The 129,066-nt window shown below is 40.6% G+C and overlaps 14 protein-coding genes and 2 pseudogenes across 23 annotated transcripts; 2 read left to right on the top strand and 14 right to left on the bottom strand.

The window, feature by feature from the left end:
* Positions 1-6,281: 6,281 nt before the first annotated feature.
* LOC307201547 (olfactory receptor 14I1-like) lies at positions 6,282-7,271 on the top strand (the record flags this gene model as incomplete). The annotated part of the gene is made up of 1 exon (XM_079950820.1): positions 6,282-7,271. One exon carries the CDS (start codon positions 6,282-6,284, stop codon positions 7,269-7,271), a length of 990 nt encoding a protein of 329 aa, XP_079806946.1.
* A 15,934-nt stretch (positions 7,272-23,205) lies between these two features.
* On the bottom strand, positions 23,206-24,138 carry LOC307200197 (olfactory receptor 14A16-like; the record flags this gene model as incomplete). Its single annotated transcript, XM_079948613.1, has 1 exon — positions 23,206-24,138. One exon carries the CDS (start codon positions 24,136-24,138, stop codon positions 23,206-23,208), a length of 933 nt encoding a protein of 310 aa, XP_079804739.1.
* A 9,996-nt stretch (positions 24,139-34,134) lies between these two features.
* Positions 34,135-35,070, bottom strand: LOC307200188 (olfactory receptor 14A16-like; the record flags this gene model as incomplete). The annotated part of the gene is made up of 1 exon (XM_079948606.1): positions 34,135-35,070. One exon carries the CDS (start codon positions 35,068-35,070, stop codon positions 34,135-34,137), a length of 936 nt encoding a protein of 311 aa, XP_079804732.1.
* Positions 35,071-37,878: 2,808 nt separating this feature from the next.
* On the bottom strand, positions 37,879-40,366 carry LOC307200158 (olfactory receptor 14A16-like). The gene is made up of 2 exons (XM_079948572.1): positions 40,274-40,366; positions 37,879-39,783 (listed from the first exon to the last, which is right to left on the bottom strand). The coding sequence occupies exon 2, from the start codon at positions 39,780-39,782 to the stop codon at positions 38,829-38,831; it is 954 nt and encodes a 317-aa protein (XP_079804698.1). The 5' UTR covers position 39,783; positions 40,274-40,366; the 3' UTR covers positions 37,879-38,828.
* Positions 40,367-40,787: 421 nt separating this feature from the next.
* Positions 40,788-59,582, bottom strand: LOC307200156 (olfactory receptor 14A16-like). Of its 8 annotated transcripts, none has more exons than XR_013832338.1 (4): positions 59,359-59,507; positions 57,013-57,113; positions 56,473-56,563; positions 40,788-40,878 (listed from the first exon to the last, which is right to left on the bottom strand). XR_013832338.1 is itself a non-coding variant. In XM_079948566.1 (4 exons), the coding sequence occupies exon 4, from the start codon at positions 55,716-55,718 to the stop codon at positions 54,765-54,767; it is 954 nt and encodes a 317-aa protein (XP_079804692.1). In that variant the 5' UTR covers position 55,719; positions 56,473-56,563; positions 56,963-57,113; positions 59,430-59,582; the 3' UTR covers positions 54,650-54,764. The 8 variants fall into 8 exon arrangements, 5 of the variants coding, with proteins under 5 accessions (XP_079804692.1, XP_079804688.1, XP_079804689.1 ...); XM_079948566.1 differs by lacking the exon at positions 40,788-40,878 and adding an exon at positions 54,650-55,719 and having other exon boundaries at positions 56,963-57,113; positions 59,430-59,582; XM_079948562.1 differs by lacking the exon at positions 40,788-40,878 and adding an exon at positions 54,715-55,719 and having other exon boundaries at positions 56,963-57,113.
* LOC307200193 (olfactory receptor 14A16-like) lies at positions 48,426-49,962 on the bottom strand (annotated as a pseudogene). The gene has a single exon. The product of its transcript is annotated as an olfactory receptor 14A16-like (transcript).
* A 3,674-nt stretch (positions 59,583-63,256) lies between the features above and the next one.
* LOC307200194 (olfactory receptor 14A16-like) lies at positions 63,257-64,562 on the bottom strand (annotated as a pseudogene). Its single transcript has one exon. The product of its transcript is annotated as an olfactory receptor 14A16-like (transcript).
* A 3,557-nt stretch (positions 64,563-68,119) lies between these two features.
* Positions 68,120-69,112, bottom strand: LOC307201546 (olfactory receptor 14I1-like; the record flags this gene model as incomplete). The annotated part of the gene is made up of 1 exon (XM_079950819.1): positions 68,120-69,112. One exon carries the CDS (start codon positions 69,110-69,112, stop codon positions 68,120-68,122), a length of 993 nt encoding a protein of 330 aa, XP_079806945.1.
* A 3,955-nt stretch (positions 69,113-73,067) lies between these two features.
* LOC307201545 (olfactory receptor 14I1-like) lies at positions 73,068-74,060 on the bottom strand (the record flags this gene model as incomplete). Its single annotated transcript, XM_079950818.1, has 1 exon — positions 73,068-74,060. One exon carries the CDS (start codon positions 74,058-74,060, stop codon positions 73,068-73,070), a length of 993 nt encoding a protein of 330 aa, XP_079806944.1.
* A 2,260-nt stretch (positions 74,061-76,320) lies between these two features.
* Positions 76,321-77,322, bottom strand: LOC307201544 (olfactory receptor 6E1-like; the record flags this gene model as incomplete). Its single annotated transcript, XM_079950817.1, has 1 exon — positions 76,321-77,322. One exon carries the CDS (start codon positions 77,320-77,322, stop codon positions 76,321-76,323), a length of 1,002 nt encoding a protein of 333 aa, XP_079806943.1.
* Positions 77,323-90,046: 12,724 nt separating this feature from the next.
* Positions 90,047-90,997, top strand: LOC307201543 (olfactory receptor 4D9-like; the record flags this gene model as incomplete). The annotated part of the gene is made up of 1 exon (XM_079950816.1): positions 90,047-90,997. One exon carries the CDS (start codon positions 90,047-90,049, stop codon positions 90,995-90,997), a length of 951 nt encoding a protein of 316 aa, XP_079806942.1.
* Positions 90,998-99,008: 8,011 nt separating this feature from the next.
* Positions 99,009-100,013, bottom strand: LOC307201542 (olfactory receptor 6M1-like; the record flags this gene model as incomplete). Its single annotated transcript, XM_079950815.1, has 1 exon — positions 99,009-100,013. The coding sequence occupies one exon, from the start codon at positions 100,011-100,013 to the stop codon at positions 99,009-99,011; it is 1,005 nt and encodes a 334-aa protein (XP_079806941.1).
* A 5,060-nt stretch (positions 100,014-105,073) lies between these two features.
* Positions 105,074-106,006, bottom strand: LOC307201541 (olfactory receptor 4D1-like; the record flags this gene model as incomplete). Its single annotated transcript, XM_079950814.1, has 1 exon — positions 105,074-106,006. The coding sequence occupies one exon, from the start codon at positions 106,004-106,006 to the stop codon at positions 105,074-105,076; it is 933 nt and encodes a 310-aa protein (XP_079806940.1).
* Positions 106,007-109,640: 3,634 nt separating this feature from the next.
* LOC307201540 (olfactory receptor 4D1-like) lies at positions 109,641-110,606 on the bottom strand (the record flags this gene model as incomplete). The annotated part of the gene is made up of 1 exon (XM_079950813.1): positions 109,641-110,606. The coding sequence occupies one exon, from the start codon at positions 110,604-110,606 to the stop codon at positions 109,641-109,643; it is 966 nt and encodes a 321-aa protein (XP_079806939.1).
* A 5,435-nt stretch (positions 110,607-116,041) lies between these two features.
* On the bottom strand, positions 116,042-116,989 carry LOC307201539 (olfactory receptor 4D9-like; the record flags this gene model as incomplete). Its single annotated transcript, XM_079950812.1, has 1 exon — positions 116,042-116,989. One exon carries the CDS (start codon positions 116,987-116,989, stop codon positions 116,042-116,044), a length of 948 nt encoding a protein of 315 aa, XP_079806938.1.
* A 4,245-nt stretch (positions 116,990-121,234) lies between these two features.
* On the bottom strand, positions 121,235-122,191 carry LOC307200153 (olfactory receptor 6M1-like; the record flags this gene model as incomplete). The annotated part of the gene is made up of 1 exon (XM_079948559.1): positions 121,235-122,191. The coding sequence occupies one exon, from the start codon at positions 122,189-122,191 to the stop codon at positions 121,235-121,237; it is 957 nt and encodes a 318-aa protein (XP_079804685.1).
* Between the last annotated feature and the right edge of the window lie 6,875 nt (positions 122,192-129,066).

The following is a 129,066-nucleotide window of genomic DNA, read 5'->3' as shown; positions in this document are numbered from 1 at the left end:
GGTGCTGTGGAGAGGGCTAATATATTTTGACAGTTCCTGCCACAACCTGCACTGTGGTGGGTCACCTCTTTACAAAAATATGCTGCTGGGACTGGGTGAGTGGCCATTTCTGATTCCACCCATTGCTGAAAGATTGCTCAGCAGCAGTCAATGGGGCAGGATGGTAGGATGGGGAAATTAGAGGTCTGCTGAGGAATGCCTGCAAATGCATACAAACACAGGCAGAAATATTAGCAAACTGAAATTAGCTAATAGGCATATATCTTCTTGTTCGCCAGAAGCGGCTTAGTCATGCTGGCCACATGACCTGGAAGCTGTACGCCGGCTCCCTTGGCCAATAAAGCGAGATGAGCGCCACAACCCCAGAGTTGGTCACGACTGGACCTAATGGTCAGGGGTCCCTTTACCTTTACCTTTATGTACCTTCTGTCCTCCATTTTTTCAAAAAAATGTTGAATCAAATAATAAGTTGAATACATTTCCTGAATGTCTCTATTGCTAGTCTCTGGTGAACTCCAGGGAGCAAATCTCTAGGAACACAAAACAGATATTAGTACAATCTCCTCCCCATGTTGAAGAGGTGATTACTGGCATCAAAGCCTGATTGATTTTCATATATTTTCATGAATGACTATCCAAATACAGTTAGCTGAAGTCAATAGAAGAGAAAGTGCTTTTGAAGGTAAGAGAAAAAAAATTAATTTATATAGTTAAAATATTACTTAACACCATAGGAGTTACTTAATTGATCTCACATATATATTCTCTAAAGTTTCTATTTAGGAAAATACTGCATTGAATCTGTCCACACACACCCTTCTTTCTGGACACTGGAATATTTTTGGTATTTTATTCTTCACGAAAAATGTGAAATCTTTTACTGAAAAAAACAATGTATTATACAATGTAGGACCACAAGGAACAAAACAAAAGCTGCCTTCAAAATTCCAAACTAGATTTATGTTCTCAGTGAATCTGGGGATTCCTCTAGATAATTATTTTTTTAAAAAAAAAAACTTAGTGGGGAACAGTGGGGAAGATTAAATTGGTTTCCTTAAGATTTCCAACATGTCTTAGTAGAATTCCATAGACAAATTGCTTGTTTGTGCATTTTGCAAGCATAGCATTCAAAATAAATTCAAGGATTCTCCTCAGGCAAAATTTATAAGGAATGTAATGGGAAATCAAAATGTTTTTTACACGGCTAGTGAAATTTCTGAGTATTAATTAGAGTTTATGCAACTTTTGTAAATACAATATGACTGTGTACATTAATTGCTTTTCTAGTGCTTTGATGCTAGGATGCTTATCATATGTAAAGCCTGAAAAATCATTAATTTTCAACGTATCTGGTTTCCATGGAACAGACCTTTCCCATTTTGGTTCTGTTGTAGTCTCATGCACAATTAGCTGGAACTTAGAACTTATCCACACTTACATTTTGCCCTACTCTTTTCAGGAACAAGCCAACACTTTAAAGCTCCATGTCCAAGCACTCTCTCTTTCGCCCCTGAGCTTTGCCCATGAAAATCTACTCTTTAAAGCTGAAGTGCAACAAATGGCAATTTGGCTTTTCCATGGATTGCTGTTTGCTGCTACTTAGCTTTACAGAACAAGTTTACATGGGGAATACTCCTGAGGGGAAAAAAAAAAGAATGCTCAGAGCTTTAAAGTGCAGATTGTGCCTGGAAAGACTGGAGGAAAGTTAAAGGTAAAGGTAAAGGTACCCCTGCCCGTACGGGCCAGTCTTGACAGACTCTGGGGTTGTGCGCCCATCTCACTTAAGAGGCCAGGGGCCAGCGCTGTCCGGAGACACTTCCGGGTCACGTGGCCAGCGTGACATCGCTGCTCTGGCGAGCCAGAGCCGCACACGGAAACGCCGTTTACCTTCCCGCTGGTAAGCGGTCCCTATTTATCTACTTGCACCCGGAGGTGCTTTCGAACTGCTAGGTTGGCAGGCGCTGGGACTGAGCAGCGGGAGCGCACCCCGCCGCAGGGATTCGAACCGCCGACCTTTCGATCGGCAAGTCCTAGGCGCTGAGGCTTTAACCCACAGCGCCACCTGCGTCCCGCGCAGGAAAGTTAAGTGTGGATAAATCCTTACCTACAAAGTAAGCATACATAGCTAACCATTGTATGCCATTCAGCTGCAAGAAACAGTTTCATCATGTCCAGAACTTTTATGCCTTATTTCCTCACTTTTCTTTAACTGTTTAACTATCTCCTTTCTTTGACCACAAATATAAAGTATTTTTTGCCAATGTAGTTTTCCTCAGATATTTCCCCCCTCAGAAATGACTTGCTGTGGAGGATGGGAAGTGCTGATTTTCAACTGGGGGGAGATACAAATAATCATTTGGCGTGCAAATAGAGGCTGTGTGGGGTTAACAGCATAAATCTAAGGGGTCTTAGAGGTTTCACCGTTTTGGGGGAGACAAATTGACTTTGACTGTGTTCAGCTCTTGTTTTAGGCATGTTATGAAGATGATGATGATGATGATGTTGTTGGCGATGATAATTATACCCTGCCCACCTGGGTGGAAAGAACCAGTGGCAGTCAACCAGCAATTTGTCTACTTGAGTTAATGGAAGTGGTCTCGGAGTTGGAGTTGGAGACCTCCAGGATGATTGTGCTGGGGGAATTCAATGCCCATCAAAAGACTAGCTTGTTTGTGCTGGTTCAGGGCTTCATGGCCACTATGGCAGCTATGGGGCTGTTCCAATATGTCATTACTATATCACATGCATCAGGACATATTCTGCATTTGGTCCTGACAGCCATGCGGGAGGGCAATGATCTGAAACATCTTAACCCTTATCATGGTCATAGAATCATAGAATCATAGAGTTGGAAGAGACCACAAGGGCCATCGAGTCCAACCCCCTGCCAAGCAGGAAACACCATCAGAGCACTCCTGACATATGGTTGTCAAGCCTCTGCTTAAAGACCTCCAAAGAAGGAGACTCCACCACACTCCTTGGCAGCAAATTCCACTGTCGAACAGCTCTTACTGTCAGGAAGTTCTTCCTAATGTTTAGGTGGAATCTTCTTTCTTGTAGTTTGGAACCATTGCTCCGTGTCCGCTTCTCTGGAGCAGCAGAAAACAACCTTTCTCCCTCCTCTAAGTGACATCCTTTTATATATTTGAACATGGCTATCATATCACCCCTTAACCTCCTCTTCTATAGGCTAAACATGCCCAGCTCCCTTAGCCGTTCCTCATAAGGCATCGTTTCCAGGCCTTTGACCATTTTGGTTGCCCTCCTCTGGACACGTTCCAGTTTGTCAGTGTCCTTCTTGAACTGTGGTGCCCAGAACTGGACACAGTACTCCAGGTGAGGTCTGACCAGAGCAGAATACAGTGGCACTATTACTTCCCTTGATCTAGATGCTATACTCCTATTGATGCAGCCCAGAATTGCATTGGCTTTTTTAGCTGCTGCATCACACTGTTGGCTCATGTCAAGTTTGTGGTCAACCAAGACTCCTAGATCCTTTTCACATGTACTGCTCTCAAGCCAGGTGTCACCCATCTTGTATTTGTGCCTCTCATTTTTTTTTTGCCCAAGTGCAATACTTTACATTTCTCCCTGTTAAAGTTCATCTTGTTCATTTTGGCCCAGTTCTCTAATCTGTCAAGGTCGTTTTGAAGTGTGATCCTGTCCTCTGGGGTGTTAGCCACCCCTCCCAGTTTGGTGTCATCTGCAAATTTGATCAGGATGCCCTTGAGTCCATCATCCAAGTCGTTGATAAAGATGTTGAATAAGACCGGGCCCAAGACAGAACCCTGTGGCACCCCACTAGTCACTCTTCTCCAGGATGAAGAGGAACCATTGATGAGCACCCTTTGGGTTCGGTCAGTCAGCCAGTTACAAATCCACTGAGTAGTAGCATAGTCAAGACCACATTTTACCAGCTTCTTTACAAGAATATCATGGGGCACCTTGTCAATGCCTTGCTGAAATCAAGGTAGGCTACATCCACTGCGTTCCCTTCATCTACCAGGCTTGTAATTCTGTCAAAAAACGAGATCAGGTTAGTCTGACGTGACTTATTTTTCAGAAATCCATGCTGACTATTGGTGATCACAGCATTCCTTTCTAGGTGCTCACAGACTATTTGCTTAATGATCTGCTCCAGAATCTTCCCTGGCATTGATGTCAGACTGACTGGGCGGTAATTATTTGGGTCCTCTCTTTTCCCCTTTTTGAAAATAGGGACAACATTTGCCCTCCTCCAGTCTGCCGGGACTTCGCCTGTTCTCCAGGAATTCTCAAAGATGACTGCCAGTGGTTCTGAGATCACATCTGCCAGTTCTTTTAATACTCTTGGATGCAGTTCATCTGGCCCTGGAGACTTGAATACATCTAAACTAGCCAAGTATTCTTGTACTATCTCCTTAGTTATTCTGGGCTGTGTTTCCTCTGCTGAATCATTTGCTCCAAATTCTTCAGGTCGGGCATTGTTTTCTTTATCAGAGAAGACTGAGGCAAAGAAGGCATTGAGGAGTTCAGCCCTTTCTGTGTCCCCTGTTTGCATTTCACCATCTTCTCCTCTGAGTGACCCCACTGTTTCTTTGTTCTTCCTTTTGCTACAAACATATCCATAAAAGCCTTTTTTGTTGCTTTTAACCTCTCTAGCAAGCCTGAGTTCATTCTGTGCTTTAGCTTTTCTGACTTTGTGTCTACATGTGCTGGCTATTTGTTTGAATTCCTCTTTGGTGGTTTCCCCCCTTTTCCATTTTTTGTACACATCCTTTTTTAATCTTAACTCAGTTAAAAGTTCTTTAGATAGCCACCCTGGCTTCTTTAGGCACCTTCCATGTTTCCGTCTCATTGGTATTGCCTGAAGTTGTGCTTTTACTATCTCCCTCTTAACAAACTCCCAGCCATCATGAACTCCCTTTCCTTTTAGTATTACTGTCCATGGGATCTCACCCAGCACTTCCCTAAGTTTTATGAAGACGGCTTTCTTAAAGTCAAGAAATTGAGTCCTAGTATGCTTGGCTGCTCCTTTCCGCTATATAGTAAACTTCAGAAGAACATGATCACTCGCGCCTAATGATCCTTCCACTTCTACCCCACTAACCAGGTCATCAGCATTGGTTAGGACCAGATCTAAAATGGCTGTTCCTCTTGTTGCTTCTCCCACTTTCTGGACAATGAAGTTGTCTGCAAGGCCAGTGAGGAATCTGTTTGACCTTATGCTCTTGGCTGAGTTTGACATCCAACAAATATCCGGGTAATTGAAGTCCCCCAATACTACTATCTCCCTTCCTTTTGCATGCTTGGCCATCTGTTTCAGGAAGGCATCATCTATGTCCTCCGTTTGGCTTGGGGATCTATAGTAAACTCCCACAATGAGGTCACTGTTATTCTTCTCTCCCTTAATTTTGACCCAAATGCTCTCACTTTGGCTTTGAGGTTCTAAATCTTGGATCTCTTCACAGGTATACACATCCCTGACATATAACGCCACTCCTCCTCCTTTCTTGTCTGGTCTGTTTCTCTGAAATAGATTGTATCCCTCCATTAATAGATTGTATCCCTCCATCATGTCTTTTCCTGTTGAGATTAAACAATTTAGTAGCTCTTTCCCTTGGAAAGGGGGGGCTATTAAAATGTGCACCCCCATTTGTAGTGGTTTCTGGTGAATTTCTGAAGGTTTATGGGAACGATAGCTGCTCCTTCCAAAGCCATAGTTGATCTATGGAACCGAGAAATAACAAAAGCCTTTTCCAATGGGCAGAATTCTTGTAGCTCCTTGGTTTACATTTGAGCAGAGGTATAGGTAGGTAGTTGCAAGGTAGATCAAATGTAAGTGAAGAAAATCTCATTATGACCTTATTGGACACAAATGACACTGCTGGGAGCCATAATTAGGAAATTTTGTGCCATTAGTATGTGGATGACACTTGGGTTTATCACTTTGTTCCATCTAAAACAGGAGATGTGGTTCAGGCGCTATACTGGTGCTTGGAGACAGTGATGGGCTGGATGTGGGCCAATAAATTGAAGCTGAATCTTGAAAAGACAGAGGTGATATGTGCTCTGAGTTCTCAAGTCTAGGAGATTGGGGAATTGCCTGTTCTGGAAGGGGGAGGTCTATAGTTTGGACGTGCTTCATTGTCACTGGAGGTTCAGTTAGCCTCAATGATTAGCCACAACTATTTTTAGTTCTGTTTTATTTGTCTCTAATAGCACTTCTTAGACAGCATTATATTATTACAATATTCTGTTGAAATTAAGAGATACCACTTGTGATTCTTTTTACAGATAGCATGGATGTTAGCAAGGATCAAGACATAGCTAACCAAACTACTGTTTCAGAGTTTCTGCTTCTGGAATTCTCAAAAGTTCAGAAATTACAAAGTCTACACAGCATCCTGTTCCTGGTATTGTATTTGGCAACTGTAACAGGGAATCTTTTAATAATCTCTGCAGTAGCCTTTGACCACCACCTGCACACCCCAATGTATATCTTCCTGTTGAACTTGGCCATGCAGGACCTGGGCCAGGTTTCAGTCATCATCCCTCAATCCATGGCCAATTCCCTCATGAATACTAGACACATTTCTTATTCCGGATGTGTTGGTCAAGCCCTATTTTTCACCTTCTTCTTATCTACTGATTTTTTCCTCCTCATAGTCATGGCCTATGATCGGTATGTTGCTATCTGTAATCCACTGCAATACCAGGTGGTGATGAACAGGAGAGCCTGCACTGAAATGATCCTTACTGTATGGATCACTGGGTTTCTTTATGCAGGTTTGCACACTGTCAGCACTTTTGCAACTCCTTTCTGCTCCAATGTTGTCAATCAGTTTTTCTGTGAAATCCCACAGTTAGTAAAGCTTTCCTGTTCTAAGAAAAATCAGATTGAAACTGGAGTTCTCCTCTTGTTTTCTCTCATTGGGTTAGGCTGTTTTATATTTGTTCTTGTGACATATGTACAGATTTTTAGTGCGGTGTTAAGGATGACATCTACACAGGGAAGACAAAAGGCCTTCTCTACCTGCCTTCCACATCTCATGGTATTCTCCACATTTATGGTCACAGGCTTGTTTTCCTATTTGAGTCCCATGACTAATACAGCAACACATTTAGATTTAATTTTTACAGTGATATATTCCATGGTCCCACCTTTGCTGAACCCACTGATTTACAGCATGAGAAATAAAGAGATCAAGGCTGCTTTGTCTAATTTGTTAAGACTAAGGACCACTTCCAATAATATATTATTTAGTTTTCTTCTCTGTGTGCGGATTTAAGTGGCACCCTGATTTTTCACATTGGTATCAATGGGACCAAAGTGAAACTAACATAATTTATCCAATCAAATTTCTAATAATAATAATAATAATAATAATAATAATAATAATAATAATGCATGTCAACACTCTTCACTTCATCACAATTAGAGATGGAGATTAAAATATTTTTTTTTACTGAGAAACTACCCAGGTCACACTTTTCAAACCAAAGTCTGGAATTAAAGAAAGCCGTCATTCAAAATGTGCAGTTATTTGATTTTTTTTACATGCAGTTCTCAAACTTCATTTCTCCCACTAAAAAAAGTAGTCATGGGGCAAAAGTTGGAGCATCACCACTGACACTTATTTTGAAGAACAGAACATGACTCTTAGGGCCAAACTAGTTGTGATGTGTGTATGTATTAGGAATCATTAGTAGCATGGCAGATGTGAGGTCTGCTACATTTGGGGAGGGGAGTTTTAACTCCTTTCCCACCCACACATTCCTACCAAAAAGTGTTTCCCTTCCCCAAGTTGCTTTTGGCTTATAAAGGAACATTCTCATTGATGCCAATGGAAACATTCCTTCCAGGTCCAATGGCAAATTGAAGGGAGTGATTTTTATCAGGACCTTGACATTTGATGAAAGACGTTAACCCTCTCTTCCCTGTGTGTTGCAGTCCTAATGAAAATCATTCCCTTCCACACCTGCAATTAACAGCTGCTTGGTTCAGTGCTTAGATAGAAATTTGAAATCATTAACTCTATTCAGTCATGTGTTAATATGATTATCTTAGTATTATGCTGCCTGTTATTATGCTTTTTAAAAAGGTAAAGGTAAAGGACCCCTGACAGTTAAGTCCAGTTGTGAACGACTCTGGGGTTGCAGCGCTCATCTTGCTTTACTCGCCGAGGGAGCCAACGTTTGTGTGTAGACAGTTTTTCTGGGTCATGTGGCCAGCATGACTAAGCTGCTTCTGGAAAAACCAGAGCAATGCATGGAAACACCATTTACCTTTCTGCCAGAGCAGTACCTATTTATCTACTTGCACTTTGGCGTGCATTCAAACTGCTAGGTTGGCAGGAGCTGGGACCGAACAAAGAGAGAACACACTGTCGCGGGGATTCGAACCGCCAACCTTCGGTTTGGCAAGCCCTAGGCTCAGTGGTTTATACCACAGCGCCACCCGCATGCCTTCATTATGCTTTTTATTATGTTTTTATTATTGATGCTCCATAAAATGTGTTCTTAGTGCAATCCCTGGTCCTGAGATCTTTTGATAAAGTAATATAATAATAATGTGTTCAATTCACCAGCTAGAGTGCACACATTATCTCTGTAGAGACATTAGAGCATATCTGTAGAAAAATTCTATGACCAACCACTTCCATTCAGTTTATGGGGAAAGCTTTGCTGTTGGTGAAATGTGTTGACAAATGCAATGGTGTGATGGACATCTGCAATTTGGTGAATATTAACCTTCATTGACAATTCCAGCCATTTTAGGGGACAACATAAAATTTCAGAAATTTCTGCAACCTTGTAGGAAGTCACACTTCAACTAATTAAATAATTTTATAATATTTTGCTGATTTGTTTCTGGAAAAGGTAATGCACCTTTATAACATCTTGGTAAACAATGTAAACACACTTTGTGACATGCTCTTTTCTTACATTAAGACTGCACTCTTATGGACAGTTACCTGGGACTATTAACCATTGAACTGAATGGAACTGACTTCAGAGTAGATGCATATTGGATTGTGACATAATGCATTCCAAGAAGCACCACTCCAGGAAAACAACAAAATACATCCTCACTGCAATCATTTATGAGTCAGTGTCAATACATATCATACAAAAAGCAAGATTCAATGAAAATTTTCACTATATAAACAGCTGATTGAGAAACAATAGGACTACAGAGCTGGATGGTTGCCTATGTTACAAATAAAACAGGAACCAAGAATATATATTAATTAAGAACAGTTACTGATAAAATAATGACTTGTTTTATCATGTATTATTTGTGTTAGCTGTGTGGAACACATTCATAAAAATAAAATGGACTGGGTTGAACTATATGGTAGCACTGCAGTAAAACCACTGCCCCCATTTTAAATCCTAGTGTAGGACCACTGTCCCAACTCAATACTCATAGTAGATACATTTTTTTTCTAAGGTTCTTGGTTGCTTCCATTATTTCGCTTTCTTAGCTGCTCCCTGTGATTCAGCTCAGGCTTCAGCAAAATAATATAGCATTTGGGAGAGAAGATACAGCCTAGTAACCCAGCGCTGGAAGCTAAAATAGAGAAGATCTCCACAGCCACCATGTATTTGCCTTTGGTGCTCAGGTACGTTGGTACAAATGACACCCAAACACTGCAGAACACTAGCATACTAAAAGTGATGAACTTGGCTTCATTAAAACTATCTGGCAACTTCCTGGCTAGGAAAGCCACAGTGAAGCTTATAACAGACAGAAGTCCCATATAGCCCATGACAATGTAAAACATGTTGACATATCCTTCATTACATTTTATGATGATCTTTCCTGCTAGTGACTGCATGTCAACATCTGGAAAGGGGGGAGAGATTCCTAGCCACACTACACAAATGACTCCTTGAACAAGGGAGCAGGAAAGAACAATTGAACCTGTCATTGTTTTCCCCACCCATTTCCTCATGCTGGATCCTGGCTTGGTGGCCTTGAAAGCCAAAACCACAATGATGGTTTTGGCCAACACAGAAGAAACAGCCACTGTGAAGATGATGCCAAAAGCTGATTGTTGTAGAAGACAGGTCACCTTCTTTGGTTTTCCGAGAAATAAGAAAGAACAGAGAAAGCAAAGCAGGAGAGAGATCAGAAGAGTATAGGTGACATCCCGGTTGTTGGCTTTGACTATGGGGGTCTCTTTGTGCTTAATAAAAGTTCCTAGCACCAAAACTGTGATCAGGGAAAGCATAGCTGAGAGTGAAGCTAAACTAATCCCTAATGGTTCTTCATATGACAGAAAGCTCACAGCTCTGGGAATGCATCGATCTTGGCCTTTGCTTGGGTACTGATTTTCTGGGCATCTGAAACAATTGTCCATGTCTGGGGGGTAGAAAAATATTTTAGTGCCAACTTATGTAAGTCCTTTGGGGAAAATATCACAATTACTTCTGAGGTGGATTTGCTGCTCGCAGAGTTCTAGCTTTTCATTCCATGTACAGAATTGGTTATGTGAGAAGACATTTTTATATTAAACATAGAATCATAGAATTTTAAAGTTGAAATGGACCCAAGGGTCATCTAGTCCAACCCCCTGTAATACAAAAATATTTTGCCCAATGTGGGGCTCAAACCCACAATTTGAAGATTGGGGACTCATCTATACAGTTGCAGATAAAATGTTTTAAATGTGTTGTAAAGTGCAATATACAATTAGGCCACTAAATGGCGACAGTGAGCTATGCTAAATTTAATTTATTTTTCAAAACATTTTTTTTAAAAAAATATTTTCACAACATTTTTATATGTGTATATATTCTACCTAAGAGTCTTATGCTCTACCAACCTATAGTCCAGAAAGCTTATGAATAACAGTATGTAGTGATTATTATTATCATTCTTAGAAGTGATTGAATAATATTATTTTTATGCTAGTTCTTTATACTGATTAATGCACATTTAACGCTTTACTTTGTGTTTTAGCAAATCCTCAAGTGCATTTTTGTCTTTCATGTATTGAATGCTGCCTTGAGCAAGAACAGCAACTCTAAAATAAATAAATAAATTAGTCTGCTGCTAGGTTTTTTGCTATAGTTTTTAATTTTCTTTACACACTCTTATTTAATTAATTTGAGTTATTACTGTTATTTTAATTGCTGCAATTCATTCTGAGATGGATTTAGGGCAGGCTAAAAATATTATGCAATAAATAAAAAAATAAATGCATAGGGTGACAACACACACATAATTCTGCATGTATTCATTGTTGCAGGACATTCTAAGCAGGGTTTCTAAGGTATTTGTAGAATGCAGATAGAAGCAGTTGTATTTGTAGAATGCAGATAGAAGCAGTTGGATTCTAAGCTGGAGACACTCATGACAATTTGCCTTGTTTCCATTATGTTGGAGTAATTTCTCTTTCTACACACATTGACAATATACCGTATTTTTCTCTCTATAAGACGCATCAGACCACAAGATGCACCTAGTTTTTGGAGGAGGAAAACAAGAAAAAAAAAAATATTCTGAATCTCAGAAGCCAGAACAGCAAGAGGGATTGCTGCGCAGTGAAAGCAGCAATCTCTCTTGCTGTTCTGGCCTCTGGGATAGCTGTGCAGCCTGCATTCACTCTATAAGAGGCACACACATTTCCCCTTACTTTTTAGGAAGGAAAAAAGTGAGTCTTATAGAGCAAAAAATATGGTAGTCTGTGACGGCAATACATGATTCTTGACTAATTGTCTGGGTTGATCATGATTAACAGTTAATCATGGAATTCTAGATTTCCCAATAATATTGTCAGATAAAGTCTGATTCACACATCAATGTACACATGAATTCTCTTATCATTTGATGACCTACAGATAAATGTGTAAAATGCTTTCATTGACAAAGACTGCATTTGAAGCAAGTACTCAGATTGATGAACCAGTTTCGAGGTGGAGTAAACTTGTTGTAACACCTTGGAAAGATGGCACAAACTTAACACCCTCACCAAGTACTTACAACCATTCAATGGTCTGTTAGATAAATTGGTGGTATGTGCAGTAAATGTTGGTACCACTAACCCTTTTGGTTTGAAATCTCTCCATCTGGGCATGGAACACAATCATAGCAACAAAACTTCACCCCTTCTCTTTTCTTCTTCTGATAACCAGGGTGGCAGGAGTCACAACACAAAGAAATAGGCAGCACCTATTAGCAAAGCAAGGAATATGATGGAATCAATGAGAGGAAAATAATCACCTTTTTAAAAAAAAACACACAAAATGAGTAAGCTGTTGACTCAGAAAAATCAAATTATATTGAACATTATTACATAGTACACTACTGAGCCCAATAGTTATGTTTCCAGAGAAGATAAATTACTTGTTTTAGTGCATTATTGTATAGAAACAGGCATGACTATAGATGCTAGAAAGACAAGATTTGGCCCTTAAATATGTTTTATTATACGTATCCACAGTCTTGCCAAATACAAGGCAATTATTGTGACTAGACTCAGGGATAAAGAGTTGAGACAAATGAAATGGATTAAAACGGGGCTACATTTTATTACTAATATGAGAAGTGCATAACCTAAAACCTCAGCCTTTGGTCAAATATCTTGACAATGGCAAAGGGTATAGTATAGAACTGGAGTCTTGTTACTCCCTTCTGGTGAGTAGAGAGGCCTTCTTGTTCCTGGTGCCCCATGACTCTGGGCACCTGCATCTTAAGAATGTTACATATCCAGCATATGGGCCCATAACCTAGAGTAGCTGTCTTCTGGAAACATTCTTCACCTTCAAAGGTGCCAAATGGTGTTCATCTATTCCCTTTTCTCTCATTAACTTCTCCAGCACCTTCCAAACACATCAACACATTTCTCTGCATCTACCGCTAAACCCCTATCCTAGCATCCAGTATATTGGGGGGGGGGAATGCACAACTTAGCCAACTTGTGGTCCTAAAGTAACTGGAAATCCTGCACTGGATAAAGGGGTAGACTGGGCAGGTGTAGGAAATGGCAATTGAGGCCTACAGAGATGTGGTATATGTTGGGATTTGTGTGCTCACCAGCTGCGTGATAGCAGCACATTGTTTACATCATGTGATACTTCTGATGTTACTGAGCGTGAGACAGGATGTCCTACACTGTTCTCAGGGTTGTGTTCTCAGTGTAACTTGAGACCTTCCTGTGGTTGCTGCAAAGGAGGAAGGAGTGAGTTGTACGGAGGCTGCTGAGAGAGCAGACATGATTTGTACTGGCTCCATGTACAGTGTACAGTCTGTGAATAAAGTAGGATGTTAGACTACTTTCAGACTGTTTCTTTCTTCTGCTGAGATGCAAGGGGAAAGTGAGTGTGCATCTCTCAAAAGGGAGGTGTCGCTTATCACCGGTCTCCGTGGACTGACCGAAGACCAGCAAGGGGCAGACCACCAGAGAGAGGCCTCAGAGCCTGGGAAGAGGAGTCAGCCTTTCCCAAGGGGGCCTCTCGCCAACAGTATAGACCTATAGACCCATGACCATGCTCCCAGATGCCAGTGTGTGTGCATTTCCCTCATCTCCCTCATCTCTGTATTTGGCTTGCCACAGCAGAACTTCCAGATGCCCCATTTTCTGACTGGAGGAAACAACTGTTTCCATGCAGAGATTTATATATTCAGCTTTCTTCTTTTTTACAGCTCTCCTTAGTTTCTAAGAAGGGATGTGATTGGCACTGTTGTCTAAACCACTGAGCCTCTTGGGCTTGCTGATCAAAAGGTCAGCGTTTCGAATCTTCGTAATGGGGTGAGCTCCTGTTGCTCAGTCCCAGCTCCTGCCAACCTAGGAGCTCAAAATATGCCCCAAAGTGCAATTAGATAAATAGGTATGGCTCCTGCGGAAAGGTAAACAGCATTTCCCTGCACTGCTCTGGTTTCGGTGTTCCACTGCACCAGAAGCAGCTTAGTCATGCTGGCCACATGACCTGGAAAAAACTGTCTGCGGAGTGGACAAACGCCAGCTCCCTTGGCCTGTAAAGCGAGATGAGCGCTACAACCTCAGAGTTGTTTGTGACTGGACTTAACTGTCAGAGGCCCTTTACCTTTACCTTTTTTTGTTTCTGGATGCAGTACAAGGCACTGGATTTATCAAGACAAATTATCATCCATTACATGGATCTTGTTATTCAACAAAGGATAGTCTCAAACATTGGCACACCCATATGGAGAATGGAAAGTAGCTCCCCAAAGCACCTCAAAACTCATACCTGGTTAAAGCTTCCATGCCACACAATTATATCTTCATTGATGACAAATTTATCTTCCATTGGAGCTTTGTGTTCAAACTTTCCAATTTTCACTCTAAGGAATGAGATTTGGGGAAATCACTAGGTTCACTATGTCAAGGTCAGCTTCCATTTCCTTTTTATCATTAAAGGACACAATTTCTTCTGCAGAATTATTAAACACAACGCCTTGAAGAAATGGGTGGAGCTAGTTGAAATTGGTAAAAATGAAACAAAGGGGTAATAACCTATATGTTTGGTGTCTTTGCATTAAAGAAACTTTATACAGAGCCTCTAAGAGGATGAAAGCAAGAATATTCCAAACAACAAAAAACTTGAATCCTATTACCCTAAACCTTAGTAAGAGCAGCAGCAACACAAGATCAAAATAAAAAGACACATATTATCTCAACTAGTCTAAAACAGTGGTGGACAACATTCAACTTTGACTGCAATGACTCTAAGTTGGGTGTTAGAGTCCAACAGCACTCAGAGGGGCACAGGTTTCCCATCCTTGTTCTATAAGGTGACTCTAAAATATATGAGCAAATTAAAATGTATTTTAGTACAAGAAGAAAAATAAAGTGGGTGGCAGATGAAGCTTCCTGAATGAGCAATCTTCAGCTATGGATCAAGAATGGAAAAGGCCATTTGGAATATTTTTGAAACCTCCATGCTGGGTTTTACAATGTTTTCATTGATTACAGTTGTTTGAAGTTTTATGTAAGTGCAGCCTAAACAACAGCAACAGCTGTTCTGCAATAGCGGAAGTTGGGAAATGTACACTTATTACTTGAACTTATATACTCTTTCTTCCCCAAGTGGTGCAAAGTTTCTAGTAAAGGTCATTGGGGTGGTGCAGGTTGGGTGGCATGGTTTGCAAGTGCTGCTGCTGCTTACCCAGGTGGAAAAGGGGAGGAGCAAGGTGAGAGGAGCTCAGCATGATGCAAGCATGGTGGCAGGAGTGTTGGATTGGCACTGTGCACACATAACATTAATCTCACCATGCCTCGAGCCTCCCCATCTTAGTACGTAGCAGTGGAACTTGCTGTATGGAAGCCAGGTGAGCAACACCTGTTCATCTCCACTCACCACTACCGGCACTTTCCTATGTTTAAGCATAATATTGGAGTATATACTTTATAATGGAATTACAGGAAGACAAAATGGGAAACCATAACAGTTTATAAAAAAAATAACGTGCACACCACCATTTCACAGATCAACAGGATATTGGATGTTTGATATTATCTCACTTTGTATTGAGCTTTTCATGATAACAAATGGTTGTCTCCAACTAAGCTTTACACAGAGTAGACCTATTGAAATGAATGTACCTAAACTAGTCATAAACATAGTCATAGGGATGTGGGTGGTGCTGTGGCCTAAACCACTGAGTTTCTTGGGCTTGCCGATCAAGTCGGTGGTTCGAATCCCTGTGACGGGGTGAGCTCCCATTGCTCGGTCCCAGCTCCTGCCAACCTAGCAGTTCAAAAGCATGCCCAAAAATGCAAATAGATAAATAGGAACTGCTCCAGCGGGAAGGTAAACAGTGTTTCTGTGTGCTGCTCTGGTTTCTGTGTTCTGTTGCGCCAGAGGAGGCTTAGTCATGCTGGCCACATGACCCGGAAAAACTGTCTGCGGACAAACGCTGGCTCCCTCGGCCAGTAAAGCAAGATGAGCACTGCAACCCCAGAGTCGTCTGTTACTGGACTTAACTCTCAGGGGTCCCTTTACCTTTAAACTCGTCATGTCTTTTAATTTGAATGGGTCTACTCTGCATAGGATTATCACTGAATGCAACCAGCAGAAAATTCATTATAGAAATGCTACCTCCCAAGCCCCAAAATCTTGAAGACTTCTCTTCTTTCCTTTTATTCTGTGAATGGATCTAGATGAATACATTGCATGGAAAGAATGCACCACAGCATAAACAGCATTATAGATGCTGTAGCTGTGGCCAGTCACAGCTATTTCAAACAGAGATCCAGGAAGACTTTCTAGCCTCTCTTCCCCTGTACATTCACTACCATCCTCCATCAGATCCTGGGAATTTGGAAATGAGCAGCCAAATATTTGCTCACAGAAGTCCTTGAAAAAGCTGTTTTCTTGTGTCCTGCAAAGTTTTATATTCTGAAGAAATTCCTTAAAGCTTGGAAGCTTGTGTGAGTGCGCTGTGAACAAAATAGCACCTTGGAACACTTGCAAATTTGCTTGGGCTTGAATGCTTGTTAATGCAACATCGATCTGGGCTGTCATGATCCACAGCTTTCTCCAAGACATCGTATTTTCTTTATATACAATATCTGTTATAAGAATTAACCATGAAATGATCATAGTTTCTCCATAGACAATCAATGTATTAGCTGTGCTATTTGTCAAATGTTGATTAATATTGAAGGCCATAGTGTTCATTTGGTTTCCTGTATGCCAAGATGCTTGCTTTGGAATTCTTTCTGCAAAGGCTGAACAGATGCCATTCTGAGAAAGCATTGGTTCCAACACCTGCAAGAACTGTTCTCCACTATCATCATCCGCAGCAAATAGCCCAACCCACATCCATCCAAAATGCTGAAGTAATCGGAGAATCCCCAGGTACTGATGAGATTCATTTGGAATCATGCGGTAAAAGGAAAATAGTTGCATTGTATCACTTTTCCCTGGGGCGAAGGAGCCATATGTCAGCTATAAAAAAATTTAAAATGTTCTTATTTCAGTGGTGCCTTTGTGATGGAAAACCTGTCAGTTTCAGTTTTTTTCCACTTTTAATAATAGTTCTTCACATTTCCTCACCAGATTTTTTTAAAAAATAGTCCGCATGAAAATTCATCAGCAATTTAGTGACTTCTCTAATATACACATTTTTGTGTGCAATGTTGCCTAATATATCCAATTTTTCAAAAGCAAATTCCCTTTAATTAATCATTTTTGAAAGCAACTTTCAGTAATATATGCATTTGTATGTGTGCACTTTGCTCTAGCATAGGCATATTTGAACACATTACTTTGCTGAAGAACTGCATTGCAAAACTTGCAGACGTGCAAATTTCAAAAGATGACTGTGTTTCAGTTTTCATGTGGTTTCAGAAAGTGCAGATTGGGTAAGTTTGCTGTTAAATACAAATCAACAAATTTTCTCCCCCATCATGAGCCATGCATTAGTAGAGATGTGCATGGGACTGCTTTGAATGTAAAAGAATTACCATGAAAACAATGCACTATCACTGTAAAATAAAGCAACTTGAAATAACAGCAGCTATTGCAATAGCATAAAAGCAGACTGTGGGGTACAATTTATGGGGGGGGGGGATAAGAAGGAAGGCTTCCAAGATGCCAGATTCTATTCCATGGCACCTGTTTTCCTAGTCTGTCTGAAGACATCCCTCATCAGGATATGTTCTATAATCATCACACAATATTTTGTTTTTCTGTGAACCATGCCTCTCTTTCTGTATGGTCTTTTAAAGTCCCCCAATCTCCATGCACAAATCCTACCTGTGGAATCTTGTAGAGACCTAATATGTCTGATATGTGAAAGGAGATGTCTGAGCCAAGGCCACCAATGACAGCCATCAGGTTTTTTTGCAAGTCACACCTGTAGTTGGGGGGAAATCTACGCAAATTGAAAAGCAGGTCCAGAGTGGTACGATAGGTCATCATCAGGCTGTAATAGCTGTCATAGATGTGGAAACCAAGTGTGATATTATGCAATATCTTTGGATTCTCATTGATCTCATTCACAGCAAACGCCAAGGCTAGGATGTGCTGGTATAACTTTGCCACCACTCTGCAAATGGAGTTACATTCTCTTTCACAAGAGGATTTTACAATTCATATGAATCACTTTCGCACTGCGATGGCCCACACTACATTTCATTAAGACAAGTCTATACACACAAATGTCATAAATTTGTTAGAGTTAAATGGGAGGGGAGTAAACGTCAGAGAAAAGCCAAAATGGTGATCAGAGGAAGAAAGATCAAATGATAACAAGGTGGATGGTAGAGCAGTGCAACACTGAGAGAATTGGTGAAGTACAACTTAAAAGCTGCATTGAATTATTTAGTCGCAATGAATGTATGGTGCTTTCTTTTATGAATCAGAGCTTTGGTTTGCCTTCTCTACCTAGAGGTGATCCTCCAAGGTGTTAGAAAATGATTTCTGTGAGCTTTGTTACCTGATAAGCTTTCAAGTGGTGCTGCCTAGGATTGCACCTTTTATATGCAAACAATGTGCATCATCAGTGACTATTTCCAATCCACCCACCATGGAAATGCCCTGAGAGAGAGCTCTCCTCTACTCAACCAGATATATGCTGCTTTAAACAACTACAATGAATACTGTGTCCACTATTAGTTTGTGCTCTATTTAAAAGAAAATGAATAAAAATATACTTTTCTGAAGTAAATTATACTATACTGTCATTCCTAGCAAGGGCCATTTAAGGGAGAAGGAAAAACAAACAAAATACTTCTCATCTTTTTCTACTTAAGCTAGTCTCCTGATCTGACACCCATCAGTGTTTTCAAACATCTTTTTCATGTTTATCCAAAGTGGAGAAAAATCTGGATTTGCACCAGCCTGTCTCCCTATTAGTATAAGGGAATCCATATGATGACCTCCATATCTAAGTGCTATCCCAGACCTTTCCCTCTTTTACTATGGGTCTTTAAAATCCTTGCAAAGTGCAAAATGTTCGAGATAAACACAGAGACGTGAACATTTAATGGAAGGAAATATCCACAATTTTGTTCTGGTTTGGATAAGTGCTTAGTTTCTTTCCTTTTGAAATCTAAGTTCACTACTTTCTATATAACTTATTCCATCAGCTTTGCTATCTTCATGTCTGATTTTCCTCATGTCCACATATCCTTGCAGGCAACATTTTCAAACATGAGGCTTTCTGCTTACTTATTTATTTAGGCTTTAATTTCTGATATTCTTTTTAGAGTTATGGTACATTATAAATATTATGCCTGCCTATATGCAAATGTGGTGTATGTAAAGAAAACATGACCCTCTGATTCCAAGACAGGAATAATTTTTCATCAAGGGAGGAGGAAATGTGGATATACTGTAAAGAAGTGAGGACAACAGAAGAATTAAAAAGTCAGTGATTGAGAAAGATAGGAGCCCTCTTTGGGCATTCAGGCTAGACACATAAGCACAAAAGTATGTTGGTGTGTGAACGAGGTGTCCCTTCTCCAAAGGAGGCTGGTGTGCAACCACTTCAGCACTGACATTTATATATTTAGCATGATGATCTGAAGGGGGCTTGCAAGTGGGTTTTCCTGAAAAGTAAAAGTAAGGGATCTTGATCCCAAAGAGGCTTTCAAATATATCAGACAAACATGCTAACAGGCCCACATTGGACCTTTTCATAATATACATGGTGGTCAGGAAAGGAGGTTGTGTGCATTCCCTGTCCCTCTAAACTCATTTGCTGCAATTCACCCCATACATACATTGTTTGAGAAGTCTATTTCTTGCATTACTCACACTTGAACATCAAACTCATCCTGGGAAGGGTGTTTGCTGAAGAGAACATCTGAAGAAATGTAAATTATCTGAGAAGCAATTCCACCAATGAGAAGGCTACCTGATTGATACCACTCATGTGGAATATGGAGAGGATCGTTCATATGGCACTTCATGGTATCAACATTGAATATCATGTGAGATAGCAGAAGCAGCAACACCACTGGTCTCACCATTTTGACAGCAAGGCTTGTCTCTAGACACAAACTCTCCTGTGTCCTTCTATACCAACAGCTTGTTACATGGAACAGGCTACAGTTTATGATGGCTTATTCTGTCAATAGGCTTCCTGAAGATAATTTCTCCCCCCATTGGTAACAGAATACTAGTACTTGAATTGTCATGTCTCAACTATAACATAAAAAAGACAGACAGACACTCTGTTCTCATTTTGTTCTCAAACAAAACAAAAACAAAAACAGAGAGAACCCGGAGCACAACTCCTAGATCTCAATGGTATAGGAGTTTTTATAGGCTTTCCTGTCGATTTTTCTTCTGGAAAGCCACAGGAGATGAGAAGTAATGATAATGATTAGTGACTGTTAATTATAGGGGAGATAACAAACTGTCAGAAGTCCAGGTTCCCAGCTTGATAACACAGTAAGCACAGGATTTATTGCAAAAAAAATATATTTAAAAATCAACAGATAGCTCCGGACGGCTCTAACAAAGCCTCCAGCATCATTACTCAAGATGACACTTCTAAAGAGTCCTTCTGAGATCTATAGAAGATATTGAACTTACGACTCTCACGTCTCTTGTTTTGCTTCCTGTCTAACAACCCTCCCATTCACCAGCTTTTTGGACTAATTGTCTTAGCTCCAACCTCTTCCTGTTCCGACATACTAGCTCCTTGGCTGTTTGCGCCTAACTGATCTTCCAGAGAGCTTTGGCTATGTTCTGGCTCGCTCTCTGTTGTTCCCTTTGCAATCGGCATTCCAATGCCTGTGGGAGTTGCACTGGGCACTGTTCAGCCTGCTGCAGATCTAACTCTCTCTGTTCTGCAGCAGGCTGTGGAGTTTCACTAAGAGCTGCCTCATTCCTGACACAAACTCTGCAAAGGATGGGGTCTGAGTGACACCACTGCTAGAAAACTCTCCCACTGCTTCCCACTGCTTCCGACTGCTACCCTTTCAATTATATGAGAATTATTAATGTATGCCTCTCTCCCCCCCCCCAGTCTTTCACTTGTCCCACTGCTTTTCCCTGGGAAAACCCAAGCTTTACTGCTGAATCAGAGCAAACATTATTTGGGTTTTCCATAGATTGACATTTTATCTGATTCAGTGTCAAGGAGCAGGTTTTCACATGGAAAGTGGCAAGGCAAACAGAAAACTGCACAGGCCCATGCTTAGAAGCAAAGGACAAGTGGAAAACCACTTGAACTCATGCTTCCTAGGCACGGGACAGGTGGAAGTGTGGACAAGTCATAAGTCTCAATACAAGCCTTAGTCCATACTGAATAGTGTTCTCGAAGCTCATGTGTTTGACCAAACTGCGGGAGGCAAGACAGGCATGCCTGGCATGCTCTGGTCCATGGGGTCATGAAGAGTCGGACACGACTAAACGACTAAACAACAACAAGATAGTGGTCATCATGATACCTTATGTTGAATCATACTTTAGTGCAATAGATGGTAGACTTTTCACAGAGCTGAGATTGCCTCAAGCTCCATGTCAAGTGTTCACTGAGTGACAAACCCAGGTTTGCTAAAGCAAATCAAAACAGAAAAAAAGAACCTGGCTATTCAAACAAAAAATAAAATAGAAGGGACTTGATAAATAAACTACAAATAATAAATATGTTATCATTCAGCCTATTTATTGATGAAACCTGGTGGTTACATTGCCAATGAATATTTAATATTTGCAATATTTAATACAAACAATTCATAAGAAAAAATGCTGTGCTTTGTCATAAGTGAAAGAAAAAAACAAGAGTACGAAAATCAAGGAACCAGAAAAGTACAAATTTGACACAGTGGTATGAATGAGAAGGACAAAGTCAACACAATACAGGAAATATTCTCAATGTTATTCAGGAGATTTCTATGAACACCTGCAATGTCAGCTGCATTATGCTTCATTGAACGATTAATATTATTTGCAATAATTTGGAAAATCACCTATATTCAAATATGGGACCAATGCTTATAAACGACTTCTGTTTCTTTCTGCCATGTTGTTTGAGTTGAAGAAAGGTCAACATATACCAAGGATGCATATCATAGTATCCCTGCAGACTGGGGGGAAAACAGAGGGGGAAAGCCCACAAATGTATTCAAAAAGAATTTCTGCTACTTGAACTAGGATTATAGAAATACCTACTGCCTTCTCCAATTCAGTGGCATACTGCCTTTAAGACTTTTTTAAAAAATGTAAGTTGTATCTTTCACCATATTTAGCGCACATTCATTCCACAGGTTAACTATATACTGTGTGGTCCAAAAGGAGTTCTGGTATGCATCCTTTTAGGGAGCACTCTTATAGCAACATCCACCTGCATGAGTCAGGTTAGGATCCTACAGATCTCCAGATGAGCCAGGAGGCTCTTTGTGCATCTATGTTATTACATCATAATTCCCTATCCTCTGCTGATCCACAGATATGCTCATTGTGTCCTCCATCCTGGCTAATCCAGGCTAAACCTAACAGCCTGAGCCAAGCCCTGTGTATCTTAAGCTGGTGTAAGTACCCAAAACGAGTGGCTGGGGAAACCCAGCCAGATGGGCAGTGTATAAATAAATTATTATTATTATTATTATTATTATTATTATTATTATTATTACTAGGATGGGGGTTGCAGACTAGAGATAAAGGACTTTGGTTGGAATGTAAGTATGGTCAGCTCAGTCACGTGACCTGATAGCCCAACATAAGCTAAGCCAGCAAAAATGATGCTGTGACTCAAACACTACTTTAATGGCCTATTTTCCCTCTGCTAGGCTTATGTCATCTAAACCAGCATTAGCTGTGCTCCTGAACAGCATTTGTTTTTGTTTTTTTTTTAAAAAAATATTTATTACTTTTAAAGCTTACAAAAAAGTGAGGGCGATCTGGCTGCGACATCTGTCACCCCATTGATCGCCAGGGTTGATTCGGCTGATCTGGCTGGCTAGGCGGGTGTCCCCTTGCTCCCTCACCGCTCCACGTGCGTCCCTCCCGAAGCTGTACACTCGGTGGAAGAGGACGACCATCCCAGATAGAAGGAGTGTACCGTTCTTCGGTCAAGGGTATACGATAGCTGTGCTCCCCTGCTAGAACCTCCAAACAAGCTCAAGGCTCCTGAACAGCATTTGGATCTGATGTACTTTATGCTGATTTAGCATATGTTAGGTTTGCTTTATTTCAGTTTCTTATGCTTAGGATGTTCCCCTTAAAGTATAAACTCAGTTTTTCATTTGGCCTTTCCAGATATATTGTTTACAAAAATGTGCCTGTGTTCAGTTATGCAATGAGACTTTTAATTTTTTTAGGTATTAGCCACACTGCGTTCTGTATGTCCTTGTTTCTGAAGCTGTAAATGATGGGATTCAGAACCGGTGGCAACACTGTATACAATACAGCAGAAACCAAGTCCACAGCAGGGGAGGAAAGTGATTTAGGTCTCAAGGTCGAAAACACAGCTGTTATTATAAATAAAGAAAAGACTGTTAGGTGGGGAGTGCAGGTAGAGAAAGCTTTATACCTGCCTTGAGCTGATGGAATCCTCAGCACAACTGAGAAGATGAAGCCATAAGAAACAAAGATGAACACAGTACAAAAGGAGGCCACAATGAGCCCAGTGACAAATGGCAAAACTTCACTAACTTTAGTATCGCTGCAAGAAATCTTTTGTAACTGAGGCAAATCACAGAAAAACTGCCCAATAATATTGGAGTGGCAGAAGCTTAATCTAAACGTGACCGTGGTTTCCAATAATGCATTAACCATGCTGCTCAGCCAGGAAGCAGCTGCCATTTGGATGCAGGCCTCCCAGTTCATGATTAGACTATATTGAAGTGGGTAGCAGATTGCTATGTAACGGTCGTAAGCCATGACTGTGAGCAAGGCAATCTCAGTTCCAGCAAATGTGATCACTAAGAAGACCTGTGTGACACATCCAGCGAAAGAAATCAGTTTGTTTGTCAGTGAAATGGCTATGGATTTGGGTACAGTAGTAGAGATATAGCAAACATCTAAAAATGACAAGCTTGTCAAAAAGAAATACATGGGGCTGTGTAGGTGGTGGTCTAAGGCCACAGTAGTCACGATGAGAAAATTCCCCATTAAGGCTGTTAAGTAAATGAAGAGAAACACCACAGAATGCAAAACCTGCACATCACGATCATCAGAAAATGCCATAAGAAGGAACTCTGTTGCAGTAGTTTGGTTGTTCATTTAATTTCTTTCTGATATTCTTTGGAGTGAACAGTAAGCTTGTTTAAGATGGAGATTCTGCAAAGGGAAAGCATTTGTTCATGATTATAGAATCATAGTGTGCATATTGAAGTTCAATTGTCATTTTTATTGCCCTTAGAAATATCAAGCATGATTTAAGAATTTTGAGTAAAACAGGTGACAAATTATGGAATGTAAGTTATTATTTGAGCTACCAAAAAAAGAAAAGAAAAAAGAAAAAACCCCAAAGAACTTTAAGATAGAGCATAAGTTGTATGATATCATACAGCAAAAGACCATAGAGGTGTGTGCAACCCACTCCACTCTGGATATTGTTGACAGCAGCTCTCATCCACTCCAGTGCTCATCCCCATTATATGAGATTATGTGGAAGGCCACAAATTTTGCACTCTGCAGCAAAATATCAGCTACTATGCTAACAATGAAGCCACTAAATGTTGATAATGTCTGGAACGGTTTATCAGTACTCACATGTTGTGGTTGAGAAGAAGGAAGAGGAAGCCTCAGTAGCTTTGAATGTTACAATTGGATTAAAATGGATACAAATGAAAGCATTTTAACCCATGAAAGCATTGGGTTGAAAAATAAAAATCTGATAACAGTTCAGACCATGGTTCGGTCTAGCTCCTCTGCAATGATTAGCACCAGCTCTCCAGGGATTTAGACGAGAATCTTTCTCATGCTTTCCTGAAAATACCAGTTTGTGCTCTGTCACTAAATAGCAATCTCAACCCATTGCTGTTGAATGGGCCCAGTTTTCTTCATAAAGAAATCAAGGCACAGATGTTGAAGCGTCAAAGTTCTTGTCATTTAAAGCTATATTTTGGTTCATCCACACTTTCCTTTCACCACACATTTTCTTGGCACAGTTCTATGTGTCTGAGTCTATATGCGAGCCCCCCCCCTTTTTTTTTGCCCCACCGCTTTCCCCGGGAAAACTTGCCCTCTCATACTGCATCTGAACAAACAGCAATTTGGGATTTCCATGGAATATCGTTTGCTCTGATTCAGTGTCAAAGAGTGGGTTTTGGCGGGGAAAGTTTTGGAGCTGGAAAGCCCAGGCTTGTGTCTACAAATGTGGAGCAAACGTACATGTGGATGAGCCCTTGTTTGTGTGAAGGTGTTTTAACTGCAACAACTTTGAAGTTAAAAATTAAGAGGCTTACTGCCATGATCAAACAACTGGAATTCTCTTTCTCTAGAAGTGAAACATGCTCCAACATTGGTATGTTTTCATTGTTTATGGGAAATTCTTATTTTGTCCCATACATAATAAATAAATAATCTGGTGCTTATGGATATACCAGATTTATCTATTTTATGTTTACTTTATACTGCATAAACTGCTGTACAATTTAAAAAAAAGTCAGAGTGATATAAAAATAGACTAGGAAACATAATACATATCATAAAATAATGTTGAAAACATGAAACCAAATTGAATTCAAAGCTTCAGAAATAAAATGGAGTAATTTCAGAAAGCTTGGGAATTTTAGTTTATTGACTGCAGTAAGCATCTTAACTGCTAACTGTAGCTACATTCTAACTGTAAATGTTATATGCTTCTTTTGTTAGGGAAAGAGGTATGATTGTTTAGGGTGCAAGCCACAAACTTTTGTAAAACTCATTATCCATGGCTTATTCATAGCTGACTTACATGAGGCAAGTAGATACCGTTTATTATGCCAGGCTTGTTGTAAAAGACATTGATAGTTGAAAGCGGGGCAGATTCATAAATGAACATAGGGTTGATTCTGAAGGTGGTCAGGGTCTTTCCATCTTTAACAAAGGATAGGAATTTGGGAGTCCAATATTGTATTGCTGTTTCACTTTGAAATAATCAGACCCCTCAAGAAACCTGTTTAAATATCAAATCCTTCAAAACAGCTCTTTATGCTCAGAGAGTTGCCTTAAGGGACTTGATCAGTATCATACTGAGTGATAGCTGGACTATTCTCTTCCTGGCCACAAATGGGCAGCAACTAGGACAATTGATACTGCTGGCCAAGAAGGACAAGAGATTTGCATTTCATTTGCGTGGACAGGCGGAGTCCCCAGATCCCGAGTGGTCCCCCCCATCATGTGGAATAACGACTCTAGACAACGTGCTATGGGATTAAATTGGCCACAACTTTATTAAATTTCAAATGTGGGTAGACCTTGGCTCAGGCATTGGGCGTTCTCCCTCCCTAGTCCCCAGCCGGGGACCTAGGGAGCATCAGGGTTATCCAGTGTGTGTGTGGGGGGGATGGTCCGGCTCTGGAGAACATATGTTCAAGCAGAGATAGCCGCCCCCGTTACGCCGCCGCAGGGGAGAACAACGGCCAAAGCCTCCCTTCAGAAACCCCTTTAACGGGGAACCCTGGTATCGCCACCGCAAAGAGGAAGATGGACTAAAGGATTCCGCCCAAGGCCTGATACCGCCAAAGTTGTGACGTTTTGCTACGGGAAAGGCGAAACCTGCCAATGCAGGGAAATTCCTTTCCGGCCCTTTAACAGTGACCTTATTGTAGCAGCGCCCGCATACCTGTGGAGACAGGTTAACCTGCAAAACCTATGAAGAAAAGATAACCTGCAAAAGAAGGCATTAACTGAGGGTGGGTAGAGTGGGAGAAGCTCTGGAGCCAAGTGAGGATTACCAATTAAGATCCACCCTCTATTGTGTGGGCAGGTAATCCCTCCCCCTACCTGGCCTGGTTTCCCTGGCAACGCTTCCCCCAGGTGGGATTGGACAACTCACTGGGGTAGGCGGGGACCTCCAGGTATCCCACCTGAGGGAAGGCAAAGCCTATGCTGATGGGGCCACTCCAGATCCAGGGCTGCACGCGTCCCCGCAAAGGGCGCCCCCCGTTTTAAGTGGGGAGTGGTCATTAAGAGAACATCCATTTAAGCAACATCCATTAAAATGAAAGGGGTTCAGATCAAAAAGATTTCTAGCCACATCAGAATGTTCCTGGCATAGAATGTTCCATGAATGTTCCATGCCTGAAGGAGGGCCAGAAATAGCGTTTGCGTATGCATGCATGCGTGCACTCTCACAATTGCACTCCGACCCACCACGGCATATGTGGGACTGTGAACCGACCCAAGCCACAAAAAACTTTGCCAACACCTGTGCTTAGATATAACCCAATCCTTTTTACTTCAGTGGGAGTTACTCCCAAGTAAACATGCATTTGCTTGCAGCCCAAGGTCTAATCTTATGCAGATTTACCTGGTAGTAAGCAGAATTGAAGACAGAGAGGCTTGTGTAGGAGTTAATCTGCAAAGGATTGTGCTCTATATCAGGGGTGGAGAAACTATGAGTATTTTGAACTGCAAGTGCCATCAGCCCTTATCATTGACCATCCTGACTGGAGTGATGAGAGGACCAGAGGTTCTCATTCACACCATATATTGTTTTTAATGTTACAATGAAAATCTCAATTTATGCCTAATGTTGATATATGTTATAAGCAAATTTATTTAACACTTCTTATGCAAAAAATAAATCCTAAATCAGACTTGTGTATGTTAAATGTAAAGCTTGTGTGTGTGTGTGTGTGTGTGTGTGTGTATTTGTGATTTTCCTTTCCTGAAAGTTACAAATACAATTCAGTGCTGTTGTCATTCTTCAACAGGTGTGTGCAAACAAATTTTACATTTTTTCTCTATCAGAAAAAGCAAAGTGGTGATAACTTGAGAAATGCATTATCGTGATAGTGATGAAATATTATCAGATTAATACTAAAGTTTCAGACATGTTATACCATTGTTAGAAGTGAAAACCTGAACTTGTAGTATTGTAACCAGACTTAGACATGCTTAGTGCAGATCTATTGCAATCAATGTGACAGTCATTAGTCATGGCTAACAAAACCGATTTCTTTTTAAGTGGCTCTACTCTTAATAGCATTAAATTTTGATCAGACCTTTATTTCATTCTGGACATAATTTATTAAAATGCTCACCTCAATCTGAAGTTGATCCTCTTTGAAGATGGCAGTGCATGTATGCCTGAGACTAAATTATATTTGCAGAAGCATGTGCTTTGCTCAGCAGAGTGTTTCATCTCTGCTCCCAATAGTGGTCATAAAGTTGTGCATCACCAAGGTGATCCATAACTTGCATCATCGAGTTGTACCTTGGAGATTTACAATGTCTTAATTTACAATCCTTTCTCTAATTCAACAAAAGAGGCAGAAGATGTCATCTTTTCTTTTAAAAAAAGCCATTCACATCATGCTTAGGAGCTTTAACCATTTCACCCTCATTTTTAAGAATTATTTAGCTTAAGTAACTCAGCTGTGAGAAAACAAAGTTGGACTTACTGTGAAATGTCCTTCTAGTCAGTGGAGTGTAGATCATAGAGGCAAGGGATGCTTCCTCCTAGAGGCAGATTCAAACAGTTTTTGCAAATAACTAGTGTTGGCCGGCCATATGGGGAGGGAAGCTTCTGCTAACTTACAATTCCTACCTAACTTGAACAAATAACCTGAACAGTGGCCTCCAAGTGCAACAAAAATGCCAGGATCAGCAAAACTCTTTAGCCATGATGTAGCACCCTGCTTGTGGTTAACACTTAGCTGGAATGAAATATTCAACGCAGCAATAGAGAAATTAAAATAATAATTTATTTGTCAGACAAATAAATATGAGGCACAGTGGTATATGGTTACCAAGCTCTGGCCTGGCCTCCTGCCATTCTGGCCAGCACTTATATTTCCTTAATCCAGCCCCCTTGCTCCTCCTGTGGCTGCCTCTGTCCAATCAGCTTGGTTGAAATTCCTATTGGCTGTTTGCTAGAACCAATCACAAAAGATACACCCATTTCCTATTGCCTTTTATGGGAAATAAAAGCTATATTTATAATTGGCAAACAAGTAGCCATTAACCTCTACAAAGCACCTTAATTACCAAATCACCTTTGCCCCCTTAATTCTAAAATAGAGCAGATGGCTAAAACAGATGGTGGCTAATTCTATTTTAAACAGGTATTAAAGATCTTTTGTACGCATCATCAATGAAAGATCTCCTTCATTGGAGGTTCCTTTAAACAAAAACCTGACAACCATCTGTCTAGAGTGCTCTGATGGTACTTTCCTGCTTGGCAAGGGGGGGCTAGGCTGGTGGCTGATGGCCCCTGTGATCTCTTCCAACTATATGAAATAAGAATCTAGCATAAGGATTTAACATTTCTTAGCTTCTAATTCCTTTGCATAATTACATTTAAGCCAATATATTTAATACATAACATATATAATTTTTTTTATAAGCAAAGACGTTTTCAAAGTAAGAAAAAACTTAAAAACACTTTCTTTCCCTATTTCCATTAGCTCTTGCCCTTAGGAAAATGTGGCTCAAGTCTCTAACGGGAGGCACAATAATTCTTACTATTTACCAACTTAATTGTAGCTTAATTGTACTCTGCAACATGCAAGGTCAGTGACCTCGCTCTCAGCCTTTTATGACCGCAATAAACCAGAGGGCCTCTCTGGCCAAGAGGATGAAAATCTGCCAAAATCTTAGCCAGCCTAGTTCCTGCCTGGCATGAAACATTTGTGAATTTGAACTCATTTTTAAGATACAACCTTGATCAAAAAATATAAGCTTGATAAAAATGCAGGCTTATGATTAGATGCCTCAATGACAGCTTCTCACTTGGTCATGGAGAGTCCTGAAATTGGAAGGAGATGTGAGGACTTCTCAAAGCCCAGTAAGCACTTACTAGGCTTTGGGAAGAAGGAGGGTGGATTCTAGGGCCCTGTCAGAGCCCTCACACCTCCTTCCCAAAGGGATTGTTGTTTGGTTTCATTGCCAGGTACTGGCTGGAAAGCAGTGGAAAACTCTGCCCACTGAGTGTCACTTTTGAAGCTTTCTAAAATAGAGTCCATCATCATAGCTTATATTGTGTTATATTATATTGTATTGCGTGTCGAGGTCCCCAAGCCACCCCCCAAATAACTCACAACGCACACTTAATTTTTGTTTAAGTGTGTTTAAGTTTTGTTTTGTTTGTTTTTGACATAATTTTGGCCACAACTTTATTTAAATACAAAATCATGAGTGGTTGTTTAGACATTGGTTAAGACTATCTGTCCCCCCGCCTGGGGACAGAACTGACTTCCAGGCACCACCGAAAGACAGTGCGGGGGAAAGCAAGTCGGGGAGAAATGGAGCTGGGCCACAGACCCTCAATTCTCATCCGCATGCTCCCCGAAGGCTTGCCGGCCCTAGTCCCATTCCAGGGATTGGACGAAAAGATGGCAAGCCCCAGGATTCCTTTAACGGAATTCCCTTTCTGCAGCAACCATGGAGGGGCAGGCCCAGCCTATCCTAACCCCTCCTCCACCAATTTATAACCAATGCCTAACCGCAACCTTACAAGTTGTGACGATTTGCTACGCAGTAGGCAAAAACCAAATGGCCCAGCCAATCAGCCAGATGGACAAAATTCCTACCAGGCCCCTGCCCCGACGGCAGATAACCCCATGACAGGCATAGCAAGGTCAATGCAACAACCCCTTACTCAAGGGCGGGTGGGCGGGTGATCCGTTGCACGCAGCAAAGAGAAAGCTCCAGGCTGCGTGCAGAGTATTTAAACATTTTACCCCTCCCACCAAAATTGCAACTTAACTTTTACCCCAGCAACCCAGTGAACCAATCACTGCCCCAGGCCATCTTTAGAGACCCTGCCTGGTAACAGAGGGGTGGCTCAGCAGACCCCACCGCAACACGTGCTCTCCATGAAGGAGAACACGCTTTGTGAATTCTGGATGATAGGTTTTTCAAAGAAACAGGATTGCCTGGAGCTCTTTATCAAAATACTTGTTTGCTTGTGTTTATGTTTACATATTTTATTGTATTTAATATAATATAATATTTCCTTGAGTTTCCTTGAATTCAATACAGAAATAATATTCCTGACTGTTAAAGCAACATAAGACACAAGAATCAAGGTAAACATACTATTTATAATAAATATGCCATAATTCAGCCTCTTTATTGAAGAAACCTGGGCTCTATTGCCAATGAATACATTTGAAACATTTAACACAAACAATTCAGCAAAATAGTGTCTTTAAACCTAAATGCAGCATAATGATAGCCATTGATGAGTATTGAGCATGACAGTCATTGATAATCTCATCCTCCAGCATTAATTATAATTTCCATTTCCATTTTAAGACCTTCTAAATTGGTGGCCATCACCACATCTAGTGAATTCTACAGGCTACCTAAGTATTGTGTGACTGATCTCCCCACTAGAAATTCTAGATTGTAGCCAGTTTAATGAGCAATCTTACAGCAAGATCCACTGGGATGACTAGGGTTAGAACCTGCAGTTGAGACAAGAGGTTCCTTATGCAACTAAACCCAGCATGACTACCCATCTCCTGCTGTGCCAGAAGAATACTGGCTTATCCCTACCATTCTGGCTGAGCTGGGACCAGGTAATCTGAGCTGAGCATGGTGAATCATAAACCAACATAAATCCTCAAAAGGGAGTGTTCTGGGACCATAGCTGGACCAGAGATGTAGGACTTAGGATGGAGCTTTTTAATTTTGAAGGTATTAGCCACAATGCTTTCTGAATGTTTATTACAGCATCCAGATACTGATCCAATGCTTTCACTGTCCCTTCTGAGTCAGATGTTATAGAGAAGCAGAGCTGTGTATAATCAGTGAATGGGTGGCACCTTACTTCAAAACTCCTAACGACCACACCAAACATCTTGCATTAAAAAGCACAGAGGAAAGACTAGTACCCTGTGGAATCCCATTGTACAAATGCCAGAGGATACAAGATTCACATTTCTACCAAACATATGAAATAATCATTAATGTTTTACACCAAGAATTTATTTGCACAAATGGCCTTTTCAGGTGTTCTCCCTTAGGGCATCATACTTGCCAGATTCTAGATAGAGTGCATAAAAATAGAGATGAAAAATGAAAGCAAATATAAAACTTGTGAAAAATATGTACTTTTGGTTGAGTATTATTACTTTTACCTTTAAATGAGTGAGGGTGCAGTCATTTCAGTTTTCATTTTTAAAAATAAATGCACAGATCAGTCAAGTCCATCCTCTTTTTGTGCTGATCTTTTTTTTAAAAAAAAATGAACAAAATATTTGCATCTAAATTTTATCCATTTTGTACACTTTCTGTACACCCTGCTCCTGTAAAATACACATTTTTTCAATTCTTTGCCATGAATTTCCACCCAAAATGTTAATTTTGTGAGCATTCTTGCATTTGGAAACTTTATTGCAGAAGCCAGGGGAAGTACATAATCTGAGCAAGAGCTTCATTCTAATCTAATCCAATCTATCTATCTATGTATCCACCTATCTATCATGTATCTATCTAGCTTTATTAGATGAATATTTAGTCCACACTATAGCATATTTCCAGTAGAATTTACAAGAATTATAATTAAAATTAAAATAATTATAAAATTATAATTAATTATAATTAAATTGAATTTTAAAAGATATTCCTTGGAAATGAGCAATATATCTAGCTGTAGCTTTAAATATGATAAAATATAATTCATTTGTTGTGTGTGGAAGCAATGAAGAAAAGTAATCCTTCAATCTACACAATAAGTAACTATTGCTAAATTTGTGTGTTCTGACACTTTGTTCCTAAAGCTATAAATTAACGGGATTCAGTAGTGGTGGCAAAACATTATACAATACAGCAGAGAGCAAATCCATTGTTGTAGAAGAAAGTGTTTTAGGTCTCATGTATGAAAACACAGCTGTGCTCATAAATAAAGAAAAGACAGTCAGGTGGGGGATGCAGGTAGAGAAAACTTTATATCTACCTTGAACAGAAGGGATTCTCAGCACAGCAAAGGAGATGTAGCCATAGGAAACAAAATGAACCTACACATGAATCCTGCACCAAGAATCCTAGGTAAAAGCCCATCACAACTTGCACCTAAACCTCAAGCCAACATAAAGCAACCAAAGAGAACTTGTGTTTAATACTACTAATAATCAACACATTGAGTATTATGACACTCATTGAACTGCACTGAAATAGCTCTTTTAAAAAAGAAATACTAATATAATGCATCTTGCTCCCCTACATGCATGACCCCTACATGCATGACCTACATGCATGCTCCCCTACATGCATGACCTAGTTAGTATGGTGCTAGAATAACACACCTCTAAAACAGTGAAGGAAGAGGGGCCACAGTTATGCGAGAAACTGAGGACAGAGTACAGTGGTGCCTCGCAAGACGAAATTAATCCGTTCTGTGAGGCTCTTCGTATAGCGGTTTTTTCGTCTTGCGAAGCAAGCCCATTGACAGCTTAGCGGATTAGCGCTATTAGCGGCTTAGCGGCTTTTAGCAGATCAGCTGATAAGCGGCTTATCAGCGGATCACCTGATAAGCGGCTTAGCGGCTTAGGAAAAGGGGGGGAAAGGGGGGGGGAACCCGCAGGAACTCGCAAGACATTTCGTCTTGCGAAGCAAGCCCATAGGGAAATTTGTTTTGCGAAGCACCTCCAAAACAGAAAACCCTTTCTTCTAGCGGGTTTTCTGTCTTACGAGGCGTTCGTCTTGCGGGGCACCACTGTATCAGATGCAAATGTGGTTCAGAGACCTCATTATTTGTGCAAAGACTTATTCTACCCTTCCTCCCTTCTAACACCTCCACTCAAAAAGAAACGTAATTTAGCAGGTTGGGAGGAGCAAGGGTGAATGTGTCAATTTCATTTTCTTTCACTTTCTCAGCATTAAATCCAGTTCCTCACATTTACATATTGGCATACTTCTTCTTTTTTTAAGTCCTAATGAAAACTCATCAGTTGTTTTGTGTGAAACTTTCCTAATATGCACATTTTATATGCAAATTTGCCCATCTATGTGCAGTGCACTGTTAAGCAATATAATGCATTTTTATGCAATTTTCACTGACATTTGCATTCTTATACAATGCACAGGAAATGTGATGTGTATGAGACACAACTTGAGCAATCATGCTAGGAGTCTTCTAATTCTTTTTGGTATTTTCAATACAGCCTCTTGGATGTCTTTGTTCCTAAAGCTATAAATAATGGGATTCAGTAGTGGTGGCAAAACCGTATACAATACAGCAGAGAGCAAATCCATTGTTGTAGAAGAAAGTGCTTTAGGACTCATATATGAAAACAAATCTGTGCTAATAAATAAAGAAAAGACAGTCAGGTGGGGGATGCAGGTAGAGAAAACTTTATATCTACCTTGAACAGAAGGGATTCTCAACACTGCAGAGAAGATGTAGCCATAGGAAACAAAGATGAACCCTCCACAAAATGAAGCTACTGTAATCCCTATGGCAAAAATCAAAATTTGATTAACCTTTGTGTCAGTACAAGAAATCTTTAGCAACTGAGGGATATCACAGAAATACTGCCCAATAATATTGGACCCACAGAAATGTAGCCTGAAAGTGATAATGGTATGTAATGATGAATGGATTAGGTTACTTATCCAGGAAGCAGCTGCCATTTGAATGCAGGCATCGCAGTTCATGATTAGCTCATACTGTAAAGGATGGCAGATTGCAGCATAGCGATCATAAGCCATGATAGTGAGCAAGGCAAGCTCAGAACCTGCAAAAGTCAAAACTAAGAAAACCTGTGCAACACAACCAGCAAAAGAAATCCTTTTGTCATCTGACAAAGAAGCAGTTATGGATTTTGGGATTGTGGTTGAGATGTAGCAAATGTCTGATAATGATAGGTTGACCAGAAAGAAGTACATAGGAGTGTGTAGCTTGTGGTTTAGGGCAACAGCAATGATGATGAGGAAATTTCCCACTAAGGCTATTAAATAAATGGAGAGAAATATCACAAAGTAAAAAAATTGTTCTTCTGGGTCACTGGAAAACCCCATCAGAAGAAATTCTGTCACTGTAGACTGGTTGGCCATCTTAATTCTTTGAAATATTTCTTTTAAAAAGTTCTAGAAGAGTAGCTCTGTTATTTTGTTTTAGCAACACCAGCAGAAGGGTTGTGGCACCTAAGATTAGAAAGAGTTAATGAGAGTCTGTTGCTTGAGGGAATATGCAGGCAATCGTATGTGGGGTTTCCCCCTATCTCAATATGATGTAATGGCACCATTGATTCTCCCCAGTACTCATAGAATTTTAGAGTTGGAAGGGCACATAGAGAGCATCTCAGGAAAGACCCATCTTGGTTACATGTTGAATCAATAATGAGAAAGTAGAATCAACTGCTAGCTGTAGCTTATAAGAACAACCAGTGAAATATCATGTTGCTTTGATGAGAGCTGAGGGTTTAAACCCAATCTCCAGAATTTTGAAACACCACATTATTATCTTCTCTTACCTATAAATGTAATCTATTTTTATCATAGAATAATTATGTCTGCATTAATCTTACTGCTGTATTAAACATTTTGAGGTCTTTTCAGAACTGAAATAGGACACCTTCCAAGCCCTAGTCTCCTCTGAGGATGAACTAATGGGATGCTACTCACCTCATCATTCTCTGGAAGGAGGAAATGCCTAGATGCTGGAGTGTAGTCCTTAGTAGAAGATATATATTTTATGAGAAGGAGGAATAAATTGTGCTTCCCTGTTGTCTGTAGTGTTTCAGACAGTAGGTCCATGGAGAAGATCATTAAATTTCCGTAGTGTTTCAGAGAATCACTCCTTGGAGAACCTCACCATAATGATTTGCAGGTCCTGATTTACACAACAAGGAGTGCAATTGTCTTTATCATAATAAAGTATTGTATATATTGTGGCGGTTAGAGTGTTGAACTTGATTAACCTATGTATCACTGCAAAAAATCTCTTTTAACTGAGGAAGGTCACAAAAATATTGTCCTATGACTTCAATCCCACAAAAATTTAGCATGAAACTAAAACTGGATTGCATATCCAGGAAGCAATTAACATTTGAGCCAGACACTCCAATTCATTTTCCATCTGGGAGGGCATCCATAGCTTCTTCACTACTGCCTAAAATATGTCATATTTTGTATATTTGCACCGTGGAATGTTGATTATCAAACAAGCCAGCTGACAAGGAGGAATAATCAATCTTGCTCAGATCAAATGATCAAAGAACACAATGGTGCAAGTTAGCAGCACTGTTTGATACTGAGGGATAGTAATCCTATTACTAGAGCAATGCTGCAAAAAGTGCCAGTCATGGTCTAGATTGATTCAGTGATGTGCCATCATGGGGAAAGTCCAGGAAGAAAAGGATAATAAGTGTACTGTAATGTCTCATTCTCACATTGTATAATGTTGTGGGTTGCCTTTAATTACTTAATTGATGTATGAGTATGGGAACTATTTAAATGTCTCCTCTCTCTCTCTGCTCTGCTGTGCTCCTCTGCTGAGGAAGATTCATGTGAGAGTCATCTTGTTGTTTTGTTATTTGCTTTATAAATAAAACCTTTGATGTTACTATTCCAACCACAGTTTTTTCTGCTGCATTCTGCTGTAAAGGACTGAGTTCTCTATCTGCAATGGGCATTTAATGCTCACAATGGTTATGGGCCCAGACTGTGTCCCTGGACTGTGTGCAAACTGTGTTGAACTGTCCTCAGAGTGTGTTCTGGACTGTGCCAGATTGTTGTGTGATTCCTGGCAAGAACTGTTTCAGCTGGAGGATAATGGAATGTAAATCGGGTCCTCCCTTAAAGAGGGTATGTGTTGCGGTGGGACCTGGCAACCTAACCCTGTGTCGTGGGTGGGTATCTTTAGATAGCCACAACACCTGATTGGTAGGTCCCTTGATGCAGGGTTCAATCAGGCCAATGGGATGCAGGCTAAACGGATCAAGGGACCTATATATACCTATGCACATGACCCAGAGCTTCCTCTTTTGGTGCATGCATCGGAACACCAGCAACGTGTCCGCTGCGAGCCGAGAGAGAGCACGATCTACTTCGATGATCCACTTGGTGAATCTGTTTCTATTTATTCCCCCTTTCCCCCCAGTTTCTCCTTTACTCATTATTCCCTTGATTTAATTTCCCCTCCTTGCCTTGCCTTTCCCTTTTCCCCTTGGGATGCTTTCTGCCTTATGGGACTTTGGCCCCTTGAGCTCTGAACTTGCCGCTGCCTCTGTTCAGCCGGATGGCTTCACTCATTCCCTGGCTGCGGCTGCAGTGTTGGGGTTTAGAAATTCAAGTTGATTTCATTTTTAGTCCAGAGAGTCCCCTCTTTGAGAGGCTTTTATTCTGCTTACGGTCTGTGGGGAATTGCTCTGGGCTGGAAACTCCCCCCCCCCAAAGTGACCCGACTGCCATTTTGTATCTTCTTCTTGTAGGGGTACCGGGTCTTTTGGCAGGAGCGCCATCTTGTTTTGGTGGGAGCGCCATCTTACTTGTGTGGATCAATTTTGCTTTGTTTTGTCTGAAAAAAAATCCATCATTGCCTTGGCGAGGAATGGATGCAATTCTGTCACCAGGGGATAGCCCAGAAAGCAAAGCACACAAAGGAAGATGGTTGGGCTGGGAGGAGGAGGAGGATGGATGGCCTTCATCCTAGCCAGCTCACTGCTGCCCCAGTTCCTCCTCAATGTATGTGAAAGGAGGGAAAGGGGGGGGTTTGCCATCACACTCTTAAAAAAGACTCAAGGTATAGCAGTTATGCGTAAATGGTTAATATGATTTGAGAACTTTAATAAGCTAATGGTTATCTCAGTCATTTATTTATTTATACAACTCAAAGGTGCACACTGTATGAAGGGAGAAAGATGGTGTCACATTCTCAATGGTCAAGAAGAATCCAAAACAGACACATATCACGAAAATATCAATATAATACATCAGAATATATAGTCAGTTCAGAGATTTGTTTCGTCTCCTGAAAAAAAGAAGCCCTTTGTAAAATCTTCTGGGAATCATTGCTCTGGGGAAATTTCTGTTATGTTGTGTGGGTTTAGTTATGAAACCATAAGCCATAGATTTTCCCTTTGAATTTCATTCATTTATGGTACAGGATGCCCAGTGAAGTACAGTGTTCTGCTTGAGGAATTTATTTTTCCATTGATTGTAAATGGCGGCCAATAAAGCTGCTGGAGCTGAAAGAAGAGCTGATATGGGATTAAAAACCGAATTGTCTTTTGCTGTGTAGTTTTTCATTTTGTTTTGCTAAATCAAATATTCTGTATCACATCTACATTTTTCTGCATTTTCCAATAAACCTTGTTCGAGTGTTAATACATGGTGCATGTATGTGGGTGGGTGAAGGAGTGCAAACCAGAGATGCTTCTGTTGCACCTTATCCCACCTCAACAATACATGAATTGTTTAAAAATCAATCCCTCTCCCCAGGTAACTCTGGTAATTGTAGCTCTCCTGGGAAAATAGACTCCTAAAAACTCTTGTATTTTTGTTTAAATACAGAACCCCTGTTAAGTGTCTAAACTTCACCTAAAGAACACCAAGTTATTGCTCTAGAATTCTCTCACAGTTGTAACAGTGTCCCATAAATAAATAATTAATAGAACTTACACATATAAAATGTCTCACAAAATCTATGCAAATGACAAAAGAACCATTCAGTATGATGAATAGTTAATATTGAGGAAGGTCCTATTTCAAAATATAAATGGGTATATCTAAGTTTACATGGCAGACCTCAGATCCCCATTTAGTGTTTCCATCTTTAACATTTTTCAAAAAAAGAATTTGGAACTGATTAATCATGCTACAAGCTGTTTTAATTTTCTGGGTATTTTCCAGACTGCCAGTTGGACGTCCTTGTTCCTGAGACTATAAATAATGGGATTAAGAACCGGTGGTAAAACTGTATATAATACAGCAGAAACCAAGTCCACTGTGGGGGAAGAAAGTGCTTTCGGTCTCATGTATGAAAACACAGCTGTGATGATGAATAAAGAAAAGACAGTCAGGTGAGGAGTACAGGTAGAGAAAGCTTTATATCTGCCTTGGACAGATGGGATCCTCAGCACAGCAGAAAATATGTAGCCATAGGAAGTAAAGATGAAGGTAAAAAAGAAAGAGTCCAGAAAAAAACCAGGGACAAGAATTAGAATTTGACTCACTTTTGTATCACTGCAAGAAATCTTTTGCAATTGAGGAATGTCACAAAAATATTGTCCAATCATATTGGTTCCACAGAAATTTAGTTTGAAAGTAAAACTGGTTTCCAGTACAGCATGGATCAGGTTGCCTATCCAGCAAGTAGCTGCCAATTGGATACAGGCATCCTGATTCATGATTAAGGTATATTGCAGTGGACGACAGATCGCTACATAACGGTCATAAGCCATAACAGTGAGCAAGGCAAGCTCCCCACCAACAAATGTGACCACTAAGAAGACCTGTGTCACACATCCAGCAAAAGAAATCATGTTGTTGTTTGTCACTGAAATGGCGATAGACTTGGGCACAGTGGTGGAGATGGAGCACACATCAAACAATGACAGGTTGATCAAAAAGAAGTACATTGGGCTGTGAAGGTGGCGGTCTAGGGCCACAGCTGTGATGATGAGAGAATTTCCCACTAAAGCTGTTAAGTAAATGAAGAGAAACATTGCAGAATGCAAAATCTGCAAATCACGGGTTTCAGAAAACCCCATGAGATGGAACTCTGTTGGAGTAGATTGGTTAGCCATTTCTCTCATTTCCGTCATTCTGCAAATAGAAGTTAAATAGTTTTGAATTAGTGGAGCTTATAAATTTTTGGAGTTTCTTTTTTTAAAAAAAAGATCATATAGGTATTGCTTTAGTTCACAACTACACATCTATCTAAATCAGCAACCAAGTATGCACACTATCAATTGTTGATGCATTCTTTTATCCTGATATGACATGAAGCCTAATGGGGATAGTATGTTCACTCACATATTTTCAGCTAATATGATTTATCCACCCTCAAAGACTGGGGGAAAGGCAACAGAGACTGGGGGCATACATATACTTTATAAGCCATGTGCCACATGATGTAAATATTGCAGTTTTTACAGAAATCTTCCATTTTGCCATCAAATGTACATAAACCATTTTATGAAACATGTAACATTTGTGTGTGTGAGAGAGATATATCACATGCGAGGGTATGTGTTTTGAAAGGTGCTCTCCATTTTTTTTCAATTGAACAACAGCATAGCAATTCACATATTGCCTAAGAGCAATGAAGAATAAGCCTGAATGAATTAAGTTTTGGGAATGAAGACTGATTGCCAGAATACTGAAACAGCAAAGATTTCAACAACCTGCAAGTAGAATTGAAAAAAAAAACCCAAAATATTATTTTATTTATTTCTAGAAACATGGCCCATGGAAACACCAAAAGACTCAATGTGCAGGCAGAATCATATTAAGTTCTACCCTATTAAAAAAATACAAGAAGAGAAGGGATGGACTTCCTTTAATTCCATTTGAATAAGTAATTTCTATTCTAGTGATTGTATTGCCATATATTATAATTCATTTCATTTTAAAAAAAAATGGAAAAGATAACCCAGATGAGAACATCTCCCAATTAATTTGTGTTAAATACAAATCTAATGAGCTGAAAAGATGAAGACTGCACACTGAATCATTAAAAGCTTCCTATTGTCAGAAAAGCCATAGAATCCCAGAGTATCTGCCTGACATCATTGTTGCTGTGAACAAGAACGCTTAATTCAATCCACTATCACATTTTTGGGAAGTAAATGTGAGTTGTCCATATTCCAGGTGGAATATTTCTCTGTGCAGTTTCCCCAAGGTTTCTGTTGCCTTCTCCTATAGATAAAAGAAATGATTTTCTTTAAAAAAAACCCCACAAGAAGTCCATTTTATTATATTATGCTAATCTCAGCATTAAACCAACTACTGGATGAGTCATTTCACAATCTTTTCAGAATTGAAATCTTGAGCATCCTTGAATCCCTTCTCTAAGATGATCAATAAGGATTATACTCACCATTGTTTCTCTCAGAAGATTAGAGTGCCAATGTGCTTGACGCTGATATTTATTTGAAGGTACATGGGTTGCAAGGAGGAGGTGATGTCATTCTCCTTTCCTGTGCTATTTCAGGGTCTCTTTTGGGAGAACATACCAGTCCCATGATACTGTGCAAAACAAATGTTGTCGATTTCCCTACTAGTTCTTTTAATATTCATAAGAATATAAGTGCCTGCTGGATCAATCCAGAAAGCGATGGACACAAAGGGAGCTGAGGAGAAGATAGATTCAACCTAGCCAGCCCAGTTCTGCCCCAGTTGCTCCTCAATATATATGAAAAGCAAGACGATCAGGAGAAGAGTGAGATCGCATCAGAGTATTTCCACCCAATCCTTGTATGCTAAGGTTTTCTCATTCATTATTTTCTGCCACTGAAATGTACATAATGTATAAATGAAAAGTGGCAGTTTCAGGGACAACAGAAATCCAAAACACACAACCAATACAATATCAGCATGTTTCATTCCCCAGTTCAGGAATTTCATTGTTCTCAGATATGCAAACAAAGATGCCATTGCAAAATCTCTTGGGAATCTTTGCCCCAGGGAAATTTATGCTTTCCCATTTTGGTGCCATTTGAATTAATTCATGTTTGCTGAAGGATGCCCAGTAAGGCACAATATTTTACTCCTAGAATTTATTTGGCCCTTCTGTTTTTTCATGGATTTTAAACTGTAGCAAAGAAAACAGCAGGAACTAAAAGAAAGACGAAAACGACTCCAAAAATTAATTGACTTCTAGTATGCAAGGATACTTTTTCATTTTTTTCTTGTAGTGCATACCTACATTTTGTATAACATCTTAACTATTTTTATTGTCCTCTACCCCCACCTCATCTGTTTGCAAAACTGGCAAATTCTTTCTGATCATGAATTACTTTGAACTTCCATTAGTGTTCAGCTGAAGGAGCTTAGGTTCCCCTTCATATGAAGTGTGCTCTTCCATCATGTGCATTAGAGCTTACATTTGAACGTTGGGGAACTGGGTGCACCCAATGGCAGTAACAGACATTATGGTAGTGCAGTGGCTCTCAGTTGACCTCCACTCAATTGCATCACTGCTGCCTAGCAGGAGTTAAGAAGCCTGCACCTGAACGGCTTTCTTTAGTTGTGTCTGCCTGTTCCCTTCTGAAAACTCTCACAGCCAAAGTGATAATAATTTAAATTAAAAGATCAGGTGATTGACAGGTACTGTCAGGAGGTCCTGCATACGAGTAGGAGTCCAGTAGAGACACATGCCCAACTGGCATGTTCGCTCCCTCCTGGTCGGTCATTCAGGAGATTCAAAATCTTTCTCCAGCCCGAATATCACATGCCTGATACTGATTCATCCGCACACATCAGCAGAGTATAGGCAGTCAGTGTTCAGACTCAGTAGCACAGCAATTTGGCTAAACTACGTTTATTTACATATACACACTTGGAGCATCATAACTCAGCTCCTTCCTCTTCAGCATCAGACAGCAAAGAGCAAGAACAGAGGACAAATGTCCTACATCACGGAAACACAGTAATAAAAACATCCTGTCTCCATCACTTCCCACTACCTGGAATGAAAACATACACCGTCATGTGATAAAAACAATCCCAGGACTTCAACACGGGAAAAGAATCCTAGCAGGTACATGGCCTGCTCAAACTTAGACATCAGCCAGTAGCAGACAGCATAATGGGGTGCTGGCATACAACTGAGCTCTGCTCACTCACACTGCTGCTTACGAAGGATAATCCAGTAATGGCCAGTTATCTTCAGGCTTCCATTTAATCCCAATTATCTAGCAATAAGACAAAATGAATTCAGTCTACTGGTTTCATAAGCCAATTCTCCTTCCTTGGTAATTCTTCTTCTTTCCACTTCTGTGCATATAAAGTTGTAGCTGCTGTTGCATATAAAAATAAATTGGTCAATTTTGGGGTGGGGGATGGGGGACTTCCAGTCCCATTATTCCTAGAAGAAAGGCTTCGGGGACGGGTTTGTGTTTTTTTCAAGGAATTATCAGTCTAAACATCATTTTCAACTCATTATACATCATTTCCCAAAAATAGCTTTTTCTCAGGACCACTACATGTGATAAAATGACCATTCCTCCTGTTGGCATTTCCAGCACATATTTGGAACATTTTAATACATTTTTGCTAACTTATTATGTTTCTAAGTACCACTTATACATTATTTTCACAATAGCATGCACTAAATTTCAGATATACTTTCCAAAGTCTCTCCCATGCAGTCATCACTTGGCAGGTTCTGATTTTATACCACAGCAAGGAAAACATGTTTATAAACTCCCCATTGAGAATGTGCTCACATATATTTTTTTTGCAAGCAAATCCCAGAAGGCTGATCCATACATTTAAAATTACTCTCTCTAATGTGCTTCCCTGGAGTCTAAGCCCTCGTCACCAAAAGGGGCTATGACACCATTGTCACGCCTGTGCCTCTTATTTCTACTTTCCCAGACCCATTTTGGGAGACCAGACAATTTAGCTGTTGTAACCCAGAACCCCTTAATCTGGTCCTCATAGTCCATGTCCGAGTAGTCAGATCTACATGATGAATCCGATGAATACGATGAGTTCCATTTGGACTTGCGTCCTCTTCTCTTGGTTCTGTGGGGTCTTTTTCTCTTGCGCTGAGACCTATGTGGTTCAGGGCTCAAAGAATTGTCAGATAGGTTAGAGGTGGAAGGAAACCTACAACTGCACCGAGCCATCCGTGAACGGTGGTAGGGAGAATGTGATCTCACTGTGCATGCCTCGACCCGCTCTTGATGCTTTTGAAGGCAGGCAATAGTTCTGTCCCTAGAGACTGAGCGAGAGGGATATTCACTTGAATAAGAGTAATGTTTGAAGCCATGTCGAGGCCTGCTGTGATGCCATGCATCACTTTGGGGGAGAAACACAGCAGGGTTATAGAGTCACCTGGCGAAGCCCAGAAAAGGCCCATTGGCTTTGCTCAGAATTAATTGAGAACCTGCAAACTTGGCATCATGAGCATAGAATTGAGAGTATATGACACATGCGGCTTTTTGGGATGAAGAGCTGTAACAACGTGGCTAAAGCAAAGAGCTGTGGGCTCTTTAATGCTGCCACGCTTTGCTCTCGAATACTCAAATACTCTGGCAAGACACTGCAAGGGAGGGTCCTTCAATGAGGCCTCCAGATGGTTGAAGCTGGCTAGGAAGGCAGTAGCAGTGGGCCTTCCTCCCTCACCGCTCCATGTGCCTCCCTCCCAAAGCTGTGTGCTTGGTGGGAAATGAACACACAGCAGCTCAGGGTTGGCCATACTTGCCCACAGTGGATCTCCATGGATTTAGACAAAAGTATTTGTTCAACTTAACTGTATGTTACAGAGACTGAACTTGGGACTTTTCCCATGCATTGTATGTTCTTTACCAGAGCTGAACAAAGGTATTATTAGCCATCAAGGCCCCCTGAGCCCAGTGACATTGCCAAATCAGGAACAAAACCCCCAAAATAAATCCCCCCATTTCTCTCCAGATAAATACCATCAGCTACGGTGACCAAGTGTCAGGCTTCAGGGAATCTGATCCCTGTCCCCCAACGACAGGGTGCCAGGGATAAGCAAGCAAGAAAAACTCTTGCAATGTCTTTTATTCAATATTCACAGAGAGAAGCTTTGGAATGCTGCCACTTGGAGTAATGGTGTTGCTCCAAATAATCTCCACGCCCTTCCCTTCTCAATCGCCCCCCTTATGGAGCCTGCCTAAGGCCAATTGCCTCTTAACTCTTTGCTCTCCTACTTTCACTGCTTTCCGGGTTGTGGGAGAAGGGAGTCTGGAATGTTTCTAGTGGTAATGTGTTAGCCAGCTGCTCTGGTTCTGTTTCTTCCCCATGCTCTTCTCCCATTATTTCCCAGCTTTGCTCCGCTTCTATCTCTGACTCATGGCCTTCTGCAAATCCTAGTTGTAAATCTATACTGCCTTCTTCTGGAAGATTCAGGAGGATGGGAAAGTGGTCTCCACCATTCCTCCTCAGTCCAGTCCCTGACATCAAGGCAGTTTCAGTGCCATGACCAGACCTGAAGCCGCACTAAAATTGATTCAAGCCAAGCAAATTAAAGCACTTTGTTGCTGAGGTGCCCCAACTCTATATGTACATATAAATAAATACGAATTACATAGATACAAATATTATTATTATTATTATTATTATTATTATTATTATTATTATTATTTAAAAGAAGTTTAAATTAGAAGTCTTCTAAGATGGACACACAGGTGGCGCTGTGGGTTAAAAGCCTCAGCGCCTAGGGCTTGCCGATCGAAAGGTCGGCGGTTCGAATCCCTGCGGCGGGGTGCGCTCCCGCTGCTCGGTCCCAGCGCCTGCCAACCTAGCAGTATTGAAAATACCAAAAGGAATTAGAAGTCTCCTAGCATGATTGCATGCTGTATTGCATGCTGTATTGTATAATGTTTTGCCACCCTTACTGAATCCTATTATTTATAGCTTTAGGAACAAAGACATCCAAGAGGCCGTATTGAATATACCAAAAGGAATTAGAAGTCTCCTAGCATGATTGCATAGGGACGCAGGTGGCGCTGTGGGTAAAAGCCTCAGCGCCTAGGGCTTGCCGATCGAAAGGTTGGCGGTTCGAATCCCTGTGGCGGGGTGCGCTCCCGTTGTTCGGTCCCAGCGCCTGCCAACCTAGCAGTTCGAAAGCACCTCCGGGTGCAAGTAGATAAATAGGGACCGCTTACCAGCGGGAAGGTAAACGGCGTTTCTGTGTGCGGCTCTGGCTCGCCAGAGCAGCGATGTCACGCTGGCCACGTGACCCGGAAGTGTCTCTGGACAGCGCTGGCCCCTGGCCTCTTAAGTGAGATGGGCGCACAACCCCAGAGTCTGTCAAGACTGGCCCGTACGGGCAGGGGTACCTTTACCTTTTTAAGATGGACACAGCATTTTATTTTTTTAAAAAGAACTAAAAAATGCACTACTTACAAGTGTATACATAATTCATTTAACGTGATGGTAAAATAGCATGTTTGCAAAACAGTGAAGGAGGAAGGGGGTCCTGGATCTCATCCAAAATCCACTTGAGGGGCTAGAGCCATGCCAGGACCACAGGGACCCTGGGGTGAGCTTCAGTCGATTTACATCAATGTGGCTCCCTTGTTTGGTGTTTACCCTTTCAGACTTCCTGCTGGGAGGGCAGGAGTCAGTTATAGTCTTGCCACTGCCTAAGCCAATACCGCTCACATTGTGTAATCAATAAAGATGTGGCCTAAATTTTGCCCATCAACCTTTAAACTAAAATATGTGTCTATGTCAATTTATTTATGAGGTGACCTGGGGTTCTCGAAGTGCAAATAGCATGTTTGCAAAACAGTGAAGGAGGAAGGGGAAGATTTTATGTGAGAAATTGAGGAGTGCGGACTGAATCTAATTGTTTTTTGGAAAGCAGAGCACTTGTGCAAAGATTTTGTTTATCATGTCATGTCCTCTACCACTCCCCACTCCAAAAAACCCAACTGAGAGCCAGTGTGGTGTAGTGGTTAAGAGCGGTAGTCTCGTAATCTGGGAAACCGGGTTCGCTTTTCCGCTCCTCCACATGCAGCTGCTGGGTGACCTTGGGCCAGTCATACTTCTCTGAAGTCTCTCAGCCCCACTCACATCACAGAGTGTTTGTTGTGGGGGAGGAAGGGAAAGGAGAATGTTAGCCGCTTTGAGACTCCTTAAAGGGAGTGAAAGGCGGGATATCAAATCCAAACTCTTCTTCTTCTTCAACTGAATAGTTTGAGAGTTGGAATGGGTAAAAACGTCAATTTGATTTTCTCTCAGTTTCTTATTTTCCCAATCTTAAGTTCAGTTTTCCATATTTCCATGTCGGTTTGCACAAGCGCGCGCGCACACACACACACACACACACACACGAAGTCAGATTCAAAGTGCAAATTTTTAATACATATGCTGCATGGAATTTTGCATAATATACATATTCAGCTAAATCACAATTCCCCAATATAATTAATATTTGCAAACTATTAAGATTAATACATGATCTTTAATGGTAAGCAGCCATTAACAAAAACAACCTTTTTGTGGTTAGGGAAGTGATGGAGAAACACACTGAAAATTGTGGGATAAATGATTGATTGATTGATAGCCCTGCTCAGGCAAATCAGGATGAAATCAGAATAAATGTTATATAGAATCAAAACAACAATTCATACTCATTGAACTGACCTGACATAGCTCTTTTAAAAAAGAAATACCAATAAAATGTGTCATGCTCCCCTACATGAATGACCTAGTTAGTATAGTGCTAGTATAACACACCTCTAAAACAGTGAAGAAGGAGAGGCCACAGTTATGGGAGAAACTGCAGACAGAGTATTGTATCCAAATGTGGTTCAGAGACCTCATCACTTCTGCAAAAACTTATTCTACACTTCCTCCCACCTAACACTCCCACTTAAAAAGAAACCCAATCCAGCATGCTGGGAGTAGCAAGGGTGAATGCATCAATTTCATTTTCTTTCAGTTTCTCAATATTAGATCCAGTTCCTCACATTTCCACAACTCTCTCTCTCTCTCTCTCTCTCTCTGTGTGTGTGTGTGTGTGTGTGTGTGTGTCTGTCCTAATGAAAACTCATCAGACATCATGTGTGAAACTTTCCTAATATACACATTTTATATGCAGATTTGCCCCAAACACATCTATTTGCAAAGCATTATTATGTAGTATAAGGCATTTTTATGCTATTATCATGGATATTTGCATTCTTATGCAATGCACAGGAATTGTGATGGGTATGAGACACAATGCATGCAATCATGCTAGGTAAAGGTAAAGGTACCCCTGCCCGTACGGGCCAGTCTTGCCAGACTCTGGGGTTGGTGCGCCCATCTCACTCAAGAGGCCGGGGGCCAGTGCTGTCCGGAGACACTTCCGGGTCACGTGGCCAGCGTGACATCGCTGCTCTGGCCAGAGCCAGAGTCAGAGCCAGAGCCGCACACGGAAACGCCGTTTAACTTCCCGCTAGTAAGCGGTCCCTATTTATCTACTTGCACCCAGGGGTGCTTTCGAACTGCTAGGTTGGCAGGCGCTGGGACCGAACAACGGGAGCGCACCCCGCCACAGGGATTCGAACTGCCAACCTTTCGATCGGCAAGCCCTAGGCGCTGAGGCTTTTACCCACAGCGCCACCTGCGTCCCTATGCAATCATGCTAGGAGACTTCTAATTCCTTTTGGTATATTCAATACGGCCTCTTGGATGTCTTTGTTCCTAAAGCTATAAATAATAGGATTCAGTAAGGGTGGCAAAACATTATACAATACAGCATGCAATACAGCATGCAATCATGCTAGGAGACTTCTAATTCCTTTTGGTATTTTCAATACGGCCTCTTGGATGTCTTTGTTCCTAAAGCTATAAATAATAGGATTCAGTAAGGGTGGCAAAACATTATACAATACAGCAGAGAGCAAATCCATTGTTGTAGAAGAAAGTGCTTTAGGTCTCATGTATGAAAACACAGCTGTGCTCATAAATAAAGAAAAGACAGTCAGGTGGGGAATGCAGGTAGAGAAAACTTTATATCTGCCTTGAACAGAAGGGATTCTCAGCACAGCAGAGAAGATGTAGCCATAGGAAACAAAGATGAACCCTCCACAAAATGAACCTCCAGTAATTCCAATGGCAAGAATCAAAATTTGGTTAACTTTTGTGTCAGTACAAGAAATCTTAAGCAACCGAGGGACATCACAGAAATACTGCCCAATAATATTGGACCCACAGAAATGTAGCCTGAAAGTGATAATGGTATGTAATGATGAATGGATTGCGCTGCTTATCCAGGAAGCAGCTGCCATTTGAATGCAGGCATCCCAGTTCATGATTAGCTCATACTGTAGAGGATGGCAGATTGCAACATAGCGATCATAAGCCATGATAGTGAGCAAGGCAAGCTCAGAACCTGCAAAAGTCAAAACTAAGAAAACCTGTGCAACACAGCCAGCAAAAGAAATCCTTTTGTCATCTGACAAAGAAGCAGCTATGGATTTTGGGATTGTGGTTGAGATGTAGCAAATGTCTGTTAATGATAGATTGACCAGAAAGAAGTACATAGGAGTGTGTAGTTTGTGGTTCAGGGCAACAGCAATGGTGATGAGGAAATTTCCCATGAAGACGATTAAATAAATGGAGAGAAATATCACAAAGTAAAAAAAATTGTTCTTCTCGGTCACTGGAAAACCCCATCAGAAGAAATTCTGTTACTGTAGACTGGTTGGCCATCTTAACTATTGGAAGTATTTCTTTTTAAAAAGTTCTAGAAGAGTGGCTCTGTTATTGTGTTTTAGCAACACCAGCAGAGCAGTTGTGGCACCTAAAATTAGAAAGGATTTAATGAAAGTCTGTTGGTTGAGGGGAATATACAGGCAATTGTCTGTGGGGTTTGCCCCCTATCTCAATATGAGGTAATGAGTGATGCCAATAGTAGACATTCAGCTGACACCATTCATTCACCCAGTGCTCGTAGCATTTTAAAGTTGGAAGGGAGCATGGAGAGCCTCTCAGTAAAGACCCATCTTGATTGCATGTTGAATCAAGAATGAGAAAGCAGAATCAAATCCTAACTATAGGTTATAAGGGCAACCTTGTTATTAGTTGTAAATGAGAAAAAAAACAAAACACCTCCTTGGAGTGTGGTTACATAAAGGAACTTAACTGTGATGTTTTGGATTTTTTTTTTTTTTTTTTGCTAACAGTAATGCTTTTACTTTATTTTTTTTTTAAATGCAAACCACATACCACCTAGCATTAATGAAATATCATGTGGCTTTGATGAGAGCTGAGGGTTTAAGTCCAATCACCAGAATTTTGAAACATCACATTATTATCTTCTCTTACCGATAAATGTAATCTATTTTTATCATAGAATAATCATGTCTGCATTAATCTTACTGCTGTATTAAACATTTTGAGGTCTTTTCAGAACTGAAATATGAGCACCTTTCAAGCCCTAGTCTCCTCTGAGGTTGAACAAATGGGATTCCACTCACCTCTATTTTTGTCTGGAAGAAGAAGGGCCAAAATGCTGGAGTGCGGTCTTTAGCAGAAGATAGAGATTTTATGACAAGGAAGAATAATTTAAGCCTCCCTGCTGTCTGTAGTGTTTCAGACAGTAGGTCCATGGAGAACATCATTAAATTTCTGTAGTGTTTCAGAGAATCACTCCTTGGAGAACCTCACCATAATGATTTGCAAGTCCTGATTTACACAACAAGTGGTGCAATTGTCTTTATAATAATAAAGTATTGTATGTATTGTGGCGGTTAGAGTGTTGAACTTGATTAACTTATGTACCACTGCAAAAAAATATTTTGTAACTGAGGAAGGTCACAAAATATTTTCCTGTGAGTTTGGTCCCACAGAAATTTAGCATGAAACTGAAACTGGATTGCAATGCTTTATGGATAAGGTTGCATATCCAGGACGCATTTACGATTTGAATCCAGACACTCCAATTCATTTTCCTTCTGGGAGGGCATCCATACCTTCTTCACTACTGCCTAAAATAAGTTTTACTTTGTATATTTACACTGTGGAAGGTTGATTCTCAAACAAGCCAGCTGGCAAGGAGGAATAATCAATCTTGCTCAGATCAAATGATCAAAGAACACAACGGTGCAAGTTATCTGCACTGTTTGATACTGAGGGATAGTAATCCTATTACTAGAGCAATGCTGGGAAAAGTGGCAGTCATGCTCTTCATTGCTTCAGTGATATGCCATCATGGGCAAAGTCCAGTAAGAAAAGGCCTTAACATAGCCTGCCCAGTTCTGTCCCAATTGCTCTATCCAAAAAAGCATGATTTGTGACTCGAGGCCCCGCTCCCTACTTTGTGATGAAATAAGACTCATGGAGAAAAGTATTTTAGGTTAATGGGCTAAAAAAGGCCACAACTTTATTGGTTACAGAATGTGAGTGGTATTGGCTTAGGCATTGGATCCGAGCAGACTATACTTGACTCCTGCCTGCTCTGCAGGAAGTCACACAAGGGTTAACAACCAGTAGTGGGAGCTTGTTGATGGAAATCAACTGGAAGCTTTCCCCTAGAGTCAACGGAGGGTCCTGCCGTGGCCCTAGCCACCACCTGGGTGTGGGACAGGAACCACGACCACCAGATTCCTTTAACAGAATACCCTTCAAAGGGAGGGGTAGGTGATGGCAACAACCTCCCCTCTAACACACAACACATTTCCAATGCCTAACCACCAAACCTTACAAAGTTGTGACAATTTGCTACAAGGTAGGCGAAAAACCAAGTGGCTAGTGCCAATCTGTCAAGTGGGAAAAAATTCCTACCAGGCCCCTTGGACAACCAAGGTGACCAACCTAGGTCCACAGCAAGGTCAGGTGCTGAAGCGAAATCTAGAGGGAGGGCAGGATGGTGCTCTGAGGAAGCCAGAACAACAAGGAAGACCTTGTGGGCCTGTGACCATTTTAAAACCACTAAACCACACCCCCAGCCAGTCGGATTGGTTGGCTGGGGTGCATGACGTGGACCTAGAACCCCAGTGATGCAGGGGCCACACACCCCCTGCGAGCGTGGGAAGCGATTCTTGCTCACAACTGCTCCCCTCCGGGAAGAGGAGAGCTTTTCTCATAATACGTTTTCCATTTAAACCCCATGGGGGAGTGGGGGATGAGGCCAGCTATGCACCTGTGGATGGTGAAAATACTATTGATAGTATCATTGCTGGACTATTAATTAGTCAAGGTCCTTTCACTTATTCATTTCCACAACCAAAATATTCATAATGTTTCAAGTGAAAAGTCAAGTTTGGATATAAAATTACAAACAAAAGGGTTTTAGGTAAAGGATGCTCAATGAGATACAGTGGTACCTCGGGTTACAGACACCTTGGGTTACAGACACTTCAGGTTACAGACTCCACTAACCCGGAAGTAGTATCTCAGGTTAAGAACTTTCCCTCAGGTTGAGAACAGAAATCAGACGGTGGCAGCACAGCAGCAGCAGGAGGCCCCATTAGCTAAAGTGCTACCTCAGGTTAAGAACAGTTTCAGGTTAAGAACAGACCTCCCGAACAAATTAAGTTCTTAACCAGAGGTACCACTGCACAATGAAATACACTGGGGATTTGTTTTGTCCTTTTGTATTTATTTTGCTTGTACATTGTTGCAAAGAAAGCAGTTGGATGTGAAAGAAGAACTGATAAAGGGATGCAAAACTGAATTGTATTCCATTCTCTGGTATGTGGGGGTGTTACATTTGCATTAGAATTTGTAACCTTTGTCAAAAGTCCAGAAGCTTTTTTACTAGGCATTATAGGTCAAGATCTGCCGAAAGAGAAGAATAAAATCTTCATGTATGCTACAACATTGGCTAGGATACTCCTAGCTCAAAAATGGAAAAGTGACAAGATACCAACTAAAGATAAACTCATGGACTACACTGAAATGGCCAAATTGAGAGATTAAGAGACAAAGACAATAGATACTTTAAAAAGGAGTGGGAACCATTTGTGATGTATTCACAGAAAAACTGTAAAGAAATGAACTCACTAGCAGGATTTGATTAAACACTCAACAATAAGAGTGTCTCTCTGTCTTCCCTCCCCCCCCCCCCACAGAGAAGTCCCCAGAAACCAGATGAGTTTCCACACTTGCAGCCCAGCACTTATTACCACTCGAGCAATATGGGTTTACTCTGTCACACTCATAACTGCAGCATCAAGGACCTCCTTCTCTGCTTCTGGGTGATGCTGCTGAGGCCGGCACAGGGTCCCTCTGCCATCGACGCTGCTGCAGCTTGTCCCCAGTAGTAACTGCCAAAGCATTCCCTCACAGGGCATAGGATGGCATGGGCAGGGTAAGGGCTTTTATACTGGGTAGTAGATTGCAGCCTGGTCCATTGCTTTCTTTTTATGGATCAATGGTCTCATTAGTATTGGGATTTCAGCTGCGTTCGTCCGAGCTGATAAGGCTCATCTTCCTCCGAGCCCTCCCAGCAGAGCATTAAAACAACACCACAGTGGAAGGATGAGATAGGTACGGGCTACACGCCATGCTTTATTACTAAGCTATGCAGAGAGCAAAGAAAATATACATCCTCTCTCTATGAGAAGCAGAGAGCAACTGCACACAAAGGAACAAAGGAGCAAAGGAAACATGAAACCAGTAACGTCACATCCCGTCTCCCTTTCCCGTGAAACTCCAACAGTATCTGGACTCGGGAATGTAAACACAGGCCTGTGACTGCAAGCAGCTGCACAGTGAGGAAACAAAAACTAACAGTTAGATGACGGAAACTAGCTGTCAACGGGTGGTGCACAGCATAGAAAAAAACACAGAGACAGCGAGTATCTTCAGGGTGGAGGGCAGCTCACTTGAACGTTCCTCCTCTCCCGTATATATTTTTTATCTTTCCCTTTTTCTAACAGCCTACGTGGCCATCTGCCAATGTCCCACGTCACATCACCCGATCATGGCTATACAACACTCATCACCATATATGGTATTACTGCACAGTGGGAACATAACTCCATATAAGGTCAACACACTTAATACACTGCAAAGCACGGACATGCCGCGTCACCGAGGTCAGCGAGGCACCACGCAGCACTACAAGCCTCTGCCATGGCTTCATGGCTCCCACAGTTAGACAGTAAAATTATTGTTGAATTGCTGTTTTAGGGGTTGTTTTTCATCGTCTGGAACGGACTAATCCATTTCCCATTACTTTCTATGGGAAAGCAAGCCTTGCTTTAAGTACGCTTAGGTTTAAGAATGGACATCTGGAACGGATTAAGTTCATAAACCAAGGTACCACTGTATTAAGATATAACAAAAAAAGCAGGGAAATTATTATGCAACAAACCAGAAGAGGAAGTTGAGTGAAGTCACGGGGGGAGGGGGGTATTTGGGTTTGTCTTTATATTTGAGATTATGTTACTGTGAGGAAGATAAAAATGTTAAAATCAATAAAAACTAATAAAAAAGAATTTGTAATGTAAATTGTGTATCATATCTATTTCAATTCATTCTACCAACACGCTTATGGGTTTTTGTTTTTATTTACCCTAAGCCATGTCCAAGAATCCATTCCCCATGCCCCCACATGCATATATACCAGATGGAGAATCACAGATCCTTCTCTTCCCTCCACTCCCACCTTGGCATTCCCAAAGTGCTTTAACATTCAACCCCCTCCCCAGGAAATCTGAATATTGCAGCTTTGTAGGGGTAACAGTTTTCACCCAACAACTATTGTTAATCTACAGCACCCTCTATCAAACATTCACTACGTTTAACGAGAAACCATACTAGCATATCTTAAAGCAAATACCAATCCTTCAATTTTAAGAGAGTCAGATTTGTAAGTAACAACACAAAAACATAATTTTTTCGAAAATGTCTACATAAGATACAATCAAGATAGTTCTCTGCAACACTGTAGCAGCAGCAATAATGGCCCATAACTGAAGAAATAATAAGATCAACATTCTCTGTCACTAAATTTGTGAAAATGGCAAGGAGCCTTTTAATATGATAAATAGTTAATATTATGAAATCCTCTATTTCAAAGGTGAAGAAATACAGTTAATTTCCTAAATTCAACCTCAGATATACATTAAGTGTTTCCATTTTTCCAAAAATCTGGAAGTGATGAATCATGCAATAAGATGTTTCAGTTTTCTGGGTATTTTCCAGACTGCCAGTTGGATGTCCTTGTTCCTGAGGCTATAAATAATGGGATTAAGGACTGGTGGCAAAACTGTATATAATACAGCAGAAACCAAGTCCACAGTGGGGGAAGAAAGAGCTTTTGGCCTCATGTATGAAAACACAGCTGTGGTGACGAATAAAGAAAAAACAGTCAGGTGAGGAGTACAGGTAGAAAAAGCTTTATATCTGCCTTGGACTGATGGGATCCTCAGCACAGCAGAGAAGATATAGCCATAGGAAGCAAAGATAAATGCAAAACAAAAAGAGTCAATAAAAAACCCAATGACAAAAATCAGAATTTGATTCACGTTTGTATCACTGCAAGAAATCTTTTGCAATTGAGGAATGTCACAAAAATATTGTCCAATGATATTGGTCCCACAGAAATTTAGCACGAAAGTAAAACTGGTTTCCAATACTGCATGAATCAGGTTGCTTATCCAGGAAGCAGCTACCATTTGCATGCAGGCATCCCAATTCATGATTAAGGTGTATTGTAGTGGGTGACAGATGGCTACATAACGGTCATAAGCCATAACAGTGAGCAAAGCAAGCTCCCCACCAACAAATGTGACCACTAAGAAGACCTGTGTCACACATCCTTCAAAAGAAATAATGTTGTTGTTTGTCAATGAAATGGTGATGGATTTGGGCACAGTGGTGGAGATGGAGCACACATCAAACAATGACAGGTTGATCAAAAAGAAGTACATCGGGCTGTGAAGGTGGCGGTCTAGGGCCACAGCTGTGATGATGAGAGAATTTCCTACTAAGGCTGTTAAGTAAATGAAGAGAAATATTGCAGAATGCAAAATCTGCAAATCACGAGTTTCAGAAAACCCCATGAGATGGAACTCTGTTGGAGTAGATTGGTTAGCCATTTCTCTCATTTCCGTCATTCTGCAGATAGAAGTTAAATAGTTGGGAGTTAATGGAGCTTACAATTTTTTGGCCATTCAATTTTTTTTTTTAATATCATCTTAGATGTTGCACTAGTTCACAACTACACATTTATCCACATCAAGAACCATGTATGCACACTATTAACTGCTGATATGTTCTTTCATTCTGATATGACATGAAACATAATGGGGATAGTATGTGCACTCACATGTTTGCAGCTAATATGATTTATCCACCCTCAAAGACTGGGGAAAGGCAACAGAGACTGGGTACATACATATACTTTATAAGCCATTTGCCACATGATGTAAATGGTGCAGTTTTTACAGAAGTCTTCCATTTTGCCATCAAATGTACATAAACCATTTTATGAAACATGTAACATTTGGGGGAGGGGGAGAGATCACACTGAATTAACTAGATGGGGTAAAGGAACCACCATTCTAGAAAGTTGGTCTGAAATTTCATATAAAACAAAAAATGAAATCAGTGTGGATATTTTGAAAGATTGTATTATGTGTATTCTCAGTGAGCCTTTTCTGTTTCTTGCTAAATACTTTAGTAATGTAAAACATGGAAATGGAAGATTTCTTCAAGTATATTGGAATAAAAAATTGTCAGTTCTCAAATATTTGGAGGTTTTCCATCAGAAATATATGACAAAAAACTATCATGCAAGTGCATGTGTTTTGAAAGGTGCCCTCCATATTTTTTTTCAATTGAACAACAGCATAGCAATCCACATATTACCTAAGAGCAGTGAAGAATCAACCTGAATGAATTAAGTTTCGGGAATGAAGACTGATTGCCAGAATACTGAAACAGCAAAGATTTCAACAACCTGCAAGGAGAATTGAAAAAAAAATCCAAAACATTATTTTATTTATTTCTAGTAACATGGCCCATGGAAACACCCAAAAAATGGCTATACTTCTCAATCTGCAGGCAGAATCATATTAATTTCTATCCTATTCAAAAAAAACCAAGACAAATTCCATTTAGATAAGTAATTTCTATTCTAGTGATTGTATTACCATATATTAATATTTATTTCATTTTTTTGGAAAAGATAACCCAGATGAATCCATCTCTCAATTAATTTGTGTAATATGCAATAGGCAATTTGTTTAACCAGCCAATCTAATGAGCTGACAAGATAAAGACTGTGCACTGAATCATTAAAAGCTTCCCATTGTCAGAAATGCCATAGTTACTGAAGAATTCCGGAGTATCTGCCTACCATCATTGTTACTGTGAACAAGAGAGAGTTATGGTAGCACTTGACCTTACTCCATTATCACATTTCTTGTCAGTTGTCAAATGTCAGTTGTTCATATTCCAGCGTGAAATATTTCTCTGCACAGTTTTTCCAAGTTTTCTGTTGCCTTCTCCTATATATAAAAGATATGATACTATTTTAAAAAAATAAGAAGTCCACTTTATGATATTATGTTAATCTCAACTTTACACCTACTACATCAGTCATTTCGCAATCTTTTCAGAATTGAAAGCTCAAACATCCTTGAGTCCCTTCGCTCTCTTTAAGGAGATCAATAAGGATTATACTCACCACTGTTTCTCTCAGAAGATTAGAGTGCCAATGTGCTTGACAGTGATATTTATTTGAAGGTACATGGCTTGTCAGGAGGAGGTGGAGAAGGTGATGTCATCCTCCTTTTCTGTGCTATTTCTGGGTTTCTCTTTGGAGAACATACCAGTCCCATGGTGGTGTGCAAAACAAATGTTGTCCATTTCCCTACTAGTTCTTTTAATATGCATAAGAATATAAGAGCCTGCTGGATCAGTCCAGAAAGTGAAGGACACAAAGGGAGCTGAGCAGGTGAAAAGCTCAACCTAGCCAGCCCAGTTCTGCCCCAGTTGCTCCTCAATATATGTGAAACGGAAGATGATCAGGAAAACAGTGATATCGCATCAGAGTATTTCTACCCAATCCTTGTATGCTAAGGTTGTCTCATTCATTAATTTCTGCCAGTGAAATGTACACAATGTGTAAATGAAAAGAAGTGGCAATGTTTCATGGACAACAAAAATCCAAAACAAACACCCCAGTATAATATCAGTAAACTGCATTCCCCAGATTTACTTGTTCTCAGATATGCAAACAAAGATGCCATTGCAAAATCTCTTGAGAATCTTTGCTCCAGGGAAGTTTGTGCTTTCCTCATGTTGGTGCCATTTGAATTAATTCATGTTTGTTGAAGGATGCCCCTTAAGGCAATATATTGTACAAAGAAGATGAAAAAGGCTCCAAAAATTAATTGACTTCTAGTATGCAAGGATACTTTTTCATTTTGTTTTCTTGTCATGCATATCTAAATTTCATATACGTAACATCACATCTATTTTTATTGTCCTCCCCCCCCCATCTGTTTGCAACACTGGCAAATTCTTTCTGATCATGAACTTCTACTTTGAGCTTCCGTAAGTGTTCAGCTGAAGGAGCTTAGGTTCCCCTTCATATGAAGTGTGCTCTTCCATCATGTGCATTAGAGCTTACATTTGAACGTTGGGGAACTGGGTGCACCCAATGGCAGTAATAGACATTATGGTAGTGCAGTGGCTCTCGATTGACCTCCACTCAATTGCATCACTGCTGCCTAGCAGGAGTTAAGAAGCCTGCACCTGAATGGCTTTCTTTAGTTGTGTCTGCCTGTTCCCTTCTGAAATCTCTCACAGCCAAAGTGATAATAATTTAAATTAAAAGATCAGGTGATTGACAGGTACATGGCCTGCTCAAACTTAGACAGCAGTAATAAACTGTAGCAAAGAAAACAGCAGGAACTAAAAGAAAGACGAAAACGACTCCAAAAATTAATTGACTTCTAGTATGCAAGGATACTTTTTCATTTTTTTCTTGTAGTGCATACCTACATTTTGTATAACATCTTAACTATTTTTATTGTCCTCTACCCCCACCTCATCTGTTTGCAAAACTGGCAAATTCTTTCTGATCATGAATTACTTTGAACTTCCATTAGTGTTCAGCTGAAGGAGCTTAGGTTCCCCTTCATATGAAGTGTGCTCTTCTATCATGTGCATTAGAGCTTACATTTGAACGTTGGGGAACTGGGTGCACCCAATGGCAGTAACAGACATTATGGTAGTGCAGTGGCTCTCGATTGACCTCCACTCAATTGCATCACTGCTGCCTAGCAGGAGTTAAGAAGCCTGCACCTGAATGGCTTTCTTTAGTTGTGTCTGCCTGTTCCCTTCTGAAATCTCTCACAGCCAAAGTGATAATAATTTAAATTAAAAGATCAGGTGATTGACAGGTACATGGCCTGCTCAAACTTAGACAGCAGCCAGTAGCGGACAGCATAATGGGGTGCTGGCATACACTTGAGCTCTGCTCACTGACACTGCTGCTTACGAAGGATAATCCAGTAATGGCCAGTTCTGCTAGGAACTCAAAAGGAAGTTATCTTCAGGCTTCCATTTAATCCCAATTGTGTATCAAGATCCCAGAGCATCCCCAAGGATAAATAAATATACACTGAAACAGAATTTTAGTTTAAGGTTAATGGGCAAAACTTTAGGGCAAAACTTTGTTGATTACAGCAATGTGAGTGGTATTGGCTTAGTCATTGGCAATAACTATAACTGACTCCTGCCAACTTTGCAGGAAATCTGGAAGGCTAAACAACCAAATAAAGGAGCTCCGTCGATGGCAACCAACTGATGCTCACCCTGGGGTTCCTGCTGGGTCCTGGCATGGCCCTAACCCCTCAAGCGGACTTCTGATGAGATCTAGACCCGCAGATTCCTTTACTGGAATAACCTTGTATTCCAGTAGATGGTGATGCCCACACCTCCCTTCCGCCACATCACAATAAGCCAATGCCTAATTTCACATGAGCCCCGCACTCGCCGCCAATACCCTCATACCTGTAACCAATCCTTCAAGCCTCTAACGATCTTGTCCATCCACACATCATTTCCGCCATCAGAAAGATGCATACTATCAGCCCAAAACAGGGCTCTATCACTGAAGGTAATACCAGGGCGGCAAATCACTCTGCCACCCAGCATCAACACCTTGTTTGACACCTCAGGGTCAACATGCTTCCTGGTTCTGTTGGTGGCAGCTGGGCAAGAACTATTGTGCCAAACCTGACGCACCAGGAACTGCGACCAAAATATTGTGGTATCTGGGAGCACTGCTGCCAGCTCCTCCAAGTCCTTCTCAATGCAAGTCCTCAAGTCCATGCCCTTCAGCAGTGGCAAGTCATTTTCGCCCAGCTGCACAACCAACGCAGAAGGCGGGCCCCAAGTGGTCACCCAAGCCTTCACCAGTGGTAAAACTTCTTTTCAGTGCATCCCACATCTGGACACCCAGGAAATCTTGACTTGAGTAGGTAAGCCGAGCTGGCACCCAAAGCCAGTCTCCACTGCTCACACACTGGCCCAGTGCATGATGCTGTGACCCACGATCCACACGTGGAACTCTGGCAGCACTGAAAAAAAGGAAAAGACAAAACATGTTAGGAGGTGGACAACATGCTACTTGCTTTTCTGGATGTATCCCTTATAGGCATTGGACTTCCACCAGCCCAAGTTTTTTATCCTGTCCACTGAAAGGCCCCAATGAACTGCCGTTGTAGCGGCACCAATCCTGAAAGAATGGGCAGCAAATTCCAATGCTGGCAAGCCACAGGCCGCAATAGCCTTCCACGTAACCCTAGTGAATTGATGCCTTGCTAAAGGGTTTCTATCCTCATGTATCAAGAATGGATGAACTCCAGGAGGCCTAATCTGTAAATACCTCCTAGTGTCTTTTACAGGTCAGGAACCTCCATGCGCCGTTGCAGGAAACTTAAGCAGGGCCCTCTTACCCCTTTGGTCCATCCGGACCACCAATTCTGCCTCTCCCAAAGATATGTCCTCTAAGTGCAGACCCCTAGGAACTCCCCCACGGACCTCCTCAAAAACAACCTCACCCATTCTATTGTGATAGAATAATTGGAAGAGAACAACCATGCCTCATACCAGGACCAGCAAACAGATCTTAGTTTTTTGTGAATTTTACATAATAGGTCAAAGGTGACAGGCCTGCGGCCAACACCAAAAGATGATTGAAGTCTACGCCAGCCCTCCAGAGCCTTCCAGAGCACAAAAGCTGCACACGGATCATGGGCAAACAGGGTTTGCTAAAAAACGAAATGGCAGCAGACTGGATTTTAAGAGTCTTAGTCGCACGCTGAAGCTGATATAAGTGTGCTATGTATTGCAAAACCTGATCTGTAGAAGGGGGTTGATCTACAGCAATAGATAAATTCTGCACACGGAATGTTATAAAATCAGCCCAGGCTTTCTTGTAAGATTTAAATGTGGAGGAGGCCAAGGAAGAGACTACTCCCTGCATAACTATGCACTTCCAAGGCTCCATAGGTACACCAGAAAAGGCTCCGGCAACTGCTGTGCGTCCAGTGCCAAAGATCTGAAGCGGTTCATCTGAAAGCGAGACAGAGAAGCCAGGTGAATCCCCAGAAATGTGCCACCACCTTTTATATTCCCCCACGATCACACCACCGATCTCTGATTGGCCAATAGGCCATGGTGTGATTGTGGGGCCATTGTGTGGGCTGGGCTCAATCTCCCACCTCCTCAAGGATGGGGGACACACACACCTTGGGCCCGCATGCAAGGCGGACCCTCAGTTAGGAAGATCTCATTTATCTAGCAGTAAGCCAAAATGAATTCAGTCGAGCTTATTTAGAGCAAACATTATTTTGATTGCAGAAAAAAGCGACCAGATAAGATTAATTTTATTTCTATCAAATCATCAGATTACTACACATCATATATGTGTGTGTGTGTGTGTGTGTGTGTGAGAGAGAGAGAGAGAGAGAGAGAGAGAGAAGTATTTGATCCCCTGCTAAATTTGTCCGTTTGCCCTCTGACAAAGAAACGATCAGTCCATAATTTTAATGGTTGGTTTATTGTAGCTGTGAGAGACAGAATAACAACAAGTAAACCCCCAGAAACCCAGAAGACAAAAGTCAGAGATTGATTGACTTTTTAAATACCATAATCAACTCATCGTGGAATATGTACATATACATATCTACACACACAAAAACAACAACATAAATATACATGCCAATACACACATGCATGCATACATAAATACACACATACATACACACGGAACGGAGCAATTCCTTGCCACACCTATGTGGCTACATAATTCATTCCAGACATATAAGGTTTTTTGCAAACATGAAGTTCATCTTGTCCAACCCCCTGCAATGTGGGATTATGTTGTTGCCCCAAGCAGGAGATGAACCTGCAAACTAGGCAATATCAGTGCACTGCTCTAACCACTGAATCATCCACTATACATGAGCTAACAGTCTTCATGAGCTAACTTTGTGGCTGATACCCTTACAATGTAGGGATGTGTTGCTGCTCCCTGCAGGAAATGAACCTGTGAACCTGGCATCATGGGCATAGAATTGAGACACACAGGGTTTTCTGGGATAAAGAGCTGCTACAATGTGACTAAAGAGCTATGGGAGCTTTAAGGCTGCCATGCTTTGCTCTCTGGGAAGAAGGGTGGCTCATACTTGCCTTAGACACATGGGCCAATGTCCCCCGCAAAATGGCATTGGCGTGAGAATGGGATAGTGACACAGAAAGGGAAGGATGCTGGATGCTCTTCTTCACCCACAAAAGTGGCCCCTGGAGGAAGAAGGTGGCCGTGGCCAAGTGAGGATCGCAGGTAAAATACTCAAAAAGGCTGCATCGCTCTGGCAAGGCACCACAAGAGGGATCCTTCAATGAGGCCTCCAGATGGTTGAAGCTGGCTAGGTAGGCAGTGGCAGTGGGCCGAAAACGGGTGTTCCTAACTGGTACTGCAAAGGACTCATGCCTCCACAGGTGGGATAAAGATCATGAAGGGATCTAGATCCGATGCTCCTGATGCTCTGGGCCAACTGTGCTGCCAGTGTCAGCTCTGGGCCCCTTTTATGCTTCTGGAGCAGGCTGCTGCAGATAGGTAGAATGTGAATCCAAGCAGAACAGCGTGGCTTCAGGAGGATGAGGAAGTTGTGCCCTGTGCTGCAAACACCGCCCACTTTAGGACCATGTGAGCATCCATTTTCATATAACATGCACTAAATTTAAAATATACTTTCCCAAGTCTTTCCCAAGCTCTATTCTTTGCAATAGGCCCAATACACATCTTTTTACGAAGCACTATTACTATTTTTAATATTCACTCTTTACCTAAGTACATTCTGAACAACAGGAGATGGGTTGTAAGAGTAGGGCATCACTCAAAAGTGGGCACTAGAAATTTGCACACAAAAATGTGATATGTGCGAGACACAACTTGAGCACTCATGCTTGAAACATCATGTGTGAAACTTTCCTAATATATACATTTTATATGCAAATTTGCCCAATACACATCTATTTGCAAAGCACTATTACACAGTATAATACATTACTATGCTATTTTCAATGGCATTTGCATTGTTATGCAATGCACAGGAATTGTGATTGCAAGCAATCATGCCAGGAGACTTCTAATTCTTTTCGGTATTTTCAACACGGCCTCTTGGATGTCTTTGTTCCTAAAGCTATAAATAATGGGATTCATTAGTGGTGGCAAAACATTATACAATAAAGCAGAGAGCAAATCCATTGTTGTAGAAGAAAGTGCTTTAGGTCTCATATATGAAAACACAGCTGTGCTCATAAATAAAGAAAAGACAGTCAGGTGGGGGATGCAGGTAGAGAAAGCTTTATATCTGCCTTGAACAGAAGGGACTCTCAGCACAGCAGAGAAGATGTAGCCATAGGAAACAAAGATGAACCCTCCACAAAATGAATCTACAATAAACCCAATGGCAATGATCAAAATTTGGTTAACCTTTGTGTCAGTACAAGAAATCTTAAGCAACTAAGGGACATCACAGAAATACTGCCCAATAATATTGGACCCACAGAAATGTAGCCTGAAAGTGATAATGGTATGTAATGATGAATGGATTGCGCTGCATATCCAGGAAGCAGCTGCCATTTGGATGCAGGCATCCCAGTTCATTATTAGCTCATACTGTAGAGGATGGCAGATTGCAGCATAGCGATCATAAGCCATGATAGTGAGCAAGGCAAGCTCAGAACCTGCAAAAGTCAAAACTAAGAAAACCTGTGCAACACAGCCAGCAAAAGAAATCCTTTTGTCATCTGACAAAGAAGCAGCTATGGATTTGGGGATAGTGGCTGAGATGTAGCAAATGTCTGATAATGATAGGTTGACCAGAAAGAAGTACATAGGAGTGTGCAGTTTGTGGTTCAGGGCAACAGCAATAGTGATTAGGAAATTCCCCACTAAGGCTGTTAAATAAATGGAGAGAAATATCACAAAGTAAAACAATTGTTCTTCTCGATTACTGGAAAACCCCACCAGAAGAAATTCTGTCACTGTAGATTGGTTGGCCATCTTAATTCTTTAGTATTTCTTAAAACAATTTCTTGAAGAGCAGCTCTGTTATTGTGTTTTAGCAGCACCAGCAGAGGTGTTTGTAATACCTAAAATTAGAATGGAGTTAATGAAAGTCTGTTGGATGAGGAAACATGCAGGCAATTGTATGTGGGGTTTGCCCCCTAACCCAATATGAGGTAATGGGTGATGCCAGCAGTAGACATTCAACTGACACCATTCATTCTCCCCAGTACTAATAGAATTTTAGAGTTGAAAAGGAGCATGGGGAGCATCTCAGCAAAGACCCAACTTGGTTTCATGTTGAATTAAGATTGAGAAAGTAGAATCAAATACACACTACAGCTTATCAGAGCAACCTTGCTATTAGATGTAAATAAGCAGATTCTCATTTGTTTGTTTGCATAAAGGATCTTGTTTGTTTTTTTGCGAACCATAATGCTTCTACTTTATTTTTAAAAAGCAAGTCACACACCACCTAGCATTAATGAAATATCATTTGGCTTTGATGAGTGTTCAGAGAACCAATCACCAGAATTTGGTAACACCCCTGTATTACCTTCTCTTACCTATAAATACTACCTATCTTTTCATAGAATAATCATTTCTTCATTAATCCTACTACTGTATTAAATGTTTTGTGGTCTTTTCAGAACTGAAATATGAGCACTAGATGTAAATAAATTTAAAAATCCTCCTTGGAGTGTGGTTGCATAAAGGAAATTTACACTTGATGTTTCGGTATTTTTGCTAACCATAATGCTTTCACACACCTCCTAGCATTAATGAAAAATCATGAGGCTTTTAAGCCCAATCACCAGAATTTTGAAACATACAGGCAATTGTATGTAGGGTTTGCCTCCTTTCTTAATATGAGATAATCATCCCAAACGCCAGAATTTTGAAACACCACTTCATTATCTTCTCTTACCTATAAATACTACCTATTTTTTCGTAGAATAATGTTTTCTTCATTAATCCTACTGCTGTATCAAACCTTTTACAGTCTTTTCATAACTGAAATATAAGCACCTTCCAAGCCCTAGTCTGCACTGAGGATGAACTAATAGGATTCTACTCACCTCTGTCTTTGTCTGGAAGAAGAAAGTGTCAAAATGTTGAAGTGTGGTCTTTAGCAGATGATTTATAGTTTGTGACAAAGAGGAATCAATTGAGCCTCCCTGCTTTCTGTAGTGTTTCAAAGAATCACTCCTTGGAGAACATCACCATGAGGATTTGCAAATCCTGATTTACAAAACAAGTGATGCAATTGTTTATATTTCCTAGAAATATTTCCCCTCTATCTTTAAACCACTGACCCTTAACTTCAGTCTTATGTAAGGGATGTTCAAGAGTGAAGTGCTGACTGAATGCAGACTGAATGGGAAACTGATTTCAAAACCTACATGGTGGTTATATCTTTTTTATTGACCAAAATGTCATGCTGCAGCTCAAATTAAGTACTGAATCTGATTAACATAAGTAAATTATTCTGACTATTCTGAGCCGGTATAGTGTAGAGCTTAGAGTGTTGGACTAGGACTAGGGAACCCAGGTTCAAATCTCTGTTCAGCCATTAAGATATCTGGGTGACCTTGCGCCAATTTTCTCAAGCTAAGCTACCTTACAGAACTGTCATGAGGTTAAACTTGGGAAGGATGGCCTCCAGCTCCTTGGAGGAAAGGGGGAATATAATGACAATAAGTAAATATTGAGAGCAAACCATCTGAGACAAGTCTATGATTTTAAACTGGAGCAATAGATTTGGTTAAAGAAACTTGCGAAGGATCCAAAGCAAAATGTTATGCTTTGAAATAGGATGTTGTTGTGTTAGGTGTTCACACCTCGGCTGGAGATGAATTAGGAAAGGCTGAAGGACTCTTGCTGGAGTGAAGCTGGTTTGAGAAACAATACTGTTATGTGTTTCATCTGTATTCCTAGACCCCCCCCCCATCAAATCACAGAATCTGGCAAGTGTTAAAATCTGAGCAAGGATTTTCATTCCTGGAATAGCCTCTGCTGTACCTCATTCCAAAGGAAACAAAAACCCTGTTCATTGTGAAATGATTAACAATCTCGGAATTTAAATTGCATCCATTTTTTACACTTTCTGAAAACTCTCCTCCTGTAAAATACACATTTTTCAATTCTTTACATTTTCAATTCTTTACAATTGATTTCCCTATTAAATGTCCACTTTGTACAAAAATATGTATTGTGAGGTCTTCTTGCATTTGGAAACCTCATTGCAAATGCCAGTGTTGGACACAATTGTGGATCAGTCTTAAGTATTGAGTCATGTTGTTGAAGTTATCAATGGGCTTGTCCCTACTTTTTCCAGTCCTCACTACTTGGACGATTGCTTCCATGAGCTTTTGATGTGAACTACCAACACAGGAATTTTATTCAACATTAAATGAGCAGAAATTTCACATATGATCATTTTGTGAGAAGCGTGTTAGATAATTTCGGCCCCTTCTCTCCCTCCCATCACAGGTTATTTATGTTACAAATAAGCACCCACAAAGAGCATAAGAGATTTTGGAAGAGCATTTCACATCACCCTTTATTTCATTCACCAACTGCTAAGGAGTCTCTTTTATGTTCAAAGCATTGATGTCTGGCATGGAAAACTGTACGTTGACTTTCATTGCTGGAATTGGAAGTGCAACCCATTCACATATTTAAAGCAAAACTTGCTATTACTAACCCAACAAAGTAATGGTCAATGAATTCAAGTAACAATGACTCTGATGAATGAATCAAAATAGTTATCAAAAATTAGTTGCCAAAGACTTTTGTTTGTACTATAGGTTTTTTAAAAATAAAATAAGAATATTTCTGACTTTCTATCCACAGTCATAACCTTCAAGACAACTGAATTTATAGTAAATATAATGAAATAAAGGTTTAAAAAATCTGTTCAAGGAACAAGTAAATAGAAATTGTATCTCTTTATCTCTTTTCATACACCACGCATAGCCTTAGCAGCAATAAGCAGGAAAAGCATAAGAAAAGCCCAGATCATTCCTGTGGGATCCATTTCATATGCATGTTGAAATGTCATTATCTTAGCCTTACATCTAAAGACAAGCAGAGATGAAGCCAAAAGAAGCTACAAGTAACACCATGATCTAGTCTAGGTTAGTCACAATTACACAATCATACGTCAAAACAAAAAAAATTCCTTCCAGTAGCACCTTAAAGACCAACTAAGTTAGTTCTTGGTATGAGCTTTCGTGTGCATGCACACTTCTTCAGATACACTGAAACAGAAGTTTCCAGACCCTTCTATATAGTGAGAAGGTGGGGAGGGGTATTACTCAGAAGGGTGGTGGGAATGGGTGATTGGCAGATAGCTGTGATGAGCCTGTTGACGACTCTTAACGACTGCAATAGGTCTTGCAGGAAAAAGCAAGGGGTGAGAAGGTGAAAAATGCACACGAAAGCTCATACCAAGAACTAACTTAGTTGGTCTTTAAGGTGCTACTGGAAGGAATTTTTTTTGTTTTGACTATGGCAGACCAACACGGCTACCTATCTGTAACTACAATCATACGTGTCTGCCCACTTTATTAAAAAAACAAAAAACAATGGGACACAGAGCAGAACAGGGTCATAGATTAAGACATAAGAACATGGGTAGGTATACTTCAAATCAGGGGAGCCGACTTGCCCCCACATTGAGTGAGCCCACTAATGTGATGCATTACATGATGGCGCTGGGAGGAGGCAGGATGCATGGAGGGTGATCTGTGCCCTTTGTTCATCTCAGCCCCCGCCTGGCTCCCAGGTGAGGGCAGGGGCACTTGGAGGACACCTGGTGGTGGTGGAGACTGGTTGCCCCCTCAATATTGCAGGGCTCAGCCCTCTGCCCTTCAAATCATCTTGTGTATTATGTGCCAATACGAAACTTCCATATCTGACTCAGGGAGTAGATGTTCCTGTTTGCATGTTATCCCACAGACCTATACAGCCACATTTTCCTTTGGTATGCTTCTTCCAGGATCTGCCATAGATTTTCCACAAAACTGCTTTGATCTCCTTGTTTCTCATGCTATAAATTATTGGATTCATCAGTGGGGGAAGGACACAGTAAGCCATGGCAACTGAACTGTCGAGACCCACCACAGATTTGGAAGTTAGTTTTAGGTTGGCGAAGATACCAGTGAAAGTAAATAAGGAGACAACGCTGAGATGAGGAATGCAGGTAGAGAAGGCTTTGTCTCTACTCTGTGCTGAAGGAATTTTGAACACTGTTTTGAAGATCTCCACATAGGACACAACTATGAAACTGAAGCAGCCGAGTCCTAGACATGCACTCAAGCCCAGAGCCACAGCTTCAATAAGGTACAAGTCAGTACAGGAGAGCTTAAGTAGTTGAGGTATCTCACAGAAGAACTGATTGATGATGTTGGAACAGAAAGGAACAGCGAAGGTGGCTCCAGTGTGTAATGTTGCGAAAAGGAGACCACTGATCCATGTACTAGTCACCATTTGGATGCAGGCTTCCTTATTCACTACTGTTTCATAATGCAATGGGTCACAAATGGCAACATACCGGTCATACGCCATGACTGTGAGGAGGAAAAAGTCTGATGCCATGAAGAAAAAGAGAAAGAAGACTTGAGCGATGCACTCAGAATAAGATATCAACCTGGTATTCATGAGACAGTTAGCCATGGCTTTTAGTATTGTGACTGAGATGTACCCAAGGTCCATAACAGACAAATTTGCCAGGAAGAAGTACATGGGATTGTGAAGATGGGGATCTGTGACCACAGCCACAAGGATGAGGATGTTCCCTAGCAATGCTGCCATATAGATCAGTAGAAAGATCACAAAATATACAAGCTGTATCTCCCGAACTTCAGAGAAACCCAAGAGGAGGAATTCCGTAATGGTGCTTTCATTGGACATTTTGTCCTTAATACATGTTGCCCTACAAAAAAACAGGTAGCATAACCAAAGTTAGTAAGGCGGAATTCTCTTTTTCTTACTCATATACCCCCTTTTAAAAGGCTACTTTTAAAGTACACATTCCTCACATACAAAAAAATTCATTGCCCCCCCCACCCCTCTATTTTAATAGAAATGGATTTGGGGGTAGTGGTTGAGATGTAGCAAATGTCTGGTTATTGTAGGTTGACCAGAAAGAAGTACATAGGAGTGTGGAGTTTGTGGTTCAGGGCAACAGCAATGGTGATTAGGAAATTCCCCACTAAGGCTGTTAAATAAATGGAGAGAAATATCACAAAGTAAAAAAAAAAAAATATTCTTGGTCACTGGAAAAACCCCTCAAGAAATTTTCTCACTGTAGACTGGTTGGCCACCTTAATTCTTTAGTATTTCTTTAAACAATTTCTTGAAGAGCAGCTCTGTTATTGTGTTTTAGCAGCACCAGCAGAGGTGTGCTGCTAAATGTCTAAAATTAGAAAGGAGTTAATGAAAGTCTGTTGGATGAGGAAACATGCATGCAATTGTATGTGGGGTTTGCCCCCTATCCCAATATGAGGTAATGGGTGATGCCAGCAGTAGACATTCAACTGACACCATTCATTCTCCCCAGTACTAATAGAATTTTAGAGTTGAAAAGGAGCATGGGGAGCATCTCAGCAAAGACCCAACTTGGTTTCATGTTGAATCAAGATTGAGAAAGTAGAATCAAATAGAAACTACAGCTTATCAGAGCAACCTTGCTATTAGATGTAAATAGCAGATTCAAATTGGTTTGGTTGCATAAAGGACATTTACTATGGTGGGGTTTTTTTTGGGGGGGGTTTTGCCAACCATAATGCTGCTTCTTTATTTAAAAAGCAAATCACATACCACCTAGCATTAATGAAAAATAATTTGGCTTTGGTGAGCGTTCGGAATTTATGACCAATCACCAGAATTTTGAAACATCACTCTATTATCTTCTCTTACCTATAAATACTGCCTATTTTTTCATAGAATAATCATGTCTTCATTTATCCTACTGCTGTATTAAACGTTTTATGGTCTTTTCAGAACTGAAATAAGAGCACTAGATGTAAAGAAATTTAAAAAATCTCCTTGGAGTGTGGTTGCATAAAGGAACGTTACAATTGATGTTTTGGTATTTTTGCTAACCCAATGCTTTAACTTTCTTTTTAAAAATGCAAACTACACACTTCCTAGCATTAATGAAAAATCATGACTCTTTTAAGCTCAGTCACCAGAATTTTGAAACAACACATTATTATCTTCTCTTACCTATAAATGTAATCACTTTTTATCAAAGAAAAATTATGTTTGCATTAACCTTACTGCTGTATTAAACATTTGAGATCTTTTCATAACTGAAATATAAGCACCTTCCAAGCCGTAGTCTGCACTGAGGATGAACTAATAGGATTCTACTCACCTCTGTCTTTGTCTGGAAGAAGAAATTCCAAAATGCTGAAGTGTGGTCTTTAGCAGATGATTTATAGTTTGTGACAAAGAGGAATCAATTGAGCCTCCCTGCTTTCTGTAGTGTTTCAGAGAATCACTCCTTGGAGAACATCACCATGCGGACTTGCAAATCCTAATTTACAAAACAAGTGATGCAATTGTCTATATTTCCTACCATTATTTCCCCTCTATCTTTAAACCACTGACCCTTAACTTCAGTCTTATGTAAGGGATGCTTAAGAGTGACTTGCTGATGAATGGAGACAGAATGGGAAACTGATTTCAAAATCTGCTTGGTTGTTATATCTTTTTTATTGACCAAGATGTCAAGCTGCATCTCAAATTCAGAACTGAATCTGATTAACATAAGTAAATTATTCTGACTATTCTGAGCCAGTATAGTGTTGTGCTTAGAGTGTTGGACTAGGACTAGGGGACTCAGGTTCAAATCTCTGTTCAGCCATTAAGATAACTGGATGATCTTTCACCAATTTTCTCAGGCTAAGCTACCTTACTGAGCTGTCTGGAGGTTAGACTTGGGAAGGTGACCTTCAGTTCCTTGGAGGAAAGCTGGGATATAATGACAAAAGGTAAATATTGGGAGCAAACCATCTGAAACAGGTCTATGATTATAAACTGGAACAATAGTTCTGTTTAAAGAAACTTGGGAAGGATCCAAAGCAAAATGTTATGCTTTGAAATAGGATGTGGGTGTGTTAGGTGTTCACACCTAGGGTGGAGATGAATTAGGAAAGGCTGAAGGACTCTAGATGGAATGAAGCTGGTTTGAGAAACAATACTGTTATGTGTTTCATCTTTATCCCTAGATCCCTTTCTAATTGCTGTATCGGGCAAATGTTAAAATCTAAGCAAGGATTTTATTTCCTGGACTAGCCTCTGCTGTACCTCATTCCAAATGAAACACAAATCCTGTTCATTTTGAAATGATTAACAATCTCTGAATTTAAATTGCATCAATTTATTACACTTTCTGAACACACTCCTCCTGTAAAATACACATTTTTCAATTCTTTACATTTTCAATTCTTTACAATTAATTTCCCTATTAAATGTCCACTTTGTACATAAATATGTATTGTGAGGTCTTCTTGCATTTGGAAACCTCATTGCAAATGCCATTGTTGGACATAATCGTGGATCGGTCTTAAATATTGAGTCATGTTGTTGAAGTTATCAGTGGGCTTGTCCCTACTTTTTCCAGTCCTCACTACTTGGACGATTGCTTCCATGAGCTTTTAATGTGAACTACCAACACAGGAATTTTATTCAGCATTAAATGAGAAGAAATTTCACATAAGATAATTTTCTGAGAAGCGTGTGGCATATTTCAGCCCCTTCTCTCCCTCCCATCACAGGTTATTTATGTTACCAATAAGCAACCACAAACAGCATAAGAGATTTTGTAAGAGGATTTCACATCAGCTTTTATTTCATTCACCAACCACTAAGGAGTCTCTTTTACGTTCGAAGCATTAATGTCTGGCATGAAAAACTGTACTTTGAGTTTCATTGCTGGAATTGGAAGTGCAACCCATTCACATTTTTAAAGCAAAACTTGCTGTTACTAACCCAGCATAGTATTGGTCAATGAATTCAAGTAACAATAACTCTGAGGAATGAATCAAAATAGTTATCAAAAATTAGTTGCCAAAGGCTTTCATTTGCACTATAGTTTTTTTAATAAAATAAGAATAATTCTGACTTTCTATCCACAATTATAACCTTCAAGACAACTGAATTTATAGTAAATATAATGAAATAAAGGTTTAAAAAATCTGTTCTAGGAACAAGTCAACAAAAATTGTATCTCTTTATCTCTTTTCATACACCACACATAGCCTTAGCAGCAATAAGCAGGAAAAGCATAAGAAAAGCCCAGATCATTCCTGTGGGATCCATTTCATATGCATGCTGAAATGGCATTATCTTAGCCTTACATCTAAAGACAAGCAGAGATGGAGCCAAAAGAACCTACTAGTAACACCTAGTCTAGGTTAGTCACAATTACACAATCATACGTGTCTGCCCACTTTATTAAAAAGAAAGAAAGCAATGGGACACAGAACAGAACAGGGTCATAATGAAGACATAAGAACATGGGTAGGTACATTTCAAATCATGGGAGCCAATTTGCCCCCCACATTGAGGGAGCCCGTCATGTGATGCGTCACATGATGGCGCTGGTAGGAGGCAGGATGCATGGAGGGTAATCTTTGCCCTTTGTTCATCTCAGCCCCCTCCTGGCTCCTGGTGAGGGCAGGGGGACTAGGAGGGCACTCGGTGGTGGCAGAGGATGGTTGCCCCCTCAATATTGCAGGGCTCAGCCTCCTGCCCACCAATATTGAGGGGGCCAAAGCCCCTTATGGTCCCTATTTGTGGCGCCCCTGCTTCAAATCATCTTGTGTACTATTGCCAGTCAGAAACTTCTATATCTGACTCAGGGAGTAGATGTTCCTGTTTGCATGTTATCCCACAGACCTATACAGCCACATTTTCCTTTGGTATGCTTCTTCCAGGATCTGCCATAGATTTTCCACAAAACTGCTTTGATCTCCTTGTTTCTCATGCTATAAATTATTGGATTCATCAGTGGGGGAAGGACACAGTAAGCCATGGCAACCGAACTGTCCAGACCCGCCAGGGAGTTGGAAGTTGGTTTTAGGTTGGCGAAGATGCCAGTGAAAAGAAATAAGGAGACAACGCTGAGATGAGGAATGCATGTAGAGAAGGCTTTGTCTCTACTCTGTGCCGAAGGAATTCTGAACACTGTTTTGAAGATCTCCACATAGGACACAACTATGAAACTGAAGCAGCCGAGTCCTAGACATGCACTCAAGCCCAGAGCCACAGCTTCAATAAGGTACAAGTCAGTACAGGAGAGTTTAAGTAGTTGAGGTATCTCACAGAAGAACTGATTGATGATGTTGGAACAGAAAGGAACAGCGAAGGTGGCTCCAGTGTGTAATGTTGCGTAAAGGAGACCACTGATCCATGTACTAGTCACCATTTGGATGCAGGCTTCCTTATTCACTACTGTTTCATAATGTAATGGGTCACAAATGGCAACATACCGGTCATACGCCATGACTGTGAGGAGGAAAAAGTCTGATGCCATGAAGAAAAAGAGAAAGAAGACTTGAGCGATGCACTCCGAATAAGATATCAACCTGGTGTTCATGAGACAGTTAGCCATGGCTTTTAGTATTGTGACTGAGATGTACCCAAGGTCCATAACAGACAAATTTGCCAGGAAGAAGTACATGGGATTGTGAAGATGGGGATCTGTGACCACAGCCACAAGGATGAGGATGTTCCCTAGCAATGCTGCCATATAGATCAGTAGAAAGATCACAAAATATACAAGCTGTATCTCCCGAACTTCAGAGAAACCCAAGAGGAGGAATTCCGTAATGGTGCTTTCATTGGACATTTTGTCCTTAATACATGTTGCCCTACAAAAAAACAGGCAGCATAACCAAAGTTAGTAAGGCGGAATTCTCTTTTTGTTACTCATATACCTTCCTTAAAAAGGCTAATTTTGATCTGGGGAGAAGAAAATGTCATAATTTTGGGATGGGTATTGCCCCCATCCCCTATTTCCTCCCCATTAACAATAACTGAATGGATTTAAAGTTTGGGGGGGGGGGGAGAGAGATAAGTTTCATCATCTCTTAACACCAGAGAACAGCATAGTGCTGCCCGCTCTCCCCATACCAAACTTATCCAATATGCCCATCTCTCAAATCATTAGAACTACAATAGAATTTAAATTCTTTGAATCTCATGGCACACACATAGTGCTCAGTGAAGAGCAGTTTATCATGTCGTGGTAGTATTGATTGGGGATGGATGCATTAGCTTAGAAGGTCCTACTTTTCCTTCCCCAGACACAGATAACTGCTATCTATTCTGATGACATATTTGGAGTAGGAGGCAGGGGTCTAGGAACTGTGTGAATCAAATGGCAACATTCATCCTGTCCTCACATGCAAAAAATTTCAGTGCCCCATCCCCCACCCCACCCCTCTATTTTAATAGAAATGGAAATAAATGTCAAGAAAAATACATGAACTATTTTGATTGTGAGAGCGAAAGGCACTCATTGGTTAAGTGCAGACAGGAACAAGGAAGGCAAGAATTATGAAATGCTTAATTTTTACCTTTCAGTTGGATGACATGAGGTTGCAAAATATGAATAGGTACTGAACAGGTTGAGGGAACATTCAGGTTAACTTCAATGAAATGCCATGTGTTCAATTTGCCCTACTGAAATCCTCAGAAGCTCACTTCTCCCCCAACAGAGCTTGTTAATAAATGCATTGCAGTCTACAGATGACATCATACATTGTATCTGTGGTCCCAAGAGTGCACAAGACATTGGGAAAGAGACTACCAAACTTATTCTCAGTAGAACTGGAGACTCTCAGGTAGTCTTTAAAGCTCATCAGGAGCGAATATGTGAAATAATGTATGTGTTTCAAAAGGATCAGAAACTTGAAAGTAATAGTTAATGCTGATTCAGGTTGTGAAGTCAGAATTTTGGAAATTAATTCTTCTCAATTACTTGCCTGTATATTTACTTCTATTAATACATGTGCATACTGCACAAAATACTGGAACATCACCGTTCCCTGCATCAGGAAGTCAGCATGCCCTCTCTATATGACCCCAGTTCAACTTAATAAAAAGGTGCGATGAAACAGCCATATCATAATGATACGTGGCATTCTCCAGTTGTATGAAAACTTACATAGCCCAAATAGTACCAAACAGGCACAGTAGGGAGATATCGGTATCCTTGGGTTTGTAGTTTGTGAGAGAGTGTGAATTTGTAAAAGAGACAGGGAGGGAGAGAAATTGGTACCAAATGTTGCCTGACTGTGGCAGGAAGAGTAGAAAACCAGAACACTGGAAGGGATTGAATGGATATCCTGGAATAGGGCAAGGACATGACTTGTTGGAACCGTAATAGAAGCATTTCTCTCTCTCTCTCTCTCTCTCTCTCACACACACACACACACACACTGTGTGGATCCCATTTATTTGTGACTGATGGTAATCTCTCTACAACAGAGAATTGTGTAACCACCAAAAACTGAATTATTGCTTAAGTTTTCAAATGTAACAATTAAAGTTTATCACAAATAGCTTCAAGAAATTTACAGCTGGATACAATGTGCTGGAAAATTATAGTTAACAAACAAATTTAAATCATAAAATTGATGTCTCTCAGAAATGCAATTGCATAATTGTCGTTAACCAAGTAAAACATTTTATATTGAGGTTCCATTTTCTTCATCTGAGACTCACACAATAGAGTTTTCAGGTCATTCTCAGCCTCATCATTATCTAAATTATTAATTAAAGCCTTTTCACAGGAACTCAGAAAGTTAAAAAAGTGGATTATAGTGTTACTGTTTTCAAACGAACTCTCTGAGGTAGCTGAGGCTGTAAGACAGTAGCTGTTCAAAGACTGTCCTGTGAGATTCATCACTGAGTAATTTTTTAAACAAATATTGTCTCACTGAAAGCCAGAAGCTCCACCACACCACATTTGTTAGACATTTCAAACAGTAACAAAGATTAGATGTTTCCCAGGAAAATGATCTACACATCTAGAACATTCAGCTGAACCATTGTTCCAGTCTTGTAGATGTGTGTACACCTTCCCACCAACCTTCCCACCTTTATCAACTTCCATTATTTAATACTACACAGTGCATAGGTCCATTTTCCTGTTTCAGAAATCTGAGCTTAATTAAAGGGGAAGTCTTTCTCCTGGCAAGATGTTTCAGGGCCTCCTTGACTTTCTTGTTTCTCAGACTATAAATGAAAGGGTTCAGCAATGGAGTTACCACTGTGTTCAGTATGCTGACTACCTTGTTCAGGTCCAAAGAGTGATTTTTGTGTGGCTCAACATACATGAAAATGCAACTCCCATAGTAGAGTGTCACCACAATTAGATGCGAAGTACATGTAGAGAATGCTTTCTGTCGTCCTTTGGCTGCAGGGATCCTAAGCACTGTTCCAATGATGAAGATATAGGACAAACTTGTCACCAGTAATGAGCCCAGAAGCAGCAAAGCTGCACTTACAAAATTAATCATTTCAATTTTCCTTACATCAAAGCAGGCCAGCTTGAGTAAGGGGTCAACATCACAAAAGAAATGTTTAATGACATTGGGTCCACAAAATGGCAGCTGGCCTACCAGGATTGTAGGTGGTAGGACTGCAAAAAAGCCCCACATCCAGGAGGCAGCAATAAGCTGGAGGCAAAGGCGCATGGTCATGATGGCTGCATATCTCAGTGGGTTGCAAATGGCAAGATAGCGGTCAAATGACATGACAGCCAAAAGGAAGAACTCACTGGAACCTGCTGAGAAGAAAATGTAGGCTTGCAAGATACAACTATGGAAGGAGATGTATTTTCTCTGACTCATGAAGTTGACTAGCATCTTGGGGATAATTGTGGTGGTGTAGAGAGCCTCCAAAATAGACAAGTTGGCAATAAACATGTACATTGGGCTATGAAGGCTGTTCTCACAGCACACCAAGGTAATAATGATAAAGTTGCCTACCATAGCAACAGTGTAGGTGATGAAGAATAAAGTGAAGAGCACTGGTTCATCCACCTTAGTATCAGAGAAACCTAAGAGAATGAATTCAGTTACAATCCTTGTCTGATTCCTCATTGTGATGTGCTGCTGAAACAGTCACTTGAGGAAATGGAGAGATGGGTAGCAGCTGGGCAGACAAATTCTTTTTCCACTCTGAAATTTTTAGATAAGACAGGCATGAATACTGTGAGTTAGAGAAGCATGGAAGATTCTATATGTCATTCCCAGTCAGACCATGTGTGGAAAAATCAATTATGCTTTCTTAAACCAAGGGAAAGAAGGGAAGAGAGAAGTATTGAAAGAACCAGAACTGGAATTCTATGTTTCATTAATACAAAACATTTGCCCTCTATCAAATTACACAATAGAATTGTGCAATAAGGCCAATATTTCATTTTTAAACATAAATAAAATAAAACACTTTAGAGAGTGTTAAACATGTTTATCACCCATTAATTTCAAATGCAAGACATGTGAGTGATTTCCTAAATGTTCCAGTTTAAAATCAATGGTACTGAAAAGCACTAATTGATAATCTGACTCTTATTATTTAATTCATCCAACATGCCCCCAGCTTCTGTTTTAAACTCTTACCGTTGGAATATTTTAATAAAATAAATACACATTTTATTATCTCAGTGTGTTTCACTTCTTCTACCAGTAGTGACACTGCTGGAATGAATTTTAGAACAGAACAAAGAGAATGAGGAAGCAAAGGAAAAAAGTGGATGGAACATAAACAGTGATGGCAAGAGAAGCAGAAGAGAAAATAGAACCATTCCCACCTCTCTCAGGTCTTCAGCAATAAGCCTTTATCTCTTTTCTCTACAGATGTAACTTGCACACATAGGGTGCCAATGAAACCCCAATCTTCATTATCGGTTTCCCCTTCTTATTTTCATTGATATGTTTTTTCAAAATAAAAGGTAATTCATGAAGCATAGTCTAATTAAGCTACAATTTTTTCTGCCTTGCCTCTTTCAGAGAGCTGCAGGGATAACAAACATATATTTCCAAATTGCCAAAATTAAGCAATGGGTCCATCATCAGCAATATTAATGTTTTTTTTTTTAAGCTTCTTTCAGGTTTTCATTATCTTGGATTCTTACCACCCCCACAGGAGAGAACTGGCTGAACATAGGTGTGTGAGAGAGCAGTTAATACTGTTTTAAAAGTTTCAGTGTAAATATTAGGTGAATAAAGAAGGCAGCAGCCTAGAACATTATAGTCCTTTATCCTTTTCTTCATGATAGAGACCAAATGAACACAGTGTTGTTTACTATAGGATATGTGGAAACAGTTATTCATCAAAGGGTATGTATCCCCAAGGAACAAATTATATCAAGCCTACCAATATATCCCTGAACCAGTTCCAAAGCACTTATTTGCAGACATTTAAAGTACAGAATAAATAATGATATATTTTGTTTCTCTGATCACTGAATTTTCCACTGCTACAATAGGTGTATTCACACACAGAATTCAATGAGTTTAGAATTTGTGTATATAACAGGTGAGCTGTACACCTGTACAATTATTCACATGTAATGTTTAATGAGTGTTGAGTCTATATACATATTTACAAAAACTCCGTAGGGAGACAACTTGTGCCTTGGTTTAATGTAATATGTGAACAAGCCTATTGTCATCTGGCATGTTTCATTGGATTTGTGTTGGGTGTTGAACCTTTGTGGAGTTATCTACAAAATGTCTTCTAGATTCACATTTGTGTGAATCTGAATGTCTCTCCTCAGGTGAAACATTTGAGAAAAGCAAAAAAAAAAAAAAAGTATTTCATTACAGCTAATGAGATTTCTTGGGCTAGATTACATAAACTACAGTTTGTGGTAGAATATGGCAGTTTAAGGACACTTTCCCAGACTTATTCAAAGCAGTTAGCAAAGAGATAAAACAATAGGATCATGAAAAATACTAGAGCCATTCTTTGAAACATGCAAAGGTTAAAATACTAAAATAGTTTAAAATTGCCTCAGTTTCCTAAGCATCTGGGTAGACTTGTCTGAACTAAAATGTTTTTAGCTGGCACAAAAAATAGTACAGTGAATGCAGCTGCTTGATCTCAATAGGCAGGGAGTTCCATAGTGTAGGCACTGCTACACTAAATGATCAAGTTTTTTCTGGCACTTGTAGTAGTGCTGATTTTGCCAATCAAAGTGGTTCAGTGGGCACATGTGGGGTAAGGCAATCTCACGAGCAAACTGGTCCCACATTATTAATGGCTTTATATACTAATAGTAACAGCTTGAACTTGGACCAATAGCAAATTGTCAGCCAGTGCAGATCTCTGAGCACATGGTCCCCACTTCTGTCAGAAATCGTGCTGCAGCATTCTGCGCTAACTGCAGCTTCCAGATCTAATGTTATGCATAGAATATTAAAATTAATGACCTGTTAAAATCAATGGACATGACTAACGTATGTCCATTAATTCCAATAGGTCTACTCTCAGTAGAATTTAATACGCTACACCCCTTACTGGGGATAGTGTACATAGAAGTGACAATATTCTAGTGTTTCTAAATGCCTCTGAAAAAGCACTTAAGAACTTTAACAAGTTTTAAAACTCTTACGTTATTTTTTCCAGGCCAATAAATGTGAGGTGAGGAACTGTGATGGGAAAAGTTACTAACAGACATCTTGGCAAGCAACTGTGCACAGAGCACACAATTCTAAATTTTAGAGTGCATTCTACCACACCACTTATTTGAGAAGTTAACTGTTTTGACCAATAGATGCAGTATATCTCAGGGCTATTGTATTATATGTTCCTCATGCCTTGACTTTGTACCAGGGGTGGACAGATCAGTCTAATCCATATCAGTTATCCATACCCATGTGCAGAATGTTCTTACGGGGCAACCTTGTCTAGTGCTAACACTGATATCTGATCAGCACCAAGCAGTCATTTTTGTTCTCTCAGGCATTTGGGTGCTGACATGGACATAGTGCTGTTTCTTGCAGCCATTTTAGGGGACATTCTATCGGTTTATGTAGTAATTATTCTGTTTATGGGATGAACTGTGTACTTATTGAATAATCACTTTTAATGTGATAATGTGCAGTGATAAGACTCCACTTCCAATATCAAGGGTTATCAACTATTCCTATCAAAAATGTACACTGTACTTCACGTTTTATTGGTTTATCCTTTCTGGCCAAACTAGAAACAACATTGGAAACACACTTAGCAATTACATGAGTGTTTTGTTTGTTTGTTTGTTTGTTTGTTTGTTTGTTTGTGCTCTCTGATCTGTTATGTTGAGTGTTGAAGTTTTACCCTTCGCTTCTTTGCTGTACACCTGGGCAGTGTTCACACAGCAGTTTATTTTATTTTCTGGATGTTTCCCTGCTAATTTGTGCATTATATTCAAGCTTTCACATGACATAAGAGCCACTTCTTAGAAATCTGGTGGAAAAGAGAACAACTTCAGTGCTTCTTTCCATGTTATTTGCTTCAAGGAAGAAGAAGAAGAAGAAGAAGAAGAAGAAGAAGAAGAAGAAGAAGAAGAAGAAGAAACCATGTTTCCAAGTTTGGAATCCATTTGCAAGCCTGAAAGCTTGTACAGGGCTATGTACCAGCTGAAGTCCCGCAGAGTGCTCCAAAAGCAACTTTCCTTTAGAAAAGCTGGTTATGGAGCCTCACTCCCCCAATTGCCCCTTCCCCTCAATAGGTAGATCAAGGAGAGGAAGGACACTTGAGGAGCACTCACACACCCAGCCAAGGATTGCTCACTCTGCATAACAGCTGTAATCCTGCAGGATTCAGATGACACTCTGAAATTGGCTTTCCTCACTCACCCACCCCAGGATCAACAGCTGTAGAGGGGAAAGGACAATCTTTCAGGTTCAGGGTGAGGCTTTGTCAATGGCTTTCCTAAAAGAAAGCTTCTTGTGAAGCATGGCATATCCACACCAGACTGAATGCTCAATTGTTGGGTCAATCCTGGGGTGGAAGTTGAGGTTGGAAACCACAAAACTAGAAGGAATGTAACATAGTACCCTGGAATGGGATATGTCTGACTGGCTGGCTGGCACCTTAAACTGGAACTTTCCACACCAAAATATTTTGCTGCAGATTCCATTTAATAGAGACAAATGGCATTCTGTCTACAACAGAGTACTAGTTGACTACACAAAAGAAAATTGTTGCTTAATTCTTCAATGTTTGCAATTAAAAATCATCATAAATAACTTCAAGTACTTTACAACTGGCTTCAGCGTGACCAAAAAATCCCCCAGAAAATATTTATGGAATATATTGCTGCTGGAGATCTATAAATTCAAATATAAAGTGTAGGTGGTAGGACTGCAAACATTAAACAAAACTCAGAAATGCAACTATATAATTGTAATTAGCCAAGTGAAACAGTTTCTTTTAGGATTTATTTTCCACATCTGACAGTCACAGAATAATTTTCAGTTTATTTTCAGGTTTGTCATAATATATATTATTAATAACAATGATATTGGTTTTCTGCTGCTTTCCAAAGGAGCTCAGGAAACCACAAAATTGTGAGAATGTGTGACCCTGGGTGAGAATGTTCACTCTGGTCTTCTCAGTAAAAACTGCAAACTCAACCCCACCCAGTACTAAGAGTTTTAAAGCTGCAATAAAGACTGATTTTTTTACCAATAGTCCCCATTTACTTTCATGGTTATTTAACACTACAGTGTAGGGAAACTTTTCCCTGTTTCCAGGACTCGGCAATTAATTAATGGGAAAATCTTTCTTCTGGCTAAGTGTTGCAAGGCCTCTTTCACTTTCTTGTTTCTCAGACTATAAATGAAAGGATTCAGTAATGGAGTTATCACTGTGTTCAGTATGCTGGCTACCTTGTTGAGGTCCAATGAGTGGGTTTTTTGTGGCTGAACATAAATGAAAATAGAACTCCCATAGAACAGTGTCACCACAATTAGGTGAGAGGCACACGTAGAGAATGCTTTCTGTCGTCCTTTTGCTGAGGGGATCCTAAGCACTGTTCCAATAATGGATATATAGGACACACTTGTCAACAGTAATGAGCCTAGGAGCAGCAAAGCTGAATTGACAAAATTAATCATTTCAATTTTCCTTACATCAGAGCAGGCCAGCTTGAGAATTGGGTCAACATCACAAAAGAAATGGTTGATAGAATTGGGTCCACAAAATGGCAGCTGGCTTACCAGGATTGTAGGTGGTAGGACTGCAAAAAAGCCCCACATCCAGGAGGCAGCAATAAGCAGGAGGCAAAGTCTCAAGGTCATGATGGCTGTATATCTCAGTGGGTTGCAAATGGCAAGATAGCGGTCGAATGACATGACAGCCAGAAGGAAGAACTCACTGGAACCTGCTGAGAAATAGATGTAGACCTGCAAAATGCAACTATGGAAGGCGATAGATTTTCTCCGACTCATGAAGTTGACTAGCATTTTGGGGATAACCGCGGTAGTGTACAGAGTCTCTAAAAATGACAGGTTAGCAATAAACATGTACATTGGGCTGTGAAGAGTCCTCTCACACCACACCAAGGCGATAATGATAAAGTTGCCTACCAAAGCAAAAACATAGCTGATGAAGAATAAAGTGAAGAGTACAAGTTCAACTCTTTTAGTTCCAGTGAATCCTAATAGGATGAATTCAGTCACATTCCTTGTCTGGTTCCTCATTGTAATGTGCTGCTGAAAGAGTCACTTGGGATAGTGGAGGTACAGGTATTGGTCATACCAATTCTTCTTCTGCTGTGATAATTCTGGATTGTGTAAGAAAGATATAGAAACCGTGAGCCAGAGAAGGACAAAACTTCCCACATGCCTGTTTCTGTGAGATAATGCATGGAGCTATGCATGAGAAACATCAGCTGTTTTTGTTTAAATCAAGGGAAGAAATGGACCATGAGAAACTGAAAAAAATACAAGATATTAGGACTGATATACTATTTTTCATAGATTGGAAACTAAGCCCTTTCTTGTACTAAACTAAATAAATGAGGTAATAAAGAAAAGTTTCATTAAAAAAAACTTTTAAAAAGCTTTATAGACAATAAAAATGTTTATCTCCTACAAATTTCAAAAGGGGGAAGCATAAGCAACCTCCTAAATAAGTATGAAACAAGTGGTACACACAAGTTCTTACCTTCAACTTAATTCTTACTTTTAGCTTAATGCTTAATTTCACTGTTTGAAATTGTTCCTGTTGGAATATTTTAATAAATAATGAACCATATCTGATGATGCTGCTTTGGTAGCACTGCAGACTTCCACTAATGCCACAGAACCTTCCCCTCCTCTCCTCCTTGTTCAAACTGAACTCCCTACATGAAGCATTACTCAAAACCCTATATTTATGTATATTGTTATGGAACAGGCTCCCCTCCCCAGCTTGAGTTTTGTTCTTTGTTTTTTGTTTACTTCTTTTGGCAGTACAGTGGTACCTTGGGTTAAAGACTCTTCAGGTTTCAGACTCCACTAACCCAGAAATAGTACCTCGGGTTAAGAACTTTACTTCAGGATGAAAATAGAAATCGCACGGTAGCAGCAGGATGCCCCATTAGCTAAAGTGGTGCTTCATGTTAAGAACAGTTTCAGGTTAAGAACAGACCTCCAGAACAAATTAAGTTCATAACCGGGGTACCACTGTAGTAGTATTGCTGCAATACCTTTTAAGCAAAACACAAAAATAAAATGTGCACCAGAAAGTGGATTGCACATTAGTAGAAAGATCAAGAGAAGTAGGAAAGAAAAGAGAACCGTTCTGCAACCCTCTCTCTTTGCAAATATAATTTTCACCCATAGTGTGTCAAGGAACCCTAAATTTCCCATCCTTATCCTTTGCTCCCTCTTATCTTCCTTGATTTGTTTGTTAAAGTAAGAATTAAATCACGTTACTATGCATGGTCTCATTGAGATACATTATTTTTATCTGTCTTGCCCCATTCAGAAAGCTATAGAGATTCATACTGGAGACATACCCCTCACAGTCCTATTTGCAGTTTGACAGCAAAAAGTAATTTGTTCATTCAGGGTCATATTGCTTCTTTTCAAGTTTCTTTTATAACTTCGTACTGTTAGTTTTGTGGGCCATGGAATCATTTTAATATTTGAGGCAATTGGAGGAGGATAATACAGTGGTACCTCGGGTTACATATGCTTCAGGTTACATATGCTTCAGGTTACAGACTCTGCTAACCCAGAAATATTACCTCGGGTTAAGAACATTGCTTCAGGATGACAACAGAAATCATGCAGCAGCGGCGCAGCAGCAGCAGGAGGCCCCATTAGTTAAAGTGATGCTTCAGGTTAAGAAAAGTTTCAGGTTAAGAACGGACCTCCGGAATGAATTAAGTTGTTAACCCAAGGTACCACTATACTTAATACCCTTTTAATTTTTAAAAAGTTGCAGTTTAAATATTATAAGAATTAAGCTGCCACCAACCTGTGTCATGCCCCACTCTTCTTTTCTTAATGATAGAGACTGAACTAGTACAACTCTGTTTCCTACAGAATATATGGAAAAAAATTGTTCATCATTCAGCAGGTATGTATCCCAAAGGATCAAACTATGGCAACACTTTCCTGAGTCAATTCCAAAGCACATATATGCAGAACTTTAAGAGTTCTCTGACCTCAGATTCTATGTCCTAACATAAAGTATAATGTTGCTCCCATCGCTTAAAATCAGGCTGATCTCACATTACATTTAATGTGTGTGGAACATAAGAATTTGAGTTGTGCACTTGTTCTGTTATTCTCATGTAATGCTTATTGAGTGTAGAGCCTGTCCTCGTGTGTAGACAATTGTTGAGCCATATAAATCAACAAGGGCACACTCTTAAACACAATGCAGTATAGAGACAACCTGTCCACAAGCCTATTGTCATGTGGGGTAGTATTGGGTGCTGCCTTTTGCTGGGTAACCTCCAATATGACACCTTTTGTGAAATTTGGATGTCTCTCCTCAGATGAAACACGTGAGGAACTTTGTGAAAAGCTCCAGGTATTTCATTACAACCAACAGATGTGCCAACTCTAGGTGGCCAATGTGTCTCCAGCTCCCTCAATCTTTAATGGAAAGGGCACCTCAATGTTGAGGGGATCAAACACAGTGCACATGCATGACGTCACAGGTGTTGCACATTGTGTCACAGTTTCCAGAGCACTCACCCCCCTCCAGATGTTGCAATGTCCTGCATGCCGCTGGTGTGACACCACACGTGTGTGATGCACAATGTGTGTGATGTCACATACATGCAGTGTGTGCTAGGCCCCCTCAATCTTGTGAGCAACCTGGAACCTCTGACAACTAATCTGATTCACTGAAGAGAGATTACACATTCCACAATGTAGTGGTGGAATAGTGTAGTTTATTCTTCCGAGCCCCTACAGGTGCAATGATACTCCATTGGGGTCAGGGAAGCACCCAACACCCCTCTATGGGATAGCCCAGTGTTGACCACTGGGAGGGTGGAAACCAAGCTACCAGGGTGTCACTGGGCAGCTAGGGGAAGAGATTCCAGACTGGCAGAGGCTCTAACCTGAGTTTAGTACATGGCTCAGGCCCCTTATGGGGGCCCTTATTGTATGCTGATCCAGACCACTCCATTTCCTCCAAATTATACAGAACTTCAGAAACTCCTAACAATATTAAGCCTTTTTTTTTTAACTTAGGGAAAGGCAAAAAAAAAAAAAAAAAAAAGAGGGAAAGGAAAAAACCAGCAACAATTGAGTTAATGAAGGCCAAGAATTTGAAGCTCAATGCAAAGAAAGAAACACTGTTTGGAGGGGGTTCCTCAGTTTGTTTTGGTAGGGTACATCCTTTTCTGTATGGGGTCACCCTCCCCCTGAAGTTGCAGTTGTGCTCCTTACAGGTACACCTGAATCAATTACTGTTCTTAGATGCACAAATGGCATCTGTTTTGTGGAGTGCTTTCTGGATGGACATAGACTGACTTCAATGTTCTGTGCTCTGATAAATCCTAGGCTAGATTACAGCAGCTGCATTATACACGTAACTGCCTTTACAATTAAGAGTATATGAAGCATGTGCTGGATAAGACCAAAGTCCTATCTAATCTAGCATTCTGTTCTCCCAGTGGCCAAGCAGATGCCCATGGGAAGCTCACAAGCAGAAACTGAGCACAAAGCACTCCCTGGTCTATGATTCCCAGCCAGAGCCATATAGTCTCTGATAGTGAAGACCATTGATAGTGTAGAAGCTGCAGCTAGTGCGTAATAAAGCAGGTGGATTTCTGATGGCCTCTAGGGAGCTGAAACATTTACTTTCTTCTTCTTTTTTCTTCAAATCACTTTTGCAAGAGCTGCCAGATTTCTAAACAGAGAAGCAGCATCAAACTCCTCAAAGGTCACCACACACCCTTGTTGCAAGCTACCTAACACTGTATGTGACCAACTAGCACAAACACACTGCATACCCTGATACATTTTCAGCTGGAAAAGAATGAAATGAGAATCAAATATGGATAAGCAATCATGCAACTGGTCCACTGATGCAGCTTTCCTTACATAATGATACCTCTGAAACCTTTCTAGGAAGAGCTAAAGCAGTAGCAGTTGAAGACCCAAGAGATGTTATGGTCTCTTGCTAAAATAAATTTAGGCAACAGCTTCAGAGACCACATGGGGAAGCCAGAGTTGACTGCGTTTTCTCACAGAAGTAGGCTAATTATATCTCCTGCTTATTACAATACCAGTGATCACATCAAAGCTGTAAGTACATTAGATTTTTGAAGGTCTTGGTGAAATAGAATCTCAGATCTTGGACACATCAGGTATTTATGGTGCACTTATTTCATTTTTTTAAAAAATTATTTAACATGTATCAATTCAGGAGTTTAAGGCTTGCTTCCCACACAATGTTATGACAACTAAAGTGAAGCATTTTATTTTAATGGCAGATTTCAGGTTTTCCCATTGATGTTATGGGACTTTAATTTGCTTCCTTCAGACTGGATTCTCTCTCTCTCACTCACATCTAGCTAGCTAGCTATCATCTTAATTGTTTCTACTTACATTTAGTGTGAATGCCACAAAAAGTCCTGTGAGATTGGGCAATGGCTTTTAGATTCAATAATTCATTAAAAATGATTGGACAAACAATGAGGGCAGGTCAACATACCAATTGAAACATCTATGTACAGATGCATTGTACTGCTAAATAATACATTGAGGGACATAACATATAGGATGAACAGCAAATTTTCATATGTGTTGAATATATTATTGTTTTCTTTTGGGGAAAACTAGGCTTGTCTGCTGCACAGTTGCCTTCCAAAGAAGGTACATATCCTTCTCTAAAAGGCATTGGACCACTTCTAATTGCGTGGACATGCGGAGTCCCCAGATCCCGCGTGGTCCCCCCCTTCATGTGGAATAATGACTCAAGACAACGTGCTATGGGATTAAATTGGCCACAACTTTATTAAATTTCAAATGTGGGTAGACCTTGGCTCAGGCATTGGGCGTTCTCCCTCCCCAGTCCCCAGCCGGGGACCTAGGGAGCATCAGGGTTATCCAGTGTGTGTGGGGGGGGGGATGGGCCGGCTCTGGAGAACATATGTTCAAGCAGAGATAGCCGCCCCCGTTACGCCGCCGCCGCAGGGGAGAGCAATGATGACCTTTCGGCGTACGGTCAAAGCCTCCCTTCAGATACCCCTTTAACGGGGAACCCTGGTATCGCCGCCGCAAAGAGGAAGATGGACTAAAGGATTCTGCCCAAGGCCTGATACCGCCAAAGTTGTGACGTTTTGCTATGGGAAAGATGAAACCTGCCAATGCAGGGAAATTCCTTTCCGGCCCTTTAACAGCGACCTTAACGTAGCAGCGCCCGCATATCTGTGAAGAAAAGTTAACCTGCAAAACCTGTGAAGAAAAGTTAACCTGCAAAATAAGACATTGACTGAGGGTGGGTAGGGTGGGAGAAGCTCTGGAGCCAAGTGAGGATTCCCAGGTAAGATCCACCCTCTATTGTGTGGGCAGGTAATCCCTCCCCTCCCCTACCTGGCCTGGTCTCCTTGGCAACGCTTCCCCCAGGTGGGATTGGACAACTGACTGAGGTAGGCGGAGACCTCCAGGTATCCCACCTGAGGGAAGGCAAAGCCAAGCTTATGCTGTTGGAGCCGCTCCAGATCTAGGGGCTGCACGCGTCCACGCAAAGGGCGCCCCCCGTTTTAGGCGGGGAGCGGTCATTGCTTCTTTGTTGAATCCTTTGTTGTTCTAAATAGTCACATCTAAATGGACACAATCCCACTGATTCCAGTGTCAACACAGAAAAGCAAAGTGGGAGAGCTGCTTTGCAGCCCCTTAAATGGAATCCATCTGTCTCTTCTACAACAGGCACAGATAACTCAAGAAACACCCATCTGGCTTGGTTTTGCCAGTCACTCTGGGTGGCTCCCAGCAGAACAGTAAAAACAATACTATAATAGGGATTTTTGTTATATCTCAGCGTATTCCTAATAATGAAGAGCAAGGAGGTGGGGAAGTGAAGAGAGATGCATAGATGTGCAGATTAGAAGAATAGCATGGAAAGCAGAGTGTGATTAAAATGGAAGCAAAGGTATAGAAATTATCATTTGATAGATGTAATCTGCATATGGTTGGAAACTATTGAGCCCAACTGTACTCCCTCAGTGTTTTTATTATTGACATGGATGTTGCTGGACAGCAGGTAATGTTAGCCTTCTTATGGATGAGAATTCATTTTTCAGGTCAGGAGTTTGATTTTTAGGGTGCAAGCAGAGGCAGTTCTAAGGAAGCATGACTGGTTCAGCCACATCAGGTATGGTGCCTCTGGGGTGCCACATCAGATATCACCACTATTATGCCCAATGGAAGGCAAGAGGCGGGTGCAGGCGCAGGATTTTGAGGTCGCACAGAGTGCCACTGATGCAAGGTCTGAATATAAAACATGGAGGCAAGCTGAGTCAGTAAAACACACCCACTTAAAAATGTTGTGTGCTTGTCTCAATTAAATGTCACAATTATTTTAAAGACATTTTGCAATGTCTTTCCCATTAACCGGGGGAAGGACTACTATGGTCTGTGCAGAATTCATTTTAGGTCCTGTTGATTGGATCATCACCTAACACATGGCACAGCCATTTACCAATGGTGAATTCTCATGCCTGTGTTGGAACCTGTACAAACTGTGATACAGTGTTGTGAGTTTCACTACCACACATGCAGTCAAGCACATCAGCCACCACTGATGTGGAGCATTGCTGGGGAAACTCATAACATGATGGTGCGCTGTCACATGGAGAATGCTTAGGGAAGAGTGGCAGATCAATGGTGCTTGTGGTGGAGCACATGTAATACATGCCAAAGAAACCACAGATTTATTCTTTGGAATCTCTAGTTAAAATATCCCAGGTAGTTTTTTAAAAAAAAAAAATAGCGTGATGGTGGTAAATAATTTTTGCAGAGTTTCTGGCATTCAGAGTAGACAATATTAAACTGGAGGGATAAACATAAGATCATGGGAGGGCATAAGAAGGCACTGCTGAATCAGGCTCATAGCCTATCAAGCCCAGTATTCTGCTTTCCAGTCACAGCAGCCAAGCGGATGCCTATAGGAAGTCCAAAAGCAGGACACAGATAAGATTTTTAAAGACCAAATTTAAGTTCCTTAAATTTTTCATGAGGTAAAATGACCAAAAATAGAATCACCCATACACTTTGAACATTGTGAAGAAATAAACTGATAACCAAATGAAAAAGTGGAGAAAATGAAATGAAAAAAATATTATTTCCTCCCTCCAGATATTTGTCACAAGTCTACAGAATGGCGGTGGATAACTTCACAAGCAGAGTTACAGAATTTGTATTTGTAGGAATGTCACAAAATTCAGAATTTGAACAGTTTTTATTTTTTCTGTTCCTGATAGTTTATATAGCTACTTGGTTAGGGAATGTCACCATTATAATCACTGTAATATCAGACCACCATCTCCACATGCCCTTATATTTTTTACTGGCCAACTTGGCTTTTCTAGATGTTAGTGAATCTACAGTAACTGCACCTAAATTGCTGCAAGTGCTCTTTTCCCAGAACAAAACCATCTCCTTCCATGGATGTTTGACACAGATTTTCTTTTTTCACTTCATTGGGGGTACAGTCGTTTTCTCTCTTGCAATGATGGCAGTTGATCGATATCTAGCTATTCACAAGCCATTGCAATACATGATCATCATGAACAAGAAAACCTGCTTTGGGATCATTTTGTGTGCATGGCTTGGTGGCTCCATTCATTCCATGGTCCAGGTAGCACTGATCCTGCAGTTACCATTCTGTGGTCCCAACATACTGGATAATTTCTACTGCGATGTTCCACAGGTGGTCAGATTGGCCTGCACAGACATCTATACTATTGAACTACTTATGGTCTCCAACAATGGACTTGTTGTGACAGGAACCTTCATTGCTTTGCTTATTTCATACAGCATCATCTTGTTCAAGATAAGAAATCATGTCTCAGAAGGGAAGCACAAAGCTCTTTCAACATGTGCAGCCCAGATCACAGTAGTGAGTTTACACTTCATCCCATGTATCTATATTTATGACCAGCCCTTCAAGAAATTTACAGCAGATAAGGTGGTCTCCATTCTCTACACAGTTATCAGCCCAGTGCTGAATCCAATCATTTACACATTAAGAAATACAGAGATGAAAAATGCTATAAGGAGGCTAGTGAGGAAAGTGTTGAGGTTTTATCAGAAAGATTCAAAACTGTAAATGTTATTTATATGTATATTGGTTCTTATTTAAACGTCCTTGTATATTGCTTTAAACTTATTTATTGATGAAATTATCCAAAATTTAAAAATATTATATTATATTATATTATATTATATTATATTATATTATATTATATTATTATTAGTTTCTGCCTAAATGCCCAGGAAAAGAGAACCGCATTTACCTGGCACTGAAATGATGAGAAGTGGGGTTTTCTGGGGAAAGCATTTTTTTTATTTTTTTTTAAAAAAGAGATATGACTACAAAAAGGGCCTGTTCTCTTGTCGCCACCTTCTGGACCTTCCTCAACAGTGGCACAAAGAGAAGGGTTTCTCATGATGATGTCACAGGCCGAGTAGTTTTACATAGGGGAAGTCAGTCGTTGGGGTCCTGGGCCACATAAGGCTTTTAATATCTAAACACATCAAATTTGGCATGGAAACAAATGGGCTGCCAGTGTATATTCAGGCCGTAAACTATATTTGCGGTTAAGGACATAATGAGTTGGATTTATGTAGTAGTAGTAGTTGTAGTAGTAGCAGTAATAATAATAATAATAATAATAATAATAATAATAATAATAATAATAATTTATTTATATCCTGCCCTCCCCGGCCAGGACCAGGCTCAGGGCGGCTAACACCAGAGTATATAATACATTAAAACATAATGTAGGCCATTTCAGGAAGTTAAAATTAGTTGAATGAGTAGTTCTAATAACAAAAATGAAACTCACAATGCCTGAAGGTGCAGCTTCAGGGTTGAGAGCAATAAAACAAGAAAGACTCACTGTGTTCTGTATAAGAATTAATGCATGGGTACTCATCTAAAGTACTGATCTGCCCCCTGTTACTATAGCAGTGTTAGTGTTGATATTTTATTCTGTTTTTAGTTTATTGCTGATTTTATTTTTTAAAATGTTTTCAATAGTTGTTTTTAACCCCTTTTACTGTTGATTTTATTGTTTTATTTTCTTCATAAACTGCTTTTTACAACCAAGTGGTACGTAAATCTGTTGCCATGAAAGAGGCAGGGTGCCACAGGGTCATGAGGGCCTTGTTCAAAAGGTTACTCAGCTGTAAGCCTCAAGGGATTGCATGATCTAATGGGGCTATAGTAAAGGTACAGCTCTTTGACCTTTACTCTTGACCATTAGGTCCAGTCGTGACCGACTCTGGGGTTGCGGTGCTCATCTTGCTTTATTGGCCGAGGGAGCAGGTGTACAGCTTCCGGGTCATGTGGTCAGCATGACTAAGCCACTTCTGGCAACCCAGAGCAGCACACAGAAATGCTGTTTACCTTCCCGCCTGAGCAGTACCTATTTATCTACTTGCACTTTGATGTGCTTTTGAACTGCTAGGTTGGCAGGAGCTGAGACCGAGCAAGGGGAGCTCACCCCATCGCGGGGATTCGAACCACCGACCTTCTGATCAGCATGTACTAGGCTCTGTAGTTTAACCCACAGCGCCACCCGCGTCCCTCTTCTTTGACCTTTAGAAAAGCCCTATTTGCACTTGCAGTGGTGTGGAGGGGTCTTTGTGCTTATTATTTAGCAGCACTTTCTACAAAAACCTCATGGGACATGGTGACATTCTCTGGATTCTATGAAGTGTTGCCAGGCTCTCAGCCTCTTTGTGAAAAACCCTGCATGGCTGCACACGTTTGGAAGACATTTTGTAAAGGCTGGAGTTTGAAAATAACCCTCAACCACTTGAGATATTTAACATGATAGGTGCAATTTCTTACCCCCACCATCAAATTATTTTCAAAGTTTCCCTCTCTTTGGCCCCCTTCAAATATCTCCTTGTTTTGCGTGTGTAGGTCCCCAGGCCACCCCTCAAATAACTTCACACATGACACCTAATTTTTGTTTTGGTTTTTGGGCACTATTTTGGCCACAACTTTATTAAAATACAAAATCAGTGAGTGGTTGTTTAGACACTGGTTATGACTATCTGTCCCCCCACCTGGGACAGAACTGACATGCCGAGGTCTGATCGGTAGCCAGTAGAAGGGAAAGTCAAACTTGGGGGTCATTTGAGCTAAGCGTCGGACCCACGCCGCTCACCCCAGCAGCTCCCCGAAAGCTTGCCGGCCCTGGTCCCATGATAGGGATTGGACGAAATCGTGGCAAGCCCCAGGATTCCTTTAACGGAATTCCCTTCAGTGCAATAGGAGGGGCAGGCACAGCCTATCCTGACCCCTCCACCACCAGCATATTATAACCAATGCCTAACCGCCACCCGAGCTTTAACGCTCGCCGCCAACCACTCACAAACCCAACCAGGAACCTAATTTTTCAGCCACAGCATCCAACCAAATATCATTCCCCAAATCAGAAAGGTGCACTCCATCCGCCCGGTAAAGGGCTTTCGCCTTAAAATAAATGCTAGGGTGGGGAATCACCAAACCACCCAGCTCCAATACCTTCCCACAAACAGCAGAGTTAATGCGCTTCCTGGCCCTTTTAGCGGCCTCCGGGCAGGAAACACCGCGCCAGGTGTGCCTCTGCACAGGTGAGACCAAATTATTCTCACTGAAGGCTGCCAATGTCTCCAAATCCCTTTTTGGATTGAGGTGGGAGCGCAAAGCAAGGTAATCAATAGTTGCCACATCATTTTCCCTCAGCTGCACCACTATGGCCATAGGGTTGGGGGGTCCGAGAGCAGCCAGCGACCAATCAGTGGCATAAACTCTCCCCATGACATTCCGCATCTGGAAAACCATGACACTTGCACGTGCTGTGAGAGGCCGAGACACGCTCCCCTTGCAGACTGCCTCGCTCTGCTGCCAGCCCAATGAACGATGCTGTGTCCCACTATCCAGACGTGGACCAGCATGGGATCTACAAGGGTTGAAACAAACAAGCATTAGTACCAAACTTAGCATTTGTTTTGCACATAACCCTTGAAAGCATCCGATATCCATCTCCCCAAATCCTTGATCCTGGCGGCTGAGAAGCCCCAATGGGCCACCATAGTTGCTGCACCTATGCGAAAGGAATGAGGGGGCGAAACCAGAGGCCAAGATCCCACAAGCAGAGATGGCCTTACACATGACTTTTGTGAACTGGTGTCGCGCCAAAGGGTGACCATTTACATGCTTGAGTAGGGGGCCATCCCCAGGAGGTCTCAAGGCCAAGTACTTCCTTACATCCTTGACCGGGCACGGGCCCACCTCCCCAGTCACTGGGAGGCGGACAGCCTCCCCCCGACCCAGCTGGTCAGTTTTGGAGTTGTGCACTACAAGTCTCAACTCCAAAAGGGGAACACATATATCCTGAAGGAGCAACCCACGAGAACCAGCAACTTCTAGGATCAAGCCAGGGGATCAAGCCTCAGGGGAACAAAAAGCCAAATATTTCTGGTATCCAATAACAGGGCAAGGGCCCACCTTACCTGTGACTGGAAGCCTGATGATGGCAACCCTGCTCACTAGGTCTGACTTAAAGCTCCAGACACTTATGACAAGCTCCAAAGCAGATAAGGAAAAATCCGGAGGCAATAAGCCTCCAAACTCTCAGCCCCGTGCTGGTTCCAACACAATTTCCCCAACCCTCAGTACACCAAAATTACAATGGAATACTGAAAGAAGTCTCGTCTAGATCTAGAACCAGGAGACAAGTCTTAACTTGTTGCGGATACTGCATAGGGCTGTTGAATGGCTTCTTTAAATGTAAAGGTTCATCATTGTTCCACCTGATGTGTATGTCTTTAAGGGGCCAGAGCAAGAGCCAGAGCAAAATAACGAGACCCAGCTTTACAGCTGTGAAACATAGCAGGTGCTGCTGAGTTGTATTGATTAAGCTGTGTCAGCAATTGGGTGTAGTATATAAGGAGCAGCACCTAGCTCTCCCATTACCCTGGGGGATGGGTTGGTGGTTGGGTCTGGTTTGTTGTTGATGTATTTAGTGTATAAGGGGTTTTTGTTTTTGTAATTAAAACCTTGTTTAAGTACTTTTTTAGTCCCTTTTTAATGCATGGTCTCCCCAGCAAGCTCTCTGCAGCACTACTAAACTGCAAATAGCCAACATCTTTGGTTATGGGCCCAGCTGCTGAGTGAATGACTGCATATTTTTGGACTCTGAGAAAGGTTTGAAAACTCCTTCTCCTGTTGGCGTAGTTCTGTGGGTCTGGAAGAGTTCCAGAATGGTTGACCGGGTTCCAGAAGCTGAGAAGGCTCTGGTCTTCCTACAGCTAACAGATGAGAACTATAGTTTATGGTCTTTTCGGGTGGAGGCGCTTTTGACCTCTAGAGAAGTATGGACCTATGTAACTAATGACCCTCCTGACCCTGTAACTAATGCTTGGTCAAAAGGAGATGCGAAAGCCAGGGCGATAATTAATTTGGCAGTCAGTGACCAGCAAGTAGTCTATATAAGAAATAAGAAAACTGCCAAAGAAATGTGGGACAGTCTTGCAGCAGTGCATATTAGAAAAGAGTCGGTGTCTGCATTGACATTTTTCAAGCAGCTGTACCAGACCAAGTTGCAGCCTGGTGGTGATTTGGCAGCACACTTGAGGCATCTGGAGGCAATACGCTGTGAATTAATTCGAAGGGACATGGACATACCTGATATTCAGTATGTTTTTAATATTCTTTGTTCCCTTAATGAGGACTTTGATGGTATAGCTAGCCAGATATCTGCTGTTCCACCAGCACAATTAACTGTGGAAGGGGTAACGGCAAGATTAATGAGCGAGTTGGATAGGAGGGAGGCTTGTGCCATAAGCACTCCTATTTCCAGAAAGAATGAGGAACACCACATGCAAACTTGTGGTGATACAACTGCATTCAAAGCTGCAAAGCGTTGTTGGTTCTGCAAGAAGCAAGGACATTTTGCAAAGGACTGCAGATCCAAAAGAAAGCAAAGTACTCCCAAGCCTGTTTCTGTTCATCAGTCACAGTCGTCAGCCCAGCAGCTGACATCATACTGTAAAGACAGAAACGAGCCACGAGCTTTTCATGCTCGGACAACAGATCGTAAAAGACTTAAAGGTGCCAAGTGGAATTCTTTTATTGTGGACTCAGGTGCGTCCCAGCACATTTGCAATGATCAAAGCTTGTTTATTTCTTTCGAAGAGGAAATTGGTAATGTACATTTAGCCAATTCACAAGTCTTGCAGTCACTTGGCAGGGGTACTGTTAAACTTGACTCTTTAAACATTACAATAGCGAACTGCATTTACTGCCCGTCAGTGGACAATTTATTATCAGTTTTGCTCATCAAGGCATAACTGCGTTTCTTAAAGTCAATGTGTGAGTTTTTCGATGGGAACAAACGTCTATTGTATGCCCGGGACTCTGATGGTTTGTATAGACTGTATTTTCGCACCTACTCACAATCGCCTATAAATTGCAGAGCAGCACAGTCAAGCCAGGGGTTGAGGAATGTAAGGCCACATTCCGGGTGTGTCCATGAGGCGAACAGACTTTTAGGACCCCTGAATTTTGCTGATGTAATTAAGACAAAGAATATTGTTAATGGCCTCAACTTAAAACCATGCAAATTCTTTATGCAATGTCTATCTTGTTGCAAGAATAAGATTAAGGTTGCATGCAAGGGTAGGTGCTCAAATAGGAAAGTAACTGAGCCATTTGAGCGTGTACATTGTGATTTAGTTGGGCCACTCCCACCATCATTAGGAGGTTCTAGGTACTGGCTTACTCCCATAGACCAGTATAGTAGATATTGTTGGACTTATGCAATAGCTGAGAAGTCCCAAGCATTTGAGAAGTACAAAGCTTTTTTGCAACTGGGTAAAAACGCATTTTAAAAAACCTATTAAGAACCTGTTTTCTGACCGGGGTGGGGAATTTGTTTCTGAGGATTTTGAGAATTTCCTAGAAGCGCAGGGAACTACTCATGAGTTATCTTGCCCCAAAGTCCCTGGCAAAATGGACTTGTTGAAGTTGTGCAGCGTGACCTACAGGCAGGGGTTAAAACTTATCTGCACAATGCTAATCTGCCCAAAGACTTTTGGGCTGAAGCGCTCCATGCTTTTTGCCATGTTAAAAATCGCAGTTATCATTCAGGTTTAGATGTCACTCCCTATGAGAAGCTGTTTAAAAAATGCCCTAATCTGAAATATCTACGTATTTGGGGTTCAGATGTAATTATGCATTATCCCGCTAAGCAGAAATTGGGTGAGCGTAGTGTTCAGGGAAAATTAATGGGCTACCAGCAGGGGGCGTACAGAATTTACATACCAGCAACTTGCAAATTTCATATTACCAGAAGCATGATACAAACTGTAAATTGGAATGGAGTTGCTGTTTTCCAAGATACTAATGGTATAGATAATACTGAGGAAGAAGAGGAAGCAGCAGCAGCAGGAAATGGTGCTTCTGAATTCATGGAAAAAGACGAAAAGACTGTTGAATCTGATAATTTGTTTGATGATTTAAAGTCACAGGCACCCGAGGGGAGGTTAGATTCTCTTGAGTTTTCTGACCGTGAGCTTAGCCAACAGGCATCTCTTCAGTCTGACAATGATGATTTACAACCTGAAACTAGTAGTTCACTTAGTCACATTAAATCTGAGGAGTCTGACTCTCCTTCTGGACTGAGACGTTCAGATAGAAAGAGACAGAAGCCACAACGTTTCACAGATGAACATTTTAATACTGTGTATGCCAATAAGGCGGTTTTTGAGCCAAAAAGCGTCCTATGGGACGAAAAATATGGTATATGGGGCTTTCAAAGGGGATCAATGAAAATCAGGAATAGAAGGAGAATCAAGGGGATCCCACCATACGTCCCAATGAAAGCTGCTTCCTAACCTTCTTACTTGCTATCACAGGTAGCTCTCTGACTGGCTTTTGAGTTGCTGTATTCTGAGCCACTGGCTGAAAAGCCAGAGGAATCCCAAACCTTGGGAAAACCCTTCCCACAAGCACAAAACCACTGACCCATCTAGATAACCTTTTAGCAAGGCTTTCACGGAAGATATTGTTATGGAAATATGGGCGAGAGGTATTGAGTTATTGCTTGCTAGCCCCCAGCCCCCCACTTGGGCAAAATGCCCTGCCTTGTGTTGCCACCGTGATGTGTAAATTTACAGGGCCAACTCTGGCCAGAAACCCTAAAAAGTCCCAACAAATCTGCTACCGGGCCAGCTTCCTGCATACCAGCTTAAGGTTCTATTGCTCAGGGAGTTTCCATGTGAAATGTGGAGCTGCGCAAGTGGTCCACATGTCCCCGTCCCTGCGATCCTAGCAAGCTGAGGGGATGATGGCAGCCCTGCATCTAACATTCCCATAGTGAATTGCAACTTAAGGAATAGTGGGGTTGGAAGGGACCCCGAGGATCATCTAGTCCACTCTCCAGCTTCCCCAGCCACTCTGGGCAGCTTCCAACAAAATATTAAAATACAGTAATGCAGCAAACATTAAAGGCTTCCCTAAACAGGGCTGCCTTAGATGTCTTCTAAAAGTTTTGTAGTAGACATCTGATGGGAGGGCGTACCACAGGGCGGGTGCCACTACCGAGAAGGTCCTCCACATGGTGCCCTGTAACTTGGCCTCTCACAGTTGGAGATCTATAAATCATATTTAAAGTACAATTTGAAACATTAAGCACAGTTACATTATTTTCATTAGCCTAGGAAAACAGCTTCTAGCGATGGTTAATTTTCTCATTCCAGTAATAACGTATCATAGTTTTCAGGGGCTTTTTTAGATTCCCAATTATAGAAATTGTTAATAACTACCATATTTGTAGGCTACTGTTTCCAAACAAGCTCAAAGAGTCATGAGTGGATAGTTTTTGTAGCAACCTACTGATCTGGAGTTGAAAGATAGTGGCTGTTCAAAGAATATACTCAGAGTCATCCCTGAAAGAGGATTTTAAGTTTTAAACACCACAGAATTACAATAGTTGGTTTGAAAGCTGTAATTAAGGTTCAATATTTCAAAAAAGAATGATCTACAGTATATTTCCAGGACTTTCAGCTGAACCGTATTTCTTTCCCATTCCAATGCATGCATGTAAATCCCTACATAATCTTCATTTACTTCTATTGTCATTTAATACTACACAGTGTTGGGACCCTTCCTTTTTCAGGACTCTGAGGTTAATTAAGGGGGAAATCTTTCTTCTGACTAAATGGTCCAGGGCCTCCTTGACTTTTTTGTTTCTTAGGCTATAAATGAAGGGATTCATTAATGGAGTTATCACTGTGTTCAGTATGCTAGCTACCTTGTTGAGGTCCAATGAGTGATTTTTTTGTGGCTGAACATAAATGAAAATAGAACTCCCATAGAACAGTGTCACCACAATTAGGTGAGAGGCACACGTAGAGAATGCTTTCTGTCGTCCTTTTGCTGAAGGAATCCTCAGCACTGTTGCAATAATGAATATATAGGATACACTTGTCACCAGTAATGAGCCTAAGAGGAGCAAGGCTGAATTGACAAAATTAATAATCTCAATCTTCTTTACATCAAAGCAGGCCAGCTTGAGAACTGGGTCAACATCACAAAAGAAATGGTTGATGGAATTGGGTCCACAAAATGGCAGCTGGCCTACCAGGATTGTAGGTGGTAGTACTGCAAAGAAGCCCCACATCCAGGAGGCAGCTATAAGTTGAAAACATACATCTGTGCTCATGATGGCTGCATATCTCAGAGGGTTGCAAATGGCCAGATAGCGGTCGAATGACATGATAGCCAAAAGGAAGAACTCTGTGGAACCTGTTGAGAAATATATGTAAGCCTGCAGGATGCAACTATGGAAGGCGATAGATTTTCTTTGACTCATGAAATTGAATAGCATTTTAGGGATAACTGTGGTGGTGAATATAATCTCTAAAAAAGACAGGTTAGCAATGAACATGTACATTGGGCTGCGAAGGCTGTTCTCACACCACACCAAGGTAATAACGATAAAGTTGCCTATCATAGCAACAGTGTAGGTGATGAAGAATAAAATGAAGAGTAGCGGTTCAACCCTCTTAGTCCCATTGAATCCTAGGAGTATAAATTCATTCACAGTCCTTGTCTGGTTCCTCATTATGCTGCACAACTAATACAGTCACTTGAATAAATGGAGAGCAGCAAGATGAACAATTCTTCTTCTATGTTGAAATCTCTACATGATACAATGGTAGGGACACCATAAGTTATTTAAGCACAAAAGATGCTGGATGGTGATTCCTGTGGGATAATGCATGGAAATATGCATGAGAAACATCAGCTATGCTTGTTTAAACCCAGAGACAAAGTGAAAAGAGTGGTGTAAAGATGGCTGCTAATTTGAACCTTTTTAATAGTTTGTTACTATAGATCATGGCAATTCAATGTAAAAATTGATCCCCATTATGCAATGTCTTGAATCTGGTCTTTGTTCTTATCTTAAATAAATTTAAATAAATTTTAAAATGTTTATTTCCCATTAATTTCCAAATGAAAAAATGTTTTCAATTTCCTAAATATTCCATTTTGAAATCAAAAGCACACAAAAGTGCTCAAATTTGACTCAGTTCTGATTATCATTTAATTTATCCAAAGTTATAGCATCTTCCATTTGAAATTGTATTGTTGAAACATTTTTTATAATGCTGCTGTTCTGCTAACATTACAGACTTCAGCTTGCACCCCACTTTTCCTCTGTAGTGCTCCCCCCAGCATCTGCTGCAGAGCACTGAAGGCTCCATCAGAGCAAATTTTGAGACCGCAAGGTGATAAGAGAGGAATGGGAAGCCCAGTTCTGCAAGTACAGCTCCCTGCATGCAACTTTAGATACAGCCCAAAGTATACATAGTTTTATATAATTGTATTGTATTGTATTGTATTGTATTGTATTGTATTGTATTAGAAGGAAATTCCCTCTCCTTCCCTAGTAGAATAAATTTTAGGCCAACACAAAGGAAAAAAGAAAGTGGATAGCACATGAGTACAGATAACAAGGGAAGTAGGAAAGAAAAGAGAATCATGTGTACCTCTCTCAGGTCTTTCCTCTGTAAACAGTTCCCACAGTGTCTCATGGAAACCCTTAACTCCCATCCTCATGCCTTTCTTTCTCTTATACTCACTGATGTGTTTGGAAAAAATAAAAATTAACTCAGCTTATCAAAGACATCAACACCAACGACAACAATGTGGATAGTCCCATCGACCTCCGTGTTCTCTGTCTTGCCTTGTTTAGATAGCTGCAGAGATGAAAACAAAACACATATTTGCTTATCACAGCAATAAGTAATTTGTCAATTTTGTGTTCTTCGGTTCTGTGGGCCATGGAATAGTTTTAACATTTGAAGCAGATTGGGCATGGGTCTGAGAGGAAAAGAATACTTCATACTCCTTAAATTTTCAAAAGTTTCAATTTAAGTATTAGTGAAATTAGGAAGCAACTTACCTATGTCATACTCTTATGTTCTTTCCTTGCTGGTAGAGATTGAATCAGTACACTTCTATTTCCTACAGAATATATGGGAAAGGTTGTTCATCATACAATAGGTATATATCCCTAAGGGTCAAATTATGACAAAACATTCGAGTCAATTCCAAAGCCCTTATATGCAGAATTTTATAACATGGAGTGAATAATGAAATATTTCTGTATTAGGGATTTATAGATCAGTCCAGTGTTTAATCCTGTATGCAGTACCCCATCATACAGTTTCCGAGCACAATTCAAAGTGTTGGTGCTGACCTTTAAAGCCCTGAATGGCCTCGGTCCAGTATATCTGAAGTAGTGTCTCCACCCCCATCGTTCTACCCAGACACTGAGGTCCAGCGCCGAGGGCCTTCTGGAGGATCCCTCACTGCAAGAAGCCAAGTTACAGGGAACCAGGCAGAGGGCTTTCTCAGTAGTGGCGCTTGCCCTGTGGAACGCCCTCCCACCAGATGTCAAAGAGAACAACTACCAGACTTTTAGAAGACATCTGAAGGCAGCCCTGTTTAGGGAAGCTTTTAATGTTTGATGCATTACTGTACTTTAATATTTTGTTGGAAGCCGCCCAGAGTGGCTGGGGAAGCCCAGCCAGATGGGTGGGGTATAAATAAATAAATAAATAAATAAATAAATAAATAAAATTCCCAACGTTTAAAATGTTGTCCAACATAGCTATTAATAAGATTCAATTAATAATATTATACTGTATTAGTATGATTCAAAAATGGCATTTATTCTCATCAGCACTCTCTCTTTATTTTCCCCACAGCAAATAATTTCATTCTACCCTAAAGGTGTAACTGATATTCAATTAGCAGTTTAAATGAATCATTGTGGTACTTGAAGGTATTATATATCAATTATTGCAACCACAAGAGGCAAAAAAGGAAATGCAAACACAAGGATTATTATTATTATTTCTTTATTAGTATCATTTTTATATTGCTACATATTACTATTATAACTGAAAATGCTGGCAAAATATTGATTCAATGTAATAAAAATAATTATTATGAAAACCAAATGAAAAGCATGTTGTCTGCTGAACATTGCCTATGTACTGAAGTCTCCAGACAGGAGCTGATAAATAGTATGTTCATTTATTGCCAGGAGCCAGTTTGGGGTAGTGATTTACAGTGTTGTACAAAGGCATGGGAGACCAAGGTTCCAATTCCCACTTAGCCATGAAGCTTACTGGGTGTCTCTCTGCCTAACCTACCTCACAGGGTTTGGGGGAGGTTTTTTTGGGAAGGGAAAGAATCATGTACAGTGGAACCTTGGGTTAAGAACTTACCCTAATTCGTTCTGGAGGTCTGTTCTTAACCTGAAACTGTTCTTAACCTGAAGCACCACTTTAGCTAATAGAGACTCCCCCTGCCGCCGTGCCACAGCTGCACGATTTCCATTCTCATCCTGAAGCAAAGTTCTTAACCTGAGGTAATATTTCTGGGTTAGCAGAGTCTGTAACCTGAAGTGTATGTAACCTGAAGCGTATGTAACCTGAAGCATATGTAACCCGAGGTACCACTGTATACCACCTTGAGCTCATTGGAAGAAAAGGTGGTATAAAAACACAGTAAGTAAGTAAGTAAGTAAGTAAGTAAGTAAGTAAGTAAGGTAAGCTAATAGTGGGGAATCTCTGAGCCAAATGCAACTATGTAAGCCTCTCTGTCTGGTTCTCAACACCAAATCCGTGAGGCGGAGTGAAGCACCCACCACAGGTGGCCGAAGCACAAGATGCAACACCCACCTCATCACTTCCACCACCACCAGAACACCTCCCCTCCTGCCAAGTTCAGCAAAATGGGAGAGCATTGCTGCTCATCTTCCCTGCCCCTTGGTTGGAGAAGATAAGCGTCAACGTCTTGCAGACTGCCACCCCTCTTGCTGAGTTTGGCATGCAGCAGAAGTGGGGGTGGGGTGAGGGGTGGGAAGCAGCAGTGAAATGGGATGGGCCACCCCTGCTCAAGACTACCCAGGCCACAACAACATCCACACCCTCAGGCCTCAGGGACACTCCAGAAGTGCATTAGCCTAGCTCACGTATCCCTGAACTATTATAATGCTCATTGTTTACATGGATGGTGTGTGTGCAGAGATGTGCTTGCATGGATTAAGAAATCTCAGATGCATTAGGCTTGCCATACGCCTGGAAAATTCCAGACATGCCAGGAAATCGGAGACCTAAAATGGCATCCTGGGGGGAATTTTGAATTTTAAGAGATGTCTGGAATTTCCCGTACATGTATTTTTGTTAAGGTTTTCTGTTGTTTTCCCCAGGAACTGAGTGAAGCAGTGCTCACCACAACGATAGTTTCTAGCAGCTGCAGAGACAGAACATAGGCCTAGCCCAGAAAATTTTCTAAGCCTGTTTTAAAGCCACCCAGGAATCTGCAATCCTACTGCCCATTTGCCCATTTTAATTGTAGAGATCCTTTGAAACTGTTTACAATTTATTTTGTTTTAATCTCTCTGAACAATTTGGTATCAACAGCCACCACTCACTGCTAACACTAGATCATTTATGTACAAATTCAAAAGCACATGTTTAATACCAAACATTGGGGGATTCCAGTTGCTACCTCCCTACATTTGGGAGAACAGACTATCCCTAATCTTTGCTTCCAGATCTACAACAATATGTGAGATATGTGAGCAGAATTCCCTGATATAACTCAATAAGCAAGTTGTTTCTTCTACATGCTGGTAGCTTGTAGGAAAGCCCAGACATGCAAGGATGAGTCATCAATTAACATAACATTGAAACAAAGTCATCAATTAACAAAACATTGAAACAAAGGCTGAATCTAGAAACATCAAAAAAATGTTTCAGGGAAATGCACTGTAAACCTCCTAATGGGAAATCACATTGCCCAAAGATGGAACCCCACAGTGCCATCTGGTGTCACAGTGCTATAACACATTTAAAACACTTTTCTTTCTTTCTTTTTACTAATGTAGCTGATTCCAAAGACTCCATCTTCTTTTTTGCAGCTCTAACTGCACAAGCACCTTTTGCACCTGGTACAGTTCTCTGCAAGGCATCTGCAAATGCAAACCTCCACACAACTTATATGCACATTAAACACATATTTTACAAAGAAGATGTCTCTTCTTTTTCTATCCTGCTAAGTTTAATCAGGAACATTTGGTGAAGCACATTTTGAAACTTTAAGTATTATTGTTATTTAAATAAGTACACAATGTTTTATGGATTGCCTTTGTCTCTATGCTTCTTGACATTCTCAAATAAGCTTAAAGGTTTGTTAAGACAAGTCTTATGCTTGCAGAAGCCATGCTGCCTCTACTTCAGCAAGACCTGTCCTTCTATATGCTTGAAAATGCTATTCCCATCCTTGAGTGTGAGCCAGTTCCAGCATCTCTTAGTTCCGGTGCCTCTCAGGTGGGCATCATTGCCATTAAAAGAAAACAAGGGAGGCGTTTGTGGTGAGTTCTACCACCTTTTTTCTAAAAAAAATCAGCACTGACAGTAACTATCATATTATGCAAGCTGCATTATTACTTTATAATAATCCAAAGAAGCAAAATTGGTCTTTTATATTCAGATGAATCACAACTCCAAAGCTTACAAATTATAATGATTGGAAAATATTTTATTTAAAATGTTCCAGAGCTTGCATCCTCTATGGGTGTCTGTGATGAACACAAAGTGATGGTTAAGTCCTTTTGAAACGCAAAAGTTTTCTCATTATTTTCCCAACATTGTTTTTCATATCTTTGTTACGAAGAGTAAAGATCATTGAGTTCAGCATTGGTGTTAAAAGGCTGTAGAGGACTGAGGCAACCTTGTCTCCTGGAAATACCTTGAAAGGTCGGTCATAAACAAACATTCCTGGAACAAAGTTTAAGCTCATAACCATGATTTGTGCTGCACAGGTGGAAAGAGCTTTGTTCTTCCCTTCTGTGACATGTGCTCTAATCTTCACCAAGATGACAGTGTATGACACAAGCAAGATGAAGAAGATCAACGTGAGGAGCAATCCACTGTTGCAAACCATCAGCAACTCTGGGATATACGTATCAGCACATGCCAGTTTGATGAGCTGTGGAATGTCACAGAAGAAATTATCCAGGATGTTGGATTGGCAGAAAGGGAGCTGAATGAGAATTCCAATCTGGACAATGGAGTGAGCAAAGCCACCCAACCATGACCCAGCTACCAAACCTATGCAAACTTCTCTGTTCATTATAACTAAATATCGCAGTGGCTTGTAGATGGCTATGTATCTGTCCACTGCCATCACCACGAGTAAGAAGACCACAGCACCCCCAGTTAAATGGAAGAAGAAGATCTGTGCAATACACCAATTGTAGGAGATGGTATGAGTATGGGAAAAGAGGTCCCATAATATTTTCAGTGATGTGACTGTCGATTCACTGATGTCTATGACAGCCAAGTTGGCTAGCAAAAAGTACATGGGCGTATGCAGGCTGGGGGTGGTGATCACAGTGACTATAATGGTGAGATTTCCCAACCAAGTTGTGCTGTAGACAGTGAGGAAAAGGAGGAAGAGAAGGGACTGTATTCTGGGATTCTGCGAGAAGCCCAGGAGGACAAATTCTGTTACTGCTGTGCTGTTCTTCTCCATGTGAGCATCCTACTGAGGCTCACTAAGGACCACTAAAAGTCATGTCATCAAATTACTTCCTCAAACAACTCTTGACATACCCATTACAGGTCCCCCACAACAATCAAATCATAAATTTGGGTTGTAGATAGACAACTGGACTTTATCGAGTATCACTTCATCTGTCCAGCATCACTAAAAAATGTAAACATTTTCCACAGTTCAAATCCCAACCTTGTCTATGGAGAAGTAAATCATATTGAAGTAAATGGGTCTTATTCCCCAGTAAAGGGATAAGAATTGCTTTACTTATTTTTGCAATGGTCATGTGCCATATTGATATAATCTTACGGCAGTTTATTGTAGCAAATTTGTATGAATTCCAATTTGTTTTAGTCTATTATATGGTGGTTTTAACTTTCTGTATGTTTTAAATCATGATGTACATATGTTAGTGATAATTTTATTGTGCTGTCCTTTTGGAAACAACTTTCAGGTTTTTTCCCCCTACAATCAAGCAGTATCTAAATGTTATGAAATAGAATAAATAAATAAATTTCCACATTTTATACCACAACAGTCCAATTAGCTGGGAACTTTCCATTTTCTAATTACAAAACAAGTTGAAAACTGTCATCTTAGAGAAGCACAGTTATTTCTCCTTGGTGAGCATCTGTTCAGACGAATAATGAAGTTCAGTGCAAAAAAAAGTCTATTAAACCATCACCAACATATAGCATTCAACTCATCATTATCTTTTTAAATCATCAGTAATCCATGATAAGTTGAGCATTAGAAATCATGAAGGCAGAATATTGAAAAAAGGATCCAGCCCCATTTTTCTTTCTTCCAAAAGTATTTTGTTCCATTTGCTAGAGTCTATAGCTTACTACTCCAAGAATGCCTTCTTATCTTCTATATTGAACAAATTAACCTTCAGTGATTCTGCTTTTAAAACCAGAAATAAACACAGAGACAAGAGTAAGAAAAGAGCTATAATGAAATGGTGACTCCAGAAACCTGCACCTAAAGTATTACCTTTGATGGAGAATAACCCTACAGTCTCCTGAATGGAGAATCAATGGTTATTGTCTCCTAGTAATAATATGAGATGACAAAGGATTTGTATCCAAAGGGGCTCTGGTGTTGGACATGGAGTCACCCCTATTCATATGTCTGCAAATAATAGAGATGCTATGAAATTGCTTATGAGTTTCAGCATTATGTGAAGAAGGTTGTACTAGGAGAAACTGGGGAATCAAAACACAGGGGAGATCATTAAGGTTCAATATGTGATTTATTCAACAGAGGCTCAGCTAATGTCATGAGATAAGCTGAGTCAGGGGCACAGTCCACAAGATTTGGTTTATAAAATCTAAATGAATAAGTGTCAATGAAAATAAATAAATACTCCTGATGCCAACGAAATTGTTGTTCACCCACACATCCAAGGACTTGGAACCCTAACAATAAATAAAACAAAATAAATGTGATTTTTAAACAAATATAATGTTAATAAGATGTGCAAACCGATTTGATAAAGTCAAAGTAGGAACCTGTGCAAAATAATTTCAAGAAGCAAGAGGAGTGTCTTTGATTCAGACATATAGTGGTTTGGAACCCTACAAACAGTAATAATGATTGGGAAAACTATATTAGTAACACTATAGTGGAGCTTGCAGAGCTCTCTATTCACCTCTCTGATGAACACACAATAATTTAATAATAATTTATTATTGACACCCCACCCTTCTGGCTGGGTTTCCCAGTAATAGTGACAGTGTCATCCTTTTGGAAATTAGTGTTATCATCATGCATGTACAATATGCAATAATGATTCAGATCCACTAAATCTGACATAAAAACATCACATGATTAGTTCAATTTTCAGAAAGATGATATTTTAAGTTTACTTAGTCATTCATGCAAAAAGTCCAGAAGACGTTTTCCAATCCAATCCAATAAATGTCAATAATTATTAAGCACATTAACTTTTTTTGCTGCTTTGAAGATATCACAGAAATAGTAAATAACACATAAACAAAGAAATACATATAGGTCAAACTAGGGTCACTTTATTTATTTATACCATAAAAACCGCTGCAGAGGAAACACTATTGGTTCAGGAGCAAACCAGAACCTGAAAGAAACTTTAGCTTAGGGCAACAAAACCCCTGATGCAAGAACTGGAGGCTTCACTTTCCAGCCTTCATCCCATTCCTAGGCCACACCAAGAAGGTGAAGAAGTTAATGTTGTTTGTTATTATTTACTATTTATATGCCGAGTGTGTTGGTTCCCCCCCCCCCATAAATGTTACGTTAGATGATATATTAATGTATTGTATGATTCCCCATTCCTTTTCCTCCTTCTCTTATGGTATTTTTGTGTCTGTGTGTCATAGGAGCCAACTGCTAGGGGCCATGGGGGTTTCACCCACCACAATAAAATATTTGAAGGGGCTAGGCCCCAACAAAGTTAATGGGCATCCCCATTCAAATAGTGTGTGTGCATGTATCGTTTGATGCATGGCAGGGCTTGCCTGGGTCCCCATAATATTTTATTCAAGTTGGAACTCCATACATAAGAGGGTAGTGCCACATTAAGACCTTTAGAGGCCCTAAGCACTTACAAGATGTTGGTGCCCCCATATATATCAAATTCAAAATATCGACAATAATAAACCACGAAATAAAATTTTATTTTTTGAAATAAATCAAAACCTACCATATGATGGAAAATGATGTTTGGTTTTGTATAGCCTTCTGCTTTTTAGAATTGCAAAGTTTTTGATCAGATCATCAGAACTAATCTTACATAATTTCTGTGCCCCCCCCCCACCTCCTTGGTGCTAATTTTGCTTAATAGTTAATCCAGCCTTGTCCCCAGGCTAAAACACAACTACTCCCCTTCCCACACCTGAACTTCCCAAAGTGACTAAATTAAAGACCTGGTTCATGTAATCAATATAGGGCTGCCATATGTTCAGAATTTCCTGGACATAGCCGGGATTCAAACATCAAAAATATCGCCGGGGCAGAATTTTCATAAAGCAGCTAAAACATCTGGGAAGACTCAGGAGTATAGCAGCCCATATTGGAAGTGGTTTTTTTTGATTATTTTCCTTTAAAAGCCAAGATTTTGCAATGGGAACCCTAAATTAATAGCACACCAGATCATCTAATGCCCACCACCCAATTATTCAGTATGAAGTGGTGAAAAACAATAAAACCCACAAACAAGGTGGATCAGCAAAAAAATTCCTATTTGGCCCCAAAGCAACCAGCAAGTCACATTGATGGCTCAGACAGGCAGGTGTTGCTGCAAAGAGAAGAGGGAGAGGTGTGGATGCCCAGCTCTTAAACAGGGATGTCTGCCCCAGCCCCAAGCATAAAACATATGAGTGATGGAGGAGCATCACATAGGCTGTAGCAGCCTGGACAGGCTGCCAATATGGCTTACTGCCCATAGGTGGGATACGCAGTAGAACAGGCCTTAAAGGGCAGGGAGAGAGAGAGAGAGAGAGAGAGAGAGAGAGAGAGCGCACTCCTGGGGGTGATTGAAGTCATCTTCACATGCATTGGAATAGAAAGCAAAATAAATTTTAAAAATGTAGTATATACTTTTAGTAAAACATCAACAAAAGGTGCTTAAGTTCTATGTCTCTCTTTCATGAACACACAGTGATGGTTTTGTCCTTTCAGAAAGCAGAAAATTTCTTGTGAGCTTTCTAATTGTGTTTTTCATCTCAGTATTACGCAGAGTAAAGATCATTGAGTTCAGCATTGGTGTTAAAAGGCTGTAGAGGACTGAGGCAACCTTGTCTCCTGGAAATACCTTGAAAGGTCGGTCATAAACAAACATTCCTGGAACAAAGTTTAAGCTCATAACCATGATTTGTGCTGCACAGGTGGAAAGAGCTTTGTTCTTCCCTTCTGTGACATGTGCTCTAATCTTCACCAAGATGACAGTGTATGACACAAGCAAGATGAAGAAGATCAACGTGAGGAGCAGTCCACTGTTGCAAACCATCAGCAACTCTGGGATATACGTATCAGCACATGCCAGTTTGATGAGCTGTGGAATGTCACAGAAGAAATTATCCAGGATGTTGGATTGGCAGAAAGGCAGCTGAATGAGAATTCCAATCTGGACAATGGAGTGAGCAAAGCCACCCAACCATGACCCAGCTACCAAACCTATGCAAACTTCTCTGTTCATTATAACTAAATATCGCAGTGGCTTGTAGATGGCTATGTACCGGTCGACTGCCATTGCCACAAGTAAGAAGACCACAGCACCCCCAGTTAAATGGATGAAGAAGATCTGTGCAATGCACCAATTGTAAGAAATGGTATTTGTATGGAAGAATAGGTCCCACAACATTTTCAGTGATGTGACTGATGACTCACTGATGTCTATGACAGCCAGGTTGGCTAATAGAAAATACATGGGTGTGTGAAGGTTGGGTGTTCTGATAACGCTGATTATAATGGTGAGGTTTCCAATCCATGTTGTGCTGTAGACAGTGAGGAAAAGGAAGAAGAGAACAGACTGTACTCTTGGATTCTGAGAAAGCCCCAGGAGGATAAATTCTGTCACTGCTGTGCTGTTGTTTTCCATGTGAGCATCCTGTTGAATGATGTAAAAAAGAAGGGGTTTTTTTTTGCAATGATCACTAAGGGGCAATAAAAATCATGCCGCCAAATATTGTCCAAAGCAACTCATCAAGTACACCTGCCAGAAATGTTACATATTAGAAGCTCTTCCTGATTCTAATGATATTATAGGTCATATAATACACTGGGTAACTTAGGTGGACAAAATTTAAGTCCATGTGAATTCAACCATACCTTTATATTGGTAGTATTTATGATCACTGTTATGTTTCAAAATTGGGCTTCTGTTAGATCATGTCAACAGATAACCAATAGTTTCATATTGTGGCTTGAAGGTTAGAGGCACAGATCATGTTATATTCTAAAGACCAAAACACTAACTATAATATCATAATATTTTACCATTCCTTTAGTATTGAAAATATTGCTAACTCTGCCATGAGTACTACTACTGTTGCTTCTACTCCTAGTAGGATGGCAACTCTTGGCATTCTTGTTACTGTATTTCTTTTGAACACTCTTATAAACAGGATTCTGTACTCATGGGTTTTTCTTCCATGTTGTTGTTGTTGTTGTTGTTGTTGTTGTTGTTGTTGTTGTTGTTGTTGTTATAATATCTGTAACAATGTTTATATATGTAAGGGAGCTGTACGTCATATCAGTCCTGTGTCTGATAGAACATTTGGTTAGTTGGCCGACACATATTCCATTATGTAGCCATTATATTGTTTACATTTTGGGGAATTGTAAAGATAATGGAAACATGAGTATAAACTACATTCCCTATGTTGGTCTTCCTCATCTCCATCAAATATTTTTAATATGCTGCCTAATATGCTAAAATGATAATATGCTGCAAAGTGTATTCATATGAATACACTAACCTATATTTCTATATAGCAAGTTTAATCTTCAAATAATAAACAAAAATATTGTTGAAATGTTTTTTTTTCCCCAGGGGCACAGTTTTAGACCAGAATATTTAATTTTCTACAACTATATTTCTGAACCAACCATAATTTCAATATGCTGTTGATGCCACAACATTCCCATTAGCAGAGCATTTTCTGATTACAATTAGAAAAGACCAAGCTGATACAGGAATACTTCCATTTTCTTTCTAGAAGCACAGATTCTTTCATTTGGCAGACACCTCTTCAAAGCACACAATTCAGTGCAGATAGCCAGTCAAGCCATTCACCACCAACTTTTAAGATAATCAGGATCAGGCATCCAGAAACTGAAAAAGATCCAAGTCCTATTTATTTTGTTCTTCTTTCCAGAAGCAGATGGGTCCCAGTTGCTAGAGTGCACAACATATTACTCTGAGATCTTTAAAGTTACTGTCTTTGGTGACCAGGTGGAGAATAGCTCTACAATATCCTGAATAGGGAACTGGGGCTCATTGTCTCTGAATAACAAATGAGAAAATGGATTTTGTGCACCTTGCTGGTGTTAGCTATGACCTTCCCTCTTTGGAAAGGAGGCTTGCTGCGAACTGAGAATGTAATTCAATGGAAGGGGACTTCAACCTCAATATATGTCCTATAAATCATATTTATATTCAACATACCTTTAAATGTCACTAGACAACTTATGTAGTAGTAAAAGCCAGGAAATATGGACTAGTTCTTTGGAAGTGGGAACTTCCAAAAAAACCCTTGTGTCCCTTTTCAGCCAAGCGCCTCATGATTCTTCAAGAAGTACGCTAGGATCAGAAGTTACAAAAAAGTGTTCTGTTCTTGATTCTCTATAATTTCATAGTCCCAGCTTTAATAAATGAAACTTTCAGTATGTCAGAGGGAGTGAAGTTAAGTAGGCTTCTCCCTATACAGAAATCACTAACACCTCCAGACATCCTGTGATGCCTAAAACAAAAAACCATCACCATCATCATCAACAACAAAACTATTGATTGAACTATGTGCCTAAAGCTACTTAGTACAGCCAAGGTAATAATAATGCAAAATAATGCAAAATAATTCCCCAAAAGGCTTGTCTGTGAATCCAGCTGGATTCTTATTAATCAAATAAACAATGGAAGACTCCAGCCACTGCACTCAAGCTTTATCAGACTTCGGAGAATAACTGTATCTGCACTGTGAATCGGGAACAAAACCACAAAGGGGATCATTAAAGATTTTCAAAGCTACAATCAGCTAAATATTGGCACAGACATTACAACAGATATTGTTTCTTTCCTTTTCCTTTTTTTGTGAGCAAGACATACACATACAATTGAACTTACAAGTAATACATAGCTACAGTATTCCTGTGTTCTGCACTTACATTGGTCCACGTTTATTAGTTGTTTCTGCTTAAGAATGTATATTTTCAATTTGTTACCTGCTCTGTTCTAAAATGTGGCTATTTTAGTGGGGGGTTTTATTATTTGGCTTTCATTTGTGATATTTTAGGGTATTTTGAACCACGTAGAGATTTTAATAGAAATACAAAGTGGCATATAATTTACCTAAATAATTTTAAAAAAAAATAATACAGCAAAGCCAGTATGGAAAAGAAGTTTAACAGAGAACCAATCAGAATGTTTGGACTATGACCTGGAAGATGCATATGCAAATCCATACTCATATATGTGGATAACTGGAGGAACTTGGGTCAATCAATATCAGCCTAAACCATCTTACAGGGGCAGTGTGAACAGTGTGAACAGTGTGAAAGCCCATTATTTCCATGAAATAATCTTGTGAACTGTAGTTTACTCCTCACAGAGCTACATTTTCGAAACCCTTATCAAACTACACTTCACAGGATTATTTCAAGGAAATAATATGCTTTAAATATTCTTGTGAGAATAGGTGCAAGGAGGAGAACCATGTTTACACTTTTTAGAGTACTTTTCTGTGTACTGCGTGTGTGCAGTACACAGAAACTACACAGCTTTGGGGGATGAGTGTTCAGACCCCTGGGCTCTCACTTGTGGGGTGCCTCAGGGTTCCGTCCTCTCCCCCATGCTTTTTAATATCTATATGAAGCTGCTGGGAGAGATCATCAGGGGGTTTGGGCTGGGTGTTCATCAGTATGCAGATGACACCCAGCTCTACCTCTCCTTTAAATCAGAAGCAGTGAAGGTGGTGAAGGTCCTGTGTGAGTCCTGGAGGCGGTTGGAGGATGGATGGAGGCTAACAGATTGAGGTTGAATCCTGACAAGACAGAATTACTGTTTTGGGGGGACAGGGGACTGGCGGGTGTGGAGGATTCCCTAGTCCTGAATGGGGTAACTGTGCCCCTGAAGGACCAGGTGCGCAGCCTGGGAGTCATTTTGGACTCACAGCTGTCCATAGAGGCACAGGTTAATTCTGTGTCCAGGGCAGCTGTCTACCAGCTCCACCTGGTATGCAGGTTAAGACCCTACCTGCCTGCGGACTGTCTCACCAGAGTGGTGCATGCTCTAGTCATCTCCCGCTTGGACTACTGCAACGCACTCTACGTGGGGCTACCTTTGAAGGTGACCCGGAAACTGCAATTAATCCAGAATGCGGCAGCTAGACTGGTGACTGGGAGTGGCCGCCGGGACCACATAACACTGGTTCTGAGAGATCTGCATTGGCTCCCAGTACGTTTCCAAGCACAATTCAAAGTGTTGGTGCTGACCTTTAAAGCCCTAAATGGCCTCGGTCCTGTATACCTGAAGGAGCGTCTCCACCCCCATCATTCAGCCCGGACACTGAGATCCAACGCCGAGGGCCTTCTGGTGGTTCCCTCATTGCGAGAAATAAGATTACAGGGAAGCAGACAGAGGGCCTTCTCGGTAGTGGCGCCCACCCTGTGGAACACCCTCCCTTCAGATGTGAAGGAAATAAGTAACTATCCTATCTTTAAAAGACATCTGAAGGCAGCCTTGTTCAGGAAAGTTTTTAATATTTAACACTGTATTGTTTTTAATACTTGATTGGGAGCCGCCCAGAGTGGCTGGGGACACTCAGCCAGATGGGCGGGGTACAAATAATAAATTATTATTATTATTATTATTATTATTATTATTATTATTATTACTGAAAGCCATTTTGTCTTTGTTCAAAATTCTTCAGATCCCTGTTCCATGCTAACACGAGGTCCTACACTTGATTCAAAAAAATTGCTTTAGGTAAAACTCAGTGGCAACTTAGGAATGCATGAACTCACCACATTAAGTCATTTCATACATGTTGTGTCACTGTTTCATGATTGCTAGTGAATGGGACTGGGGTAAAACAAGGCAACATCTTTATTGGTTGTTATTATATTATGTGTTGGCATGGCATAAAGGCAGGGATCCTGGCATTTAGTCAGCTCAGCTGCTGGCTGATGCCTCTCACACACCCCAGTCTGTCGACTCAGAACTCAAAGGGGAAGGGAGTGGGCCACATTGCAAAGGCTATGCTTGACGGGACCCAACCCATGACCTTGGTGTGAGGCAATCATTCTCAGCCCCCCTGAGTTGAATCTGAGACTGTACATGATTCCACCCAAGACCCCTTATCAGGATTCCCTTATTTGGCTATGGATTATGGCCCATACTTCTCCCATGCCAAAAATTAAAAGTTGTGACACAGTGTTACTTCAAACCATTTTTTTAATTACAAAGCTATATATGTTGTTATAAAGAATATACTAAAAACAAAGCAAAAAAATAATAATATGCAGATAAAAAGGTAAAGGTACCCCTGCCCATACAGGCCAGTCTTGACAGACTCTGGGGTTGTGCGCCCATCTCACTTAAGAGGCCAGGGGCCAGCGCTGTCCGGAGACACTTCCGGGTCACGTGGCCAGCGTGACATCGCTGCTCTGGCCAGAGCCAGAGCCAGAGCCAGAGCCAGAGCCAGAGCCGCACACGGAAACGCCGTTTACCTTCCCGCTGGTAAGCGGTCCCTATTTATCTACTTGCACCCGGAGGTGCTTTCGAACTGCTAGGTTGGCAGGCGCTGGGACCGAGCAGCGGGAGCGCACCCCGCCGCAGGGATTCGAACCGCCGACCTTTCGATCGGCAAGTCCTAGGCGCTGAGGCTTTAACCCACAGCGCCATCTGCGTCCCTAATATGCAGATACCAATGTCCAAAGTTGGACTTAGACATAGATTTGAGGGAGGGCAAAGAATGTATATAACATGCTGTTGAAATGTGTACAAGAATAAAATGTAATTTTAATCTCACATGTAGATAGTGTATCCCCAATGACTACCTTCCTTTCTGCACCTCTGTCAAAAAGTCACCCACTGTGACAAAGTGTGGGTTCTTTCCAAAAACAACTTCTCTTGAAATTATTCAGATATTTCCTCTGAGGAGGAAAATATATAGCCATGATGGATGTTTACTTCAGCTAAAATTGAGTGGCAAATCTAAGAGTACCCATTCTCAGTGAATTTTCAAATTGGATCATTATAACACTATAACACCATATAACTATAATACTATAACAGCAGTCTCTATGAGAAAGATGTCATTTTGATTCAGTTGTTTTGAATAACATATTATTCCCAACCAATTTTCTAATGCTGTTTTTCATTTCTGTGTTCCTCAGAGTGAAGATTATTGGATTTAGCACTGGAGTGATTGCAGTGTACAAGACCGAGGTTATTTTGTCCACTGGAGATACCCGGAAAGGGCGGTCATAAATGAACATTGCTGGAACAAAATGTAAGCTCATTACTATGACCTGTGCAGAACATGTAGAAAGGGCTTTGTGCTTCCCTTCTGTGACATGCATTCTAATCTTCACCAAAATCATAGTATATGATACAAGTAAGATAAAAAAGATCAGTGTGAGAAGCAGTCCACTGTTACAAACCATCAGTATTTCTGTAATGTATGTGTCTGTGCAAGCCAGTTTGATTACTTGCGGAACATCACAGTAAAAGTTGTCCAAAATGTTGGGCCCACAAAATGGTAACTGAAGTACCAGTGCTACCTGGACAATAGAGTGAGCAAAGCCACCCAACCATGTTCCAATAACCAAGCCTATGCAAGCTCCTTGGTTCATAATAAGTAAATATTGCAGTGGTTTATAGATAGCTATGTACCTGTCAACAACCATAACAACTAGGAAGAAGACCACAGCACCTCCAGTGCAATGGAAGAAGAACATTTGGGTGATGCACCAGTTGTAGGAGATGGAATTTGTATGAGAGATGAGGTCCCACAGCATTTTGAGTGCAGTTACTGTGCAATCACTGATGTCTATCACAGCCAGGTTGCATAAAAAAAAGTACATAGGTGTGTGGAGGTGGGGTGTGTAAATCACTGTAATTATAATGGTGAGGTTCCCAAGCCAGGTTATGATGTACATTGTGAGAAAGATAAAGAAGAGAATAGACTGAACCTTTGCACTCTGAGAGAAACCCAAGAGAATGAATTCTGTCACTGTTGTATTATACTTCTTCAGAGCCATTTGGTGTCCTTACAATATAGCTGCAAAGGAAGTAATCATAGTGAGAGCATTTACTTTTTCAATAATAACAAAAATATTTGGAAAAAGAAAGTTTCTTTATGTCCATGATTTATTTCTATCAAATGTTCATTGTGAATGGGAAATTCAGTGTTAGTTACAGCAGTGAAATAAAAAGGCCTTTCAGTATTATTTAAAGAACTGGCATCTATGAAGTAGGCCTGGACCCACTACAGTGGTACCTTGGTTCTCAAGCTTAATCCGTTCCAGGAGTCTGTTCGTCTCCTGAAACCATTCAGAAACCAAGGCATGGGTTCCAATTGGCTGCTGGAACTTCCTGCGCTCAAGCAAAAGCCGATCCGGATGTTCAGCTTCTGAAAAACATTCACAAACTGGAACACTTACTTCCAGGTTTGCGGTGTTCAGGAGCTGATTTGTTCGGCAACTAAGCTGTTTGGGAACCAAGGTTCCACTATACTGGGTTACAGCTGGACCTAAGGTAGGTCGCATCAGCAGTAGCACCACAACCATATTAATATATAACAAAAAAGATGTAGATCCCCAAATACATGGAATAAAGTTGGATCTTGGCTCTTAAAATGTTGAAGAATACCATTTTCAAGCGCCCCAGTAATTGCCCAAAATCTAGGCCAGCTCAATTTTTTTGCCTGGGGTGAAGGACAAGATGATCAACATTCCAGCATCACAAGCCAAACACTGAATCTAATTTCATATCCGGTTATGGGGCTGTGGTCATCACCACACCTCAGGACAGTACACTAGTTTAGAAAGCACAGGGCAGGTGTGAAATTATTTACTTCAACCACTCACCACCACTCCCTGCCCCTCAGCATATGCCCATAAGATAGCTATCTCATTCCACCCAAAGGTAGTTCTACCCCTTTCCAGAATCCACCTTTGTGTGTGAAAGTAGTTCCTCAATATTGATAGACTATATTAGGCAAGTTGTTGTGATACTATAACTTAAGCTACTTGAAGGAGCAGGGGCCACAGGACATTTAGAGAAGCAGTACTATGTTCCAGGAAAGGAGAAGATCTTGCATTGACACATTTGATGATGGGAACTACAGAGATACATATTTAGAAGAAACCTGAGAAACCTAATACTAGCTCTATTCTTATGCCATCATTTAATTTAGCAGTCCAGTCCACAAATCCTTACTCCAGACTTTCACAACCTGGTGTTCTTCCAATGTCGGATTCCCAATTCCATTAGCCCAGCATGTCTGATGGTTAGAGAGTTAAGAGTCCATCAACATCCAGAGAACACCAAGTTGGGCTAATCTGGGCATACACAGAGAGCAGTGCATGACAAAATTTGGTTTGCTCATCTTAATGAAATCTGTGAGAAGTTATTCAGTTTTCTCTGGGATTCAAAACATGAGAAATACAGAATCACCCCTAGCTTGTATCTCAAGCTCAGGATTAGAGGTCCTGTGGCCCTCCAGATATTGATGGAGTCCAGTTCTCATCAACTTCAGCTTGCCTCACTATTTGTCAGGGATGGTACAGCTACAGACCAACAACAGCTGTTCTGGAAAGCACAGGTTCCTCATCCTTGCCATAGATTACAATTTCCAATTGACAAAGTGAGGTTCAGATGATTTTCTAATTAGCAAAAAGGCGATGTTCTGTTGTCTTACCTGTTTCAGCTACTTCACATAAGATTTAGAAACGACTTCACAGTGGGTTAGTTTAAAATCCACATCTATCATTGTTCCAACAAATTATCTCTCTTGTTATGACTTCAGATTGTTTGCTTCGGCTCACCATATTTCTTTAGCAGCTTTAGAGACCATAACAGTATAAAACCTTTTTACTTCAGTTTCCATTGTGCCTTTTCTTGACAAATGTGTGAGAAGCAGGAAGAGAAAGCAAACTTTTGAAGACAAAAATCTTATGGATAGAAATCATTAGCTGAGAGTTACATTTTGGAATGCAATTTTCATTCAATTGTATAGTGAAGCAGCATTTCGTAAATGAGACCAAGCTGAAAACTCTCTAAGTTTCCAGTGCAGGAGAAGAGAGATGAACTGATAAACATTTGTTTGCGGAGATTTTGAATTCTGCTATATTGTTGTATGCACCACCAATCTCTGAGTGGTGCAAGATTCAGGGGTTCTAGGTGCTTACCTAGGTTTTGGCTTCCTTGGAATGAGGGACAGTGGAGACTGTGGTGTCTTTATGATATATGGTTGTTTTTACATATATATGCAACCTGAGCCTATGATGTAGCATTAACACCCCAGTATGGTATTGCTTCTCCCATAGCCACAGCCTTGGATTCCAGCAGAAATCAGGCATGGCTCTGTCCCTGAGCTGCCTAGCCTGCAGCCTCCTGCTTCTAGCTTCTAGCTCTCTCACACCTTAACTCTGGTTTTTGTCTTTGATAATTGAGGGAGGGTGCCTCCTGGCAAGAGCCACTTCCTTTGTTACCTTAACAACCCATACTCAGGAGCATCATGTCTGGCTGTTCCAGCAATGGGATCCTGGTTGGATCCAGGAATTAGAAGAGACTCAGGCATACAGCCTATCCACTCCACCCCCCAAAAAAGAACCTCACAAGAATATTCTTCTCAAAAGCAGCTTTGAAAGTGAACAAGGCACACAACTGAGAGCTTCTAGCATCCTTTCTAGGTCCCCATTTCCTAGATCAATGATGCAATACACTCATTCTCTATTCCATTGTTCCAGTGTTCATCCATCAAAGTAATCTACAATGGTTCCTCACACAATGGAGTTAGCAGAGGCTGCCTTCAGTGTATAGAGTGATAACAAATAATTGCTTTCAAATGGCATTATGAGGGTAGGGAAACACTCAATGAGCACATTGTGGTCTTCTTATTCTCTTACCTTTTTAGAGAGCAGCACTGAGCTTCCCCAAATACCCAAGTTATTGCTTTCAGGATTTTTGCCTTGGACCTCAAGGGATTTAATTAACAAGTCCATATATTTTTAAAGGTTCTCTCTCCCATTGTATTTTATGATAATTCTCAGGTGTGCTGATATGAAAAATGGAACTTCCTCTAAGAATGTGCAGAGCCACACAGTTGCACCTCAATGAGTTTTGACAGAATATTATGCTCTTCTAAAATTAGGGATACTTCTTTGGCAGCTCCATACCTATACAGAATATATCAGTGCCACGATTTAATTTATTGCCTCAGTCCACAAATCATTACACCTTTCCTTCATTACCCCAGGCACCCTTCTGATCTTGTTGGTTACCCACTTCAGTAAGCTGTAGCCAGCATGTCCAATGGACAGAGAGTTGGAGTCCATCAACATATACAAGGATACTGAGTTTGGAAAATAAGATTATACCCACAAAACTAGCCAGTGTGGTGGCAAAAAGAGCCAGTGTGGTGTAGTGGTTAAGAGTGGTAGTCTCGTAATCTGTGGAACAGGGTTCACGTCTCCGCTCCTCCACATGCAGCTGCTGGGTGACCTTGGGCCAGTCACACTTCTGGGAAGTCTCTCAGCCCCACTCACCTCACAGAGTGTTTGTTGTGGGGGAGGAAGGGAAAGGAGAATGTTAGCCGCTTTGAGACTCCTGAAGGGGAGTGAAAGGCGGGATATCAAATCCAATCGAAAATACAATTTTGTTTGCTCATCTGAGAGGAAGTTATGTTTGTTGTTTCCCTCTGCAGGAGATTTGTTATGGGTTTAATAAGGAGGTCTAAGTTCAACCCAGGTTTTGTTCCTGTCTCTTGATTTGGCCTTGAGGTTGCAAAAGATCACAGTACTTTAAGGCTTTTACTTTTATTTAAAACACTTATAATTAGCACCAAAATGAAGAGTTGGTGTATAACTATAGTAAATAAAAAAGACTTAGATTAAAATATACCCCCCCCCAACCCTCCGCTTTAAATCGCAAAAGACATGAGTCAGTCAAATTTAGCCATTGAAGCAGAGGAGTAAAAGCACCTATTTATTTATTCCTTTTTTTGAAAAAAAATGTCCACTTTCAAACTTCTTCCAGGTTTACACACAGAGTGGGAAGGCACACATACATGGTAATAACTACATTTTATCTTTGCAACAACCTTCAGAAGTAGGCAAGAATAACAGAAATTAAGGAATCCAAGTTAGTTCTCTGACTAGGTGGAGATTTGAATCTGGTCTTCATGACCTATGTCCAACATACTACATGCTGTCTTATACTGACTCTCTCCCATTTAAATAAAATAATCCTAAAACTCCAATTGATGGAATATACTGTAACATTCATTTCTTAAGAAACATTATGATTTTACTGAATGAAAGTTTCAGGCAATCCTTCACCTTCTCATTCCTGAGACAATATATGAAAGGGTTTAGCATGGGTGTCACTATTGTGTTCAGTACTGTGCCTATTTTGTTGAAATCCAGAACGTTCCCTTTGGTCGGACGGACATAAATGACAATTGAGCTCCCATAATACAATGATACCACAGTGATATGAGAAACACAGGTTGAGAAAGCCTTCTGTCGACCTTGTGTTGATGGTATCTTCAATACAGCAACAATAATATAAATATAGGACACAACTGTTATAAGAAGTGAACCCAGAAGCAATATGCAAGATGTCCCAAAATCAACCTTTTCAGCCAATGATGTGTCAGCACAGACAAGCTTGAGCAAGGGGGCGCTGTCACAGAAGAAGTGGTTGACTATATTTGGGCCACAGAATGGAAGGCCAGCTGTTACAATGCTGGGAACTAGAATAATCAGAAAGCCACCAATCCATGATCCCAAAAGGAGCTGGAAACAGGCATTTCTGTTCATGATTGATGCATAGCGCAATGGGTAGCATATTGCAACGTAGCGATCAAATGACATTACAGCCAGAATGAAGAATTCAGTTGAGCCCATGAGGAAATAGAAGAATGACTGAGTAAGGCAGCCTACAAAGGAGATGGTCTTCTTCCCCGTGATAAAATTTATTAGCATTTTAGGCATGACAGTTGATGTGATTATGAGTTCCAGGAATGAAAGGTTAATCAAGAAAATATACATGGGCAATTGAAGCTGGTGATTGGCCAGGACTAGTGCAATTAATGCAACATTACCGATAATGGTCAATGCATATATAATCAGGAAGGTAATGAAGATCAGAATCTCAGCAGAGCGGATTGTCTCAAATCCCAAAAGGATGAACTCAGTCACAATAGTCTTATTATATTTCTCCATATTGTCATGCATTCTATTCTATAGGAAACAATATATTAGGAAAAGAAAGGGGGGAAAAGAAACAGAGTGGTTCACTAGGCATGTGCAGCAACCACAAGATTGACTCTTAATCCATATTTATAGCATTTGGAAGCAGCCTAATTGGTGCTGCATCCAAAACAGTTGTTCTGGTTCTGTGTTCTGCTTTGATTTGTTATTTGGAGCAAAATTTTATATGTAATATGAAGCTCTGTTTTGCTCCCATTGAGTATAATGGAAAATCTCCCACCAGGAATCAGCCCCTACCCTCTCTTCAATATCCCTTCCCCATTTGATTTCTGGGTGTTTTCTCAGTCAGCTTCTTTGTATCTCAGAAGAGAAATGAAGTTGTCATTATTGAATGTCGAATCAGGAACTCAATGCCAAATTTGATGAACCAACCAAATTTTTTGAACCAACAGGACTCTTCTTATGTCCTTATGAGGGGGTCAGCTGATATAGTTTTGAAACCAAATTCTTAAGTGTTGATGGATGATCTTGTACATTGGATCTGTAGCAGGTAGATTTTTTGGAAATTACAAAATTAAGGAAACATTTTTTTAAAAATCATGTTTTATTTATAATGCATTTCTAACTCAAGAACAGAAAGTTTTCTTATGTCTCAAATTGATTATTTGGGTCATCAAAGAGATACATGTGTTAAAGGGTATGGGAAAACCCAGGGGTTAATTTTAGACTGTGGATGTAGTGCTGTTATGAGGTCCGCATTAAATTATCAGGAATGTTACTTCAGTTGTGAAACACACTATTAATATTATTTTCTCTTCCCCCTCCCTACAACATTCTGCTTAATTCCTGATGAGTTATTGAATGGAGCAATACAGCCAGGACCAGTGGAGTCTAAAACTCCACTTGCCAAAGAAATAGTATTTATGTACTTAATGTTTTACAACTCAGTCCTAAACATGTATACAAAAGCTATGTTGCCCCAGCCTCATGGTTAAAGTGGCAGTGGTGGTGGTGGGGAATAATTCAGTTCACGTTCAAAGCAAATGTACCTAATTCACATTTTTCAAAACTATATGGAAACTGAAACACAGCCATCCTTCATAATTCACATGTTTTTTAATTTCACAGTGCAGTTAATCAGTCATGTGCCATTAGCAAAAAAAGAAGCATTTACTAAGGTAAATAGTGCATGAAAATGCATATATTAGTGAAAATAGCATTAAATACATTATAAAAGAAGTATATTGAGCAAAGTTTCACATAAAATTGTTTATATTAGGAGAAATGGACACTAAAGTGGTGATAAAATTTCATGAGATCTTTTTAAATAGAAACTGATGCGGAAACGTGGAGAACTGAGAAAGTGAGGGAAACCAAAATTGGTCTATGATACTACATTTGGGCAGAACTTGTGTATCCAATCTCAGGCTCCTCTTTTCTAACATAGCAATTATCAGCCTACCTCTAATAACTCCGCATAAATCTCTAAAAGTCATCTGATAATACAGAAAGAGATCATATTCCAATAGCAGGATTTATGATGCTTACCTTTACAAATCCCAGCAGGAGAAAAGTGGAGGGACAAACAGTGAGAGTCTTATTTTTGGATATTCCAACTATGTCCCTGCAGAAGTTCTAACAGAAGGAGAATATCAGATTAATGGAACTAAATGCTCCCTATACCCAATAATTTGGAAACTTCTCTGTATTTCTCATCAAGTTTTCTTTAATTGTGTGTGTGTGTGTGTATTCAGTGTGTTAATTATTTCAAAAGTTATACTACTATTTAATGATTCAAGCCAAATTAATGCTAATGATGATGATAAAAATGTATACCACAATGCCTGCTTGTTTCTATTCAACTTCATCCATAGAAAGACAACATTGGCCAATATTTCAAGATACTCTGAGTCTGCAAAGAGGATGGAAAGATAGCAGGTTTCCTTATATTATCACTGACAAGTCCAAAGTATTAATTATTTCATCTTCTAAAATCATGCAATGAACCTCTGGGAAGCAATTAAAAAACTGCTATCCAGAGATTGAGAACAAAATGTACAATTATTATGGATTGAATCAAGATTAAGGGCTCTTCCACTTGTCCTGTATCTAGAATTATGGGACTGAGTAGTTTCCCCCTTGCTTCACACACAAAAAACACACCATTATTTAGCTCTAAACTGGAGCAACCCTCAATCTGGAGAAACTCCAAAATGCTGTTTGCTCTGCTTGAGCACTAAGAAGTGGTTTTCCCCAGGTGTCTGCTCCAATCAGCAGTCTAGCTGCTGCATTAAGCACCAGCTGGAGCTTCCAGAACAAGCCCATGGGCAAGCTCACACAAAGCGCAATATAAATTTGCAAATACATCACATGGGTTTCATTAAATATAATGTGAACAGATAAATATACCAGTAGGGGACTGAATTTTTGAAACTGAAAGTTCAGACCTGAATATTAGAAGGGGTTGATAGGTTGGCTGGAATGAGAGTTTCAAATCAATACCATTCTATTGCACTTCAAGGGGAAAAGTGAATTTTTGTAAAGCTACACCAAGCCAGTGTGGTTGCCATTTTCTGCTCTATTCCAAGGAGATGTTTGAAAATATATTATGATCATATCAATGAAAATGATGGCAATCCGCCCTATGGAAATAAGGTTTGACTCCGACAACATTGAAATTTGACTTTTGTCTCAAACAGTAGCCAATCTCTGATTTTTTGTGTGATATGATATCAGTCCTGCAATGAACAGAAAGTCAACTAATAAGAGGTTACACTTAGGATTAATAACTCTTTTTTTCAATTAGGACCTTTCTTGTGTTCAGATCAGATCTTAGAACAATGATGTAGCATTTTGGAAGAAATATGCAAAGCAAGAGGCCAGTGTTGGAGGCCAAGATGGCAAAAACTTCCACAGCCACTATGTATTTCCCCTTGGTGCTCAGGTAACCTGGAATGAAGGAGATCCAAACACTGCAAAACACCAGCATGCTGAAAGTGATGAACTTGGCTTCATTGAATGTATCTGGCAGTTTCCTGGCCAGGAAAGCTACTGTGAAGCTGATCATGGCCAGAAAGCCCAAGTATCCCAAGACACAGTAGAACATGGTGATAGAACCTTCATTACATTCCAGTATAATATGTCCAGCCTGTGAGTGCATGTCAGCTTTGGGGAAGGGAGGAGAAGTTAACAGCCACACAATGCAAATACCCACTTGAATGAGCGAGCAGAAAAGAACAATGCAGGTGACTACTTTCTGCCCTAGCCATTTCCTCATGCTGTTGCCTGGCTTTGTAGCCAGGAAGGCCAGGACCACCATGATGGTTTTTGCCAACACACAAGAAACTACAACAGAGAAAATGATGCCAAATGCTGTTTGCCGGAGCAAGCAGCCCAGCTTCCCAGGCTTGCCAATGAAGAGAAGGGAAGAAAGGTAGCAAAGCAAGATGGAGGCAAGCAGAACACAGGTGAGGTTCCGGTTGTTGGCTTTGACAATAGGGGTAGTCCAGTTTTTTAGAAAAATGTGCATTACCAAAACTGTTAATGCAGCAAAAAAGATAGCTAGGACAACCAAGACAGTGCCCAAGGGCTCGTGATAGGCAAGGAAGCTCAGAACCTTTTGAATACATTTGTTTTTGTTCCTATTTGGATATTGATCTTCTGGGCATTTTAGACAATGAACTGCATCTGAAAGGGACCAAGAAAGTGTCAGTAGGTGTTCCAATTGTTATACCTTTATTAGTTTGCATAAAGTTGAAGGTGTGTCAATTTAATGCTAGATAATAATGACTCCCCGTTTCACAACTAACTGAAAGTAGATGCTTCCAGTCCAAGTTATACAAACTTTGGCTAGTGGTAAGTCCACAAAACATATTAAAATTTTATTCTGAATATCCATGGATAGGATAGAACTTTTAGTCACTAGTGGGCATAAGTGTACCTAAATATGTGTGGTCAATTTCTTTGAAGATATTTCCCTTTTGTGTACATATTTAATTGCACTCAGCTCATGTAATTATAGAATTCAGTTTATAGTACTGTAGAGACGGAAAGAACCATGAGGATCATCTAGCCCAACCCCCTGCAATGCAGGAATCTCAGCTAAAGCATCCATGACAGATGACCAACCAATCTCTGCATAAAAACATCCAAGGAACGAGAGTCCACCACCTCCCAAGAGAGTTCATTCCACTGTCAGCTTGTTTAGCTGGAATCTCTTTTCGTGTAACTCAGAGACATTGGTTTGGGTATTTGGTTTTTCTCTGGGAAAGGAGAAAACAACCTTGCTGCTGCTTCCATGTTACAGCCCTTTAGATATTTGAAGTTGGCTATTGTATCTCCTCTCAGTCTGTATATCACCTACCTGTCTCATTAGAAAACATGTCTTCTGGGCATGGATTACAGCCATAACAACAACTTGGTTTGCCTTCTTGAACCATCCTTTGCTGTCCATGGTGACAGCTCTCAACACACCTAGAACTTGGTGGTAACTAATGATTAGAAAACAGATATTATGTCACATCCAAATTTTCATACAAATACAGCTATATTTCTATTCTACCTGATAACCCGAAAACTTCTTGCTCTAATCAGCTGAATAATTATTTAAAGTCAATGACAATACATTTTCAGGGGAAATATCAGTGGGGATGGACAAACAACCACTGATGGCTCAGGGATTTATATGATTAAAGAGTAATTTCAGGAGGATGGGCAAATTTTGGGGTTTCTTGCAGTCTCAACTACAATAGTGTACAGTTTTGTGTACAGTCATGTTTTCACACTGCACTTGACTCTGAGAGCAACAGGACATCATTAAGTCCCGTTGCTCTATTTAAGGCACACAGAAGAAAGAAGCCCAGCGCACTCATGGCTCCTATGAGCAAGTGGGTAGAAACAAATAATCATAATAAAAGTACAAGGCAAGTGAAGAAGCTCATGGACTAGCTCATAAAGGGACTCGTGGGTCTGCAGATTTATAGGATTCATGATCTGTTTTGGCTCATGATCCGCCCAGATTGAATCAGCTGAGTCCACTTTGAAATCCAAGTTCTGTGGGTTTCTGCTCTGTCCCTACTTCCAAGAACATTAATCTTACCTCTAAGATCCATGGGCAACAGTGCTGCAGCATCTGGACAGTAACATATATTTATTCAGTTGTGACTATAAGCTGCTAAGTATTTTCCTACCTGTTTAAGTCTGTCGTTCCACACAACATCTATCCCAGTGAGGGTGAACTCATGGTTTGGGGAAATACTTGCGAACTTGGGTTTAATGGCAGAGAAATTGGGGTAAATGATCCAGTTGATGATATCATAGCCAGCCGAAACTTCTCCATATTCAATCAATACTTCATGCCCTGCACCATTGTTAAAATGGATGTTTTTCAATATGGAATTCAGCTGAATTGGAAGAAAATAGAAGAAACAAATTCTGAAATTGTCCATTATTTATTTTGCAATTCTGTCTTGGGAGCAAGTCTCATTGAACTCAACAGGACTTATATCTGCATAGACAGATAGAACATATTAAAAGAGCAACCAGAACCCTGCAGGATTTATGACTTAGATCAACAGCTGTTGCACAAAGGCATCAAGCCTGCAGGGTGCTGCTTCAAGGAAGGGGTATCAGGCAGGAAGGAAAGTCAGGGCTCCTACCTTCTCTTGAGAAGATTCAGCCAGTGGTCAGGTAGGTTTTGGCTTTTCCACTGGTTTTTCCACTTATTCCCTCCATCCCTCCCTCCCTCTCTTTCTTTCTTTTTGATACTCTATCCCCCCCCCCCCCGACAGCCCTAGATCTTTCTGGCCCATCCAACCTAATCTACAGTGATTTGTGGCTTTCACAAAACAACTCAACCAGTGCCTCCAAATAGACACAATTTGGCTCGGGGATCAGCCAAATCCAATGCATAGTAGGAATAAATCTTCATTCCTTTATGCCAGAATAGTTCTGTTCCCTTTTCAGGAAACGGCATCTTAAGAGAGCCAGTGTGGTGTAGTGTTTAAGAGCAGTAGACTCGTAATCTGGTGAACCGGGTTTGATTCCCTGCTCCTCCACATGCAGCTGCTGGGTGACCTTGGGCTAGTCACACTTCTCTGAAGTCTCTCAGCCTCACTCACCTCACAGAATGTTTATTGTGGGGGAGGAAGGTAAAGGAGATTGATAGCCGCTTTGAGACTCCTTAGGATAGTGATAGGGAGCCTAGGACTTGCCAATCAGAAGGTCAGCGATTCAAATCCCCATGACGGGGTGAGCTCCCGTTGCTCGGTCCCTGCTCCTGCCAACCTAGCAGTTTGAAAGCACGTCAAAGTGCAAGTAGATAAATAGGTACCGCTCTGGCGGGAAGGTAAACGGTGTTTCCGTGCGCTGCTCTGGTTCGCCAGAAGCGGCTTAGTCATGCTGGCCACATGACCCAGAAGCTGTACACTGGCTCCTTTGGCCAATAAAGCGAGATGAGTGCCGCAACCCCACAGTCGGTCACGACTGGATCTAATGGCCAGGGGTTCCTTTACCTTTACCTTTATAGGGTAGTGATAAAGCAGGATACCAAATCCAAACTACTACTCCTCCTCCTCCTCCTCCTCCTCCTCCTCTTCTTCTTCAAAGTCTACTGTCCACATGAATACAGCATAGCAGACTTCCCTAATTCTCTTATAAACTCACCAGCATACAAAACATTGACGTATTTGTTTATTTGTATTTGGTTCTCTAAGTAAACAGTTTTCCTCATTAGACATCCTGTCAAGCTCATAGACTTTATTATGGCAATGTATTTACCTGCCATGATGGAATATTCAGCTGCTCAATTCTGTCTCTTGTTCGTCTTGACTCATGGATGGCATGTAAAGCATGGGCTACAGCATAGACAGCATTGTAGATACCATAGGTCTCACCAGTCA

Source organism: Podarcis cretensis (genome assembly GCF_951804945.1).
Source record: "Podarcis cretensis genome assembly, chromosome: 13".
Classification (NCBI taxonomy): domain Eukaryota; kingdom Metazoa; phylum Chordata; class Lepidosauria; order Squamata; family Lacertidae; genus Podarcis; species Podarcis cretensis.
Note: the sequence above shows the minus strand (reverse complement) of the source record. Positions and strands in the feature narration are given on the sequence as shown.

Bases quoted from the DNA above. Each gene is read 5' to 3' on its own strand.
- LOC307200156 (XM_079948566.1), bottom strand. From the start codon at position 55,718: ATGACGGAAATGAGAGAAATGGCTAACCAATCTACTCCAACAGAGTTC.
- LOC307200158 (XM_079948572.1), bottom strand. From the start codon at position 39,782: ATGACGGAAATGAGAGAAATGGCTAACCAATCTACTCCAACAGAGTTC.